This window comes from Nilaparvata lugens, chromosome 5 (assembly GCF_014356525.2).
Source record: "Nilaparvata lugens isolate BPH chromosome 5, ASM1435652v1, whole genome shotgun sequence".
In the NCBI taxonomy this organism is placed as follows: domain Eukaryota; kingdom Metazoa; phylum Arthropoda; class Insecta; order Hemiptera; family Delphacidae; genus Nilaparvata; species Nilaparvata lugens.
This window is the reverse complement of record NC_052508.1, coordinates 22,129,148-22,246,272: the sequence shown is the minus strand read 5'-3', so window position 1 is coordinate 22,246,272 and position 117,125 is coordinate 22,129,148. Positions and strand designations below refer to the sequence as shown.

The window sequence follows — 117,125 nt, the reverse complement described above, 5'->3', positions numbered from 1 at the left end:
GAATAGGAAATAGAATATAACGATATTTTAGACTTTGAATATCTAAGAGATGTATAGTCTATCAAATTGTCAGCATTTCCTTTCAATAACATCAATACCTTCCATTCAACCAATGCTGACAGATTAGAATGAATTTCATTATAAGGTATTAACGAGTTATTAATAGGATGTTGAGTATAGGACATTTAAAAATACGTTAACGGTAGTGAATATTTTGGACAGTTCCATCATATTTTTATCAGGCCCATACTCTTTTAAAAAAAATAATAATTATAGAAAACAATTTGAATTTATATTTGAATATGAAATCTTTTGAAAAATAAGAACTTATGTTCTGAAGTTTCCTTCACTTTGAAATTGATTGTTTTCTGATAATATTTGCGATTTTTCTTTCCAGATCCTTCAATACCATCTACGGCTTCACGATCATTAATCCCTCTTCGCATGATGACTTGGTAGGCCTACTTGACATCATGGACTTTGTCTGTACTTAATTTCTCATGATGCAAAAGATAATCCAATATGAATATGAATCATGTAATAGTAATATTTGGTATTACCTATTGGGTATTCGGTGATCTTAATGTGATACTTAATTTTGGATAATGATTAAGTATCTCTCATAATCAATTTTTTGGATACCATAATTCATTTGTCTCTTTGAGGATGTCTTATTTATTCAAGTTAATTATTTATTATTTATATATTTATATATTTATTTATTTATTCATTTGGCTCTTTTAGTGTGTCTTATTTATTCAAATGGATTATTTATAAATTATCTATTTATTTATTACTTATAGACATTACTCATCAAGTACACTCTTCAGTATACTAGTATATTATTCATCATCTTGTTAATTCATTTCAGACAAACTCTGCAAAATCTATATTGAAATAAAATCCAATAGAGCATTGGATTAGATTTTCAATCAAAATTGGATCAAAACTTATTGATCTAAGTTTCAGTATTCAAGTTCTTATATTGACTATTTTCAATTAGTAAGTGATACTTTAAATTATAGATTACAGGGGCAAATAATTTATTTTATTATTCATATGGGAGATATTTTATTATTCATATTATTTCCTATTAGGTATTCGGTGCTCTTAATGTGATACTTAATTTTGGATGATGATTAAGTATCTCTCATAATCAATTTTTTGGATACCGTAATTCATTTGTCTCTTTGAGGATGTCTTATTTATTCAAGTTAATTATTTATTATTTATATATCTATTTATTTATTTATTTGGCTCTTTTAGTGTGTCTTATTTATTCAAATGGATTATTTATAAATTATCTATTTATTTATTACTTATAGACATTACTCATCAAGTATACTCTTGAGTATACTAGTATATTATTCATCATCTTGTTAATTCATTTCAGACAAACTCTGCAAAATCTATATTGAAATAAAATCCAATAGAGCATTGGATTAGATTTTCAATCGAAATTGGATCAAAACTTATTGATCTAAGTTTCAGTATTCAAGTTCTTATATTGACTATTTTCAAGTAGTAAGTGATACTTTAAATTATAGATTACAGGGGCAAATAATTTATTTTATTATTCATATGGGTGGAGTCTCATTCAACTGAGCCTAGACAAATATTATTATAATTTCTGAATTTTTTGAATAAGTCTTTCTCTGAATGAGAATCTAATCCATTGCTTTATTATTTCGCCCAAAATAGAGTAGTAGATTACAATAGACGTATGTTTATTTAGTTAGATTCATATATTTCAAACCCTATTCATAAATTTGTGATCACATTAAAATGAAATAATATCCAAACATTAATATTATTATAATTAATTGTCAGAAAAGGAATGGTATTTGTGATAAGAACGTTAGAAATTATTTTTCCGGAAATCTTTATGAGAGCGTCTAATTTATTTATTTACCGGTACCGGTATTCAATAATTTATTTATTTATCCAATAATTTATTTACTGATTTATAAACACACATTTTTTGAGCTATGATCAATCCGACCATATGATATTTCATTTAATATTTGCAAATATAGCATAAAAATTACATATAATAATTTGAGCTCCATGATAGGAGCGTTTTACTTATTTGTTTATTATAATGAATAGAATATTATTTAAAACAATATGTATACGGTTTATTTATTAGGCCTATGTATGTATTTATTCATTCGATTTCATCCATTGTCTAAGAATTAATTATTTAATTTTATGATATTTAAACTTATCCATTAAGTTCTAATGAATCTGCTCATAAATTGATATTTGCGTTCATTCACGAACATTCAATGTGTTCATCTTCTCCCGAGCCTATGTCCCATTTCTCTTGGGGTCGGCCCTCCGAAACATTCCATGTACGGTAATGGATATTATTAATTATTGTGCCTATTTATAGATAGCAATGCATATATATTTATGAGTATTTTTATAAATTCAATAATAAAAATGAATGAATTGCTCAGTCGGATCGTTATCATTTCAATACCAACTTCAAGGTAAGCAAGACGCAGTGTCATTTCGCATAAAAAGCATAAAGTTAATTACGGTAGTGTTTTTTATGTGAAATGGCAACACTAATATACTATGTAACAAAAGTGAATCAAGTGAAAATTTAATTAGTAACTTACAGTACCTTCATGGTAGGATAATAATGAGAATTTAATGAACATAGTTTTAGTTGCACAAACTGGAAAGTGATGATTTGAATCTCTAATTAAGTGTATAATGAGCTTGAACAAATTATAATTATTATTTATTCGATATATTGAAATCCACGGTACCAGAGAATCACATTATCTACAATTCAGACTTTAAACTAATGAGTTATCAATAGAATTTTTGTATTTGGGCAGAGTACAAAACTATAAATATAAAGAAAATAAAAATCTCAGTACCCTTTTTTGAAATATTTTATCACAACAAAATATGATGTTGTGATAAAATATTTCAAAAAAAGGGTACTGAGATTTTTATTTTCTTTATATTTATATTACAAGTAGCCCTATACAGAAGAAAGATACAAAACTATACTTTGGGGTAGAAACATAGTGGAGCGGTGAAGGTAGAGTGTAGCAGAAAGGTAGCTAAAAATGTTTGAATAATGCATTTATCTAAAATGTCTCTGTTTAGGCCTACTTCTACCTTCTACCCTACCTTCATCACTCAGCACTATACGGTACCGTACTCTACGGGAGTACTGAATGATTGTTACCGATGATACAATGTATGTAGGTATAATTGAATCCCCATTTAATTCTCACTTGGAACCAAGATATAAAAACTCTTTATATTTTAATACTAGGCTCGGTTAACTATATTTTCAATGAATAGAAATGAATTAATCTCTATTTTCATCATTTCAATTCTCTAAAAGGAAAAAATACTTTTTGTTGATTTCTCAACATTTATTTGGAGAATATAGAAATATAACGTACATACTAGCTTACCAATAACAATATTTCAAATTAATTGGAAGGAATAGAAGCTATAAATCACTAGATTCTGAAAACTACTGAAAGTAACTTTCCATTATTTGATTTTGTTTTGTGAGATGATTTTTCATGAATCTGTACAATATCTGTAAATATCCACAATTCACTTTGTAGGTCAGTTGAAGATAAATAAGCCAATTAAAAATAAAACTTAAAGATTTTTAAAATATTCCTATAAAAGTAAAGTAGGCTACCTACCTACTCACAATAAGAATATAAGTTACTTACTAATAAATTATTAGTAGCCTAGTATTAAATAAAGAGATCCTATAGACTATGTCAATTTTTTAGAATATCTGCAGTATTTTTGTGTTTCAAAAATTGATATTTTTGGAATACTTATCTGCATAATTTTTGTGTTTCTAAAAATTGAAGTTATCAAGAGGATCTCCTTATTTTTTATGTAAAAGTACGATTATAACACATTCAAATTGAGGTAATATGACGATTTAAGTGGAAATAGAGAGGAAAGAGTTATCAAAAAAATTATGCCCCAGGTGAGGCTCGAACTCACAACCCCGGCATAGCTCACAACTACTGTCATATAAGTACCGTGCGCTAACCGATTGCGCCACTGGGGCAGGCAACGTCTCGACTTGAAAATGCCACTCTTGATACGGAATCACCATAGCCAGAATAATAGGACATCGCAATGCAGAATTTGGATAACGCGCCAAACTGACATAGGTTTGAATATTATAAGAAAATACAGTTTCTATAATGATGTAAATACATGTAGAATAATAATTATTGATAATGTCAAATTCTAGAAGTGGAACAAACGGAAACACTTTTATTATCAAATGAAAATCCAAAATTAAATGCTGTAATTATTAACCCCGAAGACTTCTGCTACCGCAAATATTGACAACAGGGTAAACAGCTTTTGGATTTTCGTTTAATAATAATAATAATAAATTCATTATCATTTGAATAATTGCAATATCTCTGTAATTTCCATCTGTAAACGGAAACACATCTTGGTAGCCTAAGATTTCCTTTTATTACCCTATTTAATACTGTGAAGGCCTACTGAGTTACAATTAAATTGTTAGGCTTACAGTTAACTTACTACGGTACCATACATAGATATTACTATATATATATATATTACTATATATGAACAGTAATTATTGTAGTTGGGCCTACAGTTAGTTACCTTTATAAAGATGACAGTTTGGTCATTAGTTTTTGGATGTTACACTTCTGATTGGCTACCTCAATCAAAAACTACAAATTCGCCATTATAGTTTCCAAACAAACGGAACCTTTTTATAATGATAAAATTATATCTTATTGCATTTACATAGGAGCAGACTGCTGGGGGCTGGAGGGGCTTCAGCTCCCCCAACATTGAAACATTTTTTATTCAAGACAATCTTCTTTACAATTGTTGAGGCTCCTATAGGGGCTCATTCCAGACATCCCATTCAAAATGAAGATTAATAATTGAATTTAAGTGTCAAAATCACATTTATTTCCACACACAATAGTACACCGTACATAAAAATGGATATAGGTAAACTATTTAATGAAAGTGAAAATTACTATCAGCAAAAGTAAGTTACAACTTTTATTACTCGCTAATGGGCAAAAAAATGAAGATTAAAGATGAAATAAGAAAAATGAATCGATTGTCACAAGAAAGCTTGTGAGATACACTAATTTGTGTGACAGAGAGAAAAAAATGCTGATTCTAAAAAACTGGATAAACTCATAATATCAATGGATACTAGCTTAATAATAAGGATATTCATCATTGCGGTTATGTTTGAAAATCCACAATTTTACTCTAAAAAATGAATCCCACTTCCAAAACATTCAAGATAAAAATGCTTGAATAGCCAGTCTGTGGAGAAATTTCTCCTCTTCAAACTCCAATAAATTTTAACAAACATTTTCCTACTTTTTAATTATTTTTCAGTATTATCACCCACTAACTAGAGCTTAATGCAAGAAAAAAACAATAATTGGTAGGCCTAGGGGATTTCATTCTCTATAAGCCCCTGATGTTTCTCAAATTTATCTTCATCCAATCCGTTTGATTGAACTCTAGGGAAAGGATTAATTTCTTGAAATCTTAATGCACGTGAAAGGAAGAATCCTGATCCTGGTCCACGATTTGAGACCGAATTCAATAATTATTCTCTATCATCAAGGGCTCCCGGGGTGGATGGTATTAAACACTTTCAATAATATTTTTCCCGAAACCACCAGCTGTTGGTAGAAGTATTTATCAAATGAGCAACTAGCCACTACCACCTAGATTAAAAACTCAGGTCGTAGTGATCTATAGTGAGGTCCACGTTATAATGGCAGTAGATAAAGATAGGAGAATAGCGATGCTGATTCTCTGCATTAATTAATTATATTTCTATACTGTCAAAACCATAATTGGCATCGTTGTGGACCTAGAAAAGGATAGTACCACCGGCTTTGTCGAATGATAGACAAGGATAGCAAGACCAAAGTTGATCAAATACTGTCATTATAACGTGGACCTCACTATAGCACTGATAAAAGTACATCGTAAAGACCATTTAGACGATTTTTTATCAAAAAAACCGAAGCGTGAACTTTTTATTAGATAACATTTTAAATTGTGAGGTGAAATTTTTTTAATTTTCCGGCTTTGTATAGGAATAACTCCCTGAACAATAGAAATACGATGGAGTGTTATATGACATTGATTTTTGTAAAAACATAAATTATTTGTAAATTACCGTATTATAAACATTTTTGTTTTTAATGTCATTATTCATTTTAAAGTTTAACGGTTTGTTTCACTTTGTCTACTAACTCTTGGAAATAAACTTGAATCCATATATTTTTCAAAGTGAGACAACTCACCTCAACCTGTTGTTGACATTGTCTCTTATTTTCAAAAAATATATCTTTATTAAAGTGGAGAAAAATATTAACTTTTTATAATGAATAATAATCTTCAAATATTGCAGAATACAATAAAAAATATTGCAAGAAATTTTTTTAGAGTATTTAAAGTATTGATTGCAAGCTATTTAAAATTTCAACTCCCCAAAATTTGTACAAAATCACCTCGATAATTGAAAAAAAATAATAAAGCTTGAAACATTTTTTTCTTCCCTTGGACGCCAAAAGATTCAAATGTATTTATTGCTGAAAATATTTATCATTTACGGTAACTATAATCTATATGTATATAAGAGTGTAAAAGCGAAATGGCACTCATTCACTCACTCATCAAGATTTCCCTTTACAGTATTAGAAATTAATTACCGTATCACATACTTACAATAGGGTAACAGGACTAAAAGTCACTCTGTACATTCTATCTTGAAATAATTTATTCTTGCAAATTTTCATAAATTATACTGCACAAAATGGAATCAAAATGAAAAATTCTTTCAATACAACATATTTTTATCTAATACACGACATGCTCTAATACCATCGATCAGTTAGGTACCATAGTTCTTCACTTGTTACATTATGCAGGTTTTATCAGTTACTATAAACTATAGGCCTATATCACTATATCATCATTTAAATAGAGAAATGAAGAATTAATCAGAATTTTATATAGGATTTCATTGTTTGATTGCTACAAATGATGCCCTTTGGAATCGGTATCCTGAAAAATAGAACAAGACAATTCATATTAACATAATATAAAATATTGGAAACATAATAATGCTTCAGTTGCATACACTGCTGTATAATATTGGAGGATTTTTTATTTCGCTATAGGAGTATAAGTCTGAGATCTGGTGATTTTTCTCTAATGATTTTTTAACGAAAGAAGCTAATGTACACATCTCAGGAAATGAACAGTATTACATAAGCCACATTCAATAAAAACCTTAAGATGTTTCCTTTTTTATTAGCGTGAAGTCTTTAAAGTAAAAATAACGAGTAAAATCAATAAGAAGCTAATATCTATAATATGTGATAAATAAGAAGCTGTATGTTTAAATATAAAGAATCACTAGCACCCTTATATTATTTTATGTCAGGCACCACTCGTTTTGGGTATTTATCCCTAACTATCTATTATCTCAATACTATAATTTTTTTCATTTTGACACTTGAGAATTGGATAAAACCCCGAAACTAGTTGTGTCTGAAATAAAATGATACACGGGTGCTAGGCCTATATAGGGATTCTTCGAATTGGAATTTTCAAGTGAAAAATAACCTTATTTCTACAGTTAATCAGAATACAGGAGAGTATTGAATATTGAAAAAGAGTTATTGCTCTCTATATTCTCGATCATTGTGTGATTTCTGGTTTGTGTCTGTATCAATGAATTCAAATAGTACCTACCTTACTGAATATTGATCAAAATAATTATTTGGAATGTTGAAAGCTATGGATAGAGACAATGAATAAGCAACAAGCATTGTAGAAGTGGACCAGACTACTCAGGCTATGTTATCTCTTCATTATTAGTGAGATTGACTGCCAGTATTGATGGTTGAATTGGAAGTAAAATATTGCCGTACGTAGTTTGAAATGAATGCTTCTAGTTCAAATAATTGAATCCCACTATGAAATTGATTATTACCAATTCTATGAATCTTTGAACTTTTATTATAATTATTTTGGAGATGTTAAGGTGATGTGACCTCCATGACTTTAAAAATAAATTATCGAGTTGGGTTAGTAGGAATAATGTATCTTTGTTACTCACTAAGTGCTTGAAAATGTCAAAACATTTTTTTAACTGTAAAAAAAGTAATTTTAACTGCGAATGTATATGTACCATGTTATTCTTTATCAAAATTTGGGAACATGATAGTTTTGGGCTACTATGCCTGTTGTCTCGATCATATTCGTATAATTTGTAATTGTATCAACAAATGAATAAATAAATATAGCATATTATCGAACCCAAAGAACAGGAACAGAATAGCTTCTTATATTTTTTATTGTAAAACTTCAACCATTCGAACGGTGTTCACATATTTGATTCATACTAGTATTCTCATCTTATCTAAATTTATTTTACTGTAAATAATTACAGTAGATAATCCAGGATCATGATTATATTTAGTGGAAGTAATGAAAGAAAATGATGAAATTTAACAACAAATTGTAGAGTTTATTCGAACATTACAATAATTATTTTACTGTAAATAATTACAGTAGATAATCCAGGATCATGATTATATTTAATGGAAGTAATGAAAGAAAATGATGAAATTTAAAAACATAACAGTCGTGAATATCTTCACATATAGAATTAACATGCAAATCTATAACCCGTACACATAACTTAGCCTAAACACAACATAAAATTGGTCTCCTAAATTTAAACGCATTGTTGCGTAACAAGTTTTGAATCGACAATAAAATAAGTTACTATTCGTGATAGTGAAACCCATGACAGTCTATGAGCTTTCAAATAATGATGAGTTATATGGCATTCATGCACAACTAGTCGAAATCTATCATTTCTTAAATACTAATAAACATTATACGAGATTAATACACATGATCAGCAAATGCCTCCTACTCTCAATTTTTCTATGGAATTAACTAAATGACATATATTTCTTCTATTACTTGTACATATTATATAGAACCTATCAACATCAAAATCTTCCTTGCACTGTTACAAGTTGTCCGTAAAATTCGATATAAAATTTCAGCAACTTCTATTACTGTTAGCAAATTCAGCAGTTTCCTGTAAAATCAACGAAAAAAGCACATGAATAAAGCGGTTAAAAATTAGATAGGAGACACACCACACCCTCAACTCATCAATAAACATGAAAAATGTGTATTTTCTCAACTAGTCTTCTGAACAAAGAAATATCAACACTAAACTAATTTATCTGCGGGAAATACTGTACTGGATATTGAGTTAATACATCAAGGACAGAATAATACTAAAAAGCCGAATGGTTCTGTGGCTCGTGAAACCATTACATCTCTACCTATTTGATTTTCAACTAGATACTTGGCAGCAAATAACTTTTTTAATTTATTTATTTAGACTACAAAAGACCTATTTACTACAAACGTCTTTCAGAATGTCCATTGATGAACAACCTTCTTGTAAATGCTCTAAAAAGCTGGTCTGCATACCTTCCCAATGCTCTCGGTTGGCTTCGATCATCTTCAGACAACGTTGAGTTTGCTCTGGATACAGCTGACACAAAATCCTGGAACACAACATGTTGAATATTATTATTGAAGCGGATTTATCGCATGTCAAGACGGTTTAGGAAATTCAAGATGTAGATGAACTTTTCCAAATACATTATTCCTGATAATATGGGAGGGTTCAAGGGTTTTCAAGATCTGAATTTCTAATGAATGGATTATTGGATAGTTAATCTATCAACTTTCCTAGATGGTTTAATTAAAAAAACAAATTGTTCCCTATAGAAATCTATGACAATAGAGGCATCTCAATGCAACAAACAAACAAACATGAATTATGATGTTGATGAGAGGTGCAATGCTAGATTTAATATTTTGATTTGGATTCAATTCTGATAAAGGTAATTTGGTAGTAACATATAGTATACTTCAAATAGTTAATTCATGTTTAAAGATAAAAATAAAAATGAGCAGAAACTAGTGAACCATGAAACCCACATACAATATTATTATTAGATGCTTAAAACCTATTGAGACTTTCTTGCCAGCATGTTATATCAGTGTTAATTCATTTCGAGCACATCAATATCATCATATAATTGAATTAATCGTGATTAATTGAAAGCTTTATGACTATACACATAGAACAAAGCCCTAGCTCTAGTATTTCGTTTTTGTAGAATAAACAGTTTTTCAAAGTAAAAATATCGGAAATTAGAATGTAGTTGAGTTGTACTGACAGTGACTTTGTGACAGGCTTCCCAGGGCTTGATCTGATCGCAGAGGTCGCCGCACGTCATGAGCAGATGCAGCAGCAGCTCGCGGTGCTGGCTGTTGGTCGGGTCATAGCCCTCTCTCGCCATCGCTCCCTGGCTGTCGATCACCCGAAAGTGGTTCGACAAATCTGTAGCTGAAAATTGAAATTGTTATGAAGATAGATATGTATTTTCAGATTATATAAATTAAAATTGTCAAGCTACTGATACATTTAGATTTGATTTGAAAGATTTAGATTTCATTCGAAAGTGATTCGACAAACCTGTAGCTGAACAAACAATAACCATCATCCTATACACTTTATTAATTGATATCGGGGCACCGAGCTTCCCCACTACCTCCGTACACAAAGCCGTAGTGCATTGTGTGACGTCAGCACAGGTAGGGCTCCTACACCAATAAAAATTCGTTGATTTCAGCTGATCTATATCAGCTAGTGTTTTGATTGGTGTAGGAGCCCTACCTGTGCTGACGTCACACGAATGCACTATGGCTTTGTTTACGGAGGTAGTGGTTTCGCTCGTTATTTTTATTTATTGATAAACAGAACACAATTCTCTAAAATTATCGTGTTTATATTTTACAGCTGGCTATGAATTTCGGGGATGCGATATTTTGGTTTTCCACAGAATCACTCGCTCACTTTTTACTATCCACAGACGAGGAAAGTCTCAGCTGTTTCAGCCAAGGATGAATTATCCTTTTAATGTCGTTCAGCGAGTTTTCCCAGGGATGAGACCTGGTGCAATCGAATTTTTATATCATAAACCTACTATGTTCCAAATTTTGTGAAGATCGTTAGAGCCGTTTTCGAGATCCGTTGAAAATAAATATATACCCATATAACCAGATAACCATATAAATATATACAGAAATTGCTCGCTCAATATAATAGGATATATAGCTTATTAATATAATAGCCGCCTGCCTCAACGATAAAAATGTACTATTACTTGTGTAAAACAATTTTTCCCTTTTCCTTATTATTTCATTCCTTTCTAATAAATTTTCATTTTTCTCTTTTTTTATTAATTCTGTATCAAAATCTGATGCATATTTCTTATTTTATTTTTGCATTTTGTATTAGTTTTCTTTCATTTTTTACTTAGAATCTTTGAAGTGTAATATTTATTTTGTCTAAGTTTATTTATCTTTTGTAACTCATTTTTTCCTGCAACTGGGCACCCGCCGAAAAACCTTTGGGTTTGGCAGGACCCTCAACTGTTTGTATTGTGAATAAAAAATTTTGATTTGATTTGGATAATTAAAATTGTTATGAATAGGTATATGTATTTCCAGATTATATAATAAATTATCAAGCTACTCATCAATTTTAGATTGGATTAGTAATTAGTAAATGAAGATAATTGAAATCGACATTTTCAAATAAAACAGTTAATATTAAACAAAATTATAGTAGCCTATACAATTAACAATAAATAATCATTGAAATTGGAATTGCTATAAAAGATGTATAGATTACACTACTGCTATGCTGACAAAATGAATTTAGATTGAATTGGTGACTGAATGAAGATATTGAAATTTATATTATTCATAAGGCGTGGTTTAGAGTTGAAGCATGAGATACAAAAATGTTGAATAGATTGTCGAGTGATAATAACTAACTGCACGATATTGCATGTGTTTGTTACTATTTTTCTCAATAGTCAGTAGTTTGGTGTGATAATATAATATGATGAGAGATGGATGAAATTAATCATAATGTCGTTTTTTGAGACGTGATTATACGGTACCCACAGAGTTGTGAGTGATGATAAGACTAAGAATCCATCTACCAACTCTAAAGAATTTTATAAATATCTATTCCTTTTATAGAGAAAAATGAAATATCTCAAATTATTTAAATATATTATTCCTTTTATATTTTTGCAGGTTACTTCTCTTCCTTAGAAGTAATTGAACAATGATACATTTATTGTCTACATCTAAAATCTCCCCATAACCGTTTGGTTGACATCATACTCTGTACAACACTCGAAATAGAACAATCAAAATAGTCGGTATTTATTAAGTAGAAAATTTGCGATTAGAGGGTAGAAGATTAATGTTGATTTGTTAATCATGTTAATAGTAAATAGAATAATGTAAATTAAATAATCAAGTGATGTAAATCAAGTACGGTAATCAAGTTAATTTGTAAATCTAGTTTGTTATGCATGTTAATCATTTAAGTTAATTTGTAACACCTTTCTTTGTTCTCATAAAATCCAAAAATCCAAATAGGGTGAAGAATTTTCGGATGGGGTTACCATAAAAAACGAGCTATGATATAATTATTCTAATAACTCAAACTTGAAAATACTTAAATTTTTTATATTTATTAGAAACTTACCTATGATTAGACGTGATACGAGATCAATGAATGACTTATATTCCTGTTCATTTAGATGACTGACAATATTGCAATCTTCAGTGTTTAGGATGCACATGGTTTGCGAGACGTGATGCCTCTGTAAAAGAAAGATAGGACATTGTATACCGGAACACACTCGATAGAATAAAGTAAATAATAAATTTCATGGACAAAGAGAACGTGGAGAATTTACATAGCCTTGTTTGTATTATTTTTTTCTTGAAACTTGCGATCATCAACATGCATTTTATTATCTGAGTAATAATTGGTGGCGATCACTGACATTCATCAAGTGAGATAATAGATAAAATTCGAACATTTTTTAAAAGATTAAGGATATTATTGTTACGTAATATATAAAAAGGCAATACTTATGGTTCTGTACTTGGCCAGTCTCCTACTAAGATATTTTTATTTGCAACAATGATACATAGTTCAAATCTCATGCCATCATCGTCAGTTATGTGTTGATATTGAAGAGTTAAATTTATTATTTATTAATTATTTAGTTTCTTATTTAAGATTCAATATTTCTTTGAGAAGTAACTCAAGGAAGAAAAGTTGATAATGTCATACATCTTAAGAGATTTAATTGAATATAGGAAAGTTCAAGTGAAAAAAGACAAAGAATACCTACTCTTCTTATTGAATAATACGAAAAATTAACAAAAAATGTGCCAAAATGATCACGAATGATTCCGAATTCAACGATTCCGAGCCAAATGATCTCACTTCTATAGTGAGGTCCACGTGATAATATTATAGTATTTGATTTAACATTGGTGTTGCTATCCTTTTCTATCATTCGACAAAGCAGATAACGCTATCGTTTTCTAGCTCTGCAAAGTTTCCAGATAATTTTTCAACCATCTAGAAATATAATTAATTTACAAAATTCTAATCTCAATCATAGACATTTATTATTAAATAATCGAAAATAATTATCATAGCAAATAAAATATAATAAATTACTTTCAATTAGGATGAACAGTTAACATTACTTTATGTATACCGTACAGGTATCAGCAATCTTCTATAGAAGGCAGTGGCAAGGCAGAGAATCGGAAACGCAGTTCTCCCATCTTTCTTCACTGTCATTATAACTTGGACCTCACTAGAGAGCTAATTCACCCAACTCGAATAATGTGATTATGCAAAGCAAAATCAAATTTCAATTTTTAAGAGAAATTTTCACTTTTAATTTCACTGTTCAAGAGTAGCCTACTTACATGTTTTTAGAAATCCGGAAGCTTTTCTAGAAAGTGAGTCCCATTTCTGCGAAGGCTACTAAGGTAAGTTATCAAGGAAATTGAAACGTATAATGATACTCAAGGTATCCTATTGTCATATGTATCAAGGTATGCCATTATCAAGGTATCAAGAACGCTGAAAATAGGACCCCATGCATTGAACTGCGTCCGAATTCTCCAAAACATTCACATACTGATGGAAGAGAATTTTGGCGTATTGTACCTCCATGACAGAGCCCTCGGAGCTGTAGAGACTGGCGAGGATGGTTCCGGAGGCCATTTGAAACTGGTTGTTGGTGCCGCGGTGGTCGATGTCATGGCAGACGGCCGACACCACCAGTGCCAGCCCTTGCACCCACCTGTCACAACACAACCACACCACACACCATTAACCACATCTGCAACAAATCTGCACATCACCATTATTCATCAAACACCATTATCATGTCTATGACTGTAAAAACGTCATATTCCTTCTCCATAACCATCCTATTTGATCGTTGAAAATTGTAGCTTGCTACACAAATAGTATTTATGTTGTTTTTTTTTGACGAAACACTATATATATATATATATATATATATATATATATATATATAATTTTGTTGTAGTTTAGACACTGTATATCTTAGTATCTTAGCTGTGAAAATAGTGAAGTTGTGTTTCTTTTCTGACTCAAAATTTTGCAAAATTACGCAACAATTTTTAATTTGTAGAGATTTAGGCTAAGTGAAATATTTTTGTTTTTAAATATCGAAATTTTTAGTTTAGTCATTAGTTTTGGAATGGAAATTGGACTGTTTGGAGCGAAAAGTGTAATCAAAACACTAATCCACTCTACTAATCATTCCACTAATCTTTGTTCTTATTTTGGTTTAATTTCTTAGTTTATATTGAATAAATATATTACTGCAACTTAGGTCTATGCACAGGTTTTACCTTGTAGGCTACTCCTTAAACATAGATGGACATAAAAAAATATACTGCAGTTTTGGGTTCATTTTATATATTTAATAGTATTTTTCTTGTATTATTTTTAGATGGTATAATATTATATTATTATAATTGTGTATGTTTTTTGAGAAATAAATTTGAAATATTTTTTGAAATAACCTTATTCTTTTTTGAAACTTTTATTTGTAAAAATTTGGGAGAAGACAGTTTTGGGCTATGCCTGTTGTCTTCTCCCAATCATATTATATTGTAATAATGATTTGTGATTGTAAATGTAATAAATAAATAAATATTTAAAAAAAACACTTACTTTTATGAGAAGCATTTCACTCCTGAGCATTTCACTTCTCGGAAGACCAGCTTGATCATTAGGCTGATGAAGCTCCTCCTTAGGAGTGAAATGCTTTCCTCGTTTCATCATAAGAAGTGAGTGTTTTTTTAATATTGAAAAAGATACACAGTTCCTAAACTTATTATATAGTTAGAAATTATTAAATAGTGTTTTGTCATGAAAAACATCAACAAATACTATGTTATCAAACTGAAAAAATGATGTTAAAAAGTTTTAATAGTAGTCTAGATACTGTGTTTCTACGTAAATTGAAAAACAAACACTCACTTTTTGATGAGAAATGAGGGATGATTTTCATTCCCGAGGATGAGCTTCATCAGTCTGTCACCAGAGGCACTGATTTTAATTCAGGAACGACTAGAATATGATCTTCATGAATGTATGGCCAATTATTTTTATTGCAAATACTACCCACATGAGTTTTTTGCTTGTGAAATGCATTCTTCATTTCTCATCAAAATATAAGTCGTTTTTGAAAATCCGGAAGCCCTCCAGACGTGAGTATTAGTTTTTAATAACTATTATTAAAAAATTAAACTGTAGTGTCGTCAAAAATAGTTCAAAAACGAATTATCAACTAGCAGTTCGTCATGGAGAGTGAATCAACTGATAAAATTCTTGAAAGTGAGCTAAATTTCAGTGCAGACTGTATAGCCCATCTCAAAGCTTGTATTTTTATGCTTTAAAACTTCCATGGCTGGTAAAGTATGGTATACAGAGTTATGTTTACAGTCACTTTGCATTGTTTTAGAAGATTGTTAGAAAACATTGTTTTACTTACGTTAGATGACCTTTTTCAATTAGGTTCAAATTCCTAAGGAGAAGGCAAAGGAGATGAAAGACAGAGAACGCATGATCCCAGTTGTGATAGGGCGTGTCTCTGTAGCCTCTTTGTATATACAACAGGAACCTATCAAAAGTACAATCCCATTAGTGATTTAATTTCAGCCATAAATCACAAAATTGATCAACTAATAGAAGTTGAGTTATTTTCGAAACGAATGAATCAGTAACAACCTCAATAATTACATATTAGGATGAATTAAATAAATAATTACAAACACTACGATTTTATAATGTACTTACTTAGCGAGATGGTCTCGGTCAATCTGAAATCGTTTCACAAACCCTAGAACTTCAAACATCTGAAATGCAATATGGACTGTCACTTTCCTTGGTATAGTTCGAGTAGGAAAGGAAAAATCGAAGAATTCAGGAAAGGCTAGAATATGATCTTCACGACAGTTGGTCAACTGTCTGACGTCTTCATCAGCAACCTGAAAATGAATTCAAGTATTATTACAATATTACAATCATCGGAAAGGAGTAACGAATTTCAAATAATGAAATGATTGACAAATCGTGAACAACATTTCATATTCTCACAACTCATAGGCTAGGACTAACAGGAAGATCATATTATCAAGAAAGAAAAAAGATTAGATTTTATATCTATTATATTCAATTATAGAGCAATCCTTTATCTCTGGGAAAAATATGGTTTTTTATTGTAGTAATGCAATTCAAAATAATTTATTAAGTCACAGCATTCCTTCAGAGATGAATGATTATTTTTATGACGACTACATAACTATTGGAAAAAGTCGTAAGTTATATTGTTGATATTGATTACAATCACTTTGAAAACTAGCAAAAATCAAAATATCAAATAACAAGAAAAATGAACTGATTGGCATCAGAATTAAAAAAAGAACATCGCCTCAACATTTAATAGGTAAATTGACCAAAATGAATGATATTTATAATTATCTTTCAAAATAATGATAGAATCATTCTAAGAGTTTAAATTCAACTATGGATGAGGGTTTTAATATTGATCAAAATGTTCTAGAATAGCTTCAAAAATAATGCGAATTGATAGTATCCTTATGTTCATTGAAGCAGCTCACTAATGGACTATTCTGAAATGCTCTGGGAAGCGAGTGATTTTTTGGACTTGGAAACCTGAGTAATGATATTATAAAAATATAACAGCTCACTCATGGATCATTTAGACAGTGCTCTGGGAACCGAGTGATATTTTGAGCTGATGACTTGTAAACCTTAGTAATGATATTAAAAAGATTATCGTTCAAATAGTTTCTATTCAAAAATCACTTGAAACCTCAACTCATATAAATATTTTTTTCAGGTTTTTGATTTAAAATATTTAATCAATTAGATATTATTTAATTTCATCTAATAATAAATAGATAAATAATATTGTGGACATAAGGGTGTACAAAACACCCTGTGTAGTAGGTTTTATACTGAAAATAATTATTATCAATATCCCCCAGACGGCACTTTGGAATGGGGTAAAAATGCCTACAATGATTTTCTTGTATAATGTCTTTTTTATGGAATAATTAGATAAAGGCCATTTATCTATTTATTTATTTTTTATTATTAATAACCTTCATGTGATAGATCATCAGTTCGTTGGACAATTTGTTGCGCGCCTGCGCGTCCTGCACTCTCTTGTAGACCAGACTGTGCATTATGCTGATGCCACAATATACACTGAAAGCCATGGCCACTTCCTCGTCAAACACATCAAAGTGGTAGCCATCCTTCTTGTTGCACAGCTCAACCACACCAATCACCTTGTCCTTGTTTATTATCGGAAAGCACAGTATATTCCTGAAACAACAATTCCATGGAGAAATAAGCATACATTTCAATATACAATTTCTGATTCTGAAACTTGACGATAAGTTAGTGTGTGATCACATTGGATGCGTATACGTGCAAGTGCACGCTTTGTTTTGCGTGACCAAGCTTTGGAGATGAGAAATAACATCTGGAAAGGACAATATAGCAACACTCACACAGAACGCTTGCACTTGTTGGTGCGTTTGGTGTGAGCAGCTACATGCAAGTCACAACGTGTTTTAATGGCACCTTTCAAATTTTGTTTTTCGGCTTATGCATGATTCGACGTAAACTTGCACACATACGTATCACATTGAGATAACACCCTTAGAAAATTGTTTGAAGAATGAAACAAAAAAATAAAATAAATAAATATGTCCACGAATAAATAAATAAATAAAACTTAATTATTACCCAATCAGATATACAGAGGAATCGACATGCATTTAATATGGGAGTCTTGAAATATTAAACATGATTCAAGTTCCTAGTTGCATCAACAGCTATCAGAGTATTCAAAGATATACGATGATTGCTGAGAAATAAGAAGTATGATATTGAAGTAGGGATAGGTTATAACGTTGTTTGTAGCCTCTTCTTGACTGTAAAAACTGTAAAATAGTAAGTTATCTATGCTGCAGGAATCGGGGAAATAGATACGGTATCTTATTCAGTTAAAGTGGAGACCATGTTCAATTGATACAAATTATATCAAATTATGTTTAAAGAGCACAAATATAGATTGCCAACCACTTTTTATTGTGGGTAAATAGCCTACCACAGCATCACACTCAACACAACTTAGATGTCACTTAATTTTTAATGAAAATAAAAATATTCAAAGATCCATTACAGTCGACAAATAAAAATTGAAGGATATACGACGATAACATTTTACAAGGATCAATTATTTCTGGAAATGATAAGAGGGTGAGATGAGATGAAATTACAAAATAAAGTGGAAAAGAAAATTGTTGTAATAGAAAAATCACTACAACAATGTTCCATCTAAGGTACACTTCCAACAGTTGACACAATAATAGAACGTGATATACTAATTCTAAAATTAAGAGCCAAATTCATCTCAGGGTAAGTACCAAATGTCATTAATCTGATTATGCAACATTGCAAAAGCAACATGCATCTAAGAGCTACTACTATCAAGTCATTAGATATTTGAAATTATAAATGTTGACAGATGTAGAGCCAGTTTTAAATTTTGGAAACTCATTAGCGATAATAAATGATATTTTGGCCTACATACTACTACTACTGTTCTCCATACGGGCTTTAATCTATCTGCATATTATAACATAGCCTACTAATAATTGACACCTAACAGTACTCACTCTAACACTAGATTGAACATATTCGACGGTAGAAAATTGCAATTTGCGTTGCGGGTAGTTCAATTAGAATTCGTTAATTCACAGCAGACATAGAAATGGGTTTTCTAATGTAGGTGAATTGGTTCAGTAAAACTCTATATTATAATGGAATACATTTGTACATTGTCATATACACTGAAACACTTTTACTAATCAATTCTAAATTGAAATTATTGATTAATCAGTGGTTACTGACTGTTGTGTCATTCGAATTAGTTTGTTGGAAAACCTTATTATTATTCTACTATAGTTCGAGCACATATTTTTGGCAATTCCGAGTTAAAATTGGATAATGCAAATTGTCAACTGACCTTGTTCTAAACCCAGTTTGTTGGTCGATAGCATTATAGAAAAGCGGATGGGAGTACGCATCACGAATATTGATGAGTTTTCCGGTTGAAGCCACATGCCCCGCTACACCTTGCTCCGCTTTCAATTTCACCTCCTGAAATCAGCAATTACAAACGTCTCATTTCATGCATTTGAAAACACAAAAGTTTCAACAATATACTCGGAACACAATATCAATAGGATTGAAAACCAATATTCATTGGAGAACGACATTATTAAAGCCGAAATGAACTCAGAATACTTTACAATACATCAATTTTTCAAATGTTGTTCATATGTTGAAATCATGCAAAAACATTGGAATCTGTAGCACTTGATAGAGAATAACATTAAAATGTATTTAAATTCAATTTATTGAGCCAAAACAATTAACAACTGGTCTTTTTCAATTTTTTTTCAAAGATATAGAAACCTTAATATATTAGAAACCTTGAACATAATTAATATTAAAATATAAAGCTCAAAATGAGTGAACCGATTATAAAAATGATATAAATGTGAGGAAAATGAATAAGTTTTTCCAGTTTCTTGATTCTTGTAATTATCTAGTAAGACTGATAATTTTTTTAGAAAATTATTCAAGGATCATTCATAAAGTTTATTACCTCATATAAAAATTTGATTGACTTAACTTATATGGTCAACTTTTATTTTAAACTAGCTGGCCCGGCGAACTTCGTACCGCCAAATAGTTGATGCATCTCATGACTAACTTGATGCACACCTCAAAATCTATAACCCATATACTAACAATCCTCAAATCCAGACCATCCTATTATCTTTTATTGCCCAAATAATCTGCATACTCTTTCATGTGCGTGTACGATAAAATCATAACTGAGAAAATTAATTGATCACGCATATCAATTAATCGACGTGTAGTTTAAGCTATGCTATCTTTTTGCATAAATCACATGTGCTTCCCCGTTCACTCCTTTCACTTAAGCTGCGTTTACACCAAAGTTATTACCACAATGAGAATAACTTAATTCGTATAGATTCTATAAGATTGAACATAAATTATCATACACATGATGAACATATGTGTTTGTCAAGTTCCGTTCAATCTAATAGAATCTATAAGGATTAAGCTATTAACATTTTGTTAATACCTTTGGTGTAAACGCAGCTTTACTCAAAACATGCAGGGGATTTAAACTTTTATGAAAAATCTAATGCGTGACCTTGGAAAATGAATTGCTTCACAAACTTTTTAAATAATTGGTGAGTCACGATGAACCCTGATGTCAGAATTATAATTGAGGAATCGAGGGTTTCGATAGAAATCAATGGTACTCTACAAATGAAGAGTTTACTTATTTCAATTTAATCAAATAAAATGCCGACAAAGAAAAAGACAAAAACGATTGAAAACCGTAAACTACGAAGAAGATAAGATGGAATCACATATTGACAAGTTTCTCAAGCCAAAGGAATTATCTATCGACCCAGATTCGCCTACGGCAGAGAGAGCAGAGTGGAAACATTGGAAAAAGACGTTCGAAAATTTCTTAGAAGGAACGACAACCAAAGACAAAATGAAAATATTGGTAAACTTCTTATCACCTGCTTTATACGAAATTGTGGAAAGCTATACTTCATATGAAGAAACTATATCCATGTTGGAAGATATGTTCGTTAAACCAAAGAACGAAATTTATGCACGATACTGCCTTGCTAATGCAAAACAACAAATAGGTGAGTCCATTGATCACTACTATTCTGAACTAAAAAGATTAAGCTTATCATGTAACTTCACTAGAGTGTCAGCCGAAGAAAACAAAAACGAGCATATTAGAGATGCTCTTGTTTCAGGGTTATGTTCTATTGAAATTAAAGAGAAACTTTTTCAACAAGGAGATTTGAGTCTACAAGAAACCGTTTCCCAAGCACGTGTTCTTGAATCCGCAAAAACATATGCCGACTCCTTTATAAGTACTTGTTATACAAACTCTGTTGAAGAAAATAAAAACATAAGCTTGAGTGAATCTTTCTCAGATGTTAATGCTGTAACCCAAATTCGACAGGCAATTGTAGAGAAATCCGTTCAATGCCAACGTTGCGGATATAAAAAACACTCAAATTCTCAAGAATGTCCTGCAATAGGAAAGACTTGTCATAAATGTTCCCGAATTGGACACTTTTCCCATGTGTGTAAAAGTAAAACGCTCAAAGAAAAACTAACTACGTCAACTATTACTGCAGCTGGTATAGCCAGTAATCTTTCTAAAGCTACAATATTATTGTTTCGGTGAATGGAATAAATACACCAGCTCTTATTGATACCGGAAGTGTTGCCAGTTTTATTGATGAAAAATTTGCAAAAACAAATAAATTTAAAACTGCATCAGATTCTTGTTTTATAAGATTTGCATCTGTTCAACATAACACCGCTACAAAAGCATGTGTTTATAGCAATATTGTGTACAAAGGAAATGAATACAACAATATTAAACTCTTGGTATTAAAAGAATGCTGTTGCAATGTGATACTTGGTCACGATTTTTTGATGAATCACTCTACAATAAGTTTAGCATTCAATGGTAATAAACAGCCTCTTGTAATAGATAATAATTCTACAACCACACCACCCTTGAAAGATTGCCTCTTGGTGGAGGCCATGATAAAACCATGTTCCTTTTCAATGACTTGACTCCCGATTGCCACCCAATAACTACCCGATCCAGAAGACACCCACAAGATGACTATGAATTCATGAAGAATGAGGTCAATCGCCTCCTTACAGAAGGAATAATTGAGGAAAGCCAGTCCAGTTGGCGTGCCCAGCCTTTCATTGTAACCAATGGACAGAAGAAACGAATGGTCATAGACTATTCACAGACTATTAATAAATTCACAAATTTAGACGCATACCCTCTCCCATTGATCGAAGATCTTGTAAACACAATTGCCAAGTACAACATTTTTAGTACTGTAGATTTCAAGTCAGCTTACCATCAAATACCGATTCTTGAGAATGAACGACATTACACTGCCTTTGAAGTAGGCCGAAAACTTTATCAGTTCAAACGAATACCATTCGGAGTAACCAATGGAGTAGCTGCCTTCCAACGTACAATAAACGGACTTATAGAAAGAGAGAATTTGAACGACTGCTTTGCCTATTTGGATGATGTTGTCATTTGCGGTTCAGATCAAGAAGAACATGACAGAAATCTTAAGAAATTTCAACAAGTAATTGAATTGTATGGCTTGACTATAAATGAAGAAAAATGTAAATTTTCAAAAAAATCATTGAAGTTCCTTGGGTATGAGATAAAACATGGAGAAATTAAACCTGACCCAGAACGCCTTGCACCACTCATGAACTTTCCACCCCCAAGAAATGCTAAAGAAATGAAACGACTCATGGGATTACTGGCTCATTACTCCCGATGGATTAAAAACTTTTCTCAAAAGATTCACCCCCTTGTCCACATACAGAAATTCCCTCTATCTCAAGATCAGATGGAAACTTTGGAATTGTTGAAAAATGAAATTGCTTCCGCGGTACTGCTCTTTGTTGATGAAAATGTACCATTCATAATTGAGACAGATGCATCAGATTTTGCAATTGGTGCAACATTAACACAAAATTCTCGACCAGTAGCCTTTTTCTCACGAACTTTGTACCAAAGTGAAACCAGGCATTCAGCTGTTGAGAAAGAAGCCTATGCCATTGTGGAGTCTATAAGAAAATGAACCGAAATTCAAAGCAAGATTCATCAGTAGAAGAAGTTGAATTGATTGAGGCAAACCCAGAGTATGCTCACATTCGTCGCCCTGATGGACAAGAGTCCACTGTGTCGCTCCGTCATCTTGCCCCTAAGATAACACGAAAATCTAGCCGGGTAGAATGATATGATAAACCATATGTTTTCGTTGTCATTGATTCATTCATAAATATCAAATGTTGTTGATCCGTTACTAGTAGAAAGTCATGTTCAATTTTATTTGATTAAAGCTCTACAAATGAAGAGTTTACTTATTTCAGGTACAAAATTGATTACTTTTATCAGTAATAACTTCAAATACCAACTTTTATTAAAAACTTGCAGGTAACTCGTGCTCCGCAAGGGTCCAAATAAAAACTTGACCTACTGAAATCTTGAAGAATTGAAAATAGGCCTATAACCATCCTCGGTAAATTAAGTATTGAAAAAGATCGATTGATAATAAGTAACTGAATATATAACTAATAACTAAAATTAATATGTAATAACAGTAAATAATATAAATGTAACTGGATGAGTAACTGATATTTGAATAAGTAACTGTCTTCGGGGGATTTTAATGGATTTCATTTATACAGATAAAAAAATAATATTCATTTATCCAACTCCAAAATAAATAATTTACTAAAAATCAATTAACGCTAAACACCGAAGACAGCACAATTATTCGAAACAAAGCAATGTCTTTATTCTGAGGCTGCACTGTTGGATGGTTACACACAGAACAATCATTTTGTTTTTAGTCGGGCTTTTAGAATAAAATACATGGGTGGCTATGGAGCAGCACACACTCTTGTCTACTATCTATCGACGCTGTTGGATGACGCAATAATTATAACAGCTGATTTTTATTTCTGTGTGTAGCCAGCTCACAAATATTCTCACATAAGGATTACATGTAAACTTTAAAGGACCGTAGGAAAGAGTCCTGAAGTCGGATTATAAATTTGATAGGCCATAAACCTGGTCCTGAACATAACAACCACAACTAGAAAAATAATCAAATTCCGTGCACACATAAAAAACTTATTGAACGTGAAAATTTGAGGCTCGATTTTTATTTATATAGATGTGAAAATTTCACGAATTTGTATATTTACTATTATCCATAGTTTTGTTCATATATTAGACTATTATTATATTATTATCTGCAAGAGAATTGTTGAATGAATGACAGAAACTATTCGTGAATTGGATATTGACCAACATACTATATGAAAAAATATTAGTCTCTATTGAAAACTCACCTCTTTTGGTTCTTTGCCGTCGAACACTTTGGCTACTAGGAATCCTTTGTCATCTAATAAAAACATTGAACAGCTTTCTGCTTTTGTTAATTTGCAGGCCTCACATACAATTTCTTTTATGAGGTCTCTCACATCACCTTTAAACAAAACAATTAATATTATGAGAGAATTTAATGTTTTTGGATAAATTTATGAAATTGGGAGACAAACTTAAGATAGGTAATCTCCTACATTCCATCCTAGTGTGTTTCATGATTTTTTGCAAATTACAACTTAGGTTATTCATTGCCATCAGTTGGCGTTGACATAGTCCAAATTGGAAAGAATGAGAGATTGTTTGAAGAGTCTGATAAAAGTATTATTGATAATATAGAATTTTTGAATTAATTTGTATAATTTGATGGAATCTTTGTAAGAATGATGGAATAGCATATGCTATAATTTTGATCACATTGGACCACTGTAGTCAATATTTATATTATTGAAATCTTTGGCCTTCTGATATTTCTATTATTACTGATCGATATTGTCCGCATTCATATGATGCAGAAAAACAGTTTTCACTTATCTAATTTTTGGCAAATTGATTCTGCGTGTGAATTTTTGAAATTTTTCCTGTTTTTTCTCATAAAAGTTGAAACAAAAATTATGTACTCATGGCTTCATTTTTCTAGATACAATAAGAAATGTGGATTGCTATTTCTATCACCCGACCGCAGTGAGGTCTAAGATTCAAATCGATTGTTTTGCATTTCTCTTCATTTTTGTATGTAAGTTTTTATCCATGTTTATTCCGCATTTACTGCGAAACTCGGCAATAGATTTCCATGAAATTTGAGAGGTACCTACCTATGTTCCTTTTTGAATTGCCTGCCGACGTAAATATATGAGGTTTTTTAAATTTTGCATTTCAGGGATAATATAAAAGGAAAAGGAAATTCCTCCATGGTCACTAATTCTATATGATACTTTGTTCCTTAGGAGTAATATTGGACTATGGAGGAAATTCCTTTTACTTTTATATTACCTTCAAATACAAAATTCGCATTTGCGATGTACAGGATTAGCGATGTACGGTAATAGCAAAGCAATTCAAGTTAAGATTGCAGAAGAAAGAATCGAAGATTCTATTGGATCAAGAAAAGTAAATTTGTATGGCTTTTCGATTGCAAATCAAAACTCATTACAGTAGTTCACAATATCGATTAATTTCAAAGTGTACCTACGTTTTGAAAAGTAATGTTGTTTTGTTTATAGAAATACCTGAAACACTCAGTGACGATGGCTTGATGCCGACTCTGTGCAGGTTTGCTCTGTTCCTGCTGGAAGAGGAGGCAGATGACGAGGACGACGACGCCGTCTGCATTGACTATGGGCACCAGCACGCTGTGAGCGCTCTCTGCCGTCTTCCTCCTGATCACATCCACCAATCCTTCGTCCAGCTTCTGGTAGGGTGTACAGTAGCAGCACTTCTCCTCCAGCACACTCTTCAGAGCCCAGCTCGTGATCTGCAATAAACACAACATTATTATAGTCATCAACTTCCGATGCAAGTATAGTCTAACATGGAAATTTAAATAACTTGTAAGTGTAAAATTCGAAAAATGAATGGATAGAAGAAGAAATTCTTCATAATTATATTTTTAATATGTGAATATTTCCTATTTTAGTTATAATAATGTGAAATATTTAATCTATGTTTAGTTTGAAGCATCTAAATTTGAAAATCTACTTTGTGAAAATACTTGAGGACTGACAATTTTGTGAATTGAAGAACTACAAGACTTAACCTATTTCGGACTATGTGTTATCTAAATTTGGGAGAGGAATAGCACAAGGTTACCTTATTTTTCCTCTCCCTATCATTTTGATAATGTACTTATTGTAAATAAAGAATGAATAAATGAATTGATTGAACGGATATGAATGAATGAATAAACTGAAAAATAAATTGAAGGCACAGTAAATAAAGATGCAGCTCAGCTCTTATCTTATTTTGGAAAGGCCCACAGTAATTCACCACTATAGTTGGCCAAACGAAAATGGGTCCCTCAAGGTCAAAGCTTGCTCTTGACACCACCACCCGTCTCTACCAACACTGTTGCCACTTTGCACTAAGGGTGGCTAGTAAGAGAGAAAGTGAATGTGTGTGTGAGAGAGGGTGTGATAGTGAAGTATTGTTATTGTGGGGAGTATTGTTTGTCTTCTCTGGCTTGTTAACTATGACGAGGACAATATAGTTCACAGTTTTACAAATGTATTGTAATGTGTTGTATGGATGAAGATATAATGTATTGTATTGTATGAATGTATAAGCCTGGATGAAGTGTGATGGGAATCAAATGAGAATTCATGCAAATTGAAAAATGCAGAGTGAAGTGGGCACTACAAGAATATTGACTATAATAAATAAAATTACATCACTCCACTTCCAATTGATTATTATAAAAGTCTTCAAGTAACCTTTATGAAGTAATAGCTCAGTTTATAAATACCGGTAGTTGCATTTATAAAGCAAAATCTAATCATCATTATAAAATTGGATTTCTTGATGTCATGACTCAAGAAAGAGTTATACATTATACATAACAATATTCTTTCCTTCATTTCATGATGTTGAAGAATATGGGGGATGATCGGAGGAGGTAACGGGGGATGTTATTGTTCTAACATCAAAGAATGACACAATAGAACTTTTGAACCTGACGTGCTCAAAAGAATTTGTGACAGGTATAGTGACGGAAAAGAGGAAGAGGGAAGGTATGAGAAGGAAAGAGTGATGTTCAGGGTGTAGAGATATAGTCAATGTATATAGACTGGTCGAGTGAGGTGAGGACAACAGTGGCAACATTGCAGTGGCCTTGAGAGACCCATTTTCGCTTGGCCAACTATAAAATTGTCATCATCATCATTAGCGCCAACATCATTATTATTTATCTCTTTTCTGTATAGGGCTACTTGTAATATAAATATAAAGAAAATAAAAATCTCAGTACCCTTTTTTTGAAATATTTTATCACAACATGCCATTTATGCCATGAATTATGAAATATGATTTTTTTTGGGAAAATGGCATAAATGTCCGAAACATGTTGTGATAAAATATTTCAAAAAAAGGGTACTGAGATTTTTATTTTCTTTATATTTATCATTATTATTTTATGTTCGCCTCCAATACTCTTTCATCCTCTAACGCTGAGCGATTCGTCTTTCTAAGGACCAAGTTTCGATTCTGGGTTAGTCTGGGAAAACATTATCTTCATACTGATTCCGTTCACGTAGCCCTGCTCTAATTAGTAAATCTGCCTCTGTTATATTTAATTTTTCATATCCTTCTTAGACTCTATAAACCAGTTTGATTTAATAAATTACAGCTCAGCTCGGTAGGTTAGGATTAAATTGAGTGCGATAATGAAGGTATTTACACGAACAATAATGACTTTAAATATGAATAATAATATTTCTAATTTATTTTTGGAAACAGTGTAAAATTTTCTGTTTTTTATTTTTGAATTAATGTAAGCAATAATTCTTATGAAGAATGATTTCATCTTGATGTTATTTGGAGGAATTCATCTAGGTTTTGTTATCTTCCAATCCCACTTTTCCTAGTTCTCCTTCATCTATAGTCGATGATTGCAATTTTTGCAAATTGGAAGATGACAAAATCTAGATGAATTCCTCCAAATAACAGAAATATGAAATAATTCTTCATGGAAATGCAAAGGCTAGGAATATTTTTATAGGAGTGGAATAAGCAATAATATATTGACTCCTTCAACCGATGACCTTGGCAATACAGTGAGATTAATGAAATAAAAATTATACCAGTTGCTGTAAATTCATCAGTAAACAATAGAGGCGCATAAATCGCATTGACACATTGGTGGATAGCAAAATTGGCTCATATATTTGAAACGGAAGATTTGCGAATAAGCGCACATTGCTCTCATAGCTTATCGTGTAGTTTGAGAACTTTCCGGCATCAATAAGAACTTCCAAGAAGTTATGAAATATTCGTATGGAACTTATGTTGTTATTTGGATGGCAGAAAGTAGTTTTTTGATCAGAAAAGTGAGAACTGTAGATTTGTTTAGTAGCTAAGCTGTATGCAATGACTTGGCACTCTACCGGTTCAACCTCGTTGAATATAATAAGTAATCCAATAAATTTATTATTATTCAACTACTGCAATTATAAATTGTAACAAAAGAATATAATCGAGGGAATAATTTGGAAGCGAAACGTCAGAAAACTTTGGAACACGAAGTTGTTCTACTCAGACATAAGTGAGAACAAGATGTCAGCTGTCTGGCTGATGTCTCAGTGGGAGACAAATGGCATCCAACTTCATAAATCTTCGGAAAATCTTGTTAAATCAAGATGGATGGAGGCAGAAGGATATTTGTTACACTACACTGGTTGCTCATTCTGATTAGTGGAGTATTGTAAAAAAGTTTTGTAGGCCTACACGTAACGAGGAACGACCCCATCTACGAAAAGAGTAGTGAGTGAGAGAACCTGTTCTGGGTAGAAGCCAGCAATTTTATTTTACAATATCATTGAGATTCTTCTACATTGAAATGCGTGTTAGAAGTACAAAGCTGATTTTTAGAAATAATCATACCTGTTAACTTAGGCTACATACATGTTATGGGTTTACACAGGTTGGAGAACCTGCATGATTCTATGGTGAAACTATTCGATTAAAAGCGAATATCATTACTGTATACATCATAAGAGGTTGGTTCTTGGATGGAAATATTGATTTGTAGTAATTCATGTTTTATCACATCTATTGGATAACTTCCAACATTTGAACATTTTTGGATCCCAAGTTTTATAAACATACATTCAAATCATCGCTACAAAGCCACATCGTACAATATCGTTTAAATATTCTTTCAAAATACTGTATATCTAAATGGAATAAATCTGAAAGTGCCAAGTTAGGCTACTCTTCAACTCAAATCCCTAGTGATCAATGTTCAATATTGGAATAACTGTATATGAGTAGTATGAAACTCTTCTACAGTAATATTGAAGTATGAAGTTCTAAAGCAGTTGTTATCTATCACTCACAGGAAAGCGAACTTCTTGTTCGAGAGGTAGAGATCCATAAACCTGGACAACGCCCTCCTTCTCCCCCTTCCACAGCTGAATCATCAGAGTGCACATGGCACCAGTACATTTCTCCACCTGAAAAAACCAACAATAGATGAATTACGAACAAGCAGAACAGCAGATCAACATTACTTACAGAAAAACATGAAAAAGAGGTGGGACTGCCTTCAGGAAATCCCCACCAACAAAAGCCAACTGAATATTATTATTATAGAAAAACATACAGAAGAAATATAATTCTATCTACTTTCAGCGATTGATTTAAGTGTAAAACTTTGATACGGTGAATGATGAAAAAGTTCTTTTGACTTGATACTTTTTTGTGGGCATTATTATTGTTTATTGAGGGAAAAACAATAAACTATTTCAGCTCCGGAGTCTCCACATTTTCTCAGAATTAAGTCAATTTGTAATTTCTTCAAAAAGTCTCTACATAGATGTTATGTGACAAAAAGGGTTGTGGTACAATGGTTGACTTCAGACAACTGAATTTTATATAGAGATAGCAATTCAAGTCTTCAAAGAAATCAATATCACTGGTATATATTAGTAGAAGCTCTTGTCTTTGCACTTTCAACTCTACAATAGATCATATTGACCTGTATTATTGGTTCAGCTTGACATCCAGATTCATTATCTAGGATGACAACACAGAATGTCTGGAGAATACTGATAAAGCTGAAGCCCTGAAACTGGATTATATTGCAGATACGATCGAAAATAGGAAGTTGCAGTCCTATAGAAAGGGATGACACACACGCCCAATAGAACAATGTTTCGTATCATCGAACACCCTCTCACTCTCGCTCTTCGACTCTTCACGCTCGACCTCTCTCTTTTCTACTTCTTACCACTCTCCCTACTACACCTTCTCTCTCTCCAACACTTCCTTCCTTTCTCTTGCACCAATCTAATTTCCTTCCTCCTCATACACACGCTGTTCCCATTTTCCCCAGCAATAAATTGAAGGGCTGATAATAAAATCAATCATCAATAAATAGGGCGGTTTTCAGCTCACCAGCATCCCTTATCGTCCACCTCGGTCGGACGCCTATTCTTGTTGAGGGAGGGCAATGAAGAGGATGAAGGGAGTGGGAGGAGAAATGGAAAAGTGACGATGCTGTGAGTAGTGGTGGGAGGGGGGGGGGTTCGCAACAGGAGTTCTTGTAGCCATTTACCGCATCGGATAATTTCTGAACTTGTTACACGGTCTGACGTTATCTTCAATAATCAATCTACAGCCTACGACACGACGGCCATTTAATTTCCTTCAGCGTGTAGCCGACCGATAAGCTTAATTTCCCCATCGCGAATACAAAACTTTATGAAAGCTTGGTTTTCCTGTACTCTGTACTGTATCCTGCTGTTGCGCGACGCTGAAAATAAGTTCCAAATGAATGCCACAAGGCCACCACATCCCCTAAACATACAAGTCTGACGGTCTGGGCGGTTTAATTGAAAATGTAGCTACAGTTCGTATGTTCGACGTTCAGTATGTTCCCACAACTTGACCAACCGCACAAATCACAACTTGACCATGCTTCCCACAACTCAACTGTACCCATCAACCAATAGGCTTATGTGCTTTACTAAATCCTACAATATATTTATTCTACAATATACAATACTATTATCTAGTAACAAAGTTTGAGTTCGCGTAGGTTTGTTTAAATCCTTTTATAATTTGACAGCATCTCACTTAGTTATTCAAACTCACCCAAAACTCACTTTGAGACAGATACATTATTATCACAGACAAAGCTGAATCAGAATAAAATTGCTTCAAACTTGTAGAAGTCATGAAAATGCGTTGTGTGGGAATGCAATGAAAATGTTCATTTATTTATAATAATTTTATTATATTGTACTACTATTATTATTACTATACCTATAATTATAGAATATCTATAATATTAACAGAATTGAAAAAAAATTACATCGCGATATTATGTAGTGCATAGTCCATAACTATTCAATAGATATTCAATGTTCATGTAAATTAGTATCTATATAAAAAGCATCAGATACCGCGTTGGTCCAAGTTTACATTGAATACTAATGGCAATTCAAATTCGAGAGAGAAAGAAGATTGTAATCAACTATAGGAGAGTGAATAAAGAAGAGGTTTGCAGGTGTGTGCAGTGCACCTGTGTGCTGCAAGTGTGACAACTGCCCGCCAATGCGTGACCCTGTTTCATTCGTTATTGTTTTTGTTATTAGAGACATTCTATTAAGCGACAATGAAGCGATGTCGTGGTAGTTGACAACCGGGCCTACCTTAGCCGGGCATAGGCATCGCATCGCATCGCATCGCATCGCATAGGGCAGCTGACCAGACAGACCAGTTGTGTGAATGCTTTGTGCTTTTGTACTTTGCTCACTTGCGATGTTGCGACTTGCTAAGCCGAACGTCCGAGATTCCAACGTTACTTTACTGGCACCTTTCACCTTGCAATCCTCTCGAGATCTCAACAGCGGCTTACCGACTTTATGTAAGTCACTAAGCCTGTTCAGGCGACGCCACCCCCCCCCCTCTGCACACTCATTCCAACAATGACAAAAATACTCTTCAGATTGTATTGTAAATACCTCAATTTGTAGATTTATTTTTCCACAGTTGAATAATGAATGGAGAAAGTACCTAGTAATGAATAAAAGTTTATTCTCTCCTAATAAGCAATATCGACAACACTCTTCTACATAATGTATTGCGAATGTGAGATGTTCAGTTTATTGATTTTTGTTCAAATTTGTAACACAAAAGTAAATTGTTGTTTGTTGTAAATTACCTATTGTAACACTTTTAAGACAACAATTTAATAATATTTCAATTAAAAATAATTGTAAATCAATCCTAAAAATGAGTAAGTCGTAATAAGATTCAAGTATAGCTGTGGTCTCACTAGATGCTAATCTAAAAAAATAAACAGTAAGAACGAGTAGTTGAATTAAACGTTCATGAATATTCATAAATTTGGAGGATGAATGAGCAATTTTTCAAAAGGAATGTGAATGAATGGTTCATACAGTATTCGTATTAGGCCTACCGAAACAGCAGGAAATATTCCCTGAGGGGGAAATGGATTATTCTGGAAAGAAACTAATGACTCTCTCTCCTGCAAGGCTCTCCACAGACGATTTCGAATTTTTATGTCATGTTTCAAAATGGCATCTATACGAAAATATGAAGAATTCTACTGCAGTCAGTAGAATGATGGAAGATTGAACACCTTTTCATAAATACCTTTCATTAGTGTCATGGTTCATCGAATAGAAATTCCTTGATTCTACAACTAATTCTAATACCTCTATCAATCTCTCAATTCACCATTTAAAATACCATTACATTTTTTCACATGTTCACGTTGATTTTTCTTCATTCGCATTCAAACTTATAAGTACAAGGTATCCTGAAATATTACATATCATCTGAACTCATAATAAGAAGACTTATCCAACATAAAATGGCAAGATTAATCTTATTTCGTCTAACTACCTATTTGAAATTTGTTGAATAATTCAGTCATAAACCATTCAGCATATCGTCATGAACAATGTGAGGGAATAATTAATCAATTCATTTGATGTCCATCATATAGTTATGACTGAGAGACAGGCTAAGCGCAAAACTGCTCTTCTCCCAAATTTTATAAACACTAACATTTACAAAATAGAAGTCATAATACAATTCCAAAAAATCACTCGCAAGGCCAATTTTCTGACCAAGCAGAAGAAATTTTCAATACTGGAAGGATGGGACAGACACTTAGCCTGATTTTATTAGAATATCAATAAAAGAAGTATCAGTAATACTTGATAAACACTGAGAATGTAGAAGTAAATAATTTATTCAACAATGAAAACTAATCAAATAAATGTTGAATCTTGGAGAATCCATGAACTCCATTAGGCTGATAGAGCGCACTGGGCACAACCTGTCTTCTGTATTGGTCAGCTAGGGGCGTATCTTGAAATACATTAACTTTACAGCTATAATGCATTGTGCACTCCATACATCACATTCAGCTGTGGAGTACAAAGATCAGACTGCATGGATAAGGTTCAATGCAAATCAGTGACTCAAAAAGATAAGTCTACTTTAAAAGCGTCGACTCTCAAGCTCTTTACTGAGAATCCATATCTCTCTTCTTCTCCTTTTCTCCTCTCGTTCCTCCGTTCCACTTCCTTCCGCTCTCCCTACTTTTCTCATCATCCCTTCAAATGATGTCTCTCATCTTTCATCTTTCGATACTTGCTACTCGACATTTCCAAACAATACTCCAGGGCGTTGTTCTTCATCTCCTTCCCACCCATCTTCTCCACTACCTCTTTCTCATTCTTCCCTCCTCCTACTTCGATGCCCTTTTCTCCATTATCTGACTTCCACCGCATTCACCCCCCAACCCTTCTTCTGTCTACTACAACGTCAGCACCCTTACTGTCAGTGTTTTATCATTTTTATAATATCTGACAGGAGCTTAAGACCTCGTCGGATCACACGCATTCTGCTTTCATCCCTCCGAACAGTCATTTTCTCTTTGTTATGGTTCGGATAACACAAATGTACTTGCTAGAGCTCCTCCATCCAGCAACTGGGGATTCACACAGTATGCTCCATAATATGATGAGACTACTTCATCATTAAATAAATATGAAAACATAGGATTTGCTTAATCAAGAAAAATATCAGGCTGACAGTGAGCTCATCCACATTGTAGAACCGAGTATTCTTATTAGAAAACTGAACTCCAACCCTCTTTTTAGAAAGGGATGCTAGAGATATTCAAATAATGTATTAAATTGAATTTGAATTCTGTACAAAATCAAAATGGATTGGAATGTGTCGTGTGAAATGATAGTTTTAAAAAGCTTTTTGACAACTTCTTAGCTCTCTCTACTCTATGGACGGTATCTTCAAGGGCTACTCAATATGGGTTTTCTATAAATCTTCTACCCTTATAATAGAATTTTATGAAAATTTGTCTTTCATGAAAAATACTACTAGACAAGACAAGACAAGACACTACTTTGTCAAGTGGATATATCCGATAATTATCAGATTGATTTAGATTTTCAAACAGTAACTGTAGTTATTCCTCTTGAAACTTCCACAGTAACAAGAATACATTACAAGAGTCCTAATGGGAATAAAAAAGAAGAAGCTCACTCTAAATGCAAATAGGTGTAAATTCAGATGAGTTATGGTCCTTGAAATATGCATAGCTACAACTGCACTCGGTATCTTGCACTACTCGACTCCTTGAGAGCATATTCCGTTGCAGTGATGTATGAGCCGCTAGCTCTCTCAGTAATAGCTAAATTATCAATTGAACTAAATTGCTTCCTTTTGAAAGAAATGAAGACCATGAGATCATCCAGGCAAGCATGCATGCTAACGAAGCATGCGTCTGGTTGCAGATGCATTTAGACTGGAGAATAAACTACTAGTATAGGGACGCGAATAGGCAATCAAGGAAAGCTTCCTTTAATTTTATTTCCGACAACTTCATAAAGTTTTTCAATTGATAAGAGACTACATGGATAGAAATAGCTTTGAAAAATGAGATATGAGATACATGGGTACTGGACTGAGTTTTATCAGAGACAAACAAACTTACGCGTATCCTTTCTCTATGGTTTTATTCAGTCATACATTGATAAAGCATCGTAGTCGAAACACTTGGAGGTGCTTTTCTTATCATCAGAAACTCATTCACCTGAGTTCACAAATCCATAAAAAGGTATTTTTATAATAATACACAGGAGAGAAATGTGGTAAATGTGTGTAAGCAACATCCATCTCAATATTGCTGTTTGTAGGTAATTACTCAAATAATTCGAGATTGCGTATTTCATCGGATGTTATTTCAATGTATTTTATCGAATAAAACATTTCTTCCAAACTTTCACATGGCAATTCTTTTACTAACATGAACTTTCGAGTACAACACATTCTCAGTTTAGTCCATAACAACTATTATTCTAATGGATAATTATTTTGTTTCATAATCAAAACAACATCAGTTCTCTGTGCCAATATTATGGAAAAATGTATATACAAAAATATTGAAGATCTGTTTTCTGTGGAATAAATTATGAGTGATCTTTGACCATAGAATCATATTACTGTAACATATAGCAAGTAATATAAAAACATAATTTTTTAAAGGTTTGGTTTAAAGTTCTCATATTTTCCATGCAAACAAATATAACATGTTTCAAATATGTTAAACACACAATTAAACCCATTTGAATAACATTGTTGTTAGTAACGCTTCCACGCTCAATTGATTTTCTATGAGGGGAGATTGCGTAGCAATAAAAAAATTCACTGCAGCATTTTTGTATGCATGTTTGAATGTGCTCTAGCAGAAAGCCTTTCATTGAAACTTCATTGATAAGTGGCCTGAGAAATGTTTTCTCGCGAAAAATCTATTTTGAGAAGATGTTTATCCATACTCGGTAAAATGTTATCGTTATCGCATGGGAGTTATTTTCCAGTGCAAGTGTGCTTGTGGTCTGGACTAACGCTATTCACGATATTGTGAGGCCAACACAACAAATATTTCTTCGAATTTGTTAAATGGTGATGGTTGAACGGTTTTGGTGGAGATCCTGTTTGTTCAGTGGGTAGTGTATTTACTCTAAAACCTACTCACACAAACGCTTTTCCTATCTAGATTGCCAGTAAACATTGTGAGCTCCAACACATCATATGTGACTGGTGGGTTCTGGGTTCTGGCATGGTGGTTTTTGTTGGAATAGAGGTAGAAATAGAGTGAAAGAGAGTGTGTGGAGAGAGACCTTATACTATTTGCCTCTGCCGCCAGCCAAATCAAACATTGTCAAACGATTGGAATATTCATGAGAGGTTGAGAGCCATGGCAGATAGCTCAGTGACGTATATATGTGATCAGTGGTTTTTTACAGTAAAGCTCCCTCATATTCTCATCCAGTATTGCTCTGTTGTGCAATAGAAGTAAAATATTCGTGCACACAGTCGATCGTGTTATATTTTTCAATTTAAAAAAATCCGTATTTGGGATACTCTGGATATGATTGAATGGCTCGAAAGATTCACCATTATCAATCAATACTTTTATTAGAATCATACTCAATCATGAATTATGTAGGGAGAATGCTCATGATTATTTTCAATTCTCTGCTATATCACAACTTACTAGATTACAGACATAGAGCTTGTGAGCGTTGAAGTATTAAACAAATCCTATCATGATGTACACGGTATGTGATATTCATGTTATTACTGTGTAAACAAGGTTGGTATAAAATTCCTGAAATACGGTTCTCAAAGTTGAAATCATCCTCATAAGCTTTTTTACTATCTACCACCTACTTCTAATATAATTTTAATTGGCATGGACGTGTAAATGACAAACTCATCATCATCATTAGCTCTAATGTTCGGTTCTTCTCAAGGGATCATGAAACATGCTATTAAAAGCACGCAGTTTCATGAAGATAGATCATCCAATAGCGTGTAAGGTCGAAATTCAATTTCTGGTGATTCTTCATGTAAAATTTACAATAATTTGTAATGTCAAAAAATGTGAGAACGGTATCAATAATGTGATAGTTCGGAAGTTTATAAACCAAGAAGTTTCGAAACCTTTTCCTCAATTTATTATTAAAACCTGATGATTAGTTATAGCAAGCATTGATATTAATACAACTATTAAACAATTTCTAAGTGATGAATGAAACCACAAACCAGGAGTTGGAATAAATCCGCCGATAAGAAGGTCTTGATAAGATATCTTGGATGAAAACAATAATATCGTAGATCAATAAAATTAATAATAACCTAATCTGTCTTTGAGGTCTCGTACAGGCGACGACAAAATTTCCTAAATAAAAATGATGTTCTAAAATAAATTTGTAGGCTGAATCAAGCTCCGAATGAACTCTCGATTTAGTTGAGAAATAGTTTTAAACTATTCTATGACATTGAAGTATTACACATATTTCATTGATAAAAACCTTGATTAGAACTTATTTGATTGATTGATGTTGAATATGTTATGTTGGTTGATTCATCAAAGTCGGTTTACCTTTATTATTCTCTAACTTCTTATAACAATAATATAATGTAAAGAATGTTAATGTGAAGAGCCATTTGCAGTGATTACAATTAAAATTCAAAATAGTACTGGAGATATCAGAGCTGAAATAAATCAGCTTCAGTTTTGGAATCTATGATGTTCATCCATTAGAAAACAATTGATAATAACTCTATTGAAATTACAATACTATTGTATTACGAAAAATATTTAAATTAATTTACTTTTGAACCATCACTGTGGGAGGCATTTTGTTCAAAGTACGTTGACTAATATTGAAATTAAAAATCATTAACTTAAGAGACAAAACAAAGACATTTATAATAAAAAACTTAAGAGACATTTATATTTTTAACAGATTCAATTTCAGTTCAATAAAAAATGAAAATTTGAGTTCAAACTCTAACCATTATTGTCCAAATCTTGTTCGTGAATGATGGAATAGCCATTATTAGTACAGGCTCAGCCTAGTTTTTCCTCCAATGTCATAATTATTGTATTACGATTATAGTGTTTTATATAAGAAATAGATAAATGAAATAGCCAGATTCAAAGTTTATTACGTCCATATTATAGATAAATCTTAAGGTACATACGATCACTTTAACGACCAAATTTATGTATCATTATGTTACATAGTAAGGTTTTCCCATAGACCAAGTGTATCAAAGTTTAGACATAACCACTTTACGCATAATTTGCATGAATGGGATTCAGATCTTTTTGAGCAGCAATAATATAGTGTTATGAGTAAGGCTATGTACAAAAAGTATTATGAAGTTGATGGGTACTTCGCCATAGCTGAGTGTATATATCAAACAGTATTTTCATTAATTTGGTGAATACTCACATATTTGTTGATTTTGATTTGTACGGTGTTTCCATTCATGTCGTTGAGACTGGCATAGAGGGCGAGCAGCGCATGGGGGTCGTTGGCCTGCAGGGGGAGTTCACCCCCCTCGGTCACACCATCACCAGCCATACCTTCAGCACTCTTCACCCCTCTCACTCTTCACCACTCTACGCGATTCTGTTCATCTCTCTCAACTCTCTAACGTACAGCACCTGAAAACCATGAATTTCTACTTCAACTCGGAATCTTCATTGCACAAATGAATAAACACGTAAATTAGTTAAATTCAATGTGACGCACAGCGCTGCTTAGAAGGGTTGCATTAACCCTTAGTCCCTTAACCGTCTCGCAGCTGAAACAAAACGACCAAAAATCAAATATAATTTGTGGAGTCAGATTTTATGTTATAAACTTGAATCAATAGGATGATTTGTAAGGAGCACCTATTCAAATTTCATCTTGAAGAATTGTTGTACCAGCGTTGTAAAGTATTTTGCTTCTTCAATTTCCGTTCTCTCAAGAAAAACAGAACAGATTGATTGATTGAGTACTTTATTTATGTAGATTACAATATATACTGGCTTATACACTTATATACAATAGCTTACAATACAGCAAAATTATAGATGAATTTACATAATATAGACTAAGAAAATAATTATTGAACTGTATATGATATGAAAAAGCAATTTGTAATATATAATAACTATAGATAATTATATTGTTATGCATCTACATAAATTGGCGGAGCTTTGGACATATCAATGTCCATTCTTCGGAGAGAATATTAAAAATATCCTCCCCACTTACTCTCTGATTATAAGATGAATAGAAATTACAGAAATTCTCAATCGTGAATGATATAATGCTAATATTACGTTATCTATGTTTCAATGTCATCAAGAAACTCATTGAAGTATTGAAGTTCTATTCCAAGTCCATAGCACAAACAAACCTTGCAATAAAAGACTACAGTGATTCCAGATTTGTGGTAATAAATTTCATGTTCTGATGATATGACGGGAATATGGTATTAACTGTAATAAATGCTGAGGATCAAATTAATAAGGAATAATAATTCAATCATGGAAAAGCCTGATCGACGTATAGCATAGACACATAGCATGATTGTAGTAGTGACTGGAGAGTATTGAATGGAGCTGGAGCATAAGAAGTAATGGCCAGGGGCTGACTCGCTGACTAATAGCAGAGGAGCAGAGCCGCCTACTAATTATCTCAGCACGTCTTTTGCCAGCCAGATGTTGGCTGAATTGTTTTCGGCTTCCTCCCATTCAATTTCAGCCTGACTAATAGCTCTATGATCACCCTCATTGGACGCTAATAATTGAATTATTCACCTCTTCACATTGACAGACAATAATTTAGCCGTGTTAAAGAGGTTCGGACCGGTTATAGACGAACAAAATTCAAACAAAACAACGTAATCGCTTTATCAAACGTTTCGCACTGCTTGAGAATGAATAATTGAGGAGGATTATGGTTTGGATGTTCTTCGAGAATGATTTATTTGAACTGGGTGATTTATCGATTTGAACCGGAAGAATAAATATAAATGTACGCACAGTAATAGGCTACATTCTCTTTGTCTTATTTATTTCATTGTGTATAGATTAATGAATAAAAATGAGAGATGAAGGTGATAAAGGTGATAATTTTAATAATGAATCCATTAGAACATTAGAATATAAATTCAGTAGATACTCATGACCTATGGACTTGAACCATGTTAATGGTAATGAATGTCGCAGAGTGCTAGAGGTCGGAAAGACTATGCAGTTGGAATTATTATTTATCAATCTCTAATTTAATATTTTCCCATAATGTTCGATTTGACAAGTTTGGAGACTTTCGTTGCCTCCACGCTTTCATAGAATAGAATAGAATGACTGCCTTTATTTTATAACTGGGAGGGCGAAGTTAGGGCGCAGTCGGCCCTCTCTTACACTTAACCCTCAAAGGCGTATGATGAAGTGATGTTGTGGTTTATACAGTATAATATTAATATCCAGTGACCTAGCTGGCTCAGGTCTGGTGTCAGAGTTTTCAGGTTGCACCTAATCAACTTGAGATCCTCTGACATGACATAACGACTGTTATTGGGCAGCCGGGACCGACGAATTGTCGTGTCCATCTAAAACAAGTTGTGATAAATTAGCGTGAATGATAAACCTATAAAGTGGTAGTCAAGCAAATATTCTGTTAAAACGCTACCCTATTGATTTCGGGAGTGATATTCGATACAAGATCCCCTCCTTCATACAAAGAACGGCTTTTGCGAGATTCATACATGATAGAAATGTGTACTAAATAGAGAGCTTTTCTCTGTCATCCACAATAAAAATCGTTGAAATCCGGGATTTCCTAAATCCATTCAACAATCATGAAAAACCCAATGATAGAACTCACACATGCATTGGATAATTGGAATGTCACTGGTCTCTCCCTTCCAGCTGGCAACGAAGTGATTTGTCATGTTCTAATGGACATAGAATGAAAGCGGTTGGAAAAGTGGAGCTTTTTTCCGCACTTGAACGCTGAGTGATGTATGAGTAGGCTACAACCTGCATGGATTCCATTTCACAAAGGTCATCTCCAATGCTCCAATGGCTGTGCGACGATGAGTGACAAATATTGATTCAATGCTTAATTAACAGCCTGTCAACAAATGCTACACGCTAATTAATGATGCTTCACTAGTTTATTACTGAGAGCACCTCAACGTTGTGGTAACATCTCTTACTCCATGCCAAATGTTGACAGTCGACAAATAAATCCGACCTCATTATTTGACCAGCGGTACAGGTGCAATGCTGCTGTATGCAAATAATCACTAATCTATTGCCAAGCGAGAGTTTTGAATAGTCGAGATTTTTGTTCTAACTATAGTAAGAAACACTTCAAATTGCCAGCATTGGTTGAATGGGTAGCGTAATGTTATTTGAAAGGTATGGTGATTGTTCAAAGTACCTAGTCATTTTGGATATCATAAATAGAACTAATTATTTTAATTACTTTGTAAATTCTTATTTCTTTTGTTGGTGGGGAGAGTTCCTTGCGGGACGATTCCAGCTCGCCTGAATATACTATTGAGATTGAGGCCTTGTCAATGGGCCTTTATACGACTGTCATACTTCAGTCGGGACCGATAACTTAACGTGCCTATCCGATAACACGGGAGTGACCTAGTCAAAAACTTTTAGTAATAGCGGATTTGAACCCGGGATCTCTATGCTGCTACGCAAGCTCCCTATCCACTAGACCACGGATCACTCCGTGATCAGAATGATTATTTTAATTATAGTCTTATTATATTTATGATTATCATTAACAATACATACATACATTTACTCGTTATTTCTGCATAAATAATTTAACCAAGGCATGTGTTCAAATTAATATTTAAATACGTGTGTTCAAATTAATTATAAGCACTAGGCAGTTCAACATGCTTACTGCTCAGTGCCCAAAGCTGGTTTTGACAGCAAATAGCTCTCCAGGCTTCCCCTAAACGTTGCTGTGGTGCAAAGGCGGTTTACGCAAAGCGAAGGAACAGGTAATTTGCGATTGCACATTCAGCATGATCAAACAACATTGATCTTGCTATTGTTTTGTGTCGATATAGAATTCTCTTGGATTAACCTATCCTGCAGTCACTGGAAACTGTTCTATTGTGGAACTGCTATAATACTGTACATATAATCTGTTTGGCAATGAACATTTATTATCAAACTTTTCTGATTTGAAACACTTCAAAATTCCCGAGATATGGATGTTGTTACGAGAAGGAATATCTGGCATCTCTGCATTTTCATTTCCAGAAAATCAAGCGAAGTCCTAAAATAAACGAAACCTAGAAACTTGGCATGAGTGTGAACATTGTGATGAAGCAATATGACGCGGCTGGAACTGCGTTATTGAAAGCTGAAAGCTAGCAATTTCCCATCGCAACTGATATGAGCGTGCCTCGTCACCATTTCTGTTGGGGTGGTAGACACTGACATTTGGTAGCAATGACGTCACGTACACAGATGCCAACTAAATAAGCACAAAACATCAAACATTTGAGATGGGCCTTGCTTGCTTTTGGCTAACACTGCATTATTAATTAAATTGCGACTTAATAATATCATACGATACATTGAAGAGGAGAGGGTCATTTTTTCAATATGAAAATATGCAAGCATCATCACTTCAAACAAACATCTTTTGATGAGAATTGACTGAATTAATGTGTTCTTCGACAGTTGTACGAGTTCATACAAAATGGATAGTAAGGGGATAAATTCTTTAAATGTTCATCATTTGTTCTTCTTTAGAATATCGGCATGAGTTAACATGATTTTAGTGATCTGTAAAATTTCGTCATACGTACCCTACTGGTATTATAACCTCGTTTGAACTATATCAAGAGTGTTTTTGTAAATGAATGGATGCAAAGAGGCCCATAGAGCCTAATCCTTGTTAGAATAGTATAGAATAGATGTTTATTCCTTAAAGCATAACATCTATACAATCGGAAACGTCACATAAAATTACAATAGTAATACATCTAACAGACATTCAATAATAATAAAAGACATAAAATACAATTTGAATATTCAACTAATGAAAGTTTATATCACAGTTCACTTATATAAGATTTATTCTACATACATTCAAATTTAATCAAATGATGATGATGAATGACTGCTAATAAATAATAACACAATTCTCTAAAATGAGTTACAACTCATAATTAAAAAATTGTATTGGGAGTGTTCTTACTCGTTACACATAGTAAAAGAGACAGATAAAAAAAAGAAAGAAGAAAAGTGCAGAAAGGAAAACCTAATGAGCATGAATGAAATGGAAATGGGAATATATATATGTTGCGAAGTAAGTTTGCTTACAAATATCCAGAGAAAAGCGTTCTGCCAGGAAATTCCAGCTTCTTCTGTAAAAAAGTAGAAATTTCCTTCTCAGAAAGGTAATTTCAGTGTTTCACTGTAAGTCATCTCACCGTTTATCTATTTGCGTGGATTTAACAATGTTTTCTCAAATTATGTCAGAGGTATTAGGGAAGAATAGGAGTTATTCACAATTGAGCATACCGCGGATTTACACCTCGTAATGAATAATGAGAATGTAGTGAGGATTTAATCACTTTGGGTAATTTTCTCCAAAGTTGATTTGACTATTGAACCCGCTTAATCAATGTATAGTTGCATTCAAGGTACAGTACCTAGAATACATTCTGAATACATTCGAGTCTACGTACAGACCACAGTGCCCATATAGGCTCATTCCGTAACCTATAATATGGAAACATAATTTAAACCTAATTATTTGTATTTTATCATTATTCATCATTTTTGTACTTAGGTACTGTATTGTGGAATCTATATAATGAGAGAGAGTAGGGTTGTGTTTGTTCGTGTGTTCGTTTGTTCGTATCAAAACATGTCAACTTGTGGATTGCATACCGGAAAAACGGGAATGATTTAGATCTCCTAATTTTGAACATAGATTCTAAAAATATTAATCTCGTGCACCTGGAAGCCCAAGTTTCAATTTTCCTTCTAGATTTTTCAGAATTAGTGTTCAAACTTCATTAATAGTACATACTATTTCATAAAAAAATCACCAAATCATATGGTCGGAATTAAAAAAAATTATTATATTAAAGAACTGGATTATACACGTATACAGGACGGTGTAAAGTAATATAGGAAAATTATGTTTGACGCATCATCACGTCTGAACTACTGGACTGATTAACTTGAAATTTTGCATATAGATTCTTGCTTAACTGAGGATAGTTATAAACCTATTTTAAATTCTTCAATATTTGATTACATCAAGTTTTCAGTTTGTCAAGTTTTCAATTATTTGTCATGCTTTCAGTTGTTGTAAGGAAGCAGCAGAACATTTCTCTTAAAAGGGAAATTAGAAGATAGGTATGATTGGGGATCCTTTTCGAATGATAAAAACAAGTTTTCCGTCGCACCCAAATTTTTTCCGCCATTTTGGAACCACCATTTTGAATACAACTTCTTTTTTGATTGAAAGGTGGTCATATGATACATGATTCCGATACAGGATTTCCAGAGAAAAGGTATGGTGAAACCGCACATTGATATCTCAAACCTTTCAAAATTTATTCTCATTCATTTCCTTTATTATAGTATAGAAGATGATAGATAAATGGATGATATCCATCTATCTATCATCTTCTATACTATAATAGAGGAAAGAACTGGCTTAAAGACGTATACACACGTGTAGAGGATAGGGAAATTATGTTTGACGCATCATCACGTCTGAACTACTGGACTGATTTACTTGAAATGCTGCTTATAAATTCTTAATCAACCGAGGATTCTTATAGGCCTATTTTCAATTCTTCTGGATTTCATTACGTCAAGTTTTAAAATAGACCCTTGCGAAGCACGGGTTACCTGCTAGTAAAGAATATTTTTGATTATTGATTGACATTGGTTGCATTTATTTCAATGCGTTCCAATTGAGTCAGCTGATGGTTTGAACTAGAATTTTAGTTTTACTATTTGGAGAAAGCGACCCTTTAAATTATATAAATGTTAATTGAAGCAATCGATACAAGAAACTAGAATAAATATAAGAGAAAGATTATCTGAATAAATTGAGACTGTACGAATTGATATTTATAAATAATATTCCAGGTACTAAAAGATGAAAATTCTAAAGTAACCAGAATAAATGTAACACGTTTCTAAATAAATTGAGACTGCTGTTATCGTATTAACACGTTCAATATTCCAGGTATTGAAAGATGGGCATTCCTAGGAAATCAAATTTAACACCTCGATTCATGAATATGAATGATGAAAAGAAATGAATCGAAGTTGTTGATTGATGAAATATAACAGCCGAAATGGAAAAGTTGCAGGTAACGAAGAAGGAGTGCCTGTTCAGCTGCCTGCCACATCTCAAAACACTTGACGCTTGCAAGATTATTTGAAAGGCGCCTGGTTATGAATTGTATTTTCGTGGCTTGCTGTTATGAATAAAAAGGTGGAGCTTCAAAGGATAGCATAGCAGTCCTTCGTGGTCGTATTGGCGTCGTGATGATATCAGAAAATGACATCTCAACACAGCGCACCACACAAACAAAATAGGTTCGCTCTTTCTCTCTCACTCACTCCTGATCTTGCTGGCCTTAAAATTCCATCGGTCACTATAAAATATGATATGCATAAATGAGCAACAATATATGCTCGATTGTAGAACTTGTGGAGAGTGGTATTTCAACATCTCATGTGCGCTGGTCAATTTTCAAGCGTGATTAAATGATTTTTATGATATGAATCAATGTTATCATTTGAAAAGGACAACGGTAAGTACTAATAATTTATGAATAGATTATTCTATGTTCAACCACGATTCTCGATCAACAGAAACACAATTCTCGTTTCTCGTTGGCTAATCAATAATTCGAGAGCTATTCATTTCTATAATTCGAGAGCTATTTATTGCTTTGTTTTCTATTTAAGAAATTTACAATACAGGGGCCCAATATTTAAATGTTTTGGTGATTTGCTAGAGACAAATTTACATTCAAAGGAATGCTTTTCAACTAGCAATAGTAACATGCAATGATTGTCATCAAAGCAAAGATAACAGATACCACTTCTATTCTCATACTTTCTGTAGATTTTGATTACCTGGAATCTAAAACATTAGTTTACGGTATGAACAGTACAAGGGGTATATAAATGAAGAGGAATGCGGGTCTAGTAAAAAGATAATGTATAAAATCTATGTTAACTAAGAAAATAATACTAATTTCACTAGTCAACTGCGTAGGATATGAAGTTGAAGTTTGCTAAGAAATGTGACACTATTTGTGATGCAGTAGTATTATCAACAGCGAATTTAAGTATTTTAAATATTTTTCTATAGTTCCATCATCTCACAACTTATTCTTATCTTCAATAATTTTGTTATTTTATGTGTTAATCTCGATTCCATTTTTTTCGAATTGTACAATATTTCTGAATCCTGATGCAAACAACCACGTAATTGTTTGTAAATAAATGTAAAAATATACAAATAAACAAATGCCATACTTAATAATGCATGAAGAATAATAATATATTTGTAATGAAGAAATTTATGAATTTCAAAGTAATTAATTCCGATTGAATCCACTGATTCAAAGTATCAAGAATATGAAGGCCAAACAGGAGTTCTAGATGTGACTTTTCAATGTAGCGAAGAATCGGTTCTCTTTGTAAATGTAAGTTGTAGTAATGTATGATTTACAGATCTATAACTCAACTTTTCATCCACACCTATATTCGATACCATAAAACAAATCCATTAAACGAAAATGTACACTGCAGTACGAAACCATAAATTTATTCTCTTTCTCAAGCACAGAAATACTTCAATACACGCTCTTGTTAGATCGCTGTATTCTCAAAGAGCTTCATTATCAGAGATAAGTTGGCTAGCTTAAGGGCTCAAAATTCACACAAAATACAAGATAGCTGATGAATTATTGCTGGAGTCTGGAAAGAGGAAGACTGTGGATCACTCGGTAAAGCAAAAGGGAGAGAGAGAGAGAGAGAACATTCTACGCTATAGTGATGTTAAGACCATTGTTGAACACTTGGAGCAAAGTACTTGTACTACTTGGCAAGTCACCATGATACTTGCAATGCAACTTGACCTAAATTGGGCAAAGATAATATTGATCAAGACCCATTCGCTATTTCACATGAAAGAGACTAATACTCGAAGCAGCTAAATTACATTACTTGTCAGTGAGTTAGTAAAAGGCTGAGAGAATACTTGGAAAATCATAAACTTGATAAACGAAGTTGGATATGAAAACTCGGTCAAATGTCAGAGTTAAACTTTTAATTAACAAGTTATGGCAATGGAAAATGGAACGACCTGACTTTGACTGCAGTGTAATCGACTAATTTGCGCTTCACAATAGGGAATGATTTGAACAGTATCAATGATGAAGAGGAAAAAAATGCCTTGGAAATTTAAAAATCTTAGCTTATTGTGAATCAGTTCCAAGGTAATTTTCAAATGAATTCAAGTTTTATAACTTCTCTTTAAGACTTGGAATCCAATTCATAAAGAAGGAATTTCCCCTGGGGAGTGGGAAATTACTTTTAATACAATACCAAGTTTTAAAACTTTGATCAAAAACAAGATAAAAGGTATTTGCAAAACATAATTTCCTTTAGCTTCGAGAAGATGACAATGTTTTTAATTAGCATATGTTTCATTAGCTCAACAATTGTATTCAAGCCCCAACTTCAAATCGAATATGTAATAAATTTGTGAATTTTTCTTCTTAACAATTTATTCCATTGATATTTTTGTTCGTATCTTTTTCAAGTGATTTGAATTCGCAAAGTGATCCTCACAAGCAGAGGAGAGGCATTCAGTCGCAGCGGTTGGCACGTTCACTTTATTGGCTCTTATTGGCTTTCTTTGTGAACCAAGATTTCCGAGAGTTTCTTTGGCATGCTCTATGCTACTATCTTGATAGCTCGTGCCAGAGGCAAAGTAAAATGTATAATATTATGATCATGCCAATAAACACGAACACCAACATGTGGATAAAAATATTATGTTTGTTTTTCAATAATTTGTGATTGCACTGTGGAGTGTGGTTTCGTTCATAAAATTAATATCAGGCTGTAGTTGAGACCTCTGTTAGAATATGACAATCATCTGTCGCTTGAATCATACACATTCACAAAAACAAAAATATATTAACAGATTTTGCACATCCACATTTGTACAGCAAGAAGTCAATATCCACTCGTCCACATAAATATTTAATTGAATCCATCCATATAGATATTGGTAGAACCACGTGATGATCAAAGAACATATTGAAATGAAACAGAATGAAGAAAATCTGAATTTCCTTTCATGTTGGTGCAGTAAAGAATGAAGTTATAATGTTCTAGTCCCCAGGGAAACTGACACTGACTTTTACTGGAGATGTGATTTTGCTTTTCCCTTTATTTATTCTCTCTCTTATTCTCTATCTCTCTCCACCTCTCTCTCTCTTTCTTTTTACGTGCAGCTCGTCCCCAAAGGTGAAATGTGCTGCTTTGGCGTGACCGACGACAAAACCCGACATAAAGGGATGTTGAGGAAAAAATTCTTGAAAAATGTGGACGAATTAAAACCCTAATGGCTGCCGTTTTTTCAAAAAATAATCCAGAGAACGAAGTTTACTGAACAGATTCATCATGCCTATTCCAAGCTGAGGCAATGAAAAAGTAATAATTCCTTCTAATGAAAGTCATTCTCGTTCTATTCAAAAAACCTCAAGCTGTGACAATAATTCAACTCTGCCTGAATATTTTTTTATTTCTCAGGATCAAAATGTGGATACATCTGGTATCACTGTGTAGGATTGAAAGCCGGAAGAATCTAAGCATATTTTTTGTATGAAAATTAACATTAACTTATTTTAAATCTACTTTTATTACTGGATTAACGAAATTTACTACATTACCAGAGAAAATAGCATAGCCTACATCAGGGTAATGAGACATTCATAACTAAGGTGCATTAGACTTATACGCCAAGAGCACACGCATTTCATTTTTATATCAGCTGATGCTATGCTTATTATATACTTATTTCACTGCTTCTGTACAGATACAGATATATCAAGAATAGCATCAGCTGATAAAAAGTGAAATGCGCGTGTTTGCGGCACATAAGTCTGTACTCATCTTCAGATGAAACAGATGTATTAATACATCAATAAGGCTAATATGATTATTGATGATGTGGAATACCTGGATTTTAAAACATTAAATTTTTGCAACAGTAATTACAAGATAGATTGATGGTTGTTTTCTATGTGACATCGAGAATACATCTTGTTCAGAGCATAGTCTTCATTTTTGTGCACTTTTCAATTTAATCTAAAATAGCTATAACTTACATTGTCAACTTGATTAGTTCTAGACCAAAAGACCCGATTTTTATATCAAACCAAACATATTCTTAAAGATAATAAGGAATTGAATTTGTCAGTTGTAAAGTAAAATTGCAGCAGATGCAAAAGCTCACTTAAAACATTCAGTATTTCATTTGTAAGCACAACCCAATCAAATTTTGATGAGGAGATGAAACGATTCTCAGAAGTGGCAAGTTGAACGCCGTCAAGTGAGTCCTAGCAACGATCAAAAATAAATAAACACAATTGAAATTTGGAAATAAGGAGATCATTCAACGCTGTAACCAGGATTCGGTAGAGAAGTAGATTAGATAAATACAATCTATTTTCAGAAGCGAATACCAAACAAGAAACTTTCATGGTCTCTCTTTGATCTCAATATTCGATTTAGGCAAGAATTCACTTGATGAATCTTCAGATATCAAAGTGTTCAACTTGTTTCTTGTTATTCTCATTTCAGTGGAAATGAAACTTTTAAAGAAAAATATATCCAGAATATGGAGTTGAATTGAAATTGATTGGCATTATCTATACTCTTATAAATAAAAATACTTAAAATGTTATTCTAAAACAATCATAGCTATTGTTTTCTACGAAATTGTTATATTAAAAAAGTTTACTGAAATGTCCATACATATTTCACTTCTATATTTAGTCATTGAAAACTAAATTGACTTGTTACACTTCTCATTCACAAGATTATCTTAGCTCTTGTAATTTACTAATTCACATCAAACTTGAAGTAGGTTGTACTGGTGAATATTTATTGTTGTTCAACAAAATTTGAGAGGTTTATTTTTAGAATGACGCTACTATACTTGATTAGGCCTTCTTAAGCGTGTTTAAAAATAGACGGATTTATTGCAAAGTAGCTTCTTGTTGTTGTAGACAAGTTCCTTGAAGTCCGTGTGAAAGAATTGACTTGGAAACATGTAGCTAATAAGCAGGAAGTAGTTGATAAGATAAGTTTACGCTAACCGTTAACTTGAATAAAGGTCGCCATGATACTTTTCATGAGGAGTAATTTGAAGATAAGGAATATTTTTGAAGTAACATGAATTTCACAAGAAAGTACGAGTACGACAATCTTTAACACAGTACTTTTTCCTAATCTGCTCCAACTTAATACCATACTGGAATGGTAATAAAACCAACTGGTTTATCACTCTAGAATGTTTAGGACTGAGGCCAGGGATGATGTGCAAGAAATTGTTTCAAATTGATCACGAAATTAGTTGGAATCAGGTCAAATCATTGACGGTAAGGTGTAGAATTTATATTGAATTTAGCATAAAGCATAAATAATAAAAAATGTATTTTTCTGAAAATTTTATCTAGGTTTTCTTTTGTCTTAAATAAAAATCTACATAGGATTAGCATATTGAGTTCTGAGAGAGTTGAAATTCATTTCAAACTGTTCCAAAAAATTATACTTTACTTCCATAGTTTTCTGTTACCAACTATACAGAATTGGAACTATCTAAAAAGTTAGAACTATCTGTTGCTAACTTAGAAGAGTTCGTTTTAAGAACTTGGTCTTGACTTGGTCTTAGCACAGATACAAACATGCGGTATTAGTCTGTATGTAGTTTCAGTTTCATTCTAACCTTCTGCGTGCTTTGAAACCCCCCTAGAACTATCGCACGGTCGGCACAAGAAGCGACACGAGTACCCTACAGTAACTATTTAACAGGCTATATAGTTACTGTACCCGAGTTTGTTTGATTGGAAACAGTGTTACTGATACAGTAAACATTTCATCAGCTGATGAAAAAGCGTGTTCTTGGCGCAAAAGTCTGTACACATCCTTGGATGCATACATAATCTTTCTTGCAGCGGTGTCTGCAAGTGTGTCTGCACTTCTCGAGTGTGGGTTCATTATTCTTCATATCTTATCCATTATGAACTGAAAACTCATGTCACATAATAACAGATTGGAGTTCAGAGGGCTAGATTCAAATTGAGGTGCTAAGCAATTTTCGACTAAGCTGAGATCATAGTTTAAATAAGTTGAAATATCAGGATAATCAAGCACGGTACATCTTCTGTGCACAGAATCATCAAGGCAACAGGTAAATCAAGTTAACACCGTAATAAAGTATTAATAGTAGTTGTAGATAAGAAGGGATCAGATGTGGCAAGCTGATGCAATTGAGGAGGCGGCAGTGATTGGCCGGAGCCTGTGATCCATTTGTCGATTAGTCCTAGACTGCTATTTGGGACAAAGCCTTCAAACGTCAAGAGTCAAGAGATAATGGTAGTTTGACCAAAGCGCAGCCCAGCCACTGTCCCCCTGGACCCTGGACCGACTGAGCCTTTTGTTCATTACCAGCGGCGGCTGATTGATGAACCTTTTAGTGGCGGACAGGCATGGGTAACCCCACAGCTATGGCGAATAGCAATGAGCTGCAGACCGGCTATCATCATTCTGTATCTTCCTCCTCTACCGTACCTATCACACTTGATACGTCAAAAAGTACGTAGGCCTATCATGTGTATCATGCTCCTCTACCTATCTCACTTGAAATATCGGAATAAATCTAAATGTGCGTACCTTTGAACAGGAGGCAAATAAAATCAATCGCATTCAAAACAAATTGTTCACGAGTCCCCATTGGATTAATAAATATCTGTGTTCAGTGATAATTCGATGCTTACATCATCAAATTGTAAGAAGTAAGTAATTATGAATGCTTACTGTGTTGTTGTGGAGATGATAGTGAAATACATCCTTATTAAGTATAAAGGATTTAAAATTGTCACAACCACTAATTTATGAAAATATTTTGAGAAAATAGTTTCGGTTATTATACCATTATCAATCTCTAGTAAATCTCTAATTACTAGAGATCTAGAGATCAAGATTACTAGATCTATAATGGCATAATACCCGAAACTAGTTTCTAGAAAGATATCAATTAGTAAATGGTTGTGACAGTTCAATGTAAGTTTTTATTCAAATTATGAATGCATTACGTATATAAGGTAACGTGTTATCTATTTCTTATCATTTTATTATGCCGGAGTTTTAAGGCTGTGCAAAAGCTAAAAATAAACTTTCTACTCATAATATTTTTCCAAGTTTTTCGATCATCAAGCTATCAAAATGAAAAAGATTTCTCAGGAAAACATTTTTTTTCTATCATTACTTTTGAGATATGAGCGACTGAAGTTTGCATTTTTGGGACAGAACATTTCAAATTCGGTACGATATGAATCCATGAAATTTAGAGGATGGATTCTTCATGGTATTGTTGATCTAGTAAAACAAAACTTTTCTGAAAAATATAAATTTTTGGAAAAGTTATTCAATTTACCAAAAATAACTCAACTAAAAGTTATTTTTGGTTATTTTTAGTAAATTGAATAATTATCTTAAAAATTGATATTTTCAGGAAATTTTCGTTTTACTAGATCAACAATACCATGAAGAATCTATCCTCTAAATCTCATGGATTTATCTTTTACCGAATTTGAAATGTTCTGTCCCAAAAATTTAAACTTTAGGCGCTCATATCTCAAAAAGTAATGATCAGAAAAAAAAATTCTGAAAAAACTTTTTCATTTTGAAAGCTTGATGATATACAAATCAAAAAAAATATAACGAGTAAAAAGTTTATTTTTAGCCTTTGCACAGCCTTAAAGGGTTGCAATCAACTGATTACTCTTGATGGATGGGTGATCATAACAGTGATGACAAAGATAAGAGGGGAATGAACCGGGCTACTTAGCAATTCATGTGAAATACGCATTCATTGAAGAAAATTTATTTAAAGACTAAAATAGCTATATTTATTTGGTTGGGATGTTACCTTGTTTACCAAATTGGTGATACTGTTCTTAGATAGGATAGTAAGGACTATGATTGCAAAGTTGTTGCCAGTCTGTAAGTGAATTACTACATGAGCACTTACATTTTGAACATACATAGACTACATTGAAAAATAACAACGAAGAATATTTTGCTAGAATATGTAATGGACGTCATGGGATTATTCTGTTGATTAGCATCATAAATGCATTACTCGATTCAACTAGGGTTATTGATGCCATCAATTTGAATTTGAACATAAGCTTAGCCCGTGGATTCATGTATGAAGGAGCGTGTATTAGGGGTGATATAAATCGCAATATGTCGAAGGGAGTTGGAACTGTTTGATCAGCGATTCGAAATGACAGGCGAGTGGTGCTTAAATTTTAATTGGGAACGAGCAAGTGACGCTAACATGGCAGGATAAAGCTATCACAGTAAATACAAGGTGAAAGTTTCAACGTGAACGAAATGCAGAATATCCTTCCGAGAAAGATAAAATCAATTTCCAGTCCTTAATAAGTTGGATGCGAGGATAAGTTATTATAAACATGTACAAAATTTGACATTGGCACCATTCCTGAGACGGAGACAGTTTTCGAATAGAAAAGCACCCAACTACTAAATAAATAATTATCCTCTTCAAGCTTGTCACTCCGTGGAGGTTTATAGCATTTTTACGACTGTAAAGAATAAATTGAAAAACAAGTCTCAGTTTGGCGAAACATTGCATAATGTTTCAAGGTAGTTGAATCTTGGCGAGCCTCGCAAATAAATCAATGCTCAAGAATCTGAAGTAAAACGCTAACTGACGATAATGCAGTAGAAATTAATATATTTGACTCTATCAAATTAATAATGAAAGTAACAATTTATTGGATGTTTCAATGATTGAACAGTTACACCATTTAATTGAAATTTCCATTTTTACAATAATTATAATGACGATAAATATGAAGTTTGTGAAATTATGTACTTTATTGATAAACCATAAAGTAGAAGTAAGACCATATATGCAAAACTCGAGTAATGGTTGTAGAGTATGAGGAATGGTACTGGAAGAAGTATAAAAGTTGAGCATAAATTACTTCAGGAACTAGGTTATTATACGTTTTATACGTATATATTATACGTTTCTTTAGCTAGTATTAGATATGACACCCATAGTAAACTATAAGCTATAACTTTTTTATTCGTAAAAGGTAAATTTTATCACAGTTGGACTTGCATATATATCTTATTTTATTTTTTATGATGCCCACATGAGCTCTAGGCTTGGCAATCTTGCAAATTTATTGGGGGTACAGAGCTTGAAGGAACTAGATAGAATTTCTTATGATTTCTAATAGTATAAAATTCATATATTCTACTAATTAATTACTATAGTAGTTTTGAATACAATTATTCAGACTAATACTCAACATTTCGATAGATTTTGTAATATTCTCCCCAATTTCCTCTTTAAATAACCGTATTGTATTAGTAAAATGTAAGTTGTTTGATGTTAAAAAATGTCGCAAAGTATTATATACCGGTAGAAAACTTTAGGAAAGCTGATCAATATACTTATCTAAATTATCTAGATTTGGGAGAGGAATAGCACAAGTTTGCCTTATTTTTTCTCTCCCTATCATTTTGATGATGTACTTATTTTATGAATCAATACAAGCTGAAGGTGAAAATTGAAATTCCAATGATCAGTTGTCAGACGCACAGTTCCAAGAAAAGCTCATTATTTTCACTGTGCTATCTTCAAAGCTTTGTTGTTCCCACTTCAACTTCATTCTTTTATTGCATCTCTGTGGAAACGAAGCACTACGATGAAAGTTCAACTCGTATAAATGAAGCTATAGAGATCATGACGATCATCAACATTTTAGACTCTACTTGAAATCTTATTAGTTGGAGGACATAGATAAGAAATCTCATCAATGGAACTATAAAAACCGCAAACACCTCCTCGATGTGAGATTCACGAAATGAGAAAAGTAGAGAGACCTGAGCTTAAAAGACTCATTTCGGAGAATACCCTTTGCTCGTTGCCGTTTCGTAGCAGCAGGAACAGGCAGGCGAGGGATCATGGAAGCTTTTAGCAGAAAGTTTCGAGGTAGGGCAACGTAATCATGTTTCGGGGACTTTTGGCCTGACTCTGACTGTGCGCTCACTGCTCAGCCAATCTACCCTTAAAATCCATCATGGAACCCGCATTCCCTTTATTCCGGTGTATAGTATAGTATTAGCAAAGCGGGTGCATACCTTGTTCTTATAAATGTGCGTAGCTACAGACTTATGCGTCACGAACACGTGCATTTCACTTTCTATCAGAAGATGCTATGCTTATTGTATATCAAGAATAACATCATGTGATGAAAAGTTGAATGCGCATGTCCGTGGCGTACCGTATAGGCCTACATCTGTACGCACCTTTACGAGGAACTTGATCAATCATGATTTCATGTTATCTCATCTAGCACAAACTGATAGGTGGAAAAATCTATAAAATTATTTCTTGCTAGGGTGTCATTGATTGTAATATTGTGGAAGATACGGTATTCATTGTTATTTGTTCAGTTACAGATCTTAATACATCCCAAAACAGTCGTTAGGTCATGTCGACCTGGTCGATCAGGTACGACCTGAAAACTCCGACATCAGACCTCAGACAGACAGGTCACTCGATATTATTATTTATTATTATTATCATCAGATAAATGATACAAAATTCGAAAGATTTCCAAAATATTAAAATCACTTACATACTATGAAAAAATTGTCCAGTGATGTTCGTATTCAAATGCCATTCAAGTTCATGTAACTAATAGAATATTACATTGTTATTGTGATAATGATTACCTGATTAGTCAATACCTGAGTGACCTAAGTAGTTTATTTGGTGAAAGCACTAGAAATTGTATCGTTGCATACATATAATCAAACATTCAGATATTTTTTGTCACGGCACCTCAAATCACAGCAGGTCTACGGCTATGGTAACAAAGATACCCTTGCAATGCTGGAGGAAGCAATCAAGACTGATGGGACAACAATTGATCAAGAGATTTTTGGGAATTTTTTGTGTATACTCATGCAAATTTGCATATAGGCCTTAATCTGCATACATGGAAATGGTTATTGCTTAATGAAAAAATTAATCTACACATTTTGAAAACATGGAAGAATTGCAAGTTTCTACATGCATCCCTTTTACCCTCCAAATTTTACTATCTAGGATTGAAAATCTGTGTGAATAGATTCACAATAGAACCACTCAAATTTAAAGAAAAATCATTCAATATATAATAAAAAATACCGTACCCAATTAATTATAATTTAAAAACGATAGGTATGCTTTCCAAGAAACTAATTGTAATGGACTGAAATACTTATTTGCTTAGTGAAAAAATTAATCCACACATTTTGAAAACATGGAAGAATGGCAAGTTTCTACATGCATCCCTTTCACCCTCCAAATTTTACTATCTAGGATTGAAAATCTGTGTGAATAGATTCACAATAGAACCACTCAAATTTAAAGAAAAATCATTCAATATATGATAAAAAAATACCGGACCCAATTAGTTATAATTTAAAAACGATAGGTATGTTTTCCAGGAAACTAATTGCAATGGACTAAAATACTTATAGAAGAATAGGCATTATTTTATATTCAAGGTATAAGTATTATATCTAAATTTCAATTAATAGAACATAATATAATAAAACTTAGTTGGAGTTGGAGAATTTATTCAAGTTAATTATAAAGAAAAAAAGGTTACGGGATATGGAATGAATAATAAGGTAGTACAACCTAAAATAATATTTTAAAATTGCAAGCAGGATAGAAAAAGTTCATGAATTATCATTTGAAAAAGAGTACTACAGTAGGATCTGTAATCAAACTGAAATAATATTTTCTACAATACTTCGGGTTTGGAAATTTATAATTTTAGTAGAGATTTAAATAGTTTAAAAAAAGTTAAATGGCAATACTATACCTATATAGATAATATAATATAGGTACCTGATATTAAAAACTTGAAAAACTTACTGTAGTGAAAACTGGCTACGGTAATCTACCGGCAACTGCATGTACACAATTTGCAAGGTGCAGGTCACTGAAACTTAGGACCTGTTCAGCTCACGATTTTTCATGCAAAAAAGCTAATTTTCAAAATATTTCCAAATTCTGGAGTCAGAATAATCAATGATTATTCAAGTAACTCTCAATTCTAATTAAATAATTTTCTAATAAGTAAACTTACCTACCCACATTAAAATAAAACATGTAAAATAGACAATGCATAAAAAATAATGATATAGATAAAACACAAAAATAACCTTAAACCAAGATATTTGTTAATGAACAGGGTCCCACAACCTCTGTAAAAGACTTACCTAGGTGATAAGTATGTAGAAATCAGTTATATCTTTCATGTGCAATTATTATTTGAAGAAATAACCACTCTCACAGAACCGGCGTTTGTAAATCCTTCTATTTTGTCAATAACAGTATTATGTCCACAGTTATAAAATGTTCTATTTCACTTGCAAACCGCACGATGAGTACAAATTAAACCAAATATACAGTCTTTCACACATTATTAAATAAAACTAACATGGTTTTCAAGTAAAGGTACTTGAAAAATCTTACTGATAACGTGATAAGGATAGCGTAGTTGAACTGATCACTGAAAAATACTCATCTCTTCTCTACTCCAGAACATGTGAACAGGTTATGACGGTTGGGACAGCTGATTCTCAAAGATTAGGAGAAAAGCAGTGATGCAACTAAAAAGTTCCCACTCCGATGAGAATATTACCCACCATAACCAGCCTGCTTTGGCGGTATCTATGAACTTGAAATTTAACGTTTTCAGTATACATAATATTTTATTATTACAGAACATTTATACTAGTAGTTCTGTGAACAGTAGAGCTCGCGCAGTTATAAACCGCAGCTTTCTCTTATACTGTCCATCAGAGTAAATCCTGTCTGTATGTTGTGTCGGCGAGATATCGGTGTGAAAACGGCTAATGGCTGTTGGGACTCGTGTATCAAAAATGCTAACATCAAAAGCTAATCTCCTTCAAGACATACTGGCAACAGGACAGCCCAAGTTCAAAGCAGAGAAAGTTCGAGAGACAATACTATGTTATTTTCGTTATTAATTGCATGCGTTATTGCACGCAATCAATAGTTAATTTATTTATTCACAATGGAAACAACGGGTTTCCCCAAATATGTGTCCTTAACAATAAAAATTGTACAGATACAAATGAAAAAAGAAAAATAATACGAACTTATGCAATAATAAATAATACAAACAACAAAAATACCACATAATTCAAAACTGAAAAATACAAAGATTTCAAATACTTATCAAAAATGTGAAAATAAAACAAATTCAAAATTCCAAAACTTATAAAAATTAAAGAATATAATAACAAATAATGAACTCAAATTTTATCAATAGAATAAATAACATTTATAACTGAACGACGTTCCAAACCATATGCACATCCACACTGGTACACCAACTATTTATTTGATCAGATCATGCCTACACAAGATTCTATTATCATATAAAGCTTTCCGGAATTTAGCGTGAGAAACCCAGAAGACATCGCCAGGCGCCAAGACAAGCTGTTTTAAGTTCTTTGCATCCTATTATTTTAATAGTGTATAAAAATTGCATTCAATGAGGCATGCAATTTATAGTCTACACAGCTGCTGATATTTGATCAAATTATATTGAGATATTGAATTGCATGCGTCATGGCATGCGATCCACTCGATGCGTCATGGCATGCGATCCACTCGACAGCTGATTTATGATGAATAATTCTATACCTAGTCTGATTTTTACTCTAATATTAGCGTATGAAGGAGGATCCTTTTTCCTTTTATATTATCCTTGAAATGCAAAATTTCCAAAAACCTCGTATATATGTCGACGCGCAATTTAAAAAGGAACATACCTGTCAAATTTCATGGAAATCTATTACCGCGTTTCGCCGTAAATGCGCAACATATAAACATTCAAACATTAAGAGAAATGCCAAACCGTCGACTTGAATCTTATACCTCACTTCGCTCGGTCAATAAAAAACAAATTATTTCCATGAATAACAATATTTGTTTATATAAAAAATAGTTTAAAATAATTGACAAATTTTCAACGGCAACTACAGTATCAAAATTGAACAGTAGTTAGATTTGAGTTACCGCGTAATTAGATTTGAGGCTACTTATTTATTACGACAGAGAAGATAAAATCTGGGCGGAGGTTTCCTTTTTTATTTGTTGGGCTATCTCTAAATTAATAATATTGATATAAAAATCATCATAAATTAGAAATAAACTGCCTATATTTATAGAATTTACATAAAGGTACATTTGGGACAATGTATGCTCGAACATAGCTCAAAATTGACCCAAAGGAACTGTTTCAACAGCACGAAAATGACACCAACTGATGGAGAGAAATTCATTGTGGATGAGCAGTTCATTATACTCACAAAAATGTTGAAAGGTTTAGAGCTGTCAATATTTTACAGTAAGTTCACTGAGTAAAATAAATCTCATTGGGACACTTTACCGTTGCTGGATTACGTTACTGAAATTCAATATTATATTTTTTATTAATTTAATATTATGTTCTATAATAATTTATATTGACTGAAGATAATACTTTCAAAATTCAGATAAATTCCTGAAATTCCTGGTAGCCTATAATTGTTTGATAAAAATGAACTTAATGTACTGCCTTCTATTCATATACGAAGGTAAGAAAATTACATATATTTATGTTCCGCATTTACAGCGAAACGCAGCAATAGATTTTCATGAAATTTGACAGGAATATTCCTTTTTGAATTTCGCATCGACGTATACATAGCCTAAGGTTTTTGAAATCATGCATTTTAAGGATAATACAAAATTAAAAAGAGTCTCCTTCGAACGCTAATATTTGACCAAACGTAGTGAGGTCTATGTTTTATCTCGGATTTTCTGGATGTCTGTCTGTATGTAACGCGACTACGGCCAAACGCGTTGATAGAATTCGATGAGATTTGGCAGGAATATTCCTTTTTCAACTGCGCGTCGATGTACACAAGGTTTCTTGAAATTTTGCATTTTAAGGATAATATGAAAAGGAAATGAATTCCTCCTTACTCTGATATCACTATGAATATCATCTACTTTGAAGATATGATTAATCAGACTATAGAATTATTCATAATCAATCAGCTGACAAGTGGATTATTCATTGCATGCATTACACGGATGTCTGGCCATGTATATTTCTATAACATAGAGTTTCAATATTTTTGATGATGCGTGCCCATCAGTATCAATATTCTCACATTTTAAAAACAAGTTTAATAGGTGATTGAAAATAGAATTAAAATGAATAAATGAACTGAATAATGCTGAAGAAATTATAATATTCTTGATTGAAAAAAATTAATTTTGAAATTGTTGAGAAATATTTTTATCAGATGGAAAGATTATCACGGAACTGTATATTAAATTATCATATGGGATACAAATTCAAACGTGAACTGAGTTTATTAACATAAGTGAGTTTTTGATCTTGGAGAAAACAAATAACAGTTTTTAAGAGTAAATTATGATTCAACTGTGAATTGTGATTCAACTGAATCAACTAGACTAGAACAAGTGACATCATATACTTGTGGATGAGAAAACTGCGTAAGGTCTACTGTTCACAGAAGTACTAGTACGGTAAAAATCAGACTTTAGAATTATTAATCATAAATCAACTGTCGAGTGGATTATTAATCGTATGCAATGAGGCATGCAATTGATAACTCGAAGTAGGATATTATTTTCTTCCGAATTTTCTCTGCTTTCAACTCGGTAAGCTTTTGATAATAATAGCATGAGTAGCATGGTTGTTTACAACAAATTATTGTCGATACAAGTCCAAAAATTGAAAACCAGAAGATCGATTAAGCTGCGTTTACACCAAAGTTAATAACTTAATCCTTAAAGATTCTATTAGATTGAACATATCTCATCATACACTTGATGAACATATTGTGTTTATCAAGTTCCGTTCAATCTAATATATAGAATCTATAAGGATAAGGTTATTAATATTTTGTTAATTAGTTTGGTGTAAACCCAGCTTTAGAGCATTAATTTTATTATATGAAATTCCAAATAGTAATATATTCATGCCAGATTTCATCAATTTGTAAAATTTCCATGTTCCATGCAGTAGACCAAGACTTAATATATGCTATTTCAAATACCGTTTGTCAGAACCGCTCACCATTTATATTCCTACCTAAATAGAACAATAGACTAAACCCATTTCTTGACCCTCCCCCATTCTATGACCGCTACAATACATTCAAAAAATCTTGCTTGTGAAAAATTATGCTGCCCAATTGATGATAAAATTACTAGTAGTTCTGTGAACAGTAGACCTCACGCAGTATTCTCATCCACAAGTACCTGATTGAAACTATAGACCTTTTGGAAATACAGCAATAGACTGGCTTCTCCACACATCTGTGTAATAACTTGTCAGCTAATTCATGATGAATAATTCTATAGTATGATTTTTACTCCAATATTGGCGTATGAAGGAGGCTCTTTTTTTCCTTTTATAATATTATCCTTGAAATGCAAAATTTCCAAAAACCTTGTATATACGTCGACGTGCAATTAAAAATGAACATATTGTCAAATTTCATGAAAATATATTACCGCGTTTCGCCGTAAATGCGCAATATATAAACATTTAATTAAGAGAAATGCCAAACCGTCGATTTGAGTCTTAGACCTCATTTCGCTCGGTCAATAATTTTTGAGCCCTAGGTACTAACTCTTTATTTTTTCAATTGTTTCTTTTTTCTTTGTATATATATATATATTTTTTTTTTCATACCCCCTTTTTATACCCCTTCACTAACTTTTCTAAATATAACTCAAAGATCGTTCTCTTCTAATCTTATTAGTTTTACTGAATCGTTGTGAATATTTAATCAAGTGCGATATTATTTTCTTTTGTTTCCCTTCTCAATTGTGAAGTTACAATTAAACTTCACATCGTTAACTTTGAAGTTAACTTTTCACCGACACCGACAGGTCAGGACAGCACATAATTCAATCTGATGGACAGTATTAGAGGAGGCTGTGGTTTTTAACTTTGTGAGGTCTACTGCTGACAGAACTACTAGTTATTTATGTTTCCGTTATTTCACAGTATATTATGAAGAAGCTGCTCTTATAATGTATTTAAATTACTTTATGTTGTGAATTCCAATTCACTCAATTTCAAGCAAATATGAATATTGAAGTTTTCAATTTTAGTTTTTTACCTTTCAAAAAGATTATATTGAAGAGAAAGTATATATTCCTATCAGGGGTGCCCAGCCCCCCCAAGGCCAATGGCACATGCCCCCCCCCAATTCAAGTGTAATGCCCCCCCCCAATCCATGTGTAATAACCCCCCCTCCTAAAGTACCCCAACTCCCAACTCTTTAGTTTTTAACATTAGTCAGTGTATGACAATAAAATTCACATCTTAAGGTGCTTACAGATATACGCGCCGCGAACATGAGCAATTCACTTTTAATCAGCTGATGCCAAGCTATCTATATCTGTATTTTACCGTTTCTGTAAAAATACAGATATAATCAGCTGATTGAAAGTGAATTGCTCATGTTCGCGGCGCGTTTATCTGTACGCACCTCTACATTCTAATCTTCCAAAGGACATTATTTACCTTTGGTCTTGTGAGGAATTCTTTCTGTTTTCATAATATTGTAAAAATATATACCATCGTTTCTTATCTCTTTAAAATAGAAATAAAGTATTTTTTTGATATTATTTTTGAGACTAGCAGTGCACCCGTTCTTGTTCGGGAGGACTAGAAAGAACTTCATTACATCAGGATAACTACATGACACATATTTTAATAGAATATTAAAATATAAGTAAGGGATGCTTTGCTTTTTAAATGTTAAGGTTACTTATAAAAAGTTGAAAAATAATATCATTGATAATTCTTTATTGCAAAAGAATATTGCATAGCAATCTTGGTAAACATTCATACAAATTTGGAGCGATTTTATTCATACAATATATAATGTCGGCAAGTTCAGGTATTCTAAATCCTATATACTATTAAATGAGCAATTTCTGTTTAGATGTTTTGATGTTTAAATTTTTAGATGTACTTTATGTGTTTGTATTTCACCGGATCTCGAAAACGGCTCTAACGATTCTCACGAAATTCAGAACATAGTAGGTTTATAATATGAAAATTCGATTACACCAGGTCTCATCCCTGGGGAAACTCGCTAAAGGACATTAAAAGAATTTATTCATCCTTGGAAAAACAGCTGATAATTTCGGCGTCTGTTGATGATGGAAGTGAGTGAGCGAGTGCATGTGTGTGGGACTGAGATAAAATTATGACTCAGCTGTTGAACTTTTGTACATAATTCAATCAGGTACTTAGTGACAGTTGTACAAAAGCCGGTTAAATTTTAATCCTGATTAATTCCAGTAGAACCAATCAGATAAGCTATCTTTTTGAGATGGACTTCTGTGATTTGGTTCACGTGACATGAATCAGGATTAAAATTTAACATGCTTTTGTGAGAGAAATTTTTGCATTCCTCTGCGAATTAATCTCAATCCACTGTGATTAGATAGAACCTTTCTGTATGAACTATGAATATTTATTATAATTTCTTCTTTCGTAATAATTTTTATATGCTTTTGTAGGTACTCTAGAGCGGAGCTCGGTGCCCCGATATTTATCATGAATTGGAATAGGTTGTCACTGATGTTGTGTTGTTGGTAGTATTTACTTTTTAACATTACAGGAGTAAATAACACAAGTTGAACAAAATATATCTTTAAATGGTTTGCTTTTTGGAATAAAGATATCATCTGAACAAGTACATTTTGTAAATTCTATCTATTAATACCAAATATCGGGGCACCGAGCTTTGCTCGTTATTTATTCATTGATAAACAGATTTATTTCATTGATAATCATTTCTTTAAAATGATTGGGGAAGTACTAAAAGGCACAGCCCAAAACTGTTACTTACCCGAATTTTGATTTATTCACTACGAAAAATATATTTCGTCTGTGATTTATTCACAGACGAAATCATCATCTGTTTTTCCAAGGATGAATTATCTTTTTCATGTCCTTCAGGGAGTTTTCTCAGGGATGAGACCGAGTGCAATCGAATTTTGATATCATAAACCTACTATATTCCGAATTTCGTGAAAATCGTTAGAGCCGTTTCCGAGATCCGCTGAGCATAAATAACCAGATAGCCAGATAACCAGATAAAGAAATAGAAAAATATAAACAGATGTACATAAATTGCTCGCTATTATAATAGGATAACAACTTATAGTCCAGTCAAATGGTCGTTTTTCAGGAAACAGCCCCGAAATAATTTTTTTCGATGGTCCTATATATATTTTGGGGCGCTGAATTCTAATCTGAAATTTGCTGACACACCAGAAGGCGACTTCACCCCAAAATTTTGGATTTTTTTAAGTTTTTCATTTAATCTCGAGAACCTTGAATTTTTCGAGAAAAAGCATTCTCTATATAATATTAAAGATAATAAATTTCCAATGAATTGAGTGGTCGCGCAGGACTACTTTTTGGATTTTATATCTGAAGTGTTCCACAAGATACGCAACTTTGAATGTGCGAGAAATTTGTAATATTTTCCCCATTCACACAATCTGGCATATGCAACGTTGCGTATCTTGTGGAACACTTCAGATGCAATATCCAAAAGTGGTCGAGGTTGTGATGAATTTTCTCCTCTTATCACTCCCATGAAATATACTTCTGTTTTCAATACCGTTCAAAAGTTACAGCCAATTGAATGATGATCTTTATTTTCTCATTTTTCTTGCGATTTTACTGTTATTAAAGAGTCTCTAAAATGAGTACAATGCATGATAGAAACTTGCGATTGGTCTTAAATGAGAGAAAATTTCATGCTCTATAAGCTGAGTTGCCCTAAATTGATCTTGCATTACTGTTTATATCGAAAAACTGGCGAGACTGAGAAAATGAGAAAAATATCGCATATTTCTTGCAACAGCAAGGAAACTCAAACACAGGAACACAAACACAAACACAAACACAGAAAATCAAAATGAAGCAAAGGAAATCAGAATAATAGTGGATGATGAAGTTATAATTTATTTTTGTCAAAGATTTACCTTCAAACTCATAGGCTTAAAATTACTAAAATTCCTGCATACAAAATATTATCAATTGTGCTTATGCTTTATATTGAGTTACACTTAGCGAAATATAACATTGTAAAGGTGGGAAAAATTAACTACATTAGGATATCTCTATTTAATACCTTGATTTTTTAATCATAATTCAAAATGTTGACATAAAATATACAAAAAATCATGCCCCCCCCCCAAAATGTTGATGGCGCAAATTGCGCCATGCCCCCCCCTTGTGGGCACCCCTGATTCCTATGGTTATTACTAGTACATTCATATATCTCTACTTCAAATATTTCAAGATACGGTATTGGATGTAATAAAATTGCAAAATCTCTTGTAGAGCCGTAGTGCTTGGGGAAACAGTACACAGGTCTGCTACACGATCTACACAGTGAATCTGTCTTCAGATTGAAAATTTGAATAGCTGAAAAGAATTGAAGGAAATATCAATCTGAATATTTTATGTAATAATAAAAAAATGGAATATTTCAGAAAAATCTATATTGCTTATGGTTATTACTATTCCAATGTGTTAAAGAAGTTTGTAGAGTAGAACTTATACACAGCCTTGCATAAAAAATGAATTAACTAATAAACCACCAAAAGCATAATATATCATAAGAGCAGCACTAGATGGTCCTACACTTTACCCCAGCAGTCTCATATTTGAAGAATCAAATGTCTACACACACAGACAAACCTACAAAAGAAATATAATTAAATCCATCAATAGAAATAAAAATCTATTTACAATAAATATTACACCATGATATATTAGTCATTTTTAGCATCAAAAGATATTCATAATATGGATACAACAGATTTATCAGTTAATCGTCATCAAAAATGTTTTATTACAATAATCTACTCATCAACAAACCACTATAACTGATGTTATTACCAACAAAATCACTGGCAGTACTGTATAGCTGAAAAAATTAGTGAATGAATACAATAACATAATTATTTAGGTAGGTACTCTGATTTACTAATATACTCTCAACATTCAAAGTTCATTTTACCACCATCAGCCATTTTGACCAACTCATTTTAGATGACCACTTGATAGTTGACCATTTTAGTTCTATCTAATATGATATCATTCTTTCAATTAAATTGAGTCTTCTCTTAAAATAAATCTTTCATTTCACTTTTTATAAGATTGTGAAACTACTATCTACAACATGAATATCGGTTAGCGCACAAGTTTATACTACTTATTCTCGTCACAAAGATTAAAAACATATCGATTGTTTGCTAACAATGTGAATAGTATTATATACTGTACAATCATTTCCAAAGTTGCACTATTTCTTGAAATATTGTGATTGATTATCCTATATTAGGAACGTTACCGGTATATTTGTCAATTATTGGATTGTGTCGATTTGTTTTCAATCTTTTCAGCAAAATTAATTTGATTTGAGAGCGTATGTCGAACGTCTTCATAATTTTCTCAGAATATTTTAACTATAATGGAGTGAACTGATAGTATTCATACACAATTTTGCTATTTCAGAGATATTCTGCTAAAAAGAAGAATATTAGACATTACCTATATTATCTTGAAGATATAGGAAATATTAAACAAGGGATATTAGATTAGATTAGATTTCTTTATTTATGTATGTTACAATAATTAGGTACTGGCTTATACAATAATTTACATTAAATGACGATAATGCTAGTTATTCAAAGAACTTTACAAGGTATAATTAATTAATCAATGAGAATAAAGATTGAATGCAATTAAAATAACGATAATATAATAATGTGATGTAGGGATATGTGAATATGGTATTACTATTAAATGAAAATACACAGATTTTCCACTCTGTAATATTACCTAGGCTTATAGTGAGGTGCACGTAATTATGACAGTGTAGAATGATAGGAGAACAGCGTTACACTGCCTTCTTTAGATGATACCGTACCTGATATCGGTATATCTGAAGTAATATTAACTTGTGTAAAATGAAAATGATCAATCATATTTTTTTTGTCACGAAAAGATATTTTTCCATGATTATTAAATAATACATTTTCATAATTGAGTAAATGTATTGTTGAATAATTTAATTTCTACATTGTTAAAAAGAAGATCTGGCAACGTTGTGGAGCTAGAAAAGGAAAGAGCTATGCTTTGTCAAATGAAAAAATAGCAGCAACAATGCTAATCAATTAGCCTAATCTGCCATTATAAGGTGGACCTCACTATAGAAAAACATTGAAAATATGATGCAATATATTATTTTTCTAAATTTGACGCTGGGAAAAAGAATTTCCTTATAATAAACTGAATATCACTATGCATAATAGGCCCCTATTATCACAAATTCATGGGAATCATCTATTATGAAAATAAATAAAGGATCAATATCTCTTAAACATAAAATAATTAAGAGAAATTGAGTAAAATCACAGGTAAGCCAAAATATATATTTTCAAAACATTTCAAGAATTATTGAAAACATTTTCAATTCAATTTTTTTATTTTTATTTTATTCAATTCTTCACGTAAAAATCACAAAAGCAGAGCTAGGCTCTAGTGATGTGTGAAATGTCATTTAATTATTCAAAATGGGAAAAAGAAAGAGAAAAAAAAACCCTGAATGTGGATCACTTATAAACCCACTGTCATACCCCAACCCAAGGCAAACCAACTATTACATAAATAGAACACTAGCAGTGACCATACTATATTGGCAAATCATGTAGAGGCTATCTTCTCAAAAAATTCCTCAACTTTATAGGGACACATACCTATGAGAATGGTTTTTAATTTTTTCTTAAATAAACCAGGAGTAGCACTTTCCTTGACTATCTGTGGTAGGACATTGTAAACCTTGATGCCCATGTAATAAGGGCCCTTCTCCAAGAGAGTCAGCCTGTGCTCTGGATACCTGAGTCCCCTGAATCGCGTGTTATATAAATGCGCCACTTGTCTCTCCTGGAAACGGTTCTTATTTCTAAAAACAAATAGAGCTAACTCTAAGACATAAACTGCCGGGGCTGTAAGGAGGGAGTGTTCTCTAAATATGGGTCTGCAAGAACACCTGTCTGTCAGGCCGAATATTCGCCTCAAAGCTTTTTTTTGAGTCCTGAAAATAGATTCAAATTCTGTTGTTCTGCCCCAAAAAATGATACCAAAGCGTAGATGGGATGCAAAATACGCATGATACACAATTAACGCTGTACCTGTACCTGCAACCCTGGAGATCACACCCACCGCAAATGTTGCTCTACTCAGCTTCCTCAACAGTTCAGAAGAGTGAGACTTCCACTTCATATCACTATCCAAGAACAATTCCAGAAAAGTGGTTCCATCAGAGGGCTTCAAGGTGGTATCTGAGTCTAGTTTAACATGAAACGTTCCCTGGGCATTTCGAGCATGAAAAGGCACCAATTTGGTTTTACTAGGGTTCAATGACAAACCATTATAGTTGAACCACTCATTAAGCTCATTCAAACAAGTTTTTGCTCCCTCAATCAAAGAATCAACATTTCCACCCTTAATGAGAGCTGTTGTATCATCAGCAAATAGAGTTAGATCATAATTAACAAACTTTGAGATATCATTTACATATACCAGATAGAGCAATGGTCCCAAAATAGATCCCTGTGGAATACCCCGATTCATTGCCAACCAAGTAGAGTTGAAAACCATTCCATCAGCAACAACTGAAACCCTATGGTATCTACCCCGCAAGAATGATTGCAGCCACAAAAATTCAACTCCCCTCACACCATAGTGCCACAACTTGGACAAAAGCAGGTCATGATCCACGCAATCATAGGCCTTGGACAGATCGCAAAAGATACCAAGTACCTTCTGCGATCCATCCAAAGCACTAAGAGCCTCCTTATTCAGTCCAAAAACAGCATTGTCAATACCTCTACCCCTCCTGAATCCAAACTGGGAATCACAGAAAAGATTATTTCTCTCAAAATAGGAATTCAACTGAATATGAACTGCTCTCTCAAATATTTTTGAAAATACCGTTCCCAGAGAAATTGGCCTGAAGTTTGACATTTCCTGTGAATCACCCTTCTTATACAGTGGCTTTATGGATGAGAATTTTAGTAAATCTGGGAATTCCCCCCTTCCAAACGACAAATGATAACATGTGAGAGAGGTTTTGAAATAAGCTGAGCAGTTCGTTTCAAAATAAATGTTGGAATTTCATCCCACCCTGATGATCTGCTATTTTTTAAACCATTGATAATATTGAGTACCTCATCACATGTTATTTCTTTGAAATGGAAAGCTGATTTAGGCTTATTATGGGGAGCATCAAAGGTCCTCTCATATCTCCTTCCACCAGCCGAATTCCTTGAAGATAAGTTTATATATCCTTCAGCAACTGTATTAAAATACTTATTGAAGGAATTGGCCACCTGTTGTGGATCAGAGATCAAGCTGGAGCCCATCCTGAGTACCGGACAAGGACCTGCAGTTTTATTAATACCAAGTGTATTTTTGATTGGTAAATAATAATGTTAGGTATTTCGCGCTTATTAATGTTTCATTAAACTTGATTAATAGGATTTATGATTCGAATTTCAGATTATGGCTGTTTGAGTACATACTACCTACTTAATTCCTCCTAGATTAAAAAAATCAATCTTTAGTTTCTGGAAAAAATAAACACATCCATCACTTTACAGAATATACCAGAAATCCAATGTTGTATCGGTTGTATAGTTGTTTCTATTTAGAGAAATTTTAAGACCTGTTATTGCTGGAACTTGACATCATGCATTCATTCGTGAACAGAAAAGAGTTCCTCACCATTGATTCGAAGTAGCAGGAGGATATGAGCCTTGAAATTGCTTTCCTCTTCAACAGTCCTACTGTGATTCACAATCGAAATAGTGAACTACTCCAGTTGGAAATAATATTGTAGCTCCAACTCGAACAAACATGATGCAAAATGATAATTCATCAATTTTATAAAATTTTAGAATCTTCTATAATCGTTCACTATTAGGTAGGCCTATATATTTATTATTATATGTTGATGTTTTAATTTATATCCAGTGAATGAATCTCTTACAGTACCGTAACTGGGTATGATATTAATACATATACAGTATCGTACCCTCTCTTTTCCTGCATTGGGATTGAATAGTAAATAAACTTTTCACATGTATCAATACCGGTACCTAAAACCAATTTTCAATGATCCATTGAGAATTCTGTTAAGTTCAACATTCTGATACGTTTTATTTTCTTTTTTATTTTGTAAAAATTCTAATCAAATGTGTCTCTTATAAAAACTCGCATTTCAAATTAAATGAATAGTTTTCATAAAAATGGTATGAATTTAAAATTGATTATGCCATTTAAAGTTGAGGCGACTTCAAAATTCGAAGCAAAAAATATCAATGGTTGAGTCATTCTTCCCAACAAACCAATATTTCATAAATAGTTTCTTCAAAGAGGTTCTTGTTCTCTCGATTGTTGAATAAGAGAAATTCTATATAGGTGAGAAAAACCTGCCTGCACTAGGTAGACAAGAATAATAATATGATCCACATTCTAAATAAAAAATAGCTGTAGGCTATATTATGTAAATAATGTGTGAAATAAAAAATAGTGTATATATTATTCTGATCCCTCAGAAATTGAAAATATAATGTAGGTACATTTATATCTATGTAGGTACATTTCTAGTATAAAAATTTAGTTTCACAGAACTAAGGCACAGAAGGATGCAAAAGGATGAGGCACAGAAGGACGCAAAAGGATGGTATTCATCGTAATTCTATTCCTAAAAATCAAATTTTTCAATTATAATTTATACATTTTTTATGTAACTTATTTTATATCATTCATGATTCGAAAGAGTTGTAAAACTTATAGTTAGATGATTTTTTAACACTACATTCATCCTAACTTTCAAAAATCTGCAGTGGAGCTATTAATCTATCCAACAATAATTGTATGCTGGATTTCTATTTATTGATCAGCAAGTATCGATGAATATTATTGCTATGAGATTTATACAACCATTAATTGAAGCAAGAAGGAATTCCTCTTTTGAGTGAAAACACATTATATCATTAATACCGTACACCGGCAATCCATTATTAGTGTCATTGATGTCGATCTACTTTGCTGTATAAAAAGGTCGTGCGAGAAAAATAGTACTGGGGGAGCAGAGTTTCTAAGTACGATTGGTGTGTGTACGAAAAAATTGCAATTGATGGAGTTCATCTTTCGAGTGCGCAAGTGTGGAAAACTTTTATTATTACCGTAGCCTATAGCCTAAATATATACCTATAAATATATATTATGAATTATTATTTCAACAGCGCAATTGTGAAAAAGTTTTATCACAGTATACATATGTGCCTATGAATATTATTAATTTTTTTCCAAAATTATAACTATCTCTATTCTAGTTTTTTTCAATTCTATTATATTTTTACTTTCCTTGCCCTACTACCATAGGTAAGGAAAGTATTGCTTTCCAAAAAAATTAAGGTACCCCAATTTCAAGTTTTCTATACGTTTCAAGGTCCCCTGAGTCCAAAAACATGATTTTTGGGTATTGGTCTGTGTGTGTGTATGTATGTATGTGTGTGTGTGTGTGTGTGTGTGTGTGTGTGTGTGTGTGTGTGTGTGTGTGTGTGTGTGGTGTGTGTGGTGTGTGTGTGGTGTGTGTGTGTGTGTGTGTGTGTGTGTGTGTGTGTGTGTGTGTGGTGTGTGTGTGTGTGGTGTGTGTGTGTGTGTGTGTGTGTGTGTGCGCGCGTGTGTGTGCGTGTGTGTGTGTGTGTGTGGTGTGTGTGTGTGTGTGGTGTGTGTGTGTGGTGTGTGTGTGGTGTGTGGTGTGTGTGTGTGTGTGTGTGTGTGTGTGTGTGTGTGTGTGTGTGTGTGTGGTGTGTGTGTGTGTGTGTGTGTGTGTGTGTGTGTGTGTGTGTGTGTGTGTGTGTGGTGTGTGTGTGTGTGTGCGCGCGTGTGTGTGCGTGTGTGTGTGTGTGTGTGTGTGGTGTGTGTGTGTGTGTTGTGTGTGTGTGTGTGTGTGTGTGTGTGTGTGTGTGTTTGTGTGTGTCTGTGAACACGATAACTCCATTCCTAATTAACCGATTGACTTGAAATTTTTAACTTAAGGTCCTTATACCATGAGGACCCGACAATAAGAAATTCGATAAAATTCAATTCAAGATGGCGGAAAAAATGGCGGATAATTACTAAAAACCATGTTTTTCACGTTTTTCTCGAAAATGGCTCTAACGATTTTCTTCAAATTTATACCATGGATAGCTATTTCTAAGCCCTATCAACTGGCATAAGTCTCATTCCAGGGAAAATTTTAGGAGCTCCGTAATATTCTTGAGAAAAATGGCGGATAATGACTAAAAAACCATGTTTTTCACGGTTTTCTCGAAAACGGCTCCAACGATTTTCTTCAAATTTATACCATGGATAGCTATTTATAAGCCCTATCAACTGACATGAGTCTCATTTCTGAGAAAATTTCAGGAGCTCCGTAGAATATTCAGAATATTTTTTTTTGCTCTGCAGAAAATTCTTGAGAAAAAGGACAGTAGTTACTAAAAACCATGTTTTCACGATTTTCTTAAAAACGGCTCTAACGATTTTTTTCAAATCCATACCCTGTATAGTTATTTATTAGCTCTATCAACTGACATGAGTCTTTTTCCTGGGGTACTAATAAAGGGTCCACCCAATCCTTGAGAAATGGACTTTGTAACCTCCTTCTCGTGCATGAGGTAGGTAGGTACACGGTTTTCACTTTTTCTTCTTCCATATACCGTGGGTAGGTAGAGCAGTTTATAAAAAGAACACAGTCATAGTCAAGATATTTCATCTGTAGAACAGCTGTTTTGACGAATTTCAAAAAAATCATCGAATTTCACAATTTACATAAAGGAAAAAGTACTCTGAAAACAATAGTATATACACATAAGCAGTAGTCTGATCGTAGTTGCAAATATGTTGCCGTCAAACGTCATTATGTTATTCCCCTAAATTATTCTCGTTTGATAATGAGGCTTATAGTTCAATGAGCAAGGAAAGTTGTGTGAGTGTACCACACCAGATTTTTTCAATTTGAGGCTTTGAGATACGGTTGAAATAGTTTTAGCTGTAAAAGTATTTCTGATCAAACAAATACATGAAAGATGAGTATTGATAAATGAAAGATCTCCACTCTTTAATTTGATTTTCTTTGATGCATACAATGAATAAATAATGAGGAATGAGCTTCAGTCACCACCAATGTCTCTCTTGCAAGATTTCTTTTTCGATTTGACGATATTTAATTGTAGCCTACTAAAAAATATGCTTTTGTTCAATGTATGAGTGAAAATGAATAGCTTATCAATAAAGATGCTTTATAATCTTCATGCGTCGGTTCAAATCGAGAGACGGCCTCATCAAAATCACACAAGAGACTGAATCACCTATGTCCAATTTTGAGGGAGAAACTAAGATACACGACCTTAGAAATTCAGCGTGAATATATTAGTTTTATTATAATAGAATATCATTTTTTTAATATTGAGAAAATTGTACAACAATAAAACTATAAAAGAAATTGAGACTAAAATCCAAAGAACGTACTAGTTACAAAGGCTTGACGAGTTCATGATTGTGAATGGAAGGTCGAAAGCAATTTTTATATTTGAATTATTTGCTGATTGCCTTCGTAATGTTTTTGATTGATGTAATAAGAATACAGTCATTGAAAATTAGTTATGAATTATTGATATTCTACAGTGATTAACGAGAATTAAAGTTTTGCATATTGTTCTATTGGGGCAGTTGTCGGGGTAAGGTTTTTCTTCTGTTTTGGAAAAAATATGTGATTTGATTCGATTTGAAGTCTCATTGAGGCAGATTCATTATTGGAAACTCTACATTGAACTTTTACCACTCTACTTATTTTAAATTATAGTTGCAATCTTCAAAAAACTCTATTCTCCTCCTCCTCCTCTTCCTCCTTTTCCTCCTTCTTCTTATCTTCTTATCCTTATCTTATCCTTATCCACCACCTTATTTTTTATTTTTTCGTTTTCTTTCCCGCCGTAATTATTTTCCTATTTTAGGTAGGCTATTCCAGGACCTCCTATGTAGGTACCTCCTATACTATATAATAATATCTCCTGCTGGTCCGGCTATTCTGTCCCAAACTTCACCTCTCCATTCATTAATCAAACTAATATTCCAAATTCTCCACTCTATTAACATTTCTATAGAAATATTTGTTTAAATAATCAATTCCTGTTCTTTTAATGATTAAATATCATAATGATTATTATTATTACATTCAAAGAAGAAGACATTTTAAACTATACTTATCATAAAAATTAGAAAATTCGTATAGAACTCATCAAATTGACCGAAAGAACAAATACAGATAAATGAAATCCTCCATGGAATTCACACGAATAAACGAATATTCGTTTATACACCATACCATAATCAACTCACTACCTGCAGTATGTTATTTCTTTAAAATTCTCTGTTACCAACTACTGAGGCATTTATTTAATTTTTTATTCAGGCTTGGTTTAGATTTGACTAACGTGAATCTTGATCCGAAATTACACTTCAAGAAAAGAACAACAGACTTCCTCTCTAATTTGGTTCTTTTCAAATTTTGATAATGAAAATTATAACATTTAATATCCATAGTTATTCAATTATCAATAACGCGAAAAACTAGATACTATAAATTGGAAGGATATCATGTCATTTAGGGCTATAATTTGTCATAGCCAACACACAACACAAAACAATGAAAGCTTTTGAAGAAGTACCGTGTATAATATTAAATTTGCATGAACATAATTCGACAACAGATCGTGAACTTTGATGGACGTGACAAAGTGGGCAAAAATAATAAACGACAGAGTTGAGGTAGTGGAGTTAGAGAGAGAAATGTAGCCCATAAAACGTCGCCATTTCGAAATGAAATGTCCATAAACATTTGTGCACGTCTGAATAATTTCGAGCGCATCGCACACGTTCCTATTCAATAATAATAAACTGGCAACAATGGGGAGCCGGGGTGAGTGGTGTGGGTGCGCGTTCTGTCGTTTCTGCGCTTTTAATCGCTGCAAAAGTTGAAAACGCGGCCGCCATTCGGCGCATTAACGACCAATTTAAAGCCGAGTTCGCTCAAAGGGTATTAAGCGAGCGCATAAATAATTTGCACGAGACAACTGGTGGGGAACTTGCAATATATTTTAATCAGCCGCTGCAACAAGATTAAGCAGTTGGAAGTTGACTGTACATCGCTCTTTCTGCCACCGCATTCCACAGGTAAGACGCTGCTGTTGCTATCTTACCTCATCTACTGCTGCTTCCACTCTCCTCAAACAAAAGCTCTACCGTATCTAGAGTTTTTGTGGCAGCTCAGGTCCTTAATATTCTAGTATACCATATGTTCAACACTGGGGAATTCAGTAGTCTCCTTACGACTTGCTTTAAAGTAATCATTATTCTGTACACTGTTGTTGTTTGTACAGTGCTGTTCTGATAGTTGAGGTAGCGATATGGTGTACAATTATTCTGGTGTAACAATATACTCCACAAGTGCTCGAGTTCTCACAGTAGGTTACATATATATATACCGTACAGTAAATACGCTTAAAGCACAGATGGTTGAAGAAACAAGGAAGAATAATTATTCCACAACTATATTTATAGTAGGCTACACTAAACAAGGAACTTGATCGGTCTGTAAAATAAAATACGGTAAAATTTATAATATAGGCCTAGTAATTTTTCAAAATATGAATATAACTTATTAGTATGCATTAGACTACTTTATTCAGAAAAAGTGTTCCAAAAATTTAAACATGACAAAACAAAAAAATGAGTTTATAATACAAGAGATAAAGCAGTTTATAAAAAAAAAATGGAAGGAATTCTATATATATATATATATATATATATATATATATATATATATATATATATATATATATATATATATATATATATATATATATTTGAATGAAGTTTTGAAAACCGTAGATTTCCAAGCATTCTTAACAGAAATCAAGCATGTGAATTAAAATGATTGATTGAATATTAACTGCAGGTATTCGGTCAAACTTATTTCCATAATTTCGAATTATTCAAATTATTTATTCATTTATATTTTTCACAAAGAAGCACTGATTGGGAGAGAAAAACTAAGGATACACCTTGTACTATTTCTCTCCCAATTTAGATAACATTTTAAAAGTTCAAAATACCTAGGGTTATGATTTCACTTAACTAAAATTCAGTCCATTTTCACTCAAAAACAACGAAAACTAAGGTTTTTAAATTTTGACGGTTGAAAACAAAATAAAAAACCGAATTTTATAATATAGAAATGACATAGTACCCTCCTTTGAACTCAAAGGAACAAATTTATAATATAAACATCATTAGTTTCAGCGTTTAAGTCATTTTCAAGTAGTGTTCTTGGCTTGAAAGCTGAAACCAGTACGGTAGTTCTTATCTAAAAAAGTTTAAAAAAAGGTACTAAGAAGCTATTTTAATATTAATTAAACAATTTGAGTAGCCCTATTGGAATATTCTATTATTCATGGTAAGAATATGAATTGCACTGAAAAACCATTACAGCACCAGTATCCATATTAAAACCGCAGACGGTGGTTCTGATAGGCCTAATTTAGCAAACACTATTACTGAAAAAATTGTTTTCAATAAATTAATTTCAAATCTTGAAAATGAAGATTGGGAGGAGGTAATAAATAATAATAACATCCATACACTAGTACACTCTTTTGAACAAAAACTTTCAACCCATATGAAAATGCAACTATCAAAATAAAGACATCACACAGAAATAAACCACTAAAGAACTGGATCACCACTGGACTAATAAGAGCTATTCAAACCAGAAATAAAATGCACAAAAAACTACAGAAGCAACCACATAATAACGAAATGAAACAATGCTACACTCGCTATAGAAACGTCCTAAACAAATTACTGAAAGAAACCAAGATTAGGTATTACAGAAATAAATTGGAGCAAAGTAGAGGTAACTCCAGGAAGACATGGAATACCATAAATGAAATACTTGATGTAGAAAAGAAAAATTCAAAGACTGATATTGATCCTGAAATTTTAAATAAACATTTTTCGTCTATCGGGAGAGTACTCGCAGAAGAACTGAATAAAGAAAATAAAAACATCCCTCCTCCAACTGGTCAAAATTACAGTTTTTCACGAATAGGTTTTCCAAATTCCTTTTTCCTTTTCCCGACAAATGAGGAAGAAATTATCAAAACAATTAAAGACCTCAAATCCAGCTCAGCACCAGGAATTAATAACATAAATAATAGCTGTCTAAAAATCATTGCCCACTATATTGCTAAACCTTTAAAAATTATAATTAATAAATGCTTTGAAGAAGGTTTCTTTCCGGAGGAGTTCAAGGTGGCTAAAGTCATACCTTTACATAAATCGGGAGATGTTGACGATCCCAATAACTACCGTACAGTAAATACGCTTAAAGCACAGATGGTTGAAGAAACAAGGAAGAATAATTATTCCACAACTATATTTATAGTAGGCTACACTAAACAAGGAACTTGATCCGTCTGTAAAATAAAATACGGTAAAATTTATAATATAGGCCTAGTAATTTTTCAAAATATGAATATAACTTATTAGTATGCATTAGACTACTTTATTCAGAAAAAGTGTTCCAAAAATTTAAACATTATGACAAAACAAAAAAATGAGTTTATAATACAAGAGATAAAGCAGTTTATAAAAAAAAAATGGAAGGAATTCTATATATATTTGAATGAAGTTTTGAAAACTGTAGATTTCCAAGCATTCTTAACAGAAATCAAGCATGTGAATTAAAATGATTGATTGAATATCAACTGCAGGTATTCGGTCAAACTTATTTCCATAATTTCGAATTATTCAAATTATTTATTCATTTATATTCTTCACAAAGAAGCACTGATTGGGAGAGAAAAACTAAGGATACACCTTGTACTATTTCTCTCCCAATTTAGATAACATTTTAAAAGTTCAAAATAGGGTTATGATTTCACTCAACTAAAATTTAGTCCATTTTCACTCAAAAACAACGAAAAATAAGATTTTTAAATTTTGACGGTTGAAAACAAAATAAAAAACAGAATTTCCTAATATAGAAATGACTACATAGTACCCTCCTTTGAACTTTTTATATGAACAAATTTATAATATAAAAATCATTAGTTTCAGCGTTTAAGCCATTTTCAAGTACCGTAGTGTTCTTGGCTGGAAAGCTGAAACCAGTACGGTAGTTCTTATCTAAAAAAGTTTAAAAAAAGGTACTAAGAAGCTATTTCAATATTAATTAAACAATTTGAGTAGCCCTATTGGAATATTCTATTATCGTATTCATGGTAAGAATATGAATTGCACTGAAAAACAAATTCCATAACCAATGAGTATTGCTCAAATAATAAGAAAACTATTTCGATTTGAATAGGAGTCAGATTGAAGTGCTAAATATATACAATACATTTTATTAAAGAAATTTCAATAGGCTACTCAATTCAAAATAAGAATGCTCAAATACGCTATAAACAAATAAATTCATTTAATTCAGGTGCACATGACTTACATTGACTCTCACAGTCGCATTTCCATATTCCTCATAGTTTTATCCCATCAATTTTAAAGTCTAATCTCGGTGGAAACGTTTTCTTACCTCAAGATGGGGATGAATAAATCTCAAATAACTCCATGAATTTTCTATGAACAGACCTTTGTTAATTTTTCTAGTTGGGTACCAATAATTTTTATTATTACTGATAGTTGATTTGATACTAATTTTGAGAAGTGCCGTATTTGTGATATTGAGAAAAGAGAAAGAAAGAGAGAGTACATCAATCTGTTTCACAATTACTATTCAAATTCTTCTCTTTTTTGCTGAGGTTGATGCTCACAAGAGCTTCAGGCTTGTGTCAATAGGCTTATATGTTAATATTGATTACATATAATTGGCAGTACTGTACCCTTATTTTTGTTCTATTTTAAGACACTAGTTTTGACAATCACGCCATTATACAAGTATAAAATTAATTAATTTCTGTAATAGCCTGATTATCAAAAAAAGTCTTGTCTAAAATAAAAAAAATAAGGGTGAGAATATACTAGAAATTCAATGTAATTAAAATTTCTAGTAGCTATTTCGAAATAAATTGAAATTATGTAAATATATTTTCCCTCAGTTCAAAGACGACAATATCAATACTGAATATTGTTACTATACCTTGAAGTTCAAATCTAAAATATCAATGGACTGTGTAAATTAAAATAGCCTCTCATGTATTCACTCAGCTTGGAAGAAAAATATTTATGCAATTTTATATTGCATAAAATAATTTTCTCTTGTATGTTATTGAGAATATCATATTACTGTATTGTTAGATTTCATGGTCCTCATTTACATGAATGTTATAAAAATGTATGTTCTTATTATATCCAATTGTATTTGTTTGCATCTAATTTCTAATTTAATCTCAATTGGTGGAATAAATTATAATATTGATTCAATCTCTCTGTATTTGTGTTACAGATTTGTAAAGATGCATCTGAGAATAGTATTGTGTGCACTGGTGGCGTTAGCAGCCTATGCCACCCCAATTGTGGCTCCTAATCCAAAATCTGTCAACAAACTCATGCCAAAAAACGATGAAGTTGATTTCCCCAAAAATTTTGATGTGGTAAGCTGTTGAAAATGAATCATCAACATGAAATACCTTCTTTTATAATTTTGGCTTGGTAAACAATCAATAAGCTATAATAAACATAATATGGAGCTCAGTCTATTTTATGGAAATTCCTACCTTCATTGATAGATAAATAAATAAATAAATAAAGAAAGAATTTAAAAAATGAATTTTTATGATATCTCAGTGCAGCATCAGCTTAGCTTTTTGTCTGACTTATTCAATGTAGGTATTACTTTTGTCAGTGAAACAGATGTACTTTTGATTAGAGTAGCTTACTACAATGAAAAGTTTTCATCAGTTTTCTGTAGATTTATTAATTTATTGCATTACTATAATATAGATTTATTATTATCTATATGCAATTATTCACTCTATAAATCCAACCATTCCCCTCCTACCGACTGGAAATTAGAGTTAAAAAACAAAACAAATAATATTATACTTTGAGCCATATCATCTGAAAATTGATCATACTTCTTCTACTGGATTGTACTTATTATTACATCATTGTTATAATGATTGTATCTTCATAGTTCCCAACATCTAATTGCGATTCGAAATTATGAATAATTGTACATTTTTCTCTCAACAGGTAAGATCAAAAAGGGCGGCCAGGGATTCTTGGGAAGATGCTGACGCCACATCCCGTATGGATGAGTTCCGCAGAGCTATGAGTCTGTTAGAGAAGTTTCTGAATTCTGAAAGATTAACAAAGGCCAAGAATATGAGTGGTACAATGTCCGAAATGATCAAATTGGTGCTACGCTTCTTGGATTTGATGGAGAGTCACTTGAACGACAATCACATCGATCACAGCAGTGAATGATGATTCATCATTCAATTGATTCCATTATAATTTCCAATAAGCTTCACATTTGAAAGTATTCTTGGATTATTTTTGTAGCAATGGATTGATCGATGAATATATTTTTTCTGAAAATGTAAATATCAATTATTCTCATTTAAACCCCAACATAACATTATCGCCATCCGCGAGATTCCTTATTCTAAAACAAAAATTGTGATTCACCAGAGAAGAGCCAATAAGGATAGGCTACCAATACTGGAACTTGAAAAAACTCACTGTTATTTTTTTCAAATGCTTTGAAAGCTTCTAATTTTTCTCAGTTCTTGTATTAAAAATGTTCGGATATAGTTGAATAACTTTTCCAACATTGTCAAGGTGAGATCTAAGAAGTTTCTCCAAAAAGGATTGCTTTCAATAACTTACCACTGTACAGTACCGTATCGTCGATATAATCGATTATTAGACCTACTTTTGCTGCTGAAATAGAATGAGCTCTTGATGATTGATTGGAGTCTGTCCACTCATGAAGTGAGTCAAATTTATATTAAGCATTCAATAGCACAAGTACTATGAATAGTCATAATAACATAATACTTTAAATATGTCATACTCACATCATAAAAATACATAATATGGATCAACATAATTTCATATAGAACTACAATCATGTTGAATGAGTTCTACAATGTAAAAATAAGAAACCAGTCTTATTACTTGCATAAGTCGAAGCATTATTTATTCAAAACTTACATAAATTCTTATTACTACAATTGGTACATGCAATACTCTTTTGACAACTATAATTTATAACAGACTTATGAAAAAAAGTTAATATCAAGTTAAAAAGTCAACAAGTTAAGCCTCCTAGAACAAAATAAAATTCCATTTGAGAATAATAGTAATATTTGGAATGAAGAGTAATAATAATCACCCTTGATACTTGGTAAGTTCTACATAGATTTTTATCCACACTAAATTTTCATCATACTATTCATCTGATCATTACAAAATTCCTTATTGACTTAGAGCTGCATCATCACAATTTATTCTAATCAAGACTTTTTATATTCTCGATGTAATAAGAATATTATATAATATTGATGGGTAACTTTTTTATTTATAAATGATTACTTTTTTATCTCAAAATAAAAATTGCAAGAGTAATGAATAAATCAAAGTTACAAACTTACAATGCACAGAGAAATATATCAATTATTTGGTATAACATTGACAAAGTAGGTAGGTCAATAAGAGAAAACAAATTTTGATATTTTAAAAGTTATAGATGACAATATTGCAATGGAAATAACAATTAGAATGAATTAATGATAAAAATACTGATTCTAGTACAATTTAAAAAATATCATTGAATGAGATAACTTATAGAAATATAAGTAATATATTATAAGAAATATATTTGATACTGTAGGTACCAAATATTATAATTTGAGACTTATAGTAGACAGAATCCACTATACTGGATGGGCACAGAGCAAAGTTCAAATATTGAAATAATAATCAGAGCAGATGTATAATGATATTAATTCACTAATCCCAAATTTCAATTAAACATTGTAAAATAATATTTATTGTGAAATGTGAAACTATATTGTCTGTGTTAAAAAAATAGAATATTCAACATGAATTATTGAGTTGGCTATTTTATAAGTTTTGTGGATAAAACGACTTGAAATGTCATTACATTATAATAAAAGAGAGAAAATTAAGGGAATGATTACAGGTTCAAAAAAAGATGATAGGTAATTCTAACGATATCAAAAATGAAGAATGTTCTGTAGTAATCATTCTACTTCCATCCAAATCAGTTTTAATATTAACTGCGTAGTTTATAGAGTGAAATATTACAATGTCCATTTATATAATATATAAATAACATAAGGACCCTATTTTAGAATTAATCACTTAAAATATTATTATGTTCAATCTTTGATTATGGATTTAAGGCTTTACATGGCTCGAACGTATCCATAATCAAAGGTGCAATTTAACTAAACTTATTATCAATTTCAATCATTAGTAATGTAAGGAACATGATACTTCACTGTGCTCTCTTGTTGCATTTAACTGTAAGTGGGTGTATCATCGGCGACCGAATGGGATGGTGGCGCGAATGCCACCGCCATAGTCGTGCCTGGGCCCGGCGCCCCAGTTACGCTGATAGTAGGCATTGGCGTCAACGGTGGCGCCATTTCTGCCTCGCCACAAGTTGTGGTTGTACTCGCCGCGTACTGACTGCTGAGCGGGTGCACCTCCCCGTCCCTCTGTTCTGCTTCCCGACACCACCACGCTGCCGTGCTTCCCGTTCTGCGGTGATCTCCTGTGTCGCTGGTGCTGAAAAATAATTAAATGCGTGACTTTTTGAGGTGTTTGTTGGTTGTGAGGTGTATGCCTCAAAAATCTCCAAGTTACACTAAAATTACATTTTTTGGTATGGTACACAAACTCATTCTGGAAAGCCAGAAAACCAGAGATTATAACCATAATATGTGTGTTGTCGGATATGATCAGTTGTGAGTTGTATGTCTCAAAAATCTCAAAGTTTCCACTAAATTTGAAATTTTCATTATGGGAATTCAATAAAATGAGCGATTTTAACCATGTATAGAACTGGTTTTAAGTTGATTAAAATAAAGTTTCAGGCAATAGACGGTTTTTTCTTTTTCGATCATTGTATTGTTTGTGCTAACCAAATAAATAGATAAAATAAATAAATAAACTGTTCAAGAGAAACTGTTTGCATAGTAGGCCTACTGTTCATATGAAACTGTTTGTTCAAGGTAGAAATTTAAATAATAAATTCAACTTATGATAAACATATTCTCAATTAAACTTGAGACAGTTCAATGATCAATTTTTACCATCAATTGATTCTTCAGAAAAAAGTAAAAATTATACAGTACCAACAGAACTTTCTTCCAACATGACTGTATACAGATTCCAGTAGAATTCAATAAATAAATGAGAACTTGGATAGCCAATGATTATTCATGTTTTGCAGGGTTCAATCGGGCATGGCAATTCTGTTGTTCTTCTAGATGGTTACACCATATACATGACCATGGTGTAGGATACTGCTGCAGTGGGGGGTGTATTGAGGGGAATGATTCTAGACATTTAGTAATGAACATATAGTTGTAAGAGAAAAACATATTTTTCTCTTGAAATATCTTTCCAATTATATCCAGTGAAAATTAAGACACTGTTTCTAATAGCTGAATTCCATTCTATTGATGAGAGACTCATGATAATGTGCATAAGGTACCTATAACTATATCATACTCTTAATTTCGATACCGTAATTTGAAACTCAATATATTATTTCCAATTTTTGGTATGAGAGGGCACTGAGCACTAGAGAATGAAATGAATCACTTTCACTCCAGGAATCTCAAATACGTTGTATTCTAGGTGCATTGCTTCCACTCAATCTCTATTGGTGGGCTGATACAAAACATTGGCATTATTATATTGAACTTAGAAATGCCAATAAAGATTTTTTATTAATTAATCCACTTCAATTATACAATCACAACACCAAAAACAATAGTTTTTACACTATTATGATAGTTATGAACCATTTTAAGGATGAATTTCTCATCTATATAGAATGGAATGAATCTATTTAAAGCGGTGTCTTAATTTTCAAACACTTATATAGTTTCTTAAGTAAACGTTTCCACTCACCATTTGATCGAATGTGTTCTCCTGCAATATTTCCTCCAACCATGTATTTACTGCATCATCGTCCACTTCCGAAGGCTGCATCGAATATGTATCCTCGCCAAAAGGCATCGCACCAACAAACGATGCCACCAACACCACAAGTAAACCAAGTATCAGCTTCATTTTTTCTAAAAAAAGATGTATTTTTATTTAAGCTATATGAATCACAATTGGATGGTTGAATGCTACGATAATCTATATTATAGTCATATAAGTTGTAATATAATACGTACCATATAGGACCCTTTTAAAAACTTTTTAATATAAAATAACAAATTTTAAAACAACCAGTTTCGGATGCTTACCGTACTCCACTTTCAAGTTTTTAAAATCTTGAACCTTTACATTTTCTCATTTAAGTAAGTTAAATTTTCATTAAAATTGAAAAAATAGAAATTATTTTAATAAAACATTCCAAAAACTTGAAAATTGAGTACCTAAGCGTTTTCCAAAAAAAGGTTGATTTTTATTTTTTTAATATCAAAATGTTCCAAGAGGGTACAATGGTATTATTTCACAACTTGCAAATTAAGTACCGTAGCCCTGAAGATATAAGTTTTTAGAAAATATAGTGTTATAATTCCAGTCAATCGATTCTTAATGATATTATAATTTCTATTCTACAAAGTCTACATTATTGGAGTGATATAATTTTGATCAATCCAATTGAATTTAGTATCAAAATAAACATCTCATTGATTCTACATTCCAAAATTTAAATTGGTCTTACAGCTCCTGTGATTTAAACAGCACGTATTTTCATGATCTAAGAATACTCAAATACATTTGAGAGAGTTTTGAATTGATTAACAATGGAGTAAGTCTGTACCTTAGATTTATCGTTGTATTAATCAATATAATATTTAGATTTGATGAGAATTGTTTTCGAAGGGTTGACTCATTACAGATGAGCCTACTGTTAGCTAGGAGAATGTTGATTCTTAATAATTTTCTCACATTTATAAATGATTCAAATACTGTAATTTATTGAAATTCGTACATTTTATACAGAATGTAATTAAGATTCCAGAAAAATTTCAGACACCTATCTATATCAGAACAATATTATAATAATAATATGAACAATTTCATAGTTGATCATGCAAATTCAATAAATTATATTTATGATATTGTAAGAACTAAAAACAGAATATCTTGAAAAAGATTTACAATTCAATAATGCATAGTAAGAAAGCTTCACAAACCATGACTCACTCACCTTGTAAAAGGAAGAATCTCTAAAATCGTAGAAGATATGGGTTGAAAGCTATCCTGACAGAGAAAGTCTGAAATTTCAGATGGATGTAACTTCCGTCAGAAGATCAAGCAGCGAACTGATAATCAATGAGAAGACGTTGGCGAATAAATACTAGTCAATCTTTGAATGTGAATCCCGGTCGCTGTGAATCCCTCGATCTACCAGTATCAGCTATCAATCATCTCAGTTCAAATGATTCACACTATCTATTCTAAAAGAAAATACCATTTATCCGTTTGGAATACTGCCATGAAAGTTTATGACTGCCTCTTACTACTTTATTTTGATTAGCCTATCATCAATTACCGTACATTAATTAACAATAATATTGTTATTATTTGAATAATTATTATTCAACTTATCCATATATAGATCATTGCACATTGAAAAGCTGATGTGCCTGGTACATAAGCCGTGAAATTCCTTTCAACATTACAATTAAACAATTATAAATAGACTGAGTTGAATTTTGTGATTATAGCTGACAGTGGTGGATATTGCCACCAACCACCCTTGTGGCTGTCAGATAGCAAAAAAAGGTCCGCAGTAATAAACTACGGCATTTTGAAAAGAGGTCTACATATTATGTAGTGGTGCCTGAAAACTGCCAAAGATTGAAAACAAAAAGGATTGAACATATAAGTAATAGACTGCCATCACTTTTTAGGATATAGACAGATGGTGATAATAGGCATATGTTACCAATTATTATATCTACCTACCTATTCTACACTATTACAATATCCATGTCACCGATAATTTAAAGTATCAGCATCTTCAGTTTTAAGTTAAAAATTTGTTAAATTTTAAAAAGCTTTTGAAGAAGAATCTAAATATTCATTCCTGACAAAATATATTATAAGAATGTGTTGAAGTGGAACGTGTGATATGCAGAATTCCTCATACTATATGTAGATATTATAAACGTTACAAGCGATACATAGACTAAAAGAATAAATGAAGTATTCTATTTATTTCATTATTATAAGTATGGGCTTTATCATATCTGCATCCAAGAACATTGGTGTTTTAAAAATTTTATTTAAATGTTATAAAATTATTAAAATGTTACAAAAAATGTTGGTGTTATAAAAATGCTCTATTCCATTTCTAGGTTTCATACTTTGATTTAAACATAATATATCGAGTGATCTGCTCACAGAATAATAATTGTTTGTATGTCCATTCCATATCTCAAGGTTTCATACTTTGATTCAATACCGACTGATCTGCTCACAGCATACTTAATACATAATAATTGTATGTATGCCCAGAAAATAATCCTGGTATTTGAGATATAGCCTACAAGATAGAGAAACAAATAATTACAGTATAGAATACTGTATGTGAAGCTTTTGTCATATTATGAATGGAAGGTCAAGGGGCGAATTAAGAATATAACGCCATAGTTTGGTGCAATTCTATTTTTTGTCAATTATTTTGTGTGAAACACAGATCCAAACTAAACATTCCGATTATTGATAACTTTTTGGAATGTTTCCAAGTAGGCTCGGTTCAAATTAAAATTGAAATGGATGGTGTAAATGCAATGCATGATAACAATATTCGTTGTGTCGGTATTATTGCAAGGTAAGTACTGTAGAATATTTTCATGAATGAATGCAGATGAAAAATTATTCAGGAATAATATGAGAAATAGGATTGATAATAGGAAGTGGTAGAATGTGAATAGAAATATGTTGTAACCTCAAGTTGATAGGAAGTGTTCAACTTGATGATTTTGTGGAGGGGTAACTCTGTAATCAAGTAGCCTAATTAAAAAAAGTTTATAAAACTTGAGTATTTAATTTATCTTGGGCTTACATTAGTTGGCTAGTTAGCATTTATCTAAAGTAAGATAAGCAATGATGATTCCTTCATAGAAAATGAAATAGAAGAACTTTATGGAAACAGTTCAAATATTACAGAAAGTAATATAAAAAAGTTCTTTAGGCTTAGCTGAAGCCGTCAGTCATGTTGATAGTTTTTATTTCACCTTGGTTATTTATGTTTATAACACAGCAATACCTATTACATCAATATGAGGCACATTTTGATAATTATGATTAATGCCAGGATCGTCATTTGCTAGATTAAACGAACTTGAATCGAACGATACAAATTTATTTGAAATAAAAATGATGCTGACCATATTATAGTAACATACCACACATAGGCTACACTGACATAGCCACTATAATCTAGAAATCCTCCATATCACAAAAAAATGTAGCCTACTGGAACAATATGGTACGAAATTCACAACCACACAAAACAGTATCCCAACAGTCTCTCCTAAACGGTTAAATAAATTTCTCCACCCACACACTCTTTGACAAAATAGTCCACAATTCAAAATTACCGCCCTACTAACGCATCCACCAACCCCCACTCTATCATCATCATCATCATCTATTCCTCCACCTTTTATCCCTCACCACACATAACTTTGACAGTTTCTACAGTCTGATGATGATCCACTCCAGCTCGAAACGATCGTCACTACGCAATAGTAAGTGCATTTTCACCTTATAAGTGATTTTAAAATTCAAGTTTCATTTTATTAGTGAAAAGCTATATGAATATGCAACATATAGATATGATTTATTCAATATATGAAGCGTTTTCAAAACGTATGAACCATTTGGTCTCATGAAATATAAACATGAGCATAAGAAACAAATTCTATTTACACAATCAGTAAACCAAAGTCTCATCTCTACTCAATCAAATCATTATCTTCTTCTATTTTTGAACTAATTAATGTACTTTTTATATTAATATATTAATTAACTAGACACCAGATTTTTACCCCTCTTTTCTGCTTAGAAGCTCACCGCTTACAGCTACAAAACTAAAAAAAACGTGGCTCATCATTGCTTGAAGTGAGATTAGAAGTGGAAGTTTATACTCTCATTATTGCTTAGTGGAGACAAGGTCAAAATAGTCTTTTTTCTATAGGAATACTTTTGAATATAAATATAAATCTGAGTACCATTTTTAAAATAATTTGTCACGACATGCTTCTGCTGTATATTGCCAATATCAAGTCATAATAAGAACTTGATAATGACATTATACAACCGAAACATGTTGTGACAAATTATTTTAAAAAGGTTACTCAGATTTATATTTTCATTTATAATTATATAAATTACCGTATATAATTCAAAAATTATATAATATAAAAAAATTATAAGGTCAAAATAGTATGATGTGTTGCCTCAAAAAATGCTCAATTTTCTGGAATATATTGCCTACATTGGTTTTGGCAGCAGTGTGAAGTCGTGAGTTATCATGGAGAGGATTGGAGAAAATAATTCTAGAGCTTTTTTGGAGAGTTTTTTTGGACACCCATTGAATTTTATTCCATCAAAAATATTGTGTTTTTTACTGGAATAGACTATTTTTCATTCGCTACCATTATCAGGATATTCTACCATCTAGTATCGATTTTATAAGGCAGAGTGAACGATGTGTCAATAAGGCTTTAGTTCATAAGATTCATTCACTAATAACTATATAATCATATAGTTATACTATTAAACATCATATTGCAAGTGTTGAATGTAAGAATGAAAGAAAAAACATTTTCCATATACACCAATTATTTATTGAAAAAACATGAGGATTACAAAAAAATAGCACATTGATTCACACACAAAATACTATAAAGAATTTAATGATTATTTATTTGTTACACTATACAAAAAAAAAAATATCAACTGATGCTGATAATAAAAATGCTCATTAGAATATAAAAATATACTTTTCAATCATCACTAAAACTAAATATGGTCCACATGGGAGGGATAATTCAACCATTGTGAAAATTAACATAAGAAACGTTATTTTGATACAAACACAATTGATATAGGCCTACAATGATGTAGTAATACATATTATATATTTTTAAGGGAGAGGGTATGCAAGCTATCAATTTAGAGTCATTCGAAGTCAGTCTATCATTCTCAGATTAGCTATATCAACTGTATATCGACTGTGATTTATTGGTGAATGGTGAATACCGTATTTCAATCATTGTAGATTTCTTTGAGTAAATATTGCAAGACATGATTGAGAAATTCATTTTTTTTATTGACAATCACACATCATAATATTATAATAGTTATGATTGTGAGAAGACAACAAATTCCGTATGAATAAACGTTATCTTCACTATTATTTTAGTTATCTATCATTAAAAATCATTACCTACTTATAGATCTCTTAAGATGATCTGCTTTTGATATTAACGCACAAGTCTAGGAATTAGACAATATTATCACGTACTATTAGCTAGGAATCAGCGATCTTGCTGTGACATCGAATGAGGGTGGTATTGTCACACAAAGCTGGATACCAACGGACATAATGACCACGTCCAACCGAGTGGGAAAGCTTTAGCATTGGTGTAGGTGAGACCACTCCAGACGCATTTGGACATTTTGAATATGCAATTTTTGTCTAGATGTGTCTTGTCCTATCGTAAACGGCGTGGTGTGACACCAACTTAAGTGGAACTTAACTCTTACTAATACTATACTGCTCACATTCAAATATGAACCATCAATCCAAGACAAAGTAATTAGAATTTCTAAAATGTTCTTTCCATCTTGGTTTGAGCTGAATTACAAGTCTATCCACGTCCAAAAGGCACGGACACACTGAGTCCACCGCCGTAGTCGCGCTTTGGCCCAGCTCCCCAGTTGCGCTGGTAGAAGGTGTTTGCGTTGAGGGTGGCTCCATTCTTGCCGCCACGCCACAAGTTGTAGCTGTAGTCACCGCGCACCGAGTTCTGCGCAGGTCTGCCCATTTGCGGCTCTGTCCGGCTGGCCGTCGCCGAAACACTGTGTCTCTCACCGTCTTGGGGAGACCTTTTGGAACGATGATTCTGGAACAAAAGTGATGCAAAGTGATGAAAATTCGTTAAAATCCAAAAACATTCATAAATTTATTGGATTATACAATTAATTAAAATATTATCATAGTGTGGAAAGACACAACACACCATTTGGAGAGATTCACCCTATTTCAAATTTGATAATAGAATACTGTAGTCTATAGAAAAATTGGTTCATTTTTTCCCAACAAATTCTTGAGATCAATACCTTGAAATAACGGGTGATCAAAAAGTCTCTCCACAGTAGATGCGTGGTAGCATAATGGTACCATGGTAGCATATATTATAGTTTCTGTCTTGAAACTCGTTTATAAGTTAGGTAGGTACTCATACTTTTTACTCCCCCTGAACAAGGAAGGCACTTTCAACATCTACTGTAATGAATGTGCACATTAGTTTAATACCGTGTTGTTGAGAATACTTGTTTTAGAGTGTTTTCTTGTATATATTATTTCACTAGCTACTGAGTGACTTTTTATCACTGAGTTTTATATTAGAATTATACTAAATTTATTAAATTGGAAAATAACACCAAAAATAGTAAGATTTACAATATTATTATTAATGAGTTCCCAAACATTTCCAACTATCATCAATCACTTTTCTCAGTATAATAATATGGTGATACCGGTATTGTGATAGTGATACCATAGAGAAACGATAGCATAAGTAGATATCCCATGGTATAGGGCATTTATGTCGCAACTTTTACTGTTATCCCAAGCCCATAGTTCACGTAGTTCTTCCCCATGCAGCTGTGTGACACTGGTAGTCTCTCAAATTGTGCCGTTCATACTCTCTCACCCCAAAAAACCAATAAAAATTGACAATAATCGAGAGTAATCGACTTGAGATAACAGTAAAAGTTGCGACATAAATTCCCTATACCATGGGATATCCACTTACGCTATTGTTTTTCTATGGTGATACATATAACTGTCTTGAATGAAAATACACAAATAAGTTGTCACAACCACAAATCTATTGAATTAGAGAGATAACAGCTCTGTTGTTTGATTGTTGAACACTAATAAAATTTATTGAAAATGAAACCATTCAAATTAACCAGAGATATATTATTACGGTGTAACAACTTGAGCCAAATCTCGATACCTACTTCAATAGTTTTATGTTTGTGAATTTTCTCGAGTTTTCAATTCAAATATATAGACCAAAGATTCTGACTGAGAGAAGTTCTTCTTCGAGTATAGTCATTAAAAGTAGATTATTTACATTGATTCATCCGAATATTTGAATGTTTTATTACATTAAAATCTTGAAACTATCGAGGTCTTTCTTACCAATGGATCAACAAGTTGATGAATATCAATTAATCCCAGATCATCCGAGTTTCTTGGAAACGTAGGCCTATTGGGACGAATCAATTGATGAGACGAGTGATGAACTTCAAATTGATCATCTCGGTTGAACTCTCTCGGCTTGGCGTACGATGAAACGACTCCAAAGATCAACATAAAAATAATTTCTGAGTACATGTTTTCAAGTCTGAAACGAAACACATAGTCAAGTTATGATCAAGTATATAATCAGCCACCATTTTGGATACAAGTATGATAGATCATTTTTATTGATGTAATGTTTCTTGTTTCAAAAAGGGTCTTTAAAATGATGTATGTACCACACAATGGGTCTTTACATTTAACATATTCGAGTTAGAACCCCTAAGTCACCCCTTATGAGGGGGATGAAATTCAGTTGTACGTCAAAAAGTACCATGGAATACTATAAAGAGAGAGTCATATGTATGGGAACCCTTCAATAAGTCTAAAACGTTTTAGATATGATACTGTAACTTCCAGGATAATTCGATCAATAAATTATCCTGGAAGTTACAGTATCATATCTAAAACGTTTTAGACTTATTGAAGGGTTCCCATACATATGACTCTCTCTTTATAGTATTCCATGGAACTAATAATGTGAAATTGTTATCAAAAACTCCGTACAAGAATTGAGAGTTTGTTCATTTATAGAAAAATTTGTAGAGGAAAGCTCGTGGAATGTTCCATGTGTCATTGTATAGAAAGAACCATAGAGAAACGATAGCATATTGTTAGCATATAACGATAGCACTTACGCTATTGTTTCTATATGATAGAACTTAATATCAGGAATAACTGACTAATATAACTATGAAAGATACTATAACAGAATTTCCGTAGAATAAGTGCATTTGAATGGTTTCAGATTATGGAACCCTATTTATCTCGAATTGTTTAAAAACCTAAAAAATAAATTCATGCTACATACATTCCAATGGTGTGGTTTTAAACTTCCAAAATACTACTTACTTCCAAGGTTCTGTTGTGTACTGTATATTTTCAAACATAGGTCTAAATCTCATCTCCTAAACACCCTCTTCTGTTGAATTAAATTTATCTTGAGAATTCTTAACAGTTGAGAATATTGGTTTTCACATCCCAAATACTTACAAAACTCAAAGCTCCAAAATTTTCATGGAATGATTGCAATTTCCACAGCAAAAAATTTAAACACACTTTTTTCTATGTATTTTAACACGACATGCAGTCAAATTATTGAGTAAATATTAAAAACTTTTACTTACTGACTGGAGTACTTTCAATTGCTTGGCAATCATTTGGCATGATTGCCAAGCAATTGAAAGTACTCCAGTCAGTAAGTAAAAGTTTTTAATATTTACTCAATAATTTGACTGCATGTCGTGTTAAAATACATAGAAAAAAGTGTGTTTATACAAAGCAGCTCGGAATGGATCAAGAAATCATCACCTTTAAAAAATTTAATTTATGAAATATACAAAATAAAATTTCTACTTTTATTTTGTGAGTTTTGGTGTTATATTCCATGAAACTATTAATTAATCATAGTTTTAGAAAAAAGTTTACCTGTTGAATTTTTGTTGGGAGGGCGAAATACACGTTGATGTAGGCCTAACACTAGAAGAATTATGCAGACAGATCTTCAAGAGAATCCACAAAAAATACTCTAGTCTTGCCAACGCCGTCAGAGCTGAATCAAAACAATGACCATGTGCTCTCTGTTTGCGATTAAATACATTGAAAAGGTCAACAGACCGAGTGCAGTGAATCCCAATGCAGGTCTGCAATGACGTCATAATATTGACGAGATGATAGCCAAGCACTGGCTTCTGGCGAGATTCTCAGAACCGCTATCAAAATGTTCTTCCCAGTCGCGCGCGAATAATGAACGGGTTATAGAAGATGCCGCGATGTGGTTTCTATGCTGCTTACAACGGAATTGTGATTCATCTAAACGTAGTCTTCAGGATATTCATTTCCCTTTCTGTTCAACAAGGAAAACTCAGACAATGTGAAGAACAGTACCTTCGTAGGAATAACACTGAACTTGAAAATAAACTACTGTTACTTTTTCAAAGGAAATGTTGCACTGGTAAATACTATTAATATTTTGCAGGATATCTTTGAGGAATTTGTTATTACCATTGTGATTAAGTTATTTTCTCATGCATTGCAGGATGATTGGCTACGTTTTTTCTCTTTTATTCTATACGAATAATTTATTAATCCAAACATGAAACAAACAAATTCAAAAGACAAAGGAAGTAACAGGTTATTGCATTTTTTGGGAATTAACTCACGGATTTATTTGTGAGAATACCAGAAATATATAAAAAAGGTATCGGTTAAAGGTATATGAAAAAGGTTACCTCTCAAAGTTACGCACTCATGAGAACTCTATATAACTCCAGCCTCTTACTCTTCAAATTGAATAGTTAATTAATATTGTTAATAATACTAGACTACTATAATCGTCAGACAACTCAGAGAGAACAACAGAAAAATTACCGTAAGCTATGGTAGGTACTACAGTTTTTGATATTGCATGAACTGTATGTTTTTGATATAGCGTTCATTTCAAACACATTATTTCTCTTGTTGATAATATAGGTTTATTACTGTTCACATAGCAGTCAAGTTGTTTTTTCAATGAAAATATCAGATTATCAAGTATTATCGCGGAATACACTCTCATCCAATAATTCAACTTACTTGAATAACATAGCATTAGCATAAAGGAAAGTAATATTTGATTTCTGGCACTAGTGAGTCAGTGAATTAGCGATAATTTTGGATCCTGGACCGTGAAGCAACTTTGATAATTATTATTGTCATTATTTTCAAAGATAATATTTTAAAGCTGAGTTATTGGAAGTTGTCACTTTTTCGTTCACCTCGATATAGGGTAGGCTAAATTCATTTAAGGATAAAATAACATAATTATTTTCTACTACTTTCTTAGCTCTACAGTCCTGGGTGGGCCTTGACTTCCTCCATCACACGCCTGCACTCCTTCCGGTCATTCACTATCCTTTTTCATCCACAAATCTCCATCCTATGCAGATCACCCTCCATATCCTGCAGCCATCTTCTCCTGGGTCTTCATCTTCGCTGAAAATTCTATCCTTAAGCAGTCGTCTCTGAAGTCTGTTCTGCTTCATTCTCCGGGCGTGTCCCAGCCAGCTGATTCTTCGTTATTTTATGAAGCGAATCAGGATATAGTTGTTTTGGAAAATATTGTATAATCTAACTGTTACTTCTTAAACATAACATATTTCAGCTAGAGTTGAAAATAATTAAAAGTATAAGGGTATAAGCACAGATCTAACGTGAGAAATTGATCGATGAAACACTGTAACCTAATATTGCAAGCTATGAAATAAGTAAATTTAGTAATGTTTCAAATGAAACAGTGAAGTTTTACATTTCTAAGTGTTCAATCCTTCAATGATCATACATTTTTGGAAGATATCCTTTCCACTCGACCATTAAGTTCCACATATCGAAGAGATCAGAGCATGGCTCATATCGACAGTGAACTATTAGAGAGAGTGAGAGAGAGTTTGGGTGCTAATAACTTCAGAGAGCGTTCCCACATATTATAAAGCATTAAAATTGACACCAACGTTATTTTTTGGATGGCCACAATATTATTTTTCTTACATCTTCTTCTTCTTCTTTATCCTCGCCACTTCCCGTTATGCGGGGTCGGCTTTACTAAATCTGAGGCGCCATTCCTTCTGATTATAGGCATCGTTTGTAGAAAGATCCAAATTTTTCATGTCCTTCTGGACATTCGTCATCCAGGTAGTATTTTTTTGTACATGGATAATATATTAGATTGAAAGCTGAATAGCGTATAATTGGAAACTCATCTCTGTTGAAAATGTGTTCAACTGTGAAATATTGGAGTGTTGTTCATTTGGGAAACATCCGTTTCCCGTGACGGACTTTGCATATTGAAGAACAAAATGATTTGTACTAGAAGCCCCATTCTTGATAATCTAGAAATCTTCGTAGAAAGCTCTCTACTTGGAATTATTAGCTATATATTATACTAGAAACCCCCTGAGTTTAAGAACTCGCTCATGAACTATTGTATTGATCACTGAGATCTTTTACAAGTATGACATTACAGTATATAGTAGGTTCCAATAGGGATCATATTCAAATTGAAAAAAAAATACTTTCTGTCGCTTCAAAACTTTGTCCACCATCTTGGATCCGTCATATGGATCCAACTTCATTCCGAATCCAGATTCATTTTGAATTCAACTTCATTTTTTCGAATAGGAAGGTGGTAATCTGATACATGATTTCGATACAGAATTTCAAAGGAAAATTAATAGCGATATCCACACGTCGATATCTCAAACCGTTTCAATGATCTCAACATTTGAAGATACTAATGAATAATAATAAAAAAATGAAATGAATGAGTACCAGTTACTATGAGTACCTACCTATACATTGAATAATCAAGTGTTAGTGAACACTAATAGTAGCTTCTACTCACTAATTTAACACTTTGAACAAAAAGATTTGTCAAAGCAACTGCTATCACAAGTTAATAATTACGTGTATGTTACAGACAGGCGTTAATGGAAGCGAGTTAATATAGAACTTATAAATTAACGCTGTGCATTATTCAGCTGAAATAATGTGTCTGTATGACAGTCTGTGTAATATCTCCCAAATAGCATCAGCTTTTTTAATAAATGAAAAAATTGAAGATATAGCATGCAATTAATTTTAGCTGACTAAATAATAAAATCAGAACGAATTTTCTTCCTATGCGCTTTCAATGTTATTTTTATATCCTGAAAAAGGGCGAAGGAGAGAGTCAATTGTTTTGATCAACGAACTTGACCTGTAAAAAGGTTCGATGTGTTCGTATTCAAAATTTGAAGCTGATTGATAATTTTTCTCTCTAAAGTTTTTGTCGAACATACAAACAGACAGAAAACGACTTTGGCCTTCAGTAAGTCAAAAGTGAGAACTTCGCTAACGCTCGTTCAATTATGTTCATTAAGTTATTCATTGCAATAACGCTACGAGTATTGAGGGGTGGAGAGATAGAAAGGTACGAGGGATCCAAATTTAAATTCATTCACCATCCATTGATTGCATAAAATAGGCTACACATCAACAGAGGCAATCATGAGCCTTTCAATTGGAACGGAAGTATGAATAAAAAGCATAAATAAAAATAACAAACTAATATAGAAAGAAAATACGGTGAGCATAATTCAATGGAAAGAGAGAATACCTATAAGAGAGACACTAAGTTTTACATTGTGTACTTACTTGACAAGTTATAGTGTAATGTATAAAATAGATAAATACAATCAAAAACACTTCACTGATATGGGCTACTTTTGTACAAATTGATAAACAAATATAAAAACTTGTAGTACCCTTTATTTTTATTTACTTGAGAATGACCTATGGTCGAAACTAGTCGTTAAAATATTTAAAAGTTTTTTAATAAAAGGGTACTACACGTTCTTATCTATATATATATATAAAAGCGAAATGGCACTCACTCACTCACTCACTGACTGACTGACTCACTCACTCACTCGCAGAACTAAAAATCTACCGGACCACAAACGTTCAAATTTGGTAGGTATGTTCAGTTGGCCCTTTAGAGGCGCACTAAGAAATATTTTGGCGATATTCTAACTCTAAGGGTGGTTTTTAAGGATTTAAAGTTCTTTTAGCATGTATATTCTTCTTATTCCAATATCTTAAAATTATAATTGACATGTCCATACCATATGTTAATATAGAACTATAATCTAGAGAGTACCTCTTCGAAACAGTTGTTCTGTTTAACTAAATTAAAAATTTTTTCAGGTTGGCATTAAGTTGAGTTGACTTTGTTAGGTTGGCACCAAGTTGAAGATTGAAATGCATTTATCCAGGACCTCCTAAATACCAATTTATCCAATTAGCCAAAATTAGCGTTTTCTCAGCTTTTCTGCGTTTCCTCACCTTTTTCAATAATTGATGGAAATATATTAAAAAAAATTCAGTACACAGGTTTAGCTGAGGTGGAAGAATTTTGTTCGCCAAAGATACTCCGATATAGTAACAGGTGTTTTTCGAGATCAAATTGAAATAATATGTTCAAATTCGGTACAGAGGTTCAACTGAGGTCTACATGCAGGCGAGCGAAGCGAGCCCGCTGATCTCATTTTTGGACAATCCAGTCTGGGGTCCAGGGGGCGGAGCCCCCAGGCTAGACGGATATGGCGAGCGAAGCGAGCCTGACGGCTAGTATTGTTTATATAAATAAATATAATTTTTTATTATCCATAAACTTAAATCGTTTTATTGTTATGAATTACTTTGTAGACATACACCATTTTCCAATGATTGCATATCTGTTAAGCCGCGTTTACACCGGAGTTTGAAACACGAGTTGCAAACAGAAGTTGCAAACATCTCTAAAAACGCGCATTTTTAGACGAAACATTTCGCTGTTGCAAACAGTTTTTCAGTGTTTGCAACAAAAATTTTTGTTTCCACCTGAAGTCGGTAAAGATCAAAGGGAGTTGCAAACTTTTGTTTGCAACACTAGTTTCGGTCACTATGTGCCGTTGAAACACGAAACAGAAACATTTCCCCGCCATCCCCTACGCTGCCACCTCCACTCTCACTCACGTGATCACTCGAACCACCCTGTCTCGACTCAAGTGTCAGTAACCCTGTCTGGACAGGGTTATAATACTTTATAATACAAGCATTAGCGTCTAGTATCAGAGCAGCACACACTTCTGGTACAAATAAAGCGAAATACCAGTAGTAGATTTATTGCTTAAAATTATAAAAATATATTTGCCATAAAATACCCTAGGACCTTTTAGGGGCGAGAGCGGGGGGTTCTTAAACAGGTTCTGAGTGTTAACAACAATATTTTATATTATATTATTTAAAAATGGCTGTCAAAATAACAAATATAGGCTATGTATAGTCTACTTATAACGTATTACCTTTATGTATCCTTCAGAAGATCTATTAAAGCCTCGCACACCTCAGGTACAAACAAAGATATGGTTGATTTTGATATCTTGAACAGGTAACTCAAGCTTGTGTATGAATCTCCGGTAGCTAAAAAACGCAAGGTTACGGCTAGTTTTTCCGTTACAGAAATAGCCTTTCGGTAATTCGTATCCATTTTCGAAATCCTCACTGGTCATTCTTACAAAGTTTTTAAAACTTCCGTCCGTTCTCAGTTCACCTGATAGAGGGTCGACATCATCTCTATTTAAATCGTCCAACAGGTCGTTTCCACTGTACGTAGCTCTGGAATTCAGAGACGGCCTCACCCAGTATCGTCTCGGCCTACGTTGCTTTGACAACACGACACACGCCGCCGCGGCTAAAATGACATCCTCGACACTTGACATCCTCGGAAGGACTGATCCCAGGAACCAGAACATAGGCGAGTCATAATCAAGGTTGAAAACATTTTCATGAAACATGGAAATAAAACCATGAAATAAAAGTTGCAAACTTTTATTTGAAACTACTGTTTGCAACTGCTGTTTGCAATAAAAGTTTGCAACTTTTTGTTTGAAACTTCGGTGTAAACGCGGCTTTAGATTGTAAATCATATCAGTGTCCGTGAATCACATGGAATAAGGGCTGGGAATAACAGCGACTGTGAGTTCGGGGGATTGCAGAAGAGTGACGTTTGAGCAGTCGCATCTCGCATCTCGCTCTGCATCTGAGTGTGTTATCATGACCGTGCTGCAAGCTGGGAATCACAGGCAGGCGCTTTCATCGCTATTTAATCCATGCTGTTTTCCTTTCCGACTATCATTTCGACTCAGTTCATCTCGCAGTTGCATCTTCTCATCTCACAGAGCCGCTACTCTTCTCTACATAGTACGCCACGGAAGAACAGTCTTGTCTCTCCAGTGCCTGCTTTATTCAGTGGACTCCTAAGGTATTTGCATTCAAAAATTTTGTTTCTCTTTAAAATTACAAATATGATCTCTCAGTTTCTCTTTCAAGTGCTGCACCAAGTTTTAAGTCTGAAAAACTGGTTGCCTTGAATTAGACTTTCAGTATAACAATTTGTATAATTGAGATTATCATTTTGTGATGACGAGATTGTTCAAACATAAATTATCTAATTCAATTCTTGTCCACCCTCTAAGAAGCTCTCTCGTCCTGATTGAATAGGCTTATGAATTTCTTGAATCTAGAATATATTTCTTTTTATGATATGATGAGATACTTGGAACATAAAAATTATCCAATTAAATTCTTGTTACCACCTAACAAGCTCTCTCTATTTTTTCCAAAATAGGCCTACAAAGTTTATTGCGTCTAGCGTCTTAAATTCTATTCGCATTGGCCTACTATTCAAATTCACTTGAATTTCTTTGCATTGCATTACTGCTATTCAATTGGATTCCTTTGCAGTTATTTCTTCCTTTACACTTTACAACTGACGTAATAGGTCACCTATTAAAAGTCGCTATTTAAACCCCAGCTCTCTTACTATTCCCAGTGATTATAAACACCGCTAGTCCTCTAGCTAAAAGTCTCCAAAAGAAGATAAAGTAGGCTACTATTCAAAATATTATTGATTATCTCTAATAATAGTTTTAACTATTTTTCTAGATCAACGATTGAATTCCAAGAATGGATCTGAAAATGCTGGTTGTTTTCCTCGTGGTGGTAGCGTCAGCCTATGCAAGGCTGCATCAGACGCCTCCTCCAGAATTCGATGGCAGACTCATAAACCGACCTCCTCCTCCAAAGTTCGATTATTACCCAAGAGGAAGAGTTGTCAGGAGTGCACCCGAAGCTGAACCCATGGTAAGAGCATTCCTGAAATTTTCAATATGTATGATAATAGTAGAAAGTAGATTTATTAGTGTTAGCCTTGTAGGTTCCAATATGTAATTAAAAGTTTCATGGAACTCATAAGCAAATAAATCGACGTTGCTTTAGTGGGAAACTGCTGGAACCTGTAGTTTCTCAGCAGAGTAGAATATTATTTTATTCTCCAAAAATATATTTTATTAAGATCTCACTTTATTGATGATTGTACTTGCACAGTATTTCTCAGTAATATGAATCAAAATCTATATATCTGTGGATGATAGAGTTTCCATCAAAGATGTTATTTCACGGAAAAAAATGTTCACTTTGAGTCAGTGATAGAAATGTTTGATATCCAGATATATTATATCCAGTTGCTGCAGCTCATGAACAATTCTCACTATGATAATGCTGGATATTCACCAATTATAAATAAATAGATTCTATTCGGTAATGTTTCTAATTCTGATTTAAGCTGAACTAAATATTCAATGTGTACGACTTTTATTAATAACCTTATGGAGTAGATTCGTTAAATTGACAAGTGAACTCAATTCTATTCAAAATTGAATATTTTATCGTATAAAGCTCAAAACTAACTGCCAAAATTAGATTGACTTTGATAGCTGTTATGAATGACTAGAAATTGCAATGCAAAAATAAGCTATGATAGAATAATCAGTGTGTACAATTGACTATAATAGTATATTAGCAATTCAATTACGAGTACCTATGAAATGTAATTGTTATGAACAATTGAACAATCAATTGTTCGATAATTATCACATGGATTAAACATTGAGTCTTGAAAAATGGAAATGATAAGTTATAATGACTTTTAAAGTGGACTTAAGTAGACTTATTTGTTGATTAAAATTGGAATATAATATTAATTTTCTGCAAAGTTAATAGATAGAAATTCTGACTACTAACGTTTAATTTTCTGGACTTTATTAATTTCTGAATACTGATTCTAAAACCTGTTTCTAGATATTCCCAATCTTCTTTTCAATACTTTCTTTTCAATTTCACACAACTTTATGATGTTTTGATAACTCATGCTAATGTTTTTTTTCTAGCATGAGCGCATGCGCCGATCGCCACAGGATGGGAAGCACGGCAGCGTGGTGGTTTCAGGAAGCAGAACAGAGGGGCGGGGAGGTGCACCCGCTCAGCAGTCAGTACGCGGCGACTACAACCACAACTTGTGGCGAGGCAAGAATGGCGCCACCGTCGACGCCAATGCCTACTATCAGCGCAACTGGGGCGCCGGGCCCAGGCAGGACTATGGCGGTGGTATTAGCGCATCCATCCCATTCGGTCGCCGATGATACACTCACTTACAGTTAGATCAAGTGCAACAAGAGAGCACAGTGAAGTAATATGTTCCTTAAATAATTACAAATTTATATTTTTTCCATGGTCTAAATAATTAATTGTGTACTATTCAGATTTGATTTCGAGCTGTATAATCAATTCATAGTCTATGTTTTGTGACTAGTCATTAGAATTATTATTGTAAAATGATTTTCAGTTCACGTTATCAAATAAAGCTGACACTTAACGACATTCACTTGGTATTTCATAAACTTTCTTCATCCTTTATTTTCCATACCGGTACTACAAATTTAACTACAAGTTAATTGTTTTGAAATAAATATTTCATGGAATGGGTTAATGAGGGAACATTCCATTTATTAAAACAAAAATTGCATGATGACTTATGAGCATCTAAATGAAAGTTAATTTAATAATAAAGAATTGGAGTTGAAATTGTTCAAATTCCATATTGTTGGATTATTGACGGTTCCAGAAATAGATCAAATTTCAAATCCAACTTTTCTATAACTTGCTCATGACTGATTAGTGAGGATGGAAATTGCTACTATTTGAATTATTGTTACTGAACTTATGGAACATCTTGATAATTCACTAAATTTTCAAATTTATCTTATCCGTATGGTTTAGGGTTTATCATTGTAGTTTGAAGTAGTCTTAGTTATGGATACATCAAATATCAAAACTACTACAAAAAGTTTGAGGTTTCAACCACTAAATAGTGATTACAGAACTCAACTTCAGTACTTCAACTTCAATGAGCGGTTACTCATCTACTGTGAGTAACGAGCGCTTGTCACTATGTAATTAGCGGTTTGGGTGAGGTTGAGTACTTAGCATATCTGTTATAAATAAATGTGTTGAGATAATGAAGCTGGAGTGACGAAATACCGCATGGCACAACAATGTCTCTAATGCATTATATATTGATTATTGGTCTAAATATCTGTTATAAAACATCTTTTGTAAAGTTTTTTTTAAATTGGCTTTCAGATATAACTGCATACCTCTAATCTATTCACTGCATTCATCAACTTCATACATTTAAAAATAATAGTGAGAATATTTGATTCAATAAATTTGAATATTGATATTCAATTATTCAATGGATTGGATTCATGAAGAAACTAATTTCATGATTGCAATACGATATAAGAAATTTTATTGAATATGCTGGAGCTCTACAATTATTTGATGTTTGATATTGTTAATATTAAATTATGATTTGATATCATCTCAGGCGGTGTTATCCGAGTGGGGAGGAAGTCATCTAGAGGGCTACGCCGAAGACAGAGAGAATCCTATGTTGTTGGTGCTTTGCCCTTGAGCTTCTTAAAAAATGATCTCCTAGCTGATCTGTTTTCACCTATACATATTATATAACCATTATGTTAGAATGTCACAGTCCCTCGAAGAAAATCTTCTTACAAGATCGTTCTTGAAAATCAATGAATCATCAACCTCAACAATGAATAGAATTATTAAAAAATTTCCTCTTAAAATCATTCCTATAATCTCTAGCTAAACCAAATGTGAATCTCTCGGTTGATTCGTCCAATGAAAAAACTAGAAAAACAAAATAAATGCGCAAAAAAAATTACAATAGTTGATTTCGGGCGTAGATACTCAAAAACATAGTAACATACGTACCTCAGTCCAAAATCAAATCTGTGTAACAAATTTTCATTCAAAAACCTTTTGGAAACGCAAATAATTTCCGTCGAAATTGGGGAAAATTTTGAGATTCGCCCAGGTCTTCAGCTGAGAGACCCAAAGTACAATGATTTAATCTTGAATTATCTGGGAAAATAGAAATGTATTGGAAATGCTAGAAGGAAATATTGACGTTTCGGGCTCAAATTGCAGAAATTCCTAAATCCTTACAAATTGTCAAAGTCACAAGTCACTCATACACCAGAAGGAATGCATAAATTTCACAAAACATTTCATATATACTTCCTTGGAAAAATGTGAACTCGTTCCAACAAACCATTACTGCAAGTATTTAGTTATTATTTTGTTTGTAGATTTTCAAATCTGATTATGAATAGACCGATAAATCATTTTGAATTTTCGTCTTTTATTGACTTTGCTTTTTAACAATAGCAGACAAGAAAGTCCACATAAGCATACCGAAATCCTGCATCCTGTCATTATATTGTAGAGAACAATGGGGAAAGATTTGAACATTTTAAACCCATAGTGAAAACAGTCTAACTCATTAGGTACCTATCATCTGAATTGAAATGGAATTATTTTATTATTAAAGAACAAAAGACGAATACAATAATAATTGGAAAATGTTGAACAAGAAAAAGATTGATTGAAGGTGTGAGAAACGATGTGGTCTTACACATTTCTCTCGATGATTACAACTCCTGATAGTGTAGAGTATGTTATGTTACGTAGTTGTGTATGTAGGGTATCTTTACCCTCAATCAAGAGACCATTCTACAAACCTTGCCTCAACTAGACCGACATTCAGCTCAAATCAAAGTGGTTTAGCTCAGTACCACTTTGGAGAACACTGAACAACGTCAAAATTGAGTTTAGTTATTGTATATTGTACTTGAAAGAGTACTCCCAACTCATACTATCGTTGTCACTTTTTTGTGTACCTATTTACAACAATATTGAGTTTAGTTATACCATTTTGACTTAAAATTTTAAGTTCTGTTCGGTTTTAGAACACTTCTACTCTATCAAATTTGACAGGATGACCTTTAATAATTACAAACTCGAACTTTCAAAATAACAATGCAATATAGGCCAATGTAAATGATGAATTATCAAAAACTAACAACTGATAGTTGAGGTTTTTAATTACAGGTCATTTTGTCAAGTTCAATGGAGTATAACTGTTATGAAACTTGACAAAACTCTAAATCTCTTGAGATTCGTTGTAGTATCAATTCAATATTATTGTAATTGGAATAAATGGAGATAAATTTGACAGCCATAGTTTGAGTTAAAGTATTAATTCTAGTACAATATCCAATAAATTAACTCAATTTTTATAATAACTGCTTCTTTCAGGGCGATGCCATACGAGCGTTTTTTCAGGTGTTTTCAGACGAGTTAACAGGGCAGGTAGCTCTCCGATTGGATGATTGGGTTGGCATTCAGGAATCAGCTAATTCTGGAAGCTGACTGATCGAGAATCAGCCAATCGGAGAGCCGACTCATCTAGAAAACTCCTAAAAAAACGCTCGTGTGGCCTCACCGATACCCATACAGTTCTTCCCAGTAGAGTCTCTCTCCTTATAATCTAGAAAAATTGAGTACGACCACATTGATTCTTACCTCCTCGATTATATTCCCCACCCTGACTATGGATATAAGGAGGGTCGTACACAATTTGTAGTATAATTATAATACCAAGAGCTTTTCTAGTAAATAGCTGGTAAGACTATTGTACATTTTATTTTTATTTTTAATTCGCACCCTCTCAAATACATAAATCTATGTGGAGAGAAAATTGATTAGAATAATAAACAAGAGGAAACAATTCATATGATTTGGCTGTATAGATAAGAAAATGAAAAAATATTATATTAGAAGTTAGGTGATTTGTGAATATAACATAGCCAGCATGACAGACATTACAAAAAATTAATAAGACTATCATGAAGCGGGGTGGAATAAATTATTAATGTTGAGTTGAATAATTGCAATGTAACAAGCTCCACAAGCCAAGTCCAATGATGAGCAGCCACTCATTCAGTCTATGCTTGAAGACTGAAGACCGCAAAGATTGCTCCCTTGTATATAATAATACTTTTATGAATTGGTATATATACAATATATACAATACTGGTGGGTATATAATATGAATTGATTGTGTCCAGGTGATGGATTAGTCATAGCCTATATGGTCGTTATTGGAAAAAGGAAAATAACAAATGTTAGATTCAAAAATACTAGATTTATTGATTTTTTAGTGAAAATTTTCACAGAGATTTAAAATTGAATAGTTTTAATAAATACTATAATTCTATAAAAAATATTATACAGGAGAGTTGAAATTCTCATATACTAGTCACTATATCATAAATTAATTGTATTTGATAACTTTTTTCACATTCAGTCTTGATTCAAAGTAAAGTATTGAATTGAATAAACTACACAAATCCACTTAGGCCTACATGAAAACACTTTGCTACATCAATATAGGGAACTAGCTTCCAACCTCAATATTGAAGTAGGAACAATCTGATGAATATTGCAAATTGACAAATCTTAAAATTTCAAAACAGAATCAATCAAAATCTCCAGTTTTCAATTAGTTTTAAGAAATTATTGGATGATGTATTCAAACACTTATAGAAATTTTCAAATAGACAGAGATTTGTTTGATTTGGTAATTGCACTCGAATGGCTCCTTCCTGAATTGGTGAGAAACAGTGGATACAATAGTAGAATGGAAAATTATTGTCAAAATTTAGCCAGGATATTGCAATGTCCATTTAGTAGTAACGCATAAGGAACATGATACTTCACTGTGCTCTCTTGTCGCACTTGACCTAACTGTAAGTGGTGGGTGTATCATCGGCGACCAAATGGGATGGATGCGCGAATGCCGCCACCGTAGTCGTGCCTGGGCCCGGCGCCCCAGTTGCGCTGATAGTAGGCATTGGCGTCGACGGTGGCGCCATTCTTGCCTCGCCACAAGTTGTGGTTGTAGTCGCCGCGTACTGACTGCTGAGCGGGTGCACCTCCCCGCCCCTCTGTTCTGCTTCCCGACACCACCACGCTGCCGTGTTGTGGCGATCGGCGCATGCGCTCATGCTAAACAAACCAAAATCATATACGTGAGTGATTAAAACATCATAAAAAAATGTTTGACATTGAAAATGAAAAGTACTTTGAAAAGAAGTTAAGAGCCAGAATATCCATAATAGACATAGACAGATCATTAGCATGAGTTAGTTAGTAAAACATCATAAAAGATAATTGATTGAAATTGGAAAACAAAGTGACTGGAGAACTCAAATTTTTCTCAATTTCATCATACAAACAAGCTAACTAAGATATAAATAAATATTAAAGGGCAACAAATTGTTCAAAGAGAGTATGTTCAGATCATCTTGAATTTGTGCTATAAAGCTTTATGTGAAAATCATTGAATAATTTAGGAAATTGAAAGTATGTTGTAGATTTCAAATATCTCAAGTGCAGGACAAAAATAGAGTAAGTAAATTAACCAGAAAAATGCTGGTAATAGATAGGGAAGATGGTAAATGATTGTGGGAAAATAATGGAAGAGGCAGGAAAAGTACACTTTCACACTTCCACCTTATTCCTATTCCAATGCGAATAGAAACAAGTTTAACAGTTCTCAAACTAGTGTTCTGTAGGAGCATAGACCAAATTTACATAGGTTAGGATTTGTGGTAGTAGTCAACATTTGAAATGGACTTTTTTTAATAAATCTTTCCAATGTCTATCACCAATAGAGTTTACAAAAACTGAGTAAAATTAATTTCAGAAAATCAATAGTTAATATATTCTTGTTAGAGTCAATGTACAATCTCAGAGTAAATCAACGAAAATAAATAATGTTCTACTCACAATGGTTTCTGGTAAACTCCTGTATACTCGTCGGCCTTCAAGGAAGTTTCTTGGAGGAGGAGGTCGGTTGATGAGTTTCCTATCATAGCCTGGAGGTGGTCTATCGTCATGGTGCTTAGCGAAGGTGGTCGATGACATGACCGCAACCACCACAATCACAAGAACCTTCAAATCCATCCTTCAGTTATTGTACCTATTGAGAAAGAAAATATTTAGAGCAAAGTCAATTTATAAGTAACAACCATGATAATTGGTGATACTGATTAGGCCCAGCATTACTTGTAATAAGGGTGAGTAATGATCTTCATTCTAACAATAATTTAACAAATTTAACATAGAGAATCAATGAATTATTATTTGTAACAGAAATTATATTTTTACATGGAACAAAGTGAATATTATTTTTTATAGTAATTTCTATGAGAAATAAAATAGGTATTGAGAAACACACATCATTGAACGTGAATTGGAATATTTTTCCAAAGCTGATATTAGAGACGATAGGCTAATAGTTTTCAAATTAACAGCTTGAATGAAAAAATGAATGAATAATTAGTAGTGTTTAGGCAAATATTCCATGGTATACTACTGGAAGATAGAGAGAGTAATCTTTGAGAAAAGTGTGGACATTATATTCTATTTAATGCAGTATCATGAGTACTGTGCAATATTCGTTATATGAATTTCTATGATACTCTAAATGAATTAGAATGAATGAAAAAGTAAGTCTTTAAACTCACCTCAAAAATCGGCTGATAGAAGCTTGAGAGCTGGGATGTTCAAATCGTTCACTAGAATTTGATGAGAAGTTGTAGCTCCAAAACGGTCTGAGTCGGAATGATAAAGTCGGAAGAAAGAGCGTGCATTAAATAGCAATGAAAACGTGGAGACTGGGAATCACCGTGCCCTCAAGAAATCTCTCTCTCTGATACAGAGCGAATGCAGAACTCGTCTGTTTTTCTCGCAATAGCTGTTGCAGTTATTCCCAGCTCTACTCGCGAGATAAATGATTGTGATTCACAGAGAGACTGACTGTTGTGAGAGTATAACCTTTCACCTCAAGATTGTATTTTTATGTTGATATTTTCGCTTCAAATAATGTTTATCAATAATTCATTCATGAAAATGAAACCGTGACAATAGTAGTAGTAGAGAAGCTACGAGATTGAGAAAAATATAGTTCCAGGTGAGCTTAGATTCTTAGACAATAAAAATAATAAAAAATATCGAAATCTCGGTTATTGTTTTCTAATTCATATTATTCGGGAATAGAATGAGCTCAGAAGATTGTAGGAAAGCAATGAAAGTTTATAAGATTGATGCTTCAGAAAATAATCTAGTCTACACCTGATGCTGGACAAATCGCTTGTGAACTACTTTCTTACTTCTGGAGAACTTATTTGGAATAGCAACTCAATTATTGCTCTGGTCAGTGATTCTCAACCGTTTGGTTGTCTACCCTCCTAGAAAATCAACTTACAGACTGACTATGAGGTCCTCTTGTTGAGAAGTAGATTACGTTCCAAAAGCCTGATCAGTTGGAGAAATTTAGTTGAATTCGCAAAATGACTGCACTGCACAATGTTTTGTCTTCAACTGTAGACAATATTGGAAGTGTCTGGAACTGTACTGAAAATTTCGTCCATTTGTCACATCCTACCTAAGGCTTCAAAAATATTATCATAACTATAAAGAAACGAAGACATTTTTCCACCAACGAACTTTGAACAAGTCCTTTAAATAATCTGGGTTCGAAACTTGTAGCTAAGTAGTGGTAGTATTGCTGGTCAATCAAGAACTACAAGTCTTCAGTTTCAACTAAGAATCAAATAAAATTAAATCAAATTCATTCACTCGAAATTCATACAAAATATTCACAAAAGTATAAAACGACAAGTTGCATAAGTGAACAAGATACTACTCACAAAAAGTACAGTATGTACTTAAAAGTAAAGTATGTTGTCCGTGAATAGGAGTAAGATCCAAAGTGTTATAAGTAAGATTATTCAATTTATAATTTGATATTGTTGAAGATTTGGTAGAAAAAGGAGTTAGGAAGAAGAAAGATTTAGATATTCAAGTATGATGTAATGAAGATGAAATTAAGATGATTGAGTGCTAGTTCGCACTATTGCATACAAAACAAGGATTTTTGTATCATTTACCATTATAAATTTCACCCATTTGTAGAAAAAGAGCGATAAGTGCCTATCAATCTGCAGAGAAACAATATAATTAAAATATCAATCTATTCCTCAGTGTGGTAAAAATAAAAGAGCATGAATGGAAATATTACAATAGATTGAGAATAATTCAACAGAAAGACAGTTATTAGTGACATAATCGAGACAAAAACGTATTACACAGCAAAAAAGGATCTCGTTGAACATTCAATGATTTTGTTCAACGTTGAAATAGTCATAAAGTGTGAGATTGCATATTATTTCGCATATTTTATGGAATAGCTCCTCTCGTGTACCCATCGAAAACCAAAAAAATACGTCTTGATAGGATACTCAACTGGCTCATTAATCCAATTTTTATATAAATAGAATTGGAGTGAGTATAGGGAACGGAATATTTCTGTACAGAATAATTATGTTGGATATGAGTATACAATTACTTCTGATTTATCATGAAATAATATTATGTTGAAGGAGTAATTGGAAAAGCCTCTATTGGTAGGTATAGTAGACTTCAGAAATTCTATGGAGTTTGGAGAATCATAAACACTTTCACTGGTTTGTTCTTCAAAAATAGGTGTTTTTCATTTGCAAGTGAAACTTGGAGTAAATTTAATCCAAAAATTGAGGCAAATAGCAGAGTATTGAAGAGCTGTGGAATTGAAAGTGTTGAGAATGGGTCGATATCGAAGTAAAATAATATTTTGTTATTCTTGGGAAATTACTATTTTAAAATTGATTAGTCAATGGTTTTTGAATTGATTTTTCAGTGTGCCCAAATTCATGCAAGTATGTAATGTTTGATCAATGATGTCATTGATGTAATTTACGATGATAGAAGAAATGTTGATGTAGTATGAATCTAAATGGTGAATATGGACTTTTTTTGAATAATGTGAGCACCAGAATAATTCATCAAAATATAGATAAAATTATATTTACTGGAAAATCATAGACAGCGAATATGAAATCGGAGTGAGGGGAGAATGTGAGGAGTATAATCTACGTTGAAGTGGAGTTTTTTATATTGGATGAAAATTAGTAGTGAAAAAGTAGATGGTTAGAGCAGGACTTCCTATTCACTAGTAGTATATAGGAGGTCCTGATTAGGGAAGGGAGGCAAGAAAAATAAATAAATCGCTTAGGCATTGATTTGGACTCTAATGTCAGTTGATACCTACATAGGTTTTCGTAATTATTATTATTACTGCAGATTTCAGAGTTTTGATAGAATGAAATAATTAATAATAATAATACTTCATAAATGAGTTCCTTGATTTGTATTAGAATGGTTTGCTAAGTAATCATTGAGTTGATTCAGATCTTGAATAAGAATGAGATACCTATGGAAAATAGTATTTTTAGATAGAGGATAACTGTCCTGTTGAATAATGCTGCGAACAGAATAGGAATAAAGCACGGAATAGTTGCAGAAAGACAATATTGCTTATGAAGTGCTCTTCTTTGTTGGGGAATGATGTCCGAATGTATTGCTGGAAAATGGAAATAATTCCATTCTCTATTGGGCCTGGACGTATTTGAAAATAAAAGAAGAACAATGTTCACCACAAAAAAAGATGCAAAATTTTTTTATTCTGCTCGGTGAATTCCTCCGAAGACGCGAATGAAGGTCAATGATAGCGCTTCTGAGTATGAGAGTCCGCCGGTAGTTCCCAATTGACCAGTCAGAGAACAGAGGCATGGTCTGGTTATCATTATCTGAGCCGAGCGGGATTCACAGTCATCTTTCGCCAACTGCTATTTAGTCTGTTGCATCTCTCGTTGGCTATCATAACAAGTTTCGCTCAGCACAAGAGTGCATCTCCAATAGCAGTGGATTAAAAAGTGTTTGTAAATACGTGATAGTGAATACTTTACTGAGTTCACAGAGTTCTTCAATTTTAGTCCATTAGCGAGGTGTATTTTGTATCCATAATCATCAGTATTCTCAGGTATTAAAACCTTTTTACAACATATTTTTCTTTTAAAACATTTTTATGTGAATAGCTTCATTAATGATAGAGGTATCATCCATAATATTCTGGACTTTTATATTAAAGAAAGGTTTAGCACAGTTTTTGACGAATACCTCTTGTATTCCTGGATTGTATCTATTGTCTATAATAAATGAATAAGTAAATCAAAAGACTGTCCATCTATTCCGGTAATAGAAGTGATAAATATAATAGATGAAGGAAATATTTATTCCATTCAAGTATTGAAAGAATTACCTCTGTGAGAAGAAATTGTATTTTGAATAACCGCGTAGCATTCATTGTATGAGTACGAATCAGTCCCTCTCACTCAATTGAATATGAAATAGTCAATTATAGACTATAAAATTATTTCTGTAATTCACTGTCCATTTCTCTCCAGTTTCTGGAGAGAGAGCCAGAGAACGTCGGAGTTGGGAGAGAGTTTAAATATTAATTTATAGAGGCCTTGAGAATAGTTTACATTTATAAGAATCCGTTGGAAAATCCATTGCGTGAGCTGTTTTCCAAAGAAAGATTTTCTGGGCAAGATTTGTATAAACCAATGGATTTTTGGAATTTTTTACTCGCACTTTTCGGTCTGAGCTTTCCAGCTTAGACTTTTTGACACACATTCCTCACATTGAAACATAACTATTCCCTGACAGTGGATTGAAAAAGATTGAGGTATTTTGTGACAATCCCTTTTGTGAAATCACAACGGATGAATTTTGTTGTTGATCATAATATTTTGAAATACATTAGTTGTATGCTTTATAAACACGATGGATTTGTATCAAGCTGGAATGAATTCACTTTGTTCTATTGTATCGAATTTTCAACGACATATTTTAATTTGCAGGTGCTTGAACATGGAGGCAAAGGCTCTGGTATTCCTGTTGGTTGTTATAGCCTCATTCTGCGCTAATGCCCAGGCACAGGAAAGAAGGAATTGGCTGGAGAATTCAAGAAGGATCGTCGATGGAGATGATGTGAACAGAATGAGGAGAACATTTCATGAAGAGTTGATGGGAGGAATTCTGGTGAGCCATTCATTTGACAATATCCCATTGTTTTTTATGATTGAGAATATAACTTCCCTAGCTGTCAGGCTCGCTTCGCTCGCCATATCCGTCTAGCCAGGGGGCTCCGCCCCCTGGACCCCCGACTGGATCGTCCAAGGATGAGATCAGAAGGCTCGCTTCGCTCGCCTGAATTTTTCATTTGAGCATTTTTATCATATGTTGGGACGATCCAGTCGGGGGTCCAGACTAAACGTCTGGCTAAGCGGATATGGCGAGCGAAGCGAGCCTGACGGCTAGTAATACAATATTCCCAGGATTAGCTCTGATTGAAGTAGCAGTGCCCAATCAATTTTTCCGCGATAAATGCATTTCAATCTTCAACTTGGTGCCAACCTAACAAAGTCAACTCAACTTAATGCCAACCTGACAAAATTATTAATTTAATTACCAGTTAACAACTGTTTCGAAGAGGTACTCTCTCTAGATTACAGTTCTATATTAACATATGGTATGGTCATTTTTCAATTATAATTAAGAGAATAAGAAGAATATACATGCTAAAAGACGAACTTTAAACCCTTAAAAACCACCCTTAGAGTTAAAATATTGCCAAAAGATTTCTTAGTGCGCCTCTAAAGGGCCAACTGAACATATCTACCAATTTTCAACGTTTTTGGTCCGGTAGATTTTTAGTTCTGCGAGTGAGTGAGTGAGTCAGTCAGTCAGTCAGTGAGTGCCATTTCGCTTTTATATATAAAGAAGAAGAAGATTATAAGTATTATAATTACTATAACAATTCTAATTCAAAGGATTGAGCGATATGTGATAGTGTCATAAATAATATGAAATGAACTTTCCGATTGATACATTTCTTCATCTACATAAATAGACCGAGATCAACGATTGAGCTTTTTTATAAAATTAAAAATCAAAACAAATCTTCTATTTTCAATTGTCTCCATCAAATAATTACTTAATTGAAAAAAAGTAATTGTGTTAGAATACAAGAGACAAATTCAGAATCAAGAAAACTACAATCAAATTCGGAAACAAATGAACAAGAATGATGTTGTATATAACGTTATATTTAAAAAGAAACACAATATTAGAACATAAAGTACCCTCTAATTAATAAAATTAGTAGAAGTGATGGTGATGTTGTGTTTTAAAGTTTTTAATAAATTTTTAGTGAAATTCGACAATATCTTTGTTTTCTTATTACTCTTTATTTAAATCTCAAAAGAGAAACAAGTTTCGGCTAGTTTAGTTTCAACTAGTTAAAATTATTTTATTCATTTGATCTTGAAAATGGCCAAAGGCTGAAACTAGTTGTTTATTGAAATATTTTAAATTTAAAAATGTTTCTCTTTTGAGATTTAAATAAAGGATACTTAATGTTCTTATTTTTCGTTTTTAAATAATTTGTAAAAGTAGCTCATGTTAGTTAAGTGATTTTATAATGATAGTCTAATAATATGCCATATCGATTAGTATTGTAGCGAATTATATACTGTAAACTTTTGTTGGAGATATATATGAGGATATGATACAGTGATGGTTAATAATAAAGGATTCATCATAGAGTTTCAAAAAAAAAATCTCAACTAATAACCTCAGTGCAGATAAATGTAAGCCCACAAGATGAGTGAAAATGCGTTCAATGGCTCCTGAATAATTATTGAACGAAATGTCTCGTTAGACGGAAAGTTAATTCATTTCTCATGTATTTCTATGCTAACGAATTGACATTGCTAACAATATTCTTGTATACTCAATGTCATGTACTCAGATAAAAAGTCCATCTCAAATAAGTACTCCAACATCCTGCTATAAATTCTTTACATAGAATTACGATATCATAATTCTTATTATCAATCAATCAAAATTTTTATTTGCTATCTAACATATTTCATACAAATAGAGTTACTATCCAGATATCGGCATTTGGAAACAATACAAATAATATAATATATGACAATATCACTCAACAAGATACAATGTAGGTAACTCAATAACAATAATTAACAGAAACAATATAGTAAATAATTAATCAGAAAACCAGTAAGGAATGACTAGGTGATTATGCATGACTAGAAAAATTAAACATTGGCTAATGATGATTTATTCTGACCAGCAACCAAACTCTACAACGCACACGTTCATAAAGAATATATTAATCTATAATAAATTATAAAAAATAGTGGCAGAGAACTAATTCTTATTATAGAAATTCATGGTTGATAAAATTTGGCGATAATACGGAAATAAATTCAATATAAGAACATCGCAAACGAAATGATTGAATAAATTCTTTAAAAATGTAAAAATATTGTAACAGAGAGGCGAGAGCGAGTTATTCAGACCTATCAACCTTGCAAAAGCTGAGAACCCAGCTGGAGTCTCAAAAGATAATACTGTACATGAAAACTGTCACTCTTGCTTCACTATTATGACTATAACTCCATTCTTCAGCCCTAGCTGAGTTCTCAGTCACACTCTAGTTTCGCCGTTCCTCTATGTTTTCTTCCCACTAAATTCTCAGATCACTTGCAATTGTCAATTTGAATCATGAATGAATTTAACGCAAATGAATCATGCTCTGCAAGCATGTATTCCCTTCTAGATATATTTAATTAACTGTTAATCTAACAGAATCTGTTGTCAGATTCAAACTAATTTGCCCTTGTTATTTTCGCCAGCATGGCCGCATACGGAGATCCCCGAACGACAAGAGAGGCAGCGTTGTTTTGTCGGGCACCAGAACGGAGGGCCAGTTCGGAAGACCGTCTCAGAGTTCGGTGAGAGGCGACTACAACCACAACTTGTGGCGAGGCAAGAACGGAGCCACTGTCGACGCCAACGCCTTCTACCAGCGAAACAGGGGCGGTGGACCCAAACAGGATTATGGTGGTGGAATCAGGGCATCAATTCCCTTTGGTAGGCGATAGAGAAATGATAGGATGATTGAGAGGGGGGGATATATTCATCAATTTTCTTCATAAATAAACAAAATGTATGGTATTTTTAATTTGTTAGATAATCAAAGTATTTATTTGTAAGTTAGTTTAATCAAAACGACTGATTAGATTATTAAAATCAAAACTTGTTTTTTTAGTAATAAGCACATGATAATTCCAATAATTTATTTAATTTTTTATCTCTACATTATAATAATTATAGTCGTATAAGCTTTCCATGAGTGAATAAATGAGGATATAATTATGGAATTTATTTTTTTCTTATTTGTGGCATCTGCTTAGTTCTCCTTCTTATTTTTCCAGATTTTCTGACTATGTAATTAGAAATTAAATCGAGGGATTCAATTTGAATCAAGGGAATCAATCAAATTGGAACAAGGGATGAATCAAGTATGATTCATCCAGCTTAATACGATATATATTTGACCAATCACTTGGATTGAAAGGCAGTATGAAGTTCATATATTTAAACATTTGAAAGGATCTTTCAAATAAAAGATCTCAACTATAAATAAATACATACTATATTGTCTTTGAAGATATCATGAAATATATGGGTTATTTGGTTAACATCAAGGTACCTAGAATACATACCATGTATTCTAGGTACATTGGTTAACATGTGTAATGAATTTGTTA

General features: G+C 32.7%; 8 protein-coding genes and 1 non-coding gene across 10 annotated transcripts; 4 read left to right on the top strand and 5 right to left on the bottom strand.

The window, feature by feature from the left end:
* Window positions 1-3,980: 3,980 nt before the first annotated feature.
* On the bottom strand, window positions 3,981-4,072 carry Trnai-uau. The gene is given in 2 exon segments: window positions 3,981-4,016; window positions 4,035-4,072. It is a non-coding gene; the product is annotated as a tRNA-Ile (tRNA).
* A 4,765-nt stretch (window positions 4,073-8,837) lies between these two features.
* On the bottom strand, window positions 8,838-58,264 carry LOC111062493 (cGMP-dependent 3',5'-cyclic phosphodiesterase-like). Its single transcript, XM_039429419.1, has 13 exons — window positions 57,922-58,264; window positions 38,723-38,937; window positions 29,750-29,866; window positions 25,894-26,175; window positions 24,668-24,853; window positions 19,647-19,780; window positions 17,710-17,935; window positions 16,379-16,569; window positions 16,074-16,202; window positions 14,210-14,345; window positions 12,716-12,833; window positions 9,565-10,492; window positions 8,838-9,160 (listed from the first exon to the last, which is right to left on the bottom strand). The coding sequence occupies exons 2-12, from the start codon at window positions 38,852-38,854 to the stop codon at window positions 10,197-10,199; spliced, it is 1,947 nt and encodes a 648-aa protein (XP_039285353.1). The 5' UTR covers window positions 38,855-38,937; window positions 57,922-58,264; the 3' UTR covers window positions 8,838-9,160; window positions 9,565-10,196.
* A 17,646-nt stretch (window positions 58,265-75,910) lies between these two features.
* On the top strand, window positions 75,911-82,940 carry LOC111051679. Its single transcript, XM_039427948.1, has 3 exons — window positions 75,911-76,094; window positions 80,383-80,530; window positions 81,132-82,940. Exons 2-3 carry the CDS (start codon window positions 80,393-80,395, stop codon window positions 81,363-81,365), a joined length of 372 nt encoding a protein of 123 aa, XP_039283882.1. The 5' UTR covers window positions 75,911-76,094; window positions 80,383-80,392; the 3' UTR covers window positions 81,366-82,940.
* LOC111051695 lies at window positions 82,058-86,465 on the bottom strand. Of its 2 annotated transcripts, none has more exons than XM_022338240.2 (3): window positions 86,311-86,465; window positions 85,053-85,219; window positions 82,058-83,699 (listed from the first exon to the last, which is right to left on the bottom strand). In XM_022338240.2, the coding sequence occupies exons 2-3, from the start codon at window positions 85,212-85,214 to the stop codon at window positions 83,448-83,450; spliced, it is 414 nt and encodes a 137-aa protein (XP_022193932.1). In that variant the 5' UTR covers window positions 85,215-85,219; window positions 86,311-86,465; the 3' UTR covers window positions 82,058-83,447. The 2 variants fall into 2 exon arrangements, with proteins under 2 accessions (XP_022193932.1, XP_039283881.1); XM_039427947.1 differs by having other exon boundaries at window positions 86,307-86,440.
* Window positions 86,466-90,438: 3,973 nt separating this feature from the next.
* On the bottom strand, window positions 90,439-94,385 carry LOC111051696. Its single transcript, XM_022338241.2, has 3 exons — window positions 94,141-94,385; window positions 92,554-92,758; window positions 90,439-91,243 (listed from the first exon to the last, which is right to left on the bottom strand). The coding sequence occupies exons 1-3, from the start codon at window positions 94,368-94,370 to the stop codon at window positions 90,989-90,991; spliced, it is 690 nt and encodes a 229-aa protein (XP_022193933.1). The 5' UTR covers window positions 94,371-94,385; the 3' UTR covers window positions 90,439-90,988.
* Window positions 94,386-94,443: 58 nt separating this feature from the next.
* On the top strand, window positions 94,444-96,164 carry LOC120351275. Its single transcript, XM_039427946.1, has 2 exons — window positions 94,444-94,666; window positions 95,537-96,164. The coding sequence occupies exons 1-2, from the start codon at window positions 94,477-94,479 to the stop codon at window positions 95,716-95,718; spliced, it is 372 nt and encodes a 123-aa protein (XP_039283880.1). The 5' UTR covers window positions 94,444-94,476; the 3' UTR covers window positions 95,719-96,164.
* A 4,124-nt stretch (window positions 96,165-100,288) lies between these two features.
* Window positions 100,289-102,991, top strand: LOC111051698. The gene is made up of 3 exons (XM_039427945.1): window positions 100,289-100,531; window positions 101,215-101,412; window positions 102,498-102,991. Exons 2-3 carry the CDS (start codon window positions 101,236-101,238, stop codon window positions 102,747-102,749), a joined length of 429 nt encoding a protein of 142 aa, XP_039283879.1. The 5' UTR covers window positions 100,289-100,531; window positions 101,215-101,235; the 3' UTR covers window positions 102,750-102,991.
* Window positions 102,992-106,661: 3,670 nt separating this feature from the next.
* LOC111051700 lies at window positions 106,662-109,281 on the bottom strand. Its single transcript, XM_039427944.1, has 3 exons — window positions 109,068-109,281; window positions 108,328-108,520; window positions 106,662-107,544 (listed from the first exon to the last, which is right to left on the bottom strand). Exons 2-3 carry the CDS (start codon window positions 108,502-108,504, stop codon window positions 107,302-107,304), a joined length of 420 nt encoding a protein of 139 aa, XP_039283878.1. The 5' UTR covers window positions 108,505-108,520; window positions 109,068-109,281; the 3' UTR covers window positions 106,662-107,301.
* A 2,917-nt stretch (window positions 109,282-112,198) lies between these two features.
* LOC111051680 lies at window positions 112,199-116,735 on the top strand. Its single transcript, XM_039427943.1, has 3 exons — window positions 112,199-112,462; window positions 113,346-113,526; window positions 116,208-116,735. Exons 2-3 carry the CDS (start codon window positions 113,356-113,358, stop codon window positions 116,454-116,456), a joined length of 420 nt encoding a protein of 139 aa, XP_039283877.1. The 5' UTR covers window positions 112,199-112,462; window positions 113,346-113,355; the 3' UTR covers window positions 116,457-116,735.
* The last annotated feature ends 390 nt before the right edge of the window (window positions 116,736-117,125 follow it).

Bases quoted from the DNA above. Each gene is read 5' to 3' on its own strand.
- LOC111051680 (XM_039427943.1), top strand. From the start codon at position 113,356: ATGGAGGCAAAGGCTCTGGTATTCCTGTTGGTTGTTATAGCCTCATTC. The intron at 113,527-116,207 runs GTGAGCCATTCA...TATTTTCGCCAG, and splicing joins AGTTGATGGGAGGAATTCTG to CATGGCCGCATACGGAGATC.
- LOC111051696 (XM_022338241.2), bottom strand. From the start codon at position 94,370: ATGACGTCATTGCAGACCTGCATTGGGATTCACTGCACTCGGTCTGTT. The intron at 92,759-94,140 runs GTAAACTTTTTT...GTTTCGTTTCAG, and splicing joins TCCCAACAAAAATTCAACAG to ACTTGAAAACATGTACTCAG. The intron at 91,244-92,553 runs GTAAGAAAGACC...CTTTTGTTCCAG, and splicing joins ATCAACTTGTTGATCCATTG to AATCATCGTTCCAAAAGGTC.
- LOC111051698 (XM_039427945.1), top strand. From the start codon at position 101,236: ATGGATCTGAAAATGCTGGTTGTTTTCCTCGTGGTGGTAGCGTCAGCC. The intron at 101,413-102,497 runs GTAAGAGCATTC...TTTTTTTTCTAG, and splicing joins CACCCGAAGCTGAACCCATG to CATGAGCGCATGCGCCGATC.
- LOC120351275 (XM_039427946.1), top strand. From the start codon at position 94,477: ATGCCGCGATGTGGTTTCTATGCTGCTTACAACGGAATTGTGATTCAT. The intron at 94,667-95,536 runs GTAAATACTATT...CTACTTTCTTAG, and splicing joins TCAAAGGAAATGTTGCACTG to CTCTACAGTCCTGGGTGGGC.
- LOC111051695 (XM_022338240.2), bottom strand. From the start codon at position 85,214: ATGAAGCTGATACTTGGTTTACTTGTGGTGTTGGTGGCATCGTTTGTT. The intron at 83,700-85,052 runs GTGAGTGGAAAC...ATTATTTTTCAG, and splicing joins AGAACACATTCGATCAAATG to CACCAGCGACACAGGAGATC.
- LOC111051679 (XM_039427948.1), top strand. From the start codon at position 80,393: ATGCATCTGAGAATAGTATTGTGTGCACTGGTGGCGTTAGCAGCCTAT. The intron at 80,531-81,131 runs GTAAGCTGTTGA...TTCTCTCAACAG, and splicing joins TCCCCAAAAATTTTGATGTG to GTAAGATCAAAAAGGGCGGC.
- LOC111051700 (XM_039427944.1), bottom strand. From the start codon at position 108,504: ATGGATTTGAAGGTTCTTGTGATTGTGGTGGTTGCGGTCATGTCATCG. The intron at 107,545-108,327 runs GTGAGTAGAACA...TGGTTTGTTTAG, and splicing joins GGAGTTTACCAGAAACCATT to CATGAGCGCATGCGCCGATC.
- LOC111062493 (XM_039429419.1), bottom strand. From the start codon at position 38,854: ATGGCTGGTGATGGTGTGACCGAGGGGGGTGAACTCCCCCTGCAGGCC. The intron at 29,867-38,722 runs GTGAGTATTCAC...TGGTTTTTTCAG, and splicing joins AAATCAAAATCAACAAATAT to GTGGAGAAATGTACTGGTGC. The intron at 19,781-24,667 runs GTGAGTTTTCAA...TGCTGATTTCAG, and splicing joins ACGGCAAAGAACCAAAAGAG to GAGGTGAAATTGAAAGCGGA.